Source organism: Acartia tonsa, chromosome 5, assembly GCF_053477335.1.
Source record: "Acartia tonsa isolate MP-2025a chromosome 5, ASM5347733v1, whole genome shotgun sequence".
NCBI classification, from domain to species: domain Eukaryota; kingdom Metazoa; phylum Arthropoda; class Copepoda; order Calanoida; family Acartiidae; genus Acartia; species Acartia tonsa.
The window spans coordinates 22,514,830-22,659,008 of record NC_137264.1 but is presented as its reverse complement, the minus strand read 5'-3'; the positions used below and the strand labels follow the sequence as shown (position 1 = coordinate 22,659,008).

The following is a 144,179-nucleotide window of genomic DNA, read 5'->3' as shown; positions in this document are numbered from 1 at the left end:
AAAATATGACGTAACAAAAAAAATTAGCCAATGAGAGGCAGTTATTGACCAATGGCGGCAATGGTAGTGGACTCTCATTGGCTAATTTTTTTTGTTACGTCATATTTTTTGCACCAATACTCACAGCATCCACCCCCCCCCCCCCCCACCCCTAAGTGCCCTAGAGGCCCAAAGGGGCCCTTAATGACAATAAGTACCTCAGCAACATTAATAATCTGATGAGTGTCAGTTTTATGTTCCGACTACTTATCCCAGGATCCAGAGAAATGCCGCGATGCATTTTTAAAAAAAAGTTTAAACAAGGTTGTGTAAATATTTTGTTACAAAAGTTTTTCAGATAATTTATTTTCTTCAACAATTTGCAATAACAAGTTTATCTCCATGGATCTCTCTCTCTCTCTCTCTCTCTCTCTCTCTCTCTCTCTCTCTCTCTCTCTCTCTCTCTCTCTCTCTCTCTCTCTCTTTCTTTCTCTCTCACTCTTTCTTTCTTTCTTTTGGCCCTTTTTTCCTGTCTCTCTATTGTTTACATAGTTTGTTAGATAATGTATTTTTTTCTTTTTCCTATTTTTAAAAGCGAAGCTTTTCTATAATTAGGGTCGGTCCGTCCGTACGTCCGTCCGTCCGTCCGTCCGTACGTCCGTAACGGATAGCTTTTTTCGTTAATTTAGGCATGTTAGAATTGTCCTATCGATTTCAAATTTTGCATGGTGATTCCTTTAATAGTTAGGTACAATTTAGAAAGCGTAGCAACTCTATAATCATCACCAAAATGTCCGTACGTCCATTTTAAACATGTTGATTTTTTTACTTTTTTAACAACAAATTTTTATGTGATCTAATCAACCGATTGATTTGATTTTTGGTATATTGATTCCTGGGACAACAAAGTATAATGTAATAAGCGAAGCAACTCTATAATCAAGTCCTAAAAATGTAAGTATGTCCATAAACATTATCCTGCATCAAGCAGTTTTTTAACAAATTTACTTACAATTTTGCTTCGACTCTTATACTTTTATATTCTGATTATTCAGTTCTGACACTATACAAGTGTTTATGTCCGTTTGTCTTACTGTTTCAGTGCTTCGCTTTTATGGATGTTGTCATCCTTGTTTTAATACGGCTTTAAAACCGATTAATACCCACTGGATTAAAACAGGTTATCTACTACCATATTGAAAAATCATGTATATCATCGTATTACAGACAAATCACGCGAATATTAAAACAAAAATCCTAAAGCTGTCTATAATACGATGCGATAGATAACCATTATTATAATTTCTGTCTATGCTTCGCCAGTAATAGATGATATCATCCTTGTTTATTCAGAGGTCACCAAAGTATTTTCAATTTGTTTAGATAAAATGCACTCTAAGTTTTTTACTTTCTCCCCATTACTCTATTTTTCTTTACAACTTTTACATATGATGTTTGTTTATCTGTCTAATGTATTTTTAAATTGATAAAAATAATTGCGCTCCTAGCATCTAGAGGAGGGATGGCACTTAGTTAGCACAGGAAGGAGACCCTGTGGCGACTTTCAATTTGGTCTTTAATCAGAAATGGTGTCGGAAATATCAACAAAGCCAAGTCGCCACAAAAGAGTAGAAAGCAATTTGCGGGTATAGTTCCTTTCGTGGCAACGCCTTTTAAGGGGCGATTCCTCGTATTTCCACAGTAATTTTCCTCTGCGTCTAACCCTACGGGGCCAATTGCCTAACCTAACCAATAATAACCTATCAAAAGCTACTGTTAAAATACGACGAAACCCCCCTTAAGAGTCATTGCCCCGAAAGGGACTATACCCCAAATTGATAGCAGACGAAAAAGGCCCCCACCACTTGGGCTAAATCTATCTATCTATAAATCTGTCTGACCATCTATTTGTTTACCTGTAACTATCTTGTGTAGAACCATGGGATGTAAGTGCTGCGTACATTGGTAATTGAGGAATAGATTCGCTTTCATCCTAATACGGTTATTTTTTAATTATTCTGGTTATTAAATTTTAAAAAAGAATTGTAAATCTTCAGGGGTCTTAGGTGATAAAACAATTGATGATAAATTGACGAGAACAAGATTACTACCTATTAAAATTATTGGTTGAAATGTTTGAAAACTTTTAGTTTGGAACCAACCAAAATTTTTGAGCCAAGGAATAAGACAACGCGATCATAAAATTTTGGGTACCACAATAGAATTTACAGTTTACCCAGGGATGGACGGGAAATTGGACTAAACAATGCAAAGTATCCAAAGGTTTGAAAACACGTTCTCTCATTTGTTTGCTATGTTTAGGTACCTTTATTAAAATCTTTGATGGGTTTGATCAAACTATCAGTTAAAATTTTGTTGCCCAGTTATTAATCTACAACTAGATAAATTTGTTTAAAATCGTTGGGTATGACTTTACCTGATTTGATATGATATATTTAACTTTGTTATCCTTTACATGCCGATGCTCTTTCCCTAAAAAAAAAGATATAAGATAGACGATAGTTATTAACTTGTTTCAAAAAAAATTGTTATAGGTTATAGATATCCATAATTTGATATCCGTTTTTTCACAATCAAATACAGGTCATCAAATTTTCGGTTGTGCCCCTTGTCTCTTAATCATCACAAAAGGGGAATTGAGGTTAACCCCCCCCCCCTCTTTCTAAATAGAAAAAGATTATATGGGCTTCACCACACCCCTCTCTTCTATAAATTCTAAAAACACTTTGTTAAGGACAAAAATAAAGTTTCCATTATAATAAGAAATTCATATACCCAACCCAAAAATAGCTGAAAACCTTCCCAGCAACTGCAAGAAGCTTCACTGTTTATGAGTACCCTATCTATACAGACACACAGACAGACATCCTACCTCTTTTATATAAAAACTTACCTAGAGGACAGTAGGCAGGATTCACATAGTCGACTGTAAACGATGTTGTTAACAAAATTATTAAAATCATCATTTTTAAGATTCCTAATCCGTTTATAATCATTAGTTTTTTATTAAGAAGATTTTTTTCCCAGTATGGCTTCGAAACCGGATTAGAACCGGTTCTGAGCCTTACTGAAAAATCATGTTTATTATCGTATTTAAAATTGTTTTCTACGATAAATAAAATTAAAATCACAATTTTTTACAGTCCGCGGAAAGCTGTCTGTAATACGATTCGATAAATAACTAATTTAGTTGTGTTATCTGTGCTAAAGGCTTATATAATTTATCTTTATTATTATGGAAAGATTTTGAAGTGAAAAATATATATAACTAATAATTCCTTTAAAAATCTGAAATTATTTTCTTCTTTGTAATTAAATTCTTCTATAGGTTGTTTCTTTCACTAATAACGAAGTTTTTTTCAACATTTAAGAACATTGTATAATCTGAAAAAAAGCAGAGTTATACACATTTACAAAAAATAAATCTTTTACATTTGTATTTATAGCAGACTAAGATTTTTGTTTACATTGTTTGTGTAGCGGACAGACCTATAATTAAGGTTGTCTGCGCTGCTACTAATATTCCTTTTCTTGTAAAAATGTCTAAATGTATACACTTTCTAACTAATAATAAGGTCAGATTGTTCTTACACTGAACTTTGAATTAAGGGATTGTTCATGTCGACTGTCTAAATATATTCCAATCAATACTCTACTTCTCAATTATCAAAACTTAGGAAGCAGCTTATTGTGTCTCCAAAAAAGTTGTCAAATGTTCCAACGTTTGGCCAAACTATGCCGATTGACGTCCTATTCCCTTCTTTATATGACGTCAATCGGGGTGATTCGGCCAAGCGTTGTAATATTTGTCCACTTTTTTTGAGACACTTTAAGTTGCTTTAAATTTATTTATCTTTTGATCACTTCGCTGTAACTGGACAAAGTGTCTCAAAAATCAGCTAAGTGACGTCATAAAAATGAGGAATTATCCATCTCTTTTTTCAGGGGTTTTCTCATTTTCTCCCTCATTTTTATGACGTCACATGATACTTGATTTTTGAGACACTTTGTCCATATACACTGCGCTATTGGTAGCTATCATTGTCCTTGTTAGAAGGGGGAGAAATGCTTATTATTCAAAGTGCTTCTAATTGTAAGGCTAAATTACTTAACAATTTAAATGTGTGTGCATTTGTGTCTTTGTGGATGTATGTGTCTGTTTGTGAATTGAAAGGGTAGGATATTGCAATTAAAGATAATTTTTAACCAAGAATGGCAGAATTTAAAATAAGAAACTACTTTAATAAACTCACACCCCATTCATGGCTTAAAATTCTGGGTACTTTTAAAAAAGCTTGATTGGTTGGTTCAAACTAGAAACGTTCACACTTTTCAACCAATAATTTTTATCTACAAAGGTAATTATATTCATCGTCATAATTGAAAATGTATTGACATATCTAGACGGTCGAACGGACATACAAACATACTCAAATTATTTTTTTTTGGAAAGAAAATTCTTAAACTAACTTTATTCCTATTCGTGCCTTTTGTCAGCTATGCGCCATTTCATTTGAATTCAATTAATTTAATTAATGTTATTCAAAATCAAATACATTAATTATGCTAAACGGGTCTAAGGGACAGACAGACACAATGTAGGGTCTAACGTCCTTTTGTTACTTATTTGTGACAGTACATTTAAAATCTGTTGAAGGCTGTAATTTCACAGAAATACTAGCATAAATACAATTTTAGGAATAATCTAGACATACAGAAATTACACCAATTACTATGAATAAGTAAATAGGTTGAAAACTTTGTTTGGCAAAGATGGACATCTAAATGCTTTCCTTTCTATCCCCTAATAATTATGAGCTATTAGCTACCAAAGGCAGAAGTTAGTAGGGAAAGGAAAATATCATCTCTCATTGTTAAAAAAAATAATTTGTTTCAATAATTTAATTTTGTAGGGGGTTTAGATTTTGTACTGTCTAAATTTACTATTCTTTCTTAGTTGTGCTGCTACTCTAAATTTAGATCTTCCAGCAAGCCGTCCGACAACAAAATGCACAAACAAGAACAAACTTCTTCAGTAGAATATATATTTCATCTTATTCAAGCCTTGTTTGATAATTTTTAAAAGCGAAGCTTTTCTATAATTAGGGTAGGTCCGTCCGTCCGTCCGTCCGTCCGTAACGGATAGCTTTCTTCGTTAATTTAGGCATGTTAGAATTGTCCTATCTATTTCAAATTTCGCATGGTGATTCCTTTAGTAATTAGGTACGATTTAGTAAGCGTAGCAACTCTATAATCATTACCAAAATGTCCGTACGTCCATTTTAAACTTTGATTTTTTTTACTTTTTTAACAACAAATTTTTATGTGTTCTAATCATCCGATTGATCTGATTTTTTGTATAGTGATTCCTGGGACAACAAAGTATAATGTTATTAGCGAAGCAACTCTATAATCAAGTCCTAAAAATGTAAGTATGTCTATAAACATAATCCTGTATAAAGCAATTTTTCAACAAATTTACTTACAACTTTGCTTCGACTCTTGTACATTTATATTCTGATTATTCAGTTCTGACACTATATAAGTGTTTATGTCCGTTTGTCCTACTGTTTCAGTGCTTCGCTTTTATGGATGTTGTCATCCTTGTTGTACTAAAATTTACTTATCCATTTATCTAAAGTCTAAAGGCACTGCTGAAATTATAATTGGCTTCCTATGACAATAAGACTTCTACTACTATAGAATTTACAATTAGAAAAGGAATAAATTGTTTTAGAGTCATTACCTTCTTAGACAGCTTTTAGTGGATAGGAAAATTTTAAGATTAATTCCAGTTTTGTTAGCCCTCGGGAGTTTCGAAACTATATTTGAATTTAAATCATGTTTCATAAAGTTTCAATTGAACTAGTTGAAATAACATAAAATTTATTCTTAAATAGAAAAAATATCTTAGGAACCTAAATACCTCAACAGCTTATTTCATCTTGCTATTTCAGGGAAGCCGAGGGCTATTTCTATGCAGGTTTTGAACTATTTTGTTCTCTATATTTTTAGTAGCTACTCTATAATTTACTTGGTCTGCTCGTCAGTCAGTTGTAACGCTATGGGGGAAATGTGATTTCAAGGCTGGTTTTCATATAGACAACTGAAATTGCAAAGAAGATTTCGTGATTTTATGCGCTTCACCTCTTATGGATGTTATCATTCTTGTTTTCTTTCTAAAGAAAATGAAATAATAAACCTCCAACAAAAGAATCCAACTCAGTAGTAGAAAACCCTAATTAGAAAATAATTGAACTATTTCCTTTATTATTCTTTTTACTAATTAATAAGAAAAATAATTTTCATAAAACTCTTACCCTATTTTATAAAGTAGTAAGTTTTTGTTTGTTTAAATTTAGTTGGATTTGTTGTATTTAAAGTTTATGTCTTGGGATGGTTTTAATCTATATAAATGTCTCCCCTTCCTGTCCTCCTAAACGTTTTTTGGCATGTTATAATCATCCTATCGATTTTAAACTCTGCATTAGGATTCTTTTGACCATAAGAAAATTCTACATAATATTATTATCCATATGATTAGTTTTTTGGAATAGTGATTCTTAGAACGATTATGCACACTGTTATTAGTAAAGCATTGCTGTAATCAATAATAAGCGGAGAGATTAGGTAAGATTATTTCTATTTTTCTTTTCCAGTTCACAGGGATCTTTAGGGATAAGACAATGGATGATTTAATGTACACCCCAAATAATGATAAACAAAATTACATCTCCTGTAGATTAAAATCATCAGTAGAAAAGATTGGACACTGCTAGTTTGTACAACCCCATCAAGATTTAATGAATTTACACAAAGTTTTTTATCCAACAAATGAAAGAACGTGTATATAGCACTTTGGGGACATTTCAACATTTATGAGGGAAGCTAAAGTTTTAATCTGCATATCCCTTACCTCCTTGCTAGATATTAAAACACCTATTGCGGTATTTCTCACCGAGCAATGACAATTTTTGATGGATTAAACATCAATTCTCTTTATACAAACATCATACGAGCATTTACTTGATAGATCAGAGGGAGGAGAAATAGATAGATAGATATATAGATAGAAGGATATGGAAATGTAGTAATATATGAATAATAGATGGATTTAACATCAATTCTTTTTAAACAAACATCATACTAGATATAAAACCATGTAGAAATAATATAAATAAATTATAAAAATAACCGAAGAATATATAACCCCAACAAAAACTATTCCTTTAACAAAAACAAAAAGTTTCATGAGTATCGTAGCATCAACAAGTTAACAATGTCTGTCTATCTAGGTGTAGCGAAGGATCTCGTAATCTCTGAACCTATATAGTTTTCTACACCGTGATCCCTTTTATGGGTCCAGGAAGGTTTTTAACTTCTTGCCCTTAGAAAAATAACCCTAAACAAACATATATCATTAAAAAACTCAAATTGTAATGTTTTTATGGCAACTACTAGATCAAATAGTTTACGTAACGAAGAAAAATGTCGTATTTATATAATTATAAAAGTCTGACTGTTAAACGTACATACCATAGTTATATAGTAGCTGCACTATTAATAAGACTTTGCCTAACAAAAAGCTAAATCTATTCTTGGTATTCGTATAGAATAAGAATTAATTTAGGCCAGTTTTTACTTCACACAAGGAGAAAAAAAGCAATATCCCTTCAACTAGAGGGAGGGAGGGGACATTTGACTGTAAATTACAAAGATAATTACGGTGTCTTATTCGTTAGCGCAAAAACTTTGGGTTTATAGACTGGATTTTGTTTGTAGCAGTTTTTTAACCTATAATCTTTAACTACAGAAGAAGTCATTTAGTTTTGGGTTTAGTTTGATAATCATCATATGGGATGTACATTAATTTATCGTCCATTTTCTTATCCCTTCTTCAACCTTATTTGGACCACAAACAAAGGATTATAAAAGGTTGGGTTAGGTAAGGAATAGGAATGACCCACAGGGTTATTAAAATTAAATTTTTCCCAGTTATAAATAAATGAAGGGGAGGGAGGGTTATTTGGTAGTTAATAAACACTAAATTGGATTTTACCGATAAAAAGTTCTATCAATAAATATAAATGCTCTAACTATCTCTACTTAAGGAAGGGGGTATTCATTTTAGAAGAAAGAGTTTTGCCTATGACTGTTCTGCTAATTTATTAATTTGTCAAAGAAGGTATCTTATAAAGTATTTTGTTTAATTAATTATTATTTTTTAAATGAATAGTTGAAGGTAAAACAGTTTTTCTTCAGTATGTAATATAATTATCCTATTCATTTGATTTTTCAAATACTTATTCCTAGGACAACAAAGTACAAAGTCATAAGCGAATCAACTCTATAATTAAATCCTAAAAGTGTAAGTATGGCCTTTATCAGTATCCTGTATTTAGGCAGTTTTGCAACAGATGCACTTAAAATTTCGTTTAAATTTATATTTACTTATTCAGTTCTGACGTACAGACGGACAAGCGTACGGAATATCCTACTTATAAAGTAGTTTCGCAACTAAAAAAGAAAAATTTATCTTGTCCTAGGAAAATAATTATTTATTTACTAAATAAAAAGTAAAATATTACTATTAGATAGTTACATGTTATCTTACATATATATTCAGGGATCTTAAGGGATAAGACATTGGATGACCCTGATAAACATCCCATATGATTATAAACAAAATTACCCTTTCTTTCGATCAACTAATATTATTGGTTGAAAAGTTTAAACACTGTTAGTATGAAACAACTATTCATATTTAAATAAGAAGTATCTAAAGTTTATAAATCACAAATAAGATAATTTGTTAATCTTTGGGTACTACTATAATTTAGTGTTCCATATCCCCTCCTGCTATATATATTAGATTAATTTGGTGTCTAATAGAAAAATTAGGTAACATGATATTAACTTGAGCACAAATAATCTTCATTTTTGGTGTATCCGTATGTCCACGGTTCCTTTGAATAGCGAAGGTTTTCTATAATTAGAGTCGGTGCGTCCGTCCGTCCGTCACGGTTAGCTCTTTATCCTATCGATTTCAAACTTTGCCTGATGATTCCTATTACAATTAGATTTGATTTAATACGTAGCAACTCTATAATCGTTAAATAATGTCCGTACGTCCATTTTAAACATGTTGATTCTTGACCTTTTTGACATTTTTTTTTCATGTGATACAATTATCCTATTCAACTGATTTTTTAATACTGATTCCTACTACAATAAGGTACAATGTTATAACCGATGAATCTCTATAATCAAGTCCTAAAAATGTAAGTATGTACTTAAACACAAATGAACAGTATCCTCTATTTGTGCAACAAATATTCTTACAATTTAGTTTATACTTCTACAATATTCTGCTTATTCAGTTCTGACACTAGTGTTACTGTTCGATTGTCCTACCGTTTCCAAGCTTCACTTTTATGGATGTTGTCATCCTTGTTCTAAATATAAAAAGCAAATAGATAGGTCTGTAAGTCGTTACGACAAAGTAAAACTTATAGAGTTGCTACGCTTGAATACTAATGGCAGAAAAGTAAATATCACAAAGCACATTAACACATATTAACATTTCTCCTAATGACAAAAATAATGAAATAAGTAAGATTATTCAGATAGGAGGGGAGAGAGAGAGAGAGAGAGAGAGAGAGAGAGAGAGAGAGAGAGAGGTAAAGAGAAAAAGAAAAAGTTATTGGAAGAAGGATAATACTAACAAAACAAACATGAATTCCAGTAAAACATTTCATTTGTGCTTTCGGGACAAGGAGGCTTTTTTTCACTCTAAGGGGGTGGGGGTGCCAAAAATGCACACCCATGCCCAAATTGGTTCTGATATAAAAGGGTTTGTACTTGAATATAATGGACGTATTGTCGTGTTATAGAGAAACTACACTTCTAAAAATAACAGAGACCTAAAAAGATTTGGATCCTCAATGATAATAAACAAAATTACTCATACTGTAGATAAAAGTCAATACCAATAAAATTTACAATTAAAATTGCCATTTTTTCTTAGCTGTCTGTAGTGCCCTAGCAAAATAGGGATAGATGTCACCACTTTTGACGTTCCTATTCTATTTATTCCTATTCATAAAATATCCTATATACCATCTCTTTTCTAGGGGGTTTCATTTCCACTTACCTTTCTCTATCCCTTTACTATGACTTCATTAGAACATGTAAGCCAAACGCAGTGACAACTATCCAAATTTTGCTAGGGCACTACAACTACCTTGGATAACGGAGAGCGAGGGAGAGATATATTTACAAGATACAATGGGACATGAAATATCATATTATTTCCCTCATTCCCTGAAAAATCCCCCAGGGAATAAGAACTGATAGAAATATAAGTAATATTGTGAATATGGCATTAACATTGCAATGCAAAAGGGGGGAAAGTAAAAGAGAAACAATATGACCATTAATAGCGCAGTAATAACCAAAATTATAATATAAAGTAAGAGGATGCTTGTTTGTATAAATCTCTCTAACCGCTGAACCGGTATGGTTCACTTTTACAGTAAAGATCCTGTAAAAGTTTATAAATATTTTACGGGGAGGGTACCTTCACCCTCTCAAGAGAAATCGCCCATAGTAAATAATACCCCCCTTCAAAACAACCTTCGTTCAACATTTTCTCTTTTAAATTTAAAGTGGAGGAGGGTCGCAACCCTTTCTAGCTCCCCCTTAGACGCCTCTAGGGGCGTAGCAGCTAGTAAAAAATTATGTTAGTAAGTTATGTTATACTAAGATAGTTGGGCAATGGACGGACAGCATGTAAAATATGACCCACAAGCTTTGCTATACAAATAATTCATTTTGCAGTTTTGACTGAAATTCCATTATTTTATTATTTTTGAGATGACAATCTTTATTAGTTTCAGTCACGTAATAGCAAACTTTTAATCAATGATACTTAGGAAGGGAAATTAGAGAGACAGAGAGAAAGAGAGAGACAGAAAGAGAGAGAGAGACAGAAAGAGAGAGAGAGAGAGACAGAGAGAGACAGAGAGACAGAGAGACAGAGAGAGACAGAGAGAGACAGAGAGAGACAGAGAGAGAGAGAGAGAGAGAAAGAGAGATGGAGAGATGGAGAGAGAGAGAGAGACTGAGAGACAGAGAGAGAGAGAGAGAGATGGAAAGAGAGAGACAGAGAGAGAGAGATAGAGACAGAGAGAGACAGAGACAGAGAGAGAGAGAGAGAGAGAGAGAGAGAGAGAGAGAGACAGGGATAGAGAGAGAGAGACAGAGAGAGATAGAGAGAGAGAAAGAAAAAAAGACAAAAAGTAATAGAGTTCCTAAAAGCAAAGTTTTTAATTAGATCATAATATTTTCAAACAGAATATCCCTTCGTAATGTAAGTAAAAATAAAAGAAATGCAAATATAAAGATAACCAAGAAAAGCAAAGAAATTGCCAGTCTGACAAAGTAGGAGTGGATTTATTTTTACTTAAATCATATGCAAAATTTTCATGTTCTATAATAAAGTGAACTCTGTAGTGGGCTAAAATAACTATCTCCCCCATCCCCCTCCTGTACCCCATCACATCCCCTCCTATTGGAAAAACTGACCGACCAATAAAATCGAGAGGATATTGCAACCTAAATTGAGGAAGATTTTTCTCCTGTCATAATATCCACGTATATTCTACATCCATTAAAGTAGTAAGTTATGAATATCAGAGATCGGTTTTTAATAAATGCCGCGTTTTTTCGACAAATTTTTAGACATTGATTGATTGAACGAAGACGATGGGAGAGTATACAACATAAGAATTCAAAATTTTAAAATTATTATTTTAGCCATACAACTTAAATCCATTTTCGCTGCATATTTATCAATGCATATTTTTAGATCTGTATTAGACATTATACAAATGGCCAAAATAATAATTTTAAAATTTTGAATACTTAAGTTGTATACTCTGCTAAAAACCTTATTCCATCTTGAAGATCAATGCCCCGTACGATTTTAACAGAGTATGCAACTTGAGAATTCAAAATTTTAAATTATTATTTTGGCCATTTGTATAATGTCTAACACAGCTCTAAAAAGACGCATTAATAAATATGCAGCGAAAATGGATTTAAGTTGTATTAGACATTATACAAATGGCTAAAATAATAATTTTAAAATTTTAAATTCTTATGTTGTATACTCTCCCATCGTCTTTGTTCAATCAATCAATGTCTAAAAAATTGTCGAAAAAACGCGGCATTTATTAAAAACCGATCTCAGAAAAATTAAATCAGATAGTATTGTTGTTTATTAAACTGAAATTAGCTGGGAATAGTTATTTATCGTATCGTACTACAAACAGCTTTCCGTGGATATTAAAATAAAAACCCATTACATTAAAACCAGTTTTGTTAGGCCCGTGGATCCGAATATTCGTGGAAAATTTATGTTATACGATTCTATACATGATTATTCAGTATGGCTGTGAACAGTTTCTAACCCTGGGGATATTAGTCGATTTCGAAGTCAAATTTGTAGCCGTACGGACATACTTTAATTAAAGGGTATGCTTTGCTTATGAAAAAATTATTTGCTGAAGGTCTTAATAAACACACAATAATACATTAGAAAGACATTATTCTTTTAGGTTAATTAATAATCAATAAAAGTAAGTACATAACTATAATATCCTTTATACAATTCTTGAATCTTCATGAGTAACAAGATGTCTATCTGTCTGTATGTAAGTCTTTCCAGTTTTTTTTAGTGAAGATTTGTATTTGTCTTGGGCAGGCTTTAAGCTATTTTTGTTTGTGGGGAAACAAAATAGCCTAAAACCATCCAAGGATTTAGGTAAAGGTTCCTTTAAATTGAAAACTCCATTATTTCAAAGGATTATAAAAGTGTAATTTAGTCCATTAAATCAATATAATGTAAAAATAAAAAAAAATATAGGTCTGTATTCTTTTTTTGTCTCTTTTTGTTACGCTGGGGGTGGTAAACATTAATTAATATCTTTTTGCCCATCTATTTACATTTTTTGTTATTTGGGTTTGACCTAGCAATTTATCTCAATTAGTTTATCTATCTAACTATCATCTATATATCTTTGAAAAGACGTACAGACATACTAACGGATTATAGATTAGCTTCGCTACTGGAAAAGAAAGAGGGGTGTGAACTATTAATTAATCTCCATATGTCTGTTGCCAAATAATAAGCCAGGGATCAAGGGATGTTGGGTCATTTATCATCATCCAGGGGTATTAAGGGATAAGACATTCAGTCATCAATTGTTTAAACTTCCTTCCCCTCATAAACCCTTTTACAGATTACATTATAGGTAAAAAGAAGTTTGGACTCTGTTAGTTTGTGCAACCCAATCAAGTTTAATATAAAATCAACAAAGTTTTTTCGCTAACAAATACTTAATTAATATACTTAACATCAACAAAAAAAATTTATGGTTAATGCTGACCAATAAAACAATAATTAAAAAGTGATCATAGTGGACATATTATTAACTTGACATAAAAAGGACAAATTTGATATTAATATTAATTTATCTATCAGTGAGCTATCTCTGTATCCTTGATAGTAATAAGAAATGACTCTAGGTATCATTTACACACAAAAACTCAATCACACACATACTTAAACACACTAACACATGCACACACACGCACATACACATACTCACACACACACATTCTAATCAAGAAATTAACGTAGACCTACAACCAATCTTTCTTTTCAGTAAAATAGCCTTAAACCAGTCAAATACCAAATCAAAATTTCCCTAAAATTGTTTTTTAACTGCTTTAGAGACCCTAAGTGAAATAAATCCACGCAAAATATATCTAGTCTCAAAATTCTTGCTATCTGAAGAAACGACGTATTTTTAGATTAGGTTAGTTAAACTATGATAAAATAAAATCCGAAGGGTTTCTCCCCATGCACCGGGTTAAAGCCAGCGAAGGGGTTAGTAACTGTTTATTAAGAAAATATTACAAATGAATAAAAGCGGCAAATAAACTATTTTATTTATAATTTTGCAAAACAAACTTATTTAAAAGTTCATAGATCAATAAGTTAAGTTTTAACTTTAACTGGAGTGTAGATACTCTTTCATTCAATACTTTTTCTCCCTAACCAAGGATGACAACATTCATAAGGATTGTAGTTTATCAAATACTAGCAACTCCGCCACTAAAGGCCTCTAGGCGCACTTGACGAGGTAGGAGTTGAACTTGAAAACCCATTTTTTATTTTAGATATAAAAAGGGGCGATTTCTTTAAGGAGGGTTGTGGTACGTTACCCTCCCCCAAAATAGTTATAAACCCTACCAGGAGCTATGAGAAGCTACCTTGTAAAGGAGAACCATACTGGTTCAACGGTTAACGAGATCATTTGGTACAGACAAACAAACATAAGGACATCCTGTTACTTTACATCTATCTATATTGGCAACCAAGAAAATTTTCTTCAAAAAACCAGAAAGACAGAAATTGAAAAGTTTACACAACCCCTCCTTCCCCCCCCCCCCCCCCCAATTCTGAGAAAACTCTATGCATGCCATTTGAAAAACTGCAATTTTTAATATTATTTACGAAATATGGCTGTGTATATTCTTGTTAATTAAATGTTAGTTCGTTAGTGTGCAAAAGATTGTTTGCAAATTTTATTATATAAAAAAATATTGATTTAGATATGCTAAAAGTTATAAGAGGGGAAAAAAGTTAATAAACAGCGTAAAAAATCAATATACAAATGTAATGAATAATTTTTTCCCCTTCGTATTTTTTAACATCGACTTTTTCTTGCTTTCTTATTTTCTTTTTTTTTCTAATTTTATCTATTTCTAAGTTTCTTGTTTTTGGTTTTTACTCCTTTTCTTTTATCTCATTTCTTTTCTCCCGCCCCCCCCCCCCCCCTCTCTCTCCAAATGTTAAAAAGCATCGCTTTTGTTAAGGATACAATATTGTATTATTTATTTAGCTATTATATGTTTATAATATTATGTATGTTTGTTTATTTTGTCAATAATAATAATAATAATGGTAGGTATAAGGATTATAATGTTATTATTCATATAAAAAAATAAGTTTCTTTATAAAGAGGAAGTGGAGTGGTGTTCATCAATTTCCGCATTTTTTTAATTTGGCAGAAAATATGTTTAAATATATTGAAAACAATTTTTCCATGTACCTTACTATTTAGAAATTGGAAGCTCTTTATAGTGCCTTTAAAAAATGACGCCACATACAGACTAAATTACCAATGGTAGGCCAGTATACATTTTAATTGACCAATGGTAGTCCAGTATGGCGTAATAGGTACTCTAAAAAGCTTCTAAAAATGAACATGACCAGTGGCGTGCGAACCGAAGGGGGCATTTGGGGCAATCGCCCCCCCCTAGCGACCAAAACGCCCCCCTTTGCCCCCCCCTTTTGCAACCGCCCCCCCTGCCCCCCCCTAAATGTTAAAAAATGCCCCATTTTGCCCCCCCCCTGGTCAACAAAAATGCCCCTTTTTGCCCCCTACCCTACAAAAAGCAAAACTATCCCAGTTTCCAAAAAAAAGATCAAGAAATACTCCAAAAAAAAATTTTTGGCGCTTCGCGCCAACCAGACAGTTAGGTTATAACCTTTTTTCACTGAACACAACAAACCAGGTTATAGGAAGTATTTTATTTTGTATAATATAAACTTTTTACCAAAGAAATTTTGTACATCCCCAATGATGATACAAAAAATTACCCCTTATATAGATTACAATTATTGGATGAAATATATGGAAACTCGACTTAATTAACCAACCAATCAAAATTCCATTAAAGTCCCCAAAGTTGTTGAGCCAACAAATAAGAAATTTTTATATGAAATATTGGGGACAAGTGTAATAAATAGCCCAAAAACCCCTCCCTCCCTGCATATTTGAAGAAAAAAATTTGCGCTTTGCGCCTTTCCAAATGGTTTCTGCTATGAAATATTGGGGACTAGTGTAAAAAATAGCCCAAAAACCCCTCCCTCCCTGCATATTTGAAGAAAAAAATTTGCGCTTCGCGCCCTTCCAAATGGTTTCTGCTATGAAATATTGGGGACTAGTGTAAAAAATAGCCCAAAAACCCCTCCCTCCCTGCATATTTGAAGAAAAAAATTTGCGCTTCGCGCCCTTCCAAATGGTTTCTGCTATGAAATATTGGGGACTAGTGTAATAAATAGCCTAAAAACCCCTCCCTCCCTGCATATTTGAAGAAAAAAATTTGCGCTTCGCGCCCTTCTAAATGCACACCCCTCCTTAACCGAACTTTAGATTTAAAAAATTTTCCAAACATTCGGACAATGGGGTGTTCAAATAGGGCCTAGTGGTAGTTAGAATCAGTTGAGAACAAAATCCCAGCCGTTCCTTCTTGCCAGATATCGCCATTTTAAGATTTCAAGTCAAATTACACTAAATAACTTGGTACAAACTTCACTTTTCTTTCAATATTTTAGTGTAATTTTAGTGGGACAGCCCCAAAACAGAGTATCTTTGCTCCTGTGGCCAAACTGACTGCCTGTAGTTCCTAACAGGAAGTGCCTTTATTGTGTAACCACAATTGAGGATTCGAACCCATTCCCAAAACTATTCAATGAGGAATAGCTGTATTTTTCAGCATGATGATGGTAATTTGTATATTGGGCTCGGGCAATGCATGCCCCTCTAGCTGTTGTTGGTGATCAGCAGGGTCAGCTTCTTGTTGGACTTGTACCTGGTCCTCATGTTGTTGTTGTGGTAGCCATCAGGAGCTAGACTAGTCACTCAATATACCAATAAATTCCGCACATTTTTCAGGCTCCTTCCATAGATTGGTGGGGGTTAACCTTGTTGGTTTTGTCAGGCAATTAAAAACATGTACAGTGGTGTGGTCCTCAAGGTTGTAATCTGTACATTTGGGTCCGATTCTTGGGTCAATTCTAGCTAAATAAGATTGTAGGAATGGGCTGTACCCTGATCTAATTTGCTTCTTGTCATTCTTGTCAGTCCTTATTCTTTCTTTATGATTATTGCAGGGGATCGAGTGTTGAAAACTTTATTTACAGGGTCTTTGGCCTTGTAAGTATTTACAATGATCTCTTTAGATTTACCCCAGATAGTGCCTGCCAAGCATTTTAGAATATTTGTTCTTTGGGACATTTTTTGCTTTGTGTTAGCAGCATGTTTCCTAATGTTGTTTATATTGTCAAAAGTGACACCAAGGATCTTGGGATGCTTGACAGTGAGAACAGTCTTGCCCTGGTCCCCATAGTCAGGCCACTGCACTGGAAGTTCAGTCTGGTCTTGACCACCATCTTTATCCTGGGGGGCAGTTTGATGTGGTCACACCTCCTAAAGGCACCTTGAACACAATGGGGGTGTACAATAGCCCCTGTCCAGTTTCACCTTCTGGGTGGCCTTGTCCCCTACCTTGATGGGAATGGCCAGCAACTTCATGCTACCCATATCCTGGTTATCGGTAAGCTCTAAATAGGTGCTCCTTGACCTCTGGGAATTCGATGGGGGCAAGAGCCGTGGATGGCAGTGGCCCCATGAAATCTGCATTGGCCAGACAGTTGATTGTATGGCTTGAGCGCTTCTTGCCTTCAGTCAATGGTTGTAGGAGGGGCCCTGGGCATTCCCCAGGCTTGGCAGGGCTGGGACCACTTGCTTAATAAGAGTGGGGGCAACCATGGCTACTCTTTCAACTGATTCATACCATCAGCTTGGGTCTGTCAAACAGTAACTGTGTCCCCAACTCCATCAGAAAAAAAACCCTCTCAGGTTCAGGGCATAGTTCAAGATGCACACCACTATGATCTCCTAGAGGATCAAGATCAGGATAGGGGAACTTGCATCTTGAGCAAAGTTATGCAGCCCACCACCAGCAGCTATCCTTCCGTGGTGGCTGTGCTGATCTGTGATTGTCAGGGAGCATCTCATGGCCTTGTTTGCCAGAGTCCACCATGGCATCTACTTCTATGGGTTGTCATTCCCGGTTGGGCAGCCACAAATATCAGAGTTAATGGAAGTCTGAGGGCACCATTGGGTCTCAACCTGTCCAATCTATGGGTGTGGGTGAACAATACCCCAGAAAATATGTGATGTAGACCTCCAAGGTGCTCCACTGGGGCCTGTGGGTGAAAGAATTGGGTTTCTGGTTGAAATGGGCCTTGCCTTGGCTGGCCATTCATCTATTAGTGGTGATAATACTGACCTGATGATGTAATATACAGCTATTCCAAATTGGTTAGTTTTGGGAATGGGTTCGAATCCCTACTTGTGTTAACACATTAAGGCACTCTCTGTTAGAAACTCCAGGCAGTAAGTTTAGCCACAGGAGCAAAAATACTCTGATTTGGGGCGTCCCACTAAAATTACACTAAAAAACTTAAAGAAGATTTAAGTTTGTATTTGGATATTTAGTGTAATTTGACTTGAAATCTTAAAATGGCGATATCTGGCAAGAAGGAACGGCTGGGATTTTGTTCTCAACTGATTCTAACTACCACTAGGCCCTATTTGAACGCCCCATTGTTCGAATGTTTGGAAAATTTTTTTAATCTAAAGTTCGGTTAAGGAGGGGTGTGAATGGTTTCTGCTTTTTATCACAATGAAAGGACAAGTAATTTTTTTTTATTTTTTACATAGTTCATTATATCTTTGGTTTTTATGGTACGATGAATTTTGTTGTGGATTATAATATTAAAAAAAAATTTTTTTTTGCTGTTTCGAGCATCCAGTATGTAATTTACTTTGACTGTCATCACACAACATACAGGAAAAAGGATTTGTGACTTTTTCTACCTAAAATATATATTTATTTCAACAGATGCTCTTTAAATCTACTTGTCTGTATTCTTATTAATGATTTTTGTGCTTTGCTACTTAAAGATGTTGTCATCCTTGTTGTCATACAATAAAGAAATATTTAAAATCATTTTTTCATAGGTATTAGGTTAATTTTTGGTAAATTATTTCCAAAATGAGTGTTTTTATCCCCTCCCCCCCCCCCCCCAATTTTTTTTAATGGGGTTATTCATTCTTCCTGCTGAGATTTTATAACATCCCCTTCCACCCATTAAAAATGTTTTGTGGTGGAGGGGGGGGGGGAAAGGTTAATTTATCTTCTGTACTATTTTTTCGAAGATGCTTTCTAGCTCCCTTCCCTTCGGTCATTGCAGGGTGGGGAGAAGGGATGGGGGAGAAGAGATGGGGGGGGGGGAAGAGGTGGGGGATATAAATGAGAAATAGGGATGGGGGAAGGGATGGGGAAGAAGGGATAAGGACTAGGAGGCCCATAATCAAATAATCCCACCCCTTAAAACGCCCTTAATTAAAATTAGTATATATAATCAAAATGCCCCCCCCTAAAGCAAAGTGCCCCCCCGGGGCACTTTGATTTAGGGGGGGGCAAAATTTTACAAAATCTACAAAATGCCCCCCCCTAGACAAAGTGCTTCGCACGCCACTGAACATGACCAATTTTCATAATTCTGTAACTTACTTCGTCCAATTCTCCGTCCATTTACATTACGTTAAATTCGAAATAAAAACTTTATTTTCTTGGCTGCTATAAAGAGTAGATGTCTGTTTTATAGTTGTATATTTTGCCTATACTTATAAGATTTGATAATTGTCCTATTTTTATTATTGTGTTTTTATGAATGTACAAAAGTTGCTATGCGGAAACGAGTGAACACTAAAAATTAGATATTATCTGTTAAAAAAAATAGATAAATATTGAAATAGATACTTTTAGACAATAAGATAACAAGAGAGATAGTGATGAGAAAAAAAGATAAATGGATAAGCAGATAAATTTAGAGAAAATAAAAAAGATAAGAAGCTTAATTAAAGGAAAGAGAAAAGAGAGAGAGAAAGAAAATTATTTTGAGAAAGATTGATAGGAAAATGAATAGAGAAAGGAAAAAAAGAGAGAGAGAGAGAAAGGAGAGAGAAAAGGAGAGAGAGAGAAAAGAGAGAGAGAGAAAAGGAGAGAAATAAAAAAAGAGAGAAAAATAGATAAAAGTCAAAAGAAGAATAACCGAAACAGAAATCGATAGAGAATTGGTATTAAAATGGTTTTAGAAGATCGATGAAAATTGTAAGTATAATGTCATAAATAATGTTATTTTGATAACTAGCGGCTTCACCCCTAGCCTCTAGGGGCTTTGCCCCAAGAGATGACAACAAAAAAAATTCAAAAAAAAAATATAAGAACTAAAGAAATCTTCTACAAAAGAAATTTTCTACAAAAGAAATCTTCTACAAAAGAATTCTTCTACAAATGAATATTTCTACAAAAGAATTCTTCTACAAAAGAATATTTCTACAAAAGAATTCTTCTACAAAAAAAAAAAAAAAAAAAAATTGGGGGGGATTTTTTTTGTTTTTGGGGGGGTTGGGGGTGTCCCACCCCCCAAGAAAATAGCTTAAAACCACCACAGGACCAATAGGTATATACCCTGAAGAGTAGAATCCAATCGGTTCAGCGGTTACCGAGATCTTAAGGGACAGACAGACAGACAGACGGACAGACGGACAGACGGACAGACATCAAGCTACTTTGTATTATAGATAGATACGCAAAATGTGTCCTAAATTTGACGCAAATAATGACAAAATAGGGGGACAATGGGGGGTGGGGACTTTTACTCTCAAAAACATAATTGAATAGGCTTTCTAACTAATTTTTTAAGGATAAGACAATCAATGATATATATCAATATACGTCCCTAATAATGATAAACAAAATATCCCATACTTTAGATCAAAATTTTATCAGTGTAAAAGTTAGGAGATTTCATAAAAAGTACCCAAAATACGTCATAAAAACTTTGAGTACCAGTATAATTTACAGTTTAGGTTCCGCACTTTCCTGCATTTAAATTCATTGATTCAAAATTTTTCTTTCAATTTTATTTTCCAATAAAAATTGTATTAGATTGTTTTTACTGCGCTATTATGCATTCAAAACTGTTCTTGATTAAATTAGTTAAATATTTATCTAATTTTTCATAATTCTATCCCCAACCATGAAAAAATTATAATAGACAACAAAAATCTGCAATTCAATAATACAATGAATGTCGTTGGTTAGTGTTTATACGGAAATACCAAACAAGAATGACAACATTTATACATAGCGAAACACAACAAAATCATGATATTAAGAACAAAATTCCATATGGAAAAGATTCTCTTAATTCAAAGGAATCGTCTCAAATAATTTAATTCAGCAAAAATATATGCCTACCCCTACAAACTGGCGGCCGCGCTTATATCTTCTAGAAGCTCTGTATTCGAAGTAGTAAGGAAAGTAAGAAAAGAGCCGAAAACCAAACTTAGATATAAAAATCAAATAGCCTAAAACCATCCAGGGACCTGTGAGAATCTTCCATAAAATGAAGAATTTAATCTTAACCTACTGACAAAAAAAAACTTCTTTATAAACAAAACGTTTCAGACAGACAAACAGACAGAAATTTCGAATATGCTAGAAAACTGGTTTTTGAGGTTACATACGAACACCCTGTAACGCTCAATAACATTATAATAAGAGTCAACAATAAAAGGAATCGCCGCTATAATAACGGAGATGCTACTATAAATCCAATAAATATAGAAAGTCTAGATGATCAAACCCTTAATTGGACCAATGCAATGGTGATGCAGTGTTGAAGCAATCTGACCACATTTTTGGTTAAAGAGGGCAGGTATTTTTTTTCAAGTATCCATATATATAGTATATATTAATAAGTAAGCTAAATTAAATTTTTTAGGATAAAGCTTGCTTGGGGAAATTTTAATTATTTCGCAGTTTGATCATCTAGAATAATAAATTTTCCATTCAATAGTGTATGGATAAGCTATCCGCCATATTTTCAGCGGATTCAAACCGGTTCTAAATCGTGACGAAAATAGTTTTATAAAGAAACGTAAAATACTTCAATTAATCTTCAATTGACGAACAACCAAGGGTAAAATTAAGCATTGTATAAATTTTGAGGGGGATTACTTTATCATCCATTATTCTTTCCCTGTACCCTTACCCCATATACCACTGATTTTAGTGTCGTTGTGAAACTAGCTTCCTAAAGTTCCATATATAAATTATTGTAACAGCACATTGTGCTAGAATCTTAATTAGAAATTATACTGTAATTCAACTAAATATTACAGCTATAGAACCCGTATTTAGGTAAAGCAGATGCGAGTTATTATTTAACCAAGATTTCTGTCATTGTTAAAGTATTTGGTTTTAGATCAGAAAAATTTGAAAGGGGGGGAAAGAAATTTTGTAATTTGGTTCCATTGCGTATAAAGTCAACTACAGTTACCATTTCTTTCTCTGTATTATGCTTTTTTTCTTTAGATATCTTTCACTCTTTCTTTTTTTCTCTTTTTCTTTTTCTTTCTTTTTTTCTACCTCTTTCTCCGTCTTTCTGTCTTTCTTTCTTTCCCTCTGTCTGTATCTCTCTCTCTATTTTTTATCTAACTATCTACCTCTCTTCTTTCTCTCTCTCTCTCTATATATATATATATATATCTTTCTCTCTCTCCTAATCTATCTAAATATTTCAGGCAAAAATATTTCAGGCAAAAACCTAAAAATTATCCCCCCCCCCCCCTAATTTTGATTAGTTTTAAAATTAAGGGTGGTCAATGATCAACAGGCCACATGTGTTAAAGCCCCGACTCCACCACCTATGGTTAATATTTTATCAAAGATTTCATCTGTCAAACTAAAAAGTTAGATATTTCATTTTCTAATAATACAAAAATCGGGAAAAGTCCCTTTCGTAACAGGGCGATTCGTCGTATTTTTGTAATGGCTTTTTATAGGTTATTTTAGGTTAGGTTAGGTTATATTGGGTTAGGTGATTGCCCCACAGGGTTAGAGCCCCCTGCAGGGGCTAGATATAGGAGAAAAGCTACTGTGAAAAATACAAAGAAGCGCCCCATAAGGTGCGAGTTACGAAAGGGACTATACCCCAAAAATCTTCATAGAAAGGGCAGAGTCAAAAATTCAAATATTCGTTATAAAAAAAACATTTTTTCATACAGTGCACCTGCAAAAAGTTTTAAATATACTGTTTGTAAATAAATCTCTAATTATGATATTTTCATTATATGTCTCATTTATTTTTATATACATAAATATTAAAGAATTTTTAAATTCACCAACAAAACAAAGTTACTTTGAAGTTGATTTTTATGGCAGATTTTTAAAACTAACCCTTATATATATTTAATTAATGGTAGAAAAGTATTGACAATGCTAGTTTCTTTTTTCCAAAAAGATTTGAAAAAATTTTTATCCAACGAATGATTTATTATTATAATAATTGTCTATGACCATGTTACCTTATCTAATATTTAACCAAAATAAATCTTTAAGTATTACTATATTATTTTTTTTCTTCCCCTCCAATTTTCATACTCTATTTCTGTGTGTCTACTGTATACTGTTTTTATTTTTTTTTTTTTTTAAAAAGTGTCTATCCCACAATTTTTAAAAAGCTAAACTTTTCTATAATTAGGGTCGGTCCGTCCGTACGTCCGTCCGTAACGGATAGCTTTTTTCGTTAATTTAGGCATGTTAGAATTGTCCTATCGATTTCAAACTTTGCATGGTGATTCCTTTAGTAGTTAGGTATGATTTAGAAAGCGTAGCAACTCTACAATCATTACCAGAATTTCCGTACGTCCATTTTAAACATGTTAAATTTTTAAATTTTTTAACAACAATTTTTTATAAGATCTAATTATCCGACTTATCTGATTTTTGGTATATTGACTTCTGGCACAACAAAGTATACTGTTATAAGCAAAGCAACTCTATAATAAAGTCCTAAAAATTCAAGTATGTCCATAAACATTATCCTGTATCAAGCAGTTTTTCAACAAATCTACTTACAATTTTGCTTCAAATCTTATACATTTATATTCTGATTATTCAGTTCAGACACTATACAAGTGTTAATGTCCGTTTGTCCTACCGTTTCAGTGCTTCGCTTTTATGGATGTTGTCATCCTTGTTTAACTTTATCCTTACATAAAAGTAATAGGATGTCAATGTCTATTGTGTATGTGCTTTACATAGCTTCTGGGATTTTAATTCTTACAAATTATTTTCTACACTAAAGTAACGGTTTTCTGCTTCTACATGCTATTGGAGAAGCCGCCAATTTTTTGTGACGTACAGACATTTCTTAGTTGTAGTAGAGTAGCTGCGTCTTCTAAAAATACCAATATATCAAACATATTACATTCCAAACAAAACTTTTAAGAATTGTAATAACAAATTCTTAAAATTCTTTAAATAATCAATACTAAACTATTGGGGATTTATTATTAAATTTTAATCTTATATGTGATTTTAATTTTACTACATAAATTTAAAACATTATCCAACTTTTTAATATAAATTTTATAAATTGACTAGGTATAATTATAGCTAATTCATAATTTTCTAACGAAAGTTTACTTGCTTTGCTCAGTTACAAAGTAAATTTTAAAAAGCTCCAATGTGCCCTATTCTTTAATAAAAGTAACTTGTGAAGGATCCTGCAGACCACTGAACCTTTATGGTTCTCCTTTACAGTGAAGCTTCTTATGGGCCATAGGAAGATTTCTAACTATTTTGTTGAAGGTTAAATCCACCCTCTCAAGAGTAATCGCCTTTGGAGAAAACTGCCCCAATCCCAATTATTTTTATTTATTTTTTCTTAAAAACAAAAATTTAAAGTAGAAGATCAACTTACCCACCTCCCATCCTTTCTCAAGAACCCCTAGAGGCCTCTAGGGGCGTAACCATGTACAAGTTTACATATATTGTAAACTCAAATATGCAAAAATTTATGGTGTAAACTGTAAATATTTGAGAAAAAAGCTTAAATCCCCATGAAGAAAAAATGGCTATTGTGACACATTTCCTTTGTTCAATGTTTTCTAACTTTAGCAAAAAACATTTTTGACCAATTTGGAACTACAATTTTCCCTTTTCCAGTATTTTGGCCTAACTTTTACTGCAAAGAACGTAATGCCCTTATCACAACCAACCCTTTAGATAACACAATCACTCAAAATAAGCTGAAATTATTAAATCAAAAGACTTTTTATAGCAAACAAAAATTTTAAAACAATGGATTTTCTAAGTTTTAATATAAAAAAAGATTGGATACCTGTAAAGTCAAAACCTCTATATAAGAAATTAAAACTGTAATCTGCAGGAAAAATAATCTGCATAGAACAATAAGGATGAAAACACCCTTAAAAGCGACCAACGAACTTTTTAAAACTGTTACTGTAATTAGCATGCCAAAATTGAAATTGACAGGACAATTCTAACATGCCTTAATTAACGGTAAGAGCTTTCCTTTACAAAAAAAAATTATATTTTATTGTCAGCTTATCATTTTCTCTATTGGCTGAAATGAATAAACACTTTTAGTTGATTTCCAAACCATAAAACATTTCTAAAAAAAATTCCTTCTATTCATAGGAAAGTGTATATACGAAGTTTATTTTAATATTTACACTAGAAATGATTTTTGCGAATATATATAATGATTTTAATGCGATTTTTTCTCCCTTTTTTTTCAAATTATTAGTGGATAAGCCCCTAATATTCAGAAGCTATGACATAGAACACCAAAATTTTTGGACCAAATCTTTTTTTCGTGAGGGATAACCCAATGGACAAAAAATTATATACATACCAATTGATGAAGATCAAAATTACAACTTCTGTAAATTAAAATCGTTAGTTGATAAGTTTGGACACTGCTTTTTTGAACCAAAGAAGCAGCTTTATTAAAAATACCCAAAGTCTTAAGCCAGCGAATAAGAGAGTGTGATTATAAAACTTCGGGTATAATACAATGTTTCTTCCTTCCCAGTCTAGAATAACCTAACCAAATTTTTCAATCTAAATGTCCAAAGTCAACTATATTCATAAATAAATCTTCATATTTACTTATCCTTCCAAAAATATAGCAATCACTAAAATTTTTTTTTTTTTTGCGATTTGTCATCTATCAAGTCCATTTATCAATTTAATTTTAATTGTATTTTTTTATATTAAATATTCTATTATATAAGGAAGTAAGCATTTTTTGCCCATAGCTAAAGATCTCGGAAACTGATGGTCTGAATTGATTACACTGTTCATATAAGCCTTATAAATGATTTTTGAGTGGCTTTAGGCTATTTGCCTGATCTCCTTCACTCTTCTCTATAGACTAAAGGCCCAGCAATTATTTTTTTTCATAAAATATATTTGAATACTATTGTATTTTTTTTTAAAGTAAACATAGCAGCAAGTTTTTTACCCGCGCAAAATATTTTGTGCGTTTTTTTGTCACTGGTTAGGCATACAAATGGTATGAAGGGGTAGGGTAGGGGGATTATCCCCCCTAAAATTTTCTTTCACACATTGACAAATGCTTTAAAATCACCAGGAATGAGGGATGGGTATTCTAAAAAAAAACAATAAGATAACAGACTAGATAAAGATTTATCAAAACAAATATAATTTGTTCGTCCCATTAAATTAAAACCTCAATATTTAGGTTAATATTCATAATTTACAATTATTGTGCGCTTTTGTACTTAATCTTTGTCTGGCAAGTTGTTCTTGATGTTTTTTTCAGAATGCCTATCCCTGTCCCTGAAAATCACAGACACTGGTGTCACTGGTTGAGAGGCTATAAGATTACTATTCTACTATACTACTATTATTCATCTCTTTCTGTAGTGGTTTGTATCCCACATTCCCCAATATACCTTCCCTATACCCCCTTTTCTTTAACGTGAGAGGTGGGGAGGGGTGGTACATCGGACCCAAAAGAGCGCAACCATTCTCCCAAGAGCGGGGGTAACACACATACATATTGTTGCAGGCCGGTTCCATAAAAGGGGAAAGGGGTGTTAAGTTTAAAGATGGGAAAAGGGGGGGGGGAATTTATAAATAATGGTTGGTGGGAAGGAGAGTGAGGGAATTTACACCCTGTATAATACTATCTACATATGTATATAATGTATAATATTATATTTGAAATACATTATTCTACTCTACACACTCTAGACGTATTATGTATGGTGTAATATACATCAATGAACTGAGTGTGTGTGTTGCGTGTGCGTGTGTGTGTAAGTTTGAGTGTTATACTTACAGCTTTTCTTTGATTCCATTTATCTGTCTGTCTGTACACCTGTCTGGCTAATAATAATATTAAATCTGTTCATTAATCTGTATATTTATCATATTTTGTAGTTTGTCCATTTATATCTCTACAATTACATAATGCTAAGTAACATATCTACTCATAACTAAAGGTTATATCTTAACAAGCTAAGAAAAAATATGCTAGCGGCCAAACGGCTCAACGTACATAATGTTCGCACATTAACCTTTGAAAAAAGACCAACAAATTAAATGCAAAGTATCTCGCAGCGCACAAAAATGCACAAAAAAGACTTATTTTACATGTGTGTTGTTTAACGAAGTTTCACAAAGGTCTCTGAACGGTTTTAGTCAATATTTCAGCTACTATAAATTTTGTAGTTTGTCTGTTCTTCTGTCTGTCTGCAATATTACTTTAATTTCCTTCACTCTGCCATTATCCTATTTCCCTTTACTTTCCCATAACTGTAATTCTCTATACGTCCCCATCACCTCCCTTCATTCCCTTATTGAACGCAGGCTATCGAGTAGTTGCGCTTTTGATAATCGGTAGATTTACAATATATTGATGTAAATACAAGATGTACCAACAAAATATTCTGTTTACAAATTCGAAGTATTTTTAAGTTTTTCAAAAATATATAGTTAATGTGTTACAGAAAAACAAAGAATAAAGAAATAGAGAGAAAAAAACAGTGAAGAAAAGTTAAAAAATGGGGCCAATTTCCCTAAAAGCATTAGTGACAGACACAAACACTCATAGAGTAGCATCGTTACTTAAAGAAATAGATTTTTTGGATCATGGAAAGAAAACGAAGTAGCGGGTTTCGTCGTATTTTCAGAGTAGCTTTTGATAGATTATTTAGGTTAGGTTAGGTAAATGATAATGATTGCCTCACAGAATTAGACCATCCCGAATATACGACCAAACCCGCTACTTTGTTTTCTTTCCATGATTTTTCTTAATGAAAATAATTGTTTGAATTATTCAAACAAAATTGTGTTTATAGGAATTTTTTATAAATCACACTGAATGATAAAAGGTAATATTCACTTTTCAACAGGGGGGAGGAAGTGCAACCAATAAATATGGAAAAAGGATTTACATAATATAAACAATGTTTTTATTTTAATTTGCAATGTAAACAAACAGGGAGGGAGGAGGATATGACGTATAAATTAGTTATTTATCTTCCTTCAACTTTTTGGGAGGGGGGGGGGGGAGGGGATAAAAAAGCCACATTTTTGTTGTGAAATGTCTCTAATTCCTCTTGTAACAAGGGCTTTCAACTATGGCGCAAAACGCCCAAACATTTTATTGGGTTTAAAAAGGTTTGCGATGGGTGATAGTACCTCCCCCCTCCCCAACAATAAAAAGCACTCCAACTCAGTGGCAAAATGTGTAATTTTTGAGGCGGGAGATGTAATATATATTAATTTTTAATTAAGGGAGCTCTTTTTTCGGGGGGGGGGGGGGGGGGAATCTTCTCTTCTATACTTCCCCGCCACCTCTACATCCTTGGTTCGAGTCTAGTAAAAATTAAGCTTGTGCATCCCTACTGATTGGAATACAGTAGTAGTGTCCATTACTATGTAAATGGGTTGAGTCGAATTAGAAAACCGTAAATTGATTTGTTATGCTCTTAAAATTTTTCTGCAAGCATTAGTCATGACAGGGAAAAGTATAAAGATAAACTTATTTGTTACTTATAGCTATGGTCTGCTTGTTGACATCGCCTCTTATGACAAGATTTTTAATAATCCAAACACCAAGTGTATTTTTGTAATTTATGTTAGGTTTTTTAAAGGTTAGAGTAGCCAAGCAGAGTCAGTAACCCATAAGGAAAGGGCCCCGTAGGGCTATTTACAACATTTTATTATATACAGTTATCCAAATGGTAAATAATGGGACCAATTCCAGTTTTGTTGGCCCTAGGGGCCGGAGCCTCGTGCACACAAAACTTAAACAAACTTTAATATTACCCAAAGGACACTTATTATTTTTCTGTATATCTTTCCCTTCAAAAGCACAGAAAGAGTGTGTGTGTAAGAGAGAGAGAGAGGGAGGAGGGAGATATTTTGACATTTATATGAGCATAAATAAACATTGGTTATATACAAACATTACCCAACCAAAGTAGCATAAACTTACTAAAATATTTACTAATAAATCTCAAATGTCCGTCAGTATGTCCATCTAAAGACTATGAAAAAAAGCTGAGTTTTAGAAAAGATTCCCAACACCATTAAGCAGCCATTTAGCATATGAATCAATTCAATAGTTGATCTGTAATGCTATGGAAAACAAGAAATTTCTATGAATAAATTTTAATCTTATGGCAAGATGAAATTATGATTTACTTGACTGCTTTATAAGTTAGGCATCTAAAATTTTTTTAGAAGATTCTCCGCGCTAATGAAAAAAAATTCTAAACCATCATTGAAAATTTGAGATTCTTGTTATTAGAATTGTGTTTGTGAAATTCTTTTACTCAATAACACAGAATTAAATCCTTTTAAAATCAAATAAGTCTTTTCAACGTTTGTTTACTATGTTTCTACCTCGTTGATTCTCATTTTAATAGGTCAACCAATCATCCCTTTTTTCCAGGGAAGGAAGGGACATTAAGTTGTAAATTATAATGGTACCCAATGGTTTATCAACACGTTCTCTCATTCATGGGATTGATCATTTGAAGATTTGATTTAGTTGCACAAAAGCAATGTCTAGACTTTTCCACCATAATTGAAATCTATAGAAAGAGTAATTTTGTTTATCGTAATTGGGGTTGAACGTTAATCCATATTGTCTTATCACTAATGAATATCCCTGTTTTGTTTTACGTAGTGCAGCTACTTAATAGTCCATTATATATCTTTGGTATATTAGAAATAATATAAGGGTTGAAGAGTCATATCATCTCCCGAATATTTTTGTCTAGACGAAGATATATTCTATTCAAATTTCTAAAAGTTTTAATGGTGTTTTCCCAAAAGTGAGATATAGAGCACATGAAACCCTCCATCCATAGTTTTGGTGAATTGATAACAAGGGGGGGGGGGAGTATTTCTTATATTTGGTCATATTGGTAGCCCCGCATGGTTAGGGCACCTTATAGGCTATGCAAAGGGTTAGGCATAAGGGGAAAAAACTCCACCCCCTCTCATTTTCAATAAAATAATGAGGGGGGTGGGAGGTTCAGCCTAAAAGGTTTAATTCTTTTTATCCTCAAAGTATCTTTGTAAGCACAGAAACCCCTTCCCCTGTATTTTGATTAAAATTAAGGAGGGATTGATTTTCGTTTATTTTCTTTATTACTTTTTGTCCGGATAGATTATATAGGATACTGGGGGTGGGGGGGGAGGGGGGTCTATGCTCGTTCGTTAATTTGTGGAAAAACACTGTTTTAATTCATAATTTAAACTTATTTAAATTAACAATTGAAACACACCAGCTTCTTAAAATGATATAGATACAGGAACACAGGGATCATAAGGGATAAAACAATGGACGATAAATTGATGTGATTTTCCAACTATGATGAAAAAATTACATAATTATTAGTTAAAAAGTTTGAAGAAATTACTAGTTTGAAGCAACCAACCACGATTTGAAATAGAGTTAAAGAAATGCTATCGTCCTAATTTGCATTAAAGATAGATGTTTGAAATTTTTCCTTCAATAATGACTCTTTGTCTTTAAGCTGTTTCTTAATTCTTAATTAATTTATTGCGCCTTTATCGGCATCTAATAAATTTTACTGAATATATTTTTTATTACAGTATGGCTTCGAAACCGATTAATATCTGCTGGATTAGAACCTATTCTCCGCCATACTAAAAAATCTTGTATAGCATCAAATTACAACAATTTTCCACGAATGATAAAATAAAAATAATAAATTTAATACCAGTTTAGTTAGCCCCGAGGGCACTAAGGATCGGGCTACCTTATTTTTTTAAAATTTTAATTCAATATCCGCGGAAAGCTGTCTATAATATTTTTTATCTATATTGAAATTTAAATATGTATATTGAATGACTTGAAAACATGTTATCATTACAAGTTACAACTAAAAGGATGTAAATATACGTTGGAATACAGCCACAAAAACTTATTTGTAGTGTAGCTACTCTATAACACATCTAGCACGTAAGTTCGTATGTCACTTCGTCACAACGCAAATAACTTTTCCTTAGAAGTTTTGTGATTTTTTTTGTAATTTTATTGATTTTGTAAAATTTTTATGTTATACTAATACCATATGCATATAGTCGTATAAAAAAACATATACAACAAAAATTTATTTGTTGACTTAACAACCGTTGGGCATTTTATTGAATTTTGATTGGTTGGTTCATGTAGTTAAGTGTCCAAACGTATCAACAACTTATTTTAAGAAGTGTTAATTTTGTGTACCATTATTGGGGATGTACATCAATCTATCGTCCGGTGTCTTATCCCCCTGTTTTGTATATAAGGATAAATTATAGAAAAGTGTTGCTGTTGAAAATATTTAAAATTTGTTTACTAAATGCTAAAGATAATTTAAACTATACTATGAACTTGAGTAGTTTTTAGTTATTTGTTATCAGTCATACACTAATTTTTATTTAGAACCTCGTAAAAGTGTCAAACTATGACGTCAGAAAAAAATAACAATTAACCAATGAGAAGCCAGTATTCACTGTAATTGACCAATGGTAAAATATATAGCGGTCTCACATTGGTTAATTGTTAATTTTTTCTGACGTCATAGTCAGACACTTTTACTGGGTTCCTTTATTTATATCAAAATCTTTAACTATTTATAATATACTAGTTTTAAATTATAGTTACTGTGCTCAAAGCAACTAGGGGCTATGCATTTAAAGGTGGAAGATGTGGATAAAAAAATAGCCCAAAACCGCAAAAAGTATCAAATTTTAAATAAAACTCCAGGACCAAACAAAATAAAGAACTAAATTGGTTTGTTTTTAGTGAGAAACAAACAAAATAATCATTAAATTAAAACAGACAAAAACTCCCCTTGACCCATGTAAAGCTTCCATGAAACGGAGAACTCAATTGGTTTAGTAGTTAACGAAATCTCAAGCTGCAGGCAAAAAAAATCTTACTACTTTATATAAAAGAGTCTGCCACTTTTAATTTTTTTTACATTTAGACTACTTTCTTTGTAAATGTTTTGAAATTATGAATTTTTGACGATTTTACATTAATAATAGCAATATTTAATCATGATGTAAGTCATTCTGATTTGCAAGCTTGGCTCTTGTTGATGTTGTTATTCTTGTTTTCATCTCACTTAAACAGCACATTTAATAATCTTGTTAATAATTAAAAACTTGTTCCTATAAGAGTTCACAGCCACAATTTAGTAAGCATAGCAACTCTGTATTTAAAAACAAAAATTCCATATTTTCATATCCATATAAAACCAGGGAGTAAGGGAGGGGACAATGGATCGAATATTCAATTTTTAGTAGTCTCAGACTTTGGGTACTGGCTTAAAGGGAATGTGCAAGAATTTAGCAGTTTCTGACTGAGTTGGGTACTAGCGCATAAAATGCCGCTACTCGTTGTTTTAGTTTTGAATCTAGCAGACATAGAGTTGAGAATACACGCCCCCCCCCCCCCCCCTCCATACTCTATTTCACTCCCCTCTCCTCCCATCTCTCTTTTTTAAAGCACACAATAGGAAAAGGGAGAAGTGAGGTGGGGGCATGGGGCAAGTGAAATAAACTGGATAAAAAGGAGCAGGCTGGCGTATTGGTTCATATTTTTGCCCAGCCAGCCAGCAGTTGGCTAGGTCCAATAATCTTGTAAGATAAAAATCGCACCATAAAACCTCAATATATTTCATCAAAAACAAGATGTGATTTCGCTTTGCATGATTTTTTTCTTAGTTTATAATTTTCTAAATTTAATGAACAAACCCTTTACAATTTCCTCCAAATTGTATGGATTAGTGTAGATTTCATGGCCTGTCTTTGAAAACTTGAAAACTCTTGAATTGAATTAATTGCCTATTGTCCCCTCCCTTACTCCCTGATATAAAACACATTTCTTTATTGATAGAAATTTTTTACATGATAAAAAAATTTGATTAAAATGATTAGGATCATGAAAAAACGAAGTAGCGGGTTTCATCATATTTTCACGAACCTAGTAATAGTGTCTAACTTTTTATCTTTGTGACGTAACAAAAATCCATCTCTTTTTTAGGGGTTTCCTTTCCCACCTCCCCTTTCATCCTTCGATTTTTGTTACGTCACAAAGATAAAAAGTTAGACACTATTACTAGGTTCTATTTTCACAGTAGCTTTTCTTCTATTTCTAGCCCCTGCAGGGGGCTCTAACCCCGCGTGGCAGACATTATCATTCATCTAACATAACTTACAATTACCTATCAAAAGCTTCTGTAAAAATACGACAAAACCCGTTACTTCTTTTTCTTTGCACTAGCGGCTTCGTCCCTAGCCTCTAGGGACTTTGCTCCAAAAGGTAATAAAATTTTTTTTTTGGCGAAATACGTAAAAGGGCCACCAAGGAAATCTTCTACAAAAAAAATGTGGGGTGGATTTTTTGTTTTTTTGGGGGGGTTTGGGGTGTTCCACCCCCCAAGAAAATAGCCTAAACCACCACAGGACCAATAGGTATATTCCCTGAAGAGTAGAATCCGATCGGTTCAGTGGTTACCGAGATCTTAAGGGACGGACAGACATAGACAGACAGACGGACGGACAGACATCGTTCTACTTTGTATCATAGATGATCCTATGATTCTCTCAATGATCTGTATTCTGGTAGCTAAATTTAGTGCCCTAGCAAAAGGGGGATAGATGTCCCCACGTATGGCTTACGTGTTCTATTGACGTCTTAATAGAGGGAAACAGAAAGGGATTCTGTAACAAGATAATGTTTAAAAGAGTTATTAGTTTTAGATATAGAGCTTAAAAATGGTTCCTAAGTTGTATTTGCTACTTTTATTCTTTGTACTACATTCAAGTATAAAAAATATTTTTCTTGTAATGAAACTACTCTATAATTAATTTTGTCTGTCCGTCCGTTATCTAAAGAGCATCTAGTATACAACGGTTTGTCAGTATTTCGGTCATGCTATGAAACAATTATTCATCTTATTCTAGTTTTTTTTTTATCAAGATGGACATAAAAAATAAATAATATATAAGATATCTATCAGTAAAGGGAATCTTCTCAAGATATTTCAGAAGCTAATTTCATTTTTAAAAGCGAAGCTTTTCTATAATTAGGGTCGGTCCGTCCGTCCGTCCGTACGTCCGTCCGAGATAGATAGCTTTTATTCGTTAATTTAGGCATGTTAGAGTTATCCTATCGATTTCAAACTTTACATAATGATTCCTGTAGAAGTTAGGTACGATTTAGCAACTCTATAATCATTACCAGAATGTCCGTACGTCCATTTTAAATATGTTGATTTTTCTACTTTTTTAACATCAAATTTTTATGTGATCTAATTATCCGTTTGATCTGATTTTTTGGCATATTGATTCCTGGGACAACAAAGGACAATATTATAAGCGAAGCAACTCTATAATCAAGTCCTAAATATGTAAGTATGTCCATAAACAATAGCCTGTATCAAGCAGTTTTTCAACAAATTTACTTACAATTTTGCTTCGACTCTTATACTTTTAAATTCTGATTATTCAGGTCAGACACTATACAAGTGTTAATGTCCGTTTGTCCTACCGTTTTAGTGCTTCGCTTTGATGGATGTTGTCATCCTTGTTTTCTCTATAAGGTTATGAATGGATATAAAAAAAAGTAAGATTAAGTTAGCTAACTGTTACATACGGACGGATCGAAATGTAACAATGGATAAAGAAAACGTGGATATTGTGACAGGGTAGTTTTTGTCGTCAATTTTGGTTGCTAATATAGTCCTCAGATATCGAATAAGTTCCTCCATGGTCAGGGGACGGAATTGGGTAAAGCCAGCTGGGAGAAATATTTTAACAGGGTATGCAATATCCACTATTTTATATCCAATTATGTAACAAAGTAATATGATGTTCTTTTGATAGAATGTGATTCTGCTGAACATTGTGATTCTGACACGTTAGGATGTGATGCTGCTGAGTCAATTGTAAACACCCTCCAGGTACAACCTGTTTCTAAGTCTTAAAACATATATTTATCGCATCGTATTATAGACAGCTTTACGCGGATATTAAAAGGAAAAATTATAAGATTAAAACCAGCTTTGTTAACAAAACGGGTATCAATTTTATGATTTTTTAATTATTCGTAGAAAATTTTCTGTAATACGATGCAATACATGAATTTACAGTATGAATAGAAAATGGTTCTAATCCAGCGAATATTATTCGGTTTCGAAGCCAAACTGAAAAGATTTAAATCTTTATATTGTGACGACAGTATTCTATAACTCGCTTTGTCTGTTGGTCGTGCTCTGAAATAATTTGAACCTTAATCTGACACAAAAGGATAAATGGGTTTTTATCGGCTATTATCAAGGTTTTAATTTCCCAGACCAATATAATTTATAACTTTCTTGGTCCATCAGTTCTTTTTCTCTTGGCTGTTATTAGAGATAGTTAGCTGTCTCGAATTGGATGAAATATTTCATCTAAAAATTGTATTAAGGGGCAAAAAAAATTTCAGAATACCAATATTTGTGACACCTCTTATTTTTAAACATTTACTAAATTCTTCTAAGGATGATGAAAGCATTGAAAATGTGGGAATGGATAAAAGAGACACATCATCTAACACAGCAGATCCAAACGTACACAGGCATCCTGATCAATACCAATTATTTTAGCAGTTACTCTCAAACTATGGTAATAAGGATGACATCACCCATAAAATTACAAATTGCACTTAAGCACTTAAATAAGAAGAATATAATTTATGACATATTAAAAATATATAAATCAGTACTGTTGAAAACTAGCATGAATAGTAATACAAAGTGCAGTTTTAAGTGACATACTTACTTTTCAAAGACTTTACTATCAATAGCTTTGCTTTTAATATTGTGCTTGATCCCCCTAGGAATCACCACAACAAAAATATTTAATTATATCAAGAAAAAAATTTGTTGTCAAAAAGCTTAAAGATTGGCTTTGTATATTAATGTGACCCCAAGGGGAAAAATGAAGAAGTTTTAACCCCCTCTTACTTTAAAACACCTCATTTTACCCTCTCAAAAAAACTTGAATGTCCTTGTGTGAACCTACTGTTTTATTGTGAAATGAATGTCAGTGTTCAAGTTAAAACTCCCTTTGGTTACATCCATGGTAAAACTGAAGTAACAGTGGATGGAGTAGAGATTATCAAATATCTTGGAATTCCCTATGCTCAACTACCCATAGGCAATCTCAGGTAATTATTATTAAAATTGTTGAGGCGTGCACAAGGAGGGTGTATCCACCCTGCCCTCCCCCTGGCATAATTTAGGTTTGGGGGTGGATACACCACCCTAGGTATCCATTCTTCAAACTATTCCCCCTGAAACACCCCCAACTTCAGCTTAGTAGGTAGTCAAGCTAAAAAAAGGCACACCCCCTTCATGTGTCAATTTACCCAGGGTGGGATGGGACCTTGGGATTGGTTGGTTCATTTTGTTGAGTAAACAAATGTTTCAACCACTAGTTGTATTCTACGAAGGATTAGATTTGTGTATCATCATTGGAGATGTACATCAAGTAATCAGCAATTGTGTTAACCCATTAGATCACTGTAAATTACCAGTAAAATAATCATTGAAGTTTAATAAATACACAACAGTATTTTATTTTAGAGTAGAAGATCAATCTACAGTTAAGATAATTTTTCTGAAAAGTCTGATATCATTTGAATAAGTATTTTTATTCCTAATAGTGGGAGAAATCTACAACAAATTGTTTATGTGCCTATCTTTCATCTGTTTCAGTCTAATGTTTTTTTTGTTAACTTACTATGACAAATGTACAGAGAAACGATAGTTTAAGAAAACTTTAGCTGAAATAACATATAATAAATAGTGTTATTTTAGATTTCAGCCTCCAGTACCTGTAACAAGTTATGATCACTTCAAGGCTTTTGAATTTGGATCTGAGTGTCCACAGCCTAATCATGCTGATGTAAGATATAATATTAAATTAAATTTTTTTTTGTAAAGAAACTCTACAAGGGCTTGTAAAAGTAAAAAAAAACAATATTTTTACTATCCTAAAATACAATTACTAACTCATAAACAAAAGTTTACAGTGGGGCAATCAGCCCCTAATAAACATGAATTAAATGATTCTAAATAAGATATTTTGTAAAGTATAGGAAAAGTTAAGAATGAAAGTTTACAGGTAGAGAATTCAGTGACTGGAGATGAGGACTGTCTGCATCTCAATATCTACAACAAAGCCACCAGTGACTCCAACCTGAAGCCTGTTATGGTCTGGATACATGGAGGAGCTTTTGTTATGGGTTCTACTCAAATATATGATCCTACTCCACTTGTTAAAGAAGATGTTGTGGTTGTAACCATAAATTACAGGTTTTATTTAATTAGTAAGTGGGGGAAATAGACTGCAAATAATCATATCACCCCAATAATTTATAAAGTTTTAATTTAGTGGAATCATGATCTGATTTTCAATTCAACCTTTTCTTAACTTTCCAACCGATAATATCTATCTGCAAAAGATGCAAATTTATCATAATTTCTTTGTAAATAAATTCATCAGTTATCTATAATACAAAGTAGAACAATGTCTGTCCGTCCGTCCCTTAAGATCTCGGTAACCACTGAACCGATCGGATTCTACTCTTCAGGGTATCTACCTATTGGTCCTGTGGTGGTTTTAAGCTATTTTCTTGGGGGGTGGGACACCCCCAACCCCCCAAAAACAAAAAAATCCCCCCCATTTTTTTTTTTTTTGTAAGAAGTATCCTTGGTCCTTTGTAGAAGATTCCTTTGTGGAATATTTCCTTTGAAGAAGATTTCCTTGGTCCTTCTTATTTTTTTTTTTTTTACAAATTTCACCTTACACTTTTTTTACCATATCTTGGGGCAAAGCACCTAGAGGCTAGGGGCGAAGCCGCTAGTTTTATATAAAGTGTTGGCAAGGTCATTTTAATCAATTTTATGTATTTTACAGATTAGGTGCCATGGGTTTCTTGAACTTTGGCAATGATATTGCTCCAGGAATAAAACTTGATCTAAAACTTAACATTCAGGATGTAAAAAAGTTGAAGCAGAAAATAATAACAAGTGTATAACTAAGTATTGTTTCTGTAGGTTTCAATATCAAGTTTAAACACAGGCAATCTTGGACTTAGAGATCAGATCCTTGCTCTTGAATGGGTTAAAAAGATGATCCATAACTTTGGTGGAGACCCAGATGCTGTAACAATATTTGGTGAAAGTGCGGGTGGAATGAGTGTGAGTGCTCTTTCAGTGTCACCCAAAGCTGAAGGACTTTTCTCAGGTAGTTTTACTGTGTAGTCTGGTGATAAAGAGGGTGCTTAGATAGAGTACGTGTGACTTTTTTTACTGGTTAGAATTAGGAATCAAAATACCATTTTCCCCTAGGAATAAGGAAAATACTGAAATGAATGTCATCTTAGTTGAAAATAATAATAGTGCAATAAGTTTTTCTCATAGAATTTAAGTGTAGGTATGTACAGTTAAAAACACAAGTCTGTGTCACATCTTAGTCATTCTATAATGGTATGGGCTTTAATGTTGTACCAATATTACTAATAATAATATTAATATTACTAAATTTACTTTAATAGTAAAATTTATAACTTTACTTATGAACATTGAACTGATTCAATGTTTAAAATTCATCTTTTAGGTGCCATCATCGAAAGTGGTAATGTGTTGACAATGAAAGAAGATCCTGAAGTATCTAAAACTCATAGAGCAGCTCAGGGTGTTGCTATCCATCACAAATGTTCTAGCACCAACTATGATGAAAGGAATCAAGTGAAGATATTATTTTCAATACACAGAATGATAAAAGGACTAAGATGAAGCTTTGTTAATCATAATACAGGCTAGGAACTAGATTTTTGTTTCACTGATTTATATTTCAAACAGGCAAGGCTACATTTTTGTTCTTTCCTATTATGCTGGCATTTTCAATAATATAACTTGTATATCTAATAGTATGTTGAAGTGCCTGCAGGGACTATCTTTGAAAGACTTGGTCCTGGGAACATCTATTGAGTCTCCAACTGGAGTGATAAAGGAAGGAGAGGGAAATCCTGGTTGGATGCCAATAATGGATTTTTTTTCAAGGTATAAACAAATTTTTATTTTTTTTTGGTGGATATAACATTTAATTTAATGTTTATCCTATTTGGATCAAACTTGAACAATCTAACATTAAAAAAAATCAGAGTGACAGTGCTTTAAATATTTAAAGTTCTAAGCATTACTAAAAAACATATAAGCATCACAACAATCTAATGTAAAGCACAACATACTATACATTTTGTCCTAAACTCAACTAAGACAATATTTCATCAAGCATTTTTACTTAGAACTTTAAGAATTAGCTTCTAATCATTCAAGACAAATCATCACAGAATATTATTATAATTTAGTGACCCAGTTTTGCCACATGACCATCTTACTGCAGTAAAGAAAGGGTACTTCCATAAAGTTCCAATGATGATGGGTACCATCTTGAATGATGGAGCTCTCATGTTCCCTGAGATGGAGTATGGACAGTTTTGGGAGACGGATGGGGCTAAATTTCTTTATATCAGGCATGAATACTTATTTAATAACTTTGAGACTAATGAATTCTCTCTATATAGCCTAAACCTAAGATATTTGATTGTTTGTTGATGACTGATTATATGATGAAAATAAATAAGAAAAACTGCCCTTTTATACCAAAATGTGTACACTTTTTGACCAATGATGTGATGTGATTCATCCTACACTGTGTTACAAGAGGTCCAATTTATTAATTGCTCATCTAGACTTTCTACATATATAAAATTTAGCCTAATGCTAAGATACTTACTGTAAGGAATCTCTTTAATATAAGTGTTCACCTAAATGACTAACCCAGACGTAGCTATAACACTTCTGAAGTTACTGAGGATGAAAAAATGCAATCTAAAATTATCAAAAAATATTATACAGGTATATACTTTACTAAATTTAATATAGTAAAGTTATTTTTTTTCTTTTAATTTATTAATAATACTTTTTTTAATATAGGGAAAAATAGTAACCTGATAGAAACCCTACCTGACTTTGTCAACATGATAACAGATTCACTATTTCTGAGTCCAGATCAGAAAGTTGCTGAATTTGTTTCTCAATATGTTCCAGTTTTTAATTATAGGTAATAAGATGGTAAGACATTAAAAATCTGATTTTACATATATTAATTATTTGATATTGTTAGTAGAATAATAATACCATTTTCTTTGCTTTACATACAATAATTAAAATTTTAGGTTTACTTTCTCAGGAAGCAATTCCTTCCTTCCTTTTTTTCTTATTGGAAGGGAAGCAGAGCTTGGAGAGGATCTAATCAACAGGAATATATCCCCTAGTAACTACATAAGAAGTTCATAATTATAATGATTGACAGAATCGTTCATTCTTGTACAAAAAGTATATCTAGTACATTTAGAATCATACTATGTTTAGCTTCCAAGATTAAGGTATTAGAAAATCTATTTTAATAGATGTTTAAAATGCTTGATACTTTGATTATGAGATCAATACAACTATTTTATTGTTTGTTTAAAAAAATTAAGTTTCTAGACAGGATTAATACAGTTTGAAGCCTGTGCATGCTGATGAACTCATCTACCTGTTTGACTTGTCCCAGGTTTACAGTCACATGCAATATCAGTTATCTTGGTAGGCAACTGAAGTGTACAATCGTACAACTGTTTGTTAGGTACATTTGGAACAGTTCAAGAAGTCTGATCCATAGCACAATTGTAAATGATATTGTATATGAAACGACCAAGCTAATATTGCTTGATTCACTCACTTCTACAAGAGACAAAATGAATTGAAAATGATTGCTAAAATCGAAATATATCTTCATGTCTTAGAATAGTGTATTTTTTAAAAAATAGGTTGAAAAACATACTAACTTTAAAATATATGAAAGTTACCATATAATTTATGCTAAAGTATGATATGTTTTTGTGTCCAATAAACAAATTTATTTTCTAATACCAAGTTTAGCTGTGTAAAAATTTTCTTTTACACTAGATATATAGTAGTGTGGTGGGATTACCCCCTTATAACACTACTAGCGGAAGCGCCCCTAGCATATAAGGACTCTATATGGAAGGGCTGAAAAATAGCTTAAAACAATACCCAGACTTATTTATAAAAATTACCTAAAACCTATAGGAAGCTTCACTGTAAAGTAGAACCATATTGGTCAGATCCTTCGCTACAGATAAAAATAAGCTGACTACTTTACATTAACGGATAATGAGTAAGCCCCTGGAGGCTTCAAGAATCTGTCCATTTTGTATTGTCTATTTCCATTACTAACATGATCATTTCATCAGAAAATTATAAACATACAAAATGAGGTATCACACTTTTCTTTTAAAAGTGACCATGAGAGAAGGATTTTACAAGCATATGACTGATAAGCTGGGGTTTGCACTGACTACTGAGGAGGAGCTTGTTGTGAGAAAGAGCCTGGTGAAGTACTGGACAAACTTTGCTAAATACAAACACCCATCCCCATCCATTGAGGAGGGTGTCACTCAGTGGCTTCCCTATTCTTCTGAAAAGGTATGTTTTATATGTTAAGTTAATGGCTTTTTTTTGTGTGTTGTTGTTTTTGCTCAGGTTAGGTTAAGTTATATTGGGTAAAGGAAAGCCACGCGACTCCTAGGTTTATGGCACTTCAGGGTCAGGTCCCACAGTAAATGATAGGGGGAAAACAAGGAAAAAACTACCATAAAATCTCAAATAATCAGTTTATTTTTAAAACGAAGGGGGGATTGAGGTTTTTGATTGCTAGGCACTTTAAGGTAAAGCACCCATTTCCATTTTTTGTTTTGTTTTTAGTTTTTACTAATAAACAACTAAGTAATGCTTATTTAATTTTAGAATTACATGATACTGGATGTAGAACCTAGAATGGACACAGACCTAGAGAAGGAGAGAATGGTTTTCTGGAACAAGATTCATTGGAATCAAAAGTAAATTATGTAACTACTAGATTCGTCCGTCCGCCTTAAAATAAGAGAAGTTAGGCTTACAAGGTTTCGTGATTGGTTTAGTTTTTTGTTTACAGATTAATTAATCCTCCAAAATTTTCTTAATTCTACCAAATTTTATGATCAATTTGCAAAGCTATTTATGGAATAAATTGCCCTTGTCTAAAATAAGCAATATATTTTAGAGAAGCCAAGATTGATGATGGGAGCATATTTGATTCTTTGTACCAAACTGTTCTTGGTTTTAAATGGTTAGTTTTAGAAGCGCTGCAGCTACTATATAAATAGGGCCTGTCTGTATATCACAATACGCGACGTAAAAGTAATTGAACAATAGATCTATTATTACTTGGATCTTGTACAAAATTATCACGTATTCTAATATGATAAAACTTGTAGCTGACTAAAATAACGATACCCCCATCCAACACTTTCCTACTTGATGAATGAACTAACTCAAAATTGACGTCCATACTAGCAACCTAAATTGACAACAATTATTCCCTTGTAATAATATCCATAAATATTATATGCCCATTAATCGAACTTAAACAAGGTTTCGTAATTATTTAGTTTTTTAATTGTAGTTTTTTTTGTGTCTACTGTTATTTCTTTTTTGTTTATTCAAAAATTTTCGTCTAAATGATTCATATTTGTTCTTGTTTAATTTACAATGTAAACAAGGACGACTTTATATCCTTAAACAAGAAGCTCATCAAATCAATGTATGTAAAATGTACGTGGATATGTGGTAGGCGGCATCATACGGACAAGCCTTTCATAGAGTTGCTATGCTTCGGCTTATCAAATCACAACCCAGCGCTAATCCTAGTTTATCACCATTCCACCCGGCCCCTTCGGGGCCTTGCCGACACCTCACAAGCAGCGGTCAAATTGGACATCTCTGATAGTGGGAGGGGCGCGGCCCCTCTACAACCCCAAGCCCCAGTCACCTGTCTTGCCGGGAGATGTCTGCCTTCCCCTTGCTGAAGCTTACCCCACAAATATTCACCGAAACGGGGCTCCGCCCCCATCTCCCCACACCCCCTTCTACCTAACCTATTTTATCATCTATTTGTGTATATAAAGTAGTAATCCTATTGTAAATGTATTCAGTTTAAAATATATCTCTTTAGTAGCAACTACTGTTAGTTATTCATTGATAGAATCTTTAAGGCTAGGGGCTCGTTTGAATCGAACTCGCGAGTGTAGGGTTGAAACGCTTCACCCTACCACAGATATAATGCCAGGGGGAAAATATGGTTGCTTTCATGAAACTTGTTTATTGGTCAGTTCTTTACTCCAGTAAGATGGAAGGGGATTAGGAAAAAGGGAAAGAACGGAGGTATCTTTATTCTAGCCCGCTGCGTGTTTCACTTTGTTAGAGAACATGAAAATTTGATGTAAGATCCAAGTAATATTAGATCTATTATCAAATCAGACCTGTGAATCATTATAAAAAAAATTAATAATGGATGTACTAGCAGATTAAATCTAAATACAGAAATTTTTTGTTATAAAAACAGATTTATAAAACAAATCCAAAAAATCTATTAACAATCTTCTTTTTCAGAGAAATTTGAGGATTCCTTTATGAAAAATAATTAATAATTCAATGATAATAATTAAATGTAATTCTATAATAAATGAAATAAACTATACATTTTTAAAATTGCATAACTGCCTGTAAGTAGCGCAGCAATATTTTAGATAAAAGAATTGTTTTTATATTGTTACGAAATTAACAAGCGACATGTCTTGTATTTTTTTAATCAACTAGCGGCTTCGACCTTTGCCTGAAAGGGGCCTTGCTTCTAGAAGTTGAGGGTGGGAAATTGCCTAAAATTTTCATAATTAGCACAGCTTATTCAACAAGTAATTTCCGAAATAATTTGCCATAACTATAAAACATGGCCGATAAATTTGTGTATATCCCCAGATAATTTAAAATTACCCCTTCTTTATATTAAACTTAGTGGTTAAAACGTTTGAACATGCAACTAAATGAATCAACCAATCAAAATTCACTAGTCCCCAAAGTTGTTAATCCAACAAATAAGGAAACGTTATTATAAAACTTTGGGGCCTATGTAATAAACAGTTCATTGTCCACACTATCTCTCTCTTTGAAAATGTTTTTTTTTTGTTTTAAAATTATATATTTCAACTTTTGGAAAAAATAGCTATACATATTTAAATAAAAATCATGAACATTCTACATAAACACAAAATTACTGTGCATGTGCAATAATTAATATCTATATAATACAACATCAAATATTAAATAGCTAAGGGGTATAATTAAAATAGCAAAAAATAACCATAAAACATATAAAAAAAATAAAAAAATTATTGCGTTCTAACCTTCATTGTTATATATTTCCTGACAAATCCTTAGAATTTCGTAACCTTATTATTATTTCCCTTCGCTTACCGAGGTTTCGTGACTTCGAATAAGAAGATATTAAAGTTGCCGACTTTAAACTAATAAATTAAATATATTTTTTAATTAATGAGATATTTTATAAAATTTTTAAAAGGTATTGAGCATTTTATAAAGATTTCAGATTTTTGCATCTTTATAATTAAATTCTGTAAAATATATTTTCATTATTTGGCAACCATGTTCACTCGCCCGCGCAGATTCAACTTGTAACCAACTCAAGAATAAACAAACAAACATGGATTTTGAAAATTGTGAAAATATTTGAAGTAAAACAAAAAAAAGTTAAATAAAAGTTTAAATCTAAAAAGTTTTTAATGCAAAATACACCTTCTTAGATCGTAAAAAACTATTTTTATAATATCTTTTTCCGATGGGGTTTTTATTTCTGTATACGATATGGATATAAGTTTTAATGAAAACTTACATTATTTTATTTATTTTGCCATCAAAATCGTTTAATTATTACATTTTTAGGACTAAATAACACATAAAAATGTCGATGCAAGTAGAAAGACACGGAGAAATTGTTAATAATGGCGTTCAGGTAGAAAAATAATGGCAAAACACATTTACCATGCAGTATGGCTTCGAAACCGAGCAATATCTGCTGGATTAGAACCATTGCTTAGCAATACTGAAAAATCATGTAAAGCATCGTAGAATATGACAGACCATTTTTCACGAAAATTAAATAAAAACTTAAAATTAATAGGTACCAGTTTTTTTTGTATTCGGCCCCTCTGTTCTAACAAAACTGGTTATAATCTTATAATTTTTCATTTTAATATATATCCGAGGAAAGCTGTCTATAATAAGAAGCGATAAATAACTACTATTATGATAGGATCGAGGACTTGGAATTTTTTACTTTGAGTAAATTATCTCTATAAAATACCACTGATACTTTGTCGTCATGCAATATTTGTGGTCTAAAAAATTATTTTAGGCACTTTCCGTACTTTTCCGTTGATTTACCTAAGATTTGACCAATTATACTTTTTAATGAAAATTCCTCCATCGAGAAATCTTTTTTCATAGGTAGGTAATTAGGTACGTAAATTATATTTGCTTTCCAAGGATATATAAATTTTTGAGATTTTCGACTCCTGCAGAGATGTTAGCACACATTATAGACTATTATTCAAAATAACGTTGCAGTGATACTTACGTGACATAGCACCAATATTTAGGAGGACGAGGATGAGTCCTTTGGACCATTGCTTGTCCAGGAGCTTGAAAAGCATGGAGTTTCATCCGCTGATGTCAAAAAACTTCAGGTACTATTCATTAACAGGAAGGACAAACTTCAAAGATTTATGAAATCCTGTCTTTAGTTAACAAATAATTGAGCAATGATTTATTTATCTTTCTTTATCCATTCCCTGTTCACATTACTCATATAATTATCAGGGAAAATAATGAGGGTCTAAACTGTTTAAGCGTCTGCTTGTTAGTTAGAGATGTATTTAAGTTTCTGTTAGAACTTAGGACTTACTGAACAGATATTTGATTCAGCTATTGTAATAGACGCGTGACTTGACTTGAACACCATCTCATTATATTAAGTGTTCGGTTGCTTCAAGACAAAGGGTGTGCAATTAATTGGTTGTTCGTATGACAGATATTGTCCAATATAATATTTTAAACTACCTGATAACCTAATACTTTTTTTAGGAGGCTGGTTTTTATACAGTAGAATCTATCGTCTATGCTCCCAGAAAGAAGCTTTGTGATATCAAGGAAACATTATCTTTTATTATTGATTTAATTGATGACATGAATTTTGATAAAAATTCAGAAAGATCCTAAGAAACATGCAGATAAATTTCATGATAAATATGACTGGTTAACACTAATTAACAAAATAAATAATCATATGTAAATGCCTTCATTAGAATACATACCTACTCTTTATTTTTCTTTCTTATTTAAGATGATTTTAATATAACAGGGGATATCAGAAGCAAAAGCGGACAAAATACAATTAGAAGGTAAACTTTTTATCCCTTTTTACTGGGGTACCTTTAGCACGTAAATAAAGATATTACGCATCTGAAAATATCAAGTTCTATATGCCTTTGAACTTATTTTCACGCCATTGAAGCAAAACATTTACGCTTTCTTTTTAAGAACTTACCCCTGTATTAGTATTTATTGCACATACTCATTTCCTAAATACTTTTTAGTCTTGTGCAATTGTTCGTAAAATTTCCAGTTTTTGGTTTAAATAGATCCCATTACCTAAGCATTATAACTGGGCCATAATTTACATACCGTTTTGTCCTAAGAATCATTACTCGTATCAGGTGAAAAATCTATATTTGTTTCAGGGTTTAAGTTGGTACCTACTGGATTTACGACAGCTACTGATATGCATCTTAAGAGATCTCAGCTAATTCAAATCACTACAGGTTTATATAGAACTTTATTAAAGTTTATAATACTTGGAATTGACGTAGCAAACACTTAATGCTCGCTTGTCCTCTATAAATAAATCTTAAGCCTAAAGCCTAGCTCATATACAGCAGAGTCGGATAAATTTTACACATCTGAACCAAGGAAATCAATCGTTTGTCTTAATACGTAGGTTGTTTCTTCAGACAGACTGAAATTTAGAATCAACGCCTAGTTTCATTTTAAAAACACTTGTTTTGTATAATCATTAAGATAATATCTAAACATTTTAATTTCGTAAAATATCATTTTAGGATCCAAGGAATTGGACAAATTGCTAAATGGAGGCATTGAAACCGGATCTATTACTGAACTTTTTGGAGAATTTAGGCATGAGTTGCATCTGGTTTATTAAATAAATCAATGTTCTGCTAAAAACTTTGTTTGTTATTATCCTCTTAGGATTTTTTTTTCAAATTTGAAAATTTAGTTTTTTTTATAATAGAAATTATGGAAATTATACACCCCTGGTTACATGTGTGTGTTTTTATATCTTGCAACTAATGAAAACTACAGGACTGGAAAGTCTCAGTTGTGTCACACCCTGGCAGTCACCTGCCAGCTTCCTATCAATAATGGCGGTGCTGAAGGAAAATGCCTCTACATTGATACGGAAGGAACATTTAGGTAAATTATATGATATGTTAAGATCCATGAAGTAAGATTTTATACTAGAAGAAAGTTTTCTCATCATTTATCAAATCCATATAGAATACCATTAAAAATTATATGAAATAGCATTTCACGTTTAAAGAGAAGCAACTTAAACTATTACTATTTAGCTAGAATTTTTTTAATTTTCATGCAATCTGCGGGTTTCTCATTGAGGCTTTAACCCTACGGAGTCCTTCTAACCTTAACATAGCCTAACTAATATAATTACGTAATTTTCTTCAATACCTCGTTTTGTGGTCCATGTGAGTTGAGTCAAACCTCAAAATATCAAAAAAGGGATGAGTAGGTTGCGCTAAAAATCCGTGAAGGTTGTGAGTTTTAAGTTAAAAACCGTGGTAGAACGATAAACTTAAAAAAAATTGTCTATACCTAGTTCTTTTCAATAATCTTTATTGTTCTACTACTATTTTTAAGCCTTAAAACTCACACCTTTACGGATATTTAGCGCAACCTATTCCTACCTTTATCCTTACAATTTAAAATAGCGTCACGTTGTTTATTAAAAATACCTTGTTTTAGACCCGAAAGACTTATGGCTGTAGCAGAAAGATATGGTCTGCAGGCCAAGGATGTCCTGGACAATGTTACCTATGCCAGAGCTTATAATTCAGACCATCAGATGACGCTTTTAGTCCAGGCAATTAGAGATAACTTAGATATCTTGCTTTTGTCAAATTATGAGTAGCTATGCCCTAAATTATATTCTTGCATCAAATGAATGAGAAAAAATTAGGATGTTAAAATTACTTTTCTCTGATGATACATTGTTTCTCGGGCAATAGCTCAATATTAGAGGTTTAAAACTTGCCCAGGACCAATAAAGCTTTCTTAAATTCATAATGAAAGGTAAAATATGTATTTTAAATAGAATCATACCACTCTAAAAGTAAAGTCTCTAATATTCTTAATTTCACAGGCAGCAGCTTTAATGTCCGAATCTAGATATGCTATTTTAATTGTGGATTCTGCTACTGCTTGTTACAGGTTTGTTAAATCAAACTAGAAAAATTATGATCTATACTATGACACGTCCAAGCTTTTTATTTTTTTCTGCTTTGGGGGGGGGGGGCGGGGGGGGGGCAAAGAGAAAACCATTTACTCCACACCAAAAAAATCAACCATGGGTTAATTGGGAGGGAGGGAGGGGGTATATAAACCCACATTTTTGGTGTTGCTGCGCTTTTACAAAATTGTTCCAATTTGACTGAAAAGGTTGGTGGGGGGGAGGGGGGAGGGGTAGAAATGAAATATTTTGCAGCCAGGTAAAACAAAATTTTGTGCAGAACATACACCCCTGAGCGTTTCTGAAATTAATAAAATTGAATTATTTTTAGAACTGACTACTCTGGTAGAGGCGAGCTATCAGCCAGACAAATGCATCTGGCTCAATTTTTAAGACAACTTCTCAAAATCAGCGATGAATTTGGCGTTGGTGTAGTGGTCACAAACCAGGTAGTTTTAGAAGTGATGCAACTCTAGGTATATATCTAAATATCCATTAGTCTGTAAGTTACGTTTATTGTAAAATGAGTTTTCTCATCTTATTGAGTTAAGTTTCATTTGTACACTAAGCAAAGCATCTACCTACCTACTCTAACTCATTATTTCTGTCTGGCGGTCTATCTCACATTTTTTCTCATATACTTAGCTGTTTTTTAAACTTAATATATAAATCCTGTATTATGAAGTAGTAAGGTTTTTTTTCTGAAAATTAAGATTTTGATAACTGCTAAACCGATTGAGTTCACCAACTTAAGAAGGCTTCGCTTCAGCGTTGGGGAGCCGTGGAGCTGCCATTTTTTGCTGGGGCCGGAGCTGGTGCCGTTATTTTCGTTAAAAAACGGCTACGGCTCCGAGCTAGCTAAAATAAGAGATTTTGGTATAATCCTCTTAGAAATATTTCTTTCAATTTTGAAAATTTGTATACCTTATCCTGTATTGTACCTTCAACCTTCCTAACTATTTATCTAGGTTGTCGCACAAGTGGATGGTGCTGCCATGTTTAACGCTGACCCAAAGAAACCCATAGGTGGCAATATTATGGCGCACGCCTCTACAACTAGATTATATTTAAGGTAAGGAGACTTTTTATAAAATAAATCCACTAATTTTGATTTTTGTTTCAAGTATCCAGAGGTTTACTTTAAACACTCCCACATGAATTTTATCCCTTTCCCCCTCTTTAGCCGGGGATTGAATGCAGAATATAAACCCCTGCAAATATACTTAAGACAAACTACGACGTAACGACACATTTAAAAAAAAATTCTTTTATGAATTCTAAGGAAAAGCATCGATGTTCTTTCATTTATCAATTCCTTTTTTATAGGAAGGGTAGAGGAGAGACAAGAATATGCAAGATTTACGACAGTCCTTGCCTTCCTGAGGGAGAAGCCACCTTTGCCATTAATGCGGACGGAATTGGAGATGCCAAAGATTAGATTCATTCAAGTTTATATTTCATTTAACACTAATCTATTCACTAATCTAAAATGTATTTCTCACTTTAATATCTATTTATGAAATAATTAAACATACCTACCTGTTTTTATGTAAGGGGGGGGGGGGGGTTAATGCAACCATCTTGTAATTAATGTATAAATGGCACTTACAATTCGAATTTTGATCTGAAATTGTGCATGAGTAATCCTTGGTAGGTCTATTTTCCCTAATCGAAAAAAAAGTTGAAAAGTAACGGCTAACGGCTCAGCCGTTTTTTGGCTATTTTTATGGCAAATCTTCATAAATTACGTAGAAATCAACTTTTTGAAACATATTTTTGCTTTAAATTATGTGAAATGATACAAAAAAACATTTTTTAGATTTCTAGTACCAGCAACTTCCGGCTAGAACCGTTTGAAAACGTTTTGGATCGGAAAAGAGCATTATGTAGAGAGAGGTTTCGTGATGGATTTCGCTTGAAAATACCCAACAAATGTGTAAACGGATGAGCCGCCAGCCGTTAGCCGCTACTTTTCCAACTTTTTGTTCGATTTAGGGAAAATAGACCTACCTAGGATTACTCATGCAAAATTTCAGATCCAAATTCGAATTCTAAGTGCCATTTATACATTGATTACGAGATGGTTGCATTAAACCCACCCCCCCCCCTTATTTACGCTTATAATGTGATTATCAAGTTAAACAATCCAGTTAAACGTTCTTTTGATATATACCTACCCAAATTCAAAATATTACACAGAAATATATATATTTTTTGGAACTTGAACAAAATTTATTAATGATTTTTAAGAATATAGCAACATATTATTTTGTATATTTTTCAGAAAGTGAAAATGGAAGATTTAGATGAGTTAGGGCCTTTGATTCAGTTATCAGATACCAATGACTCCAATAACAAAACTAAAAAGGTAATTTTTATGTATTCTTTAGGTAGCTCAGCTACGTCAGAGCACCATCATTATATATATATCCAAAATTCCTTTTTTTTACAGGTCTGCATAAGATTCATTTGTTCACCTGCTGATAAAAAAATATTTAATATTTTAATACGCTCTGCTAAAGTTTTCAGTGTACTTTATTATCAACTTCTCGCCCTTTCACCATGTGTTGCGGTAGGATCCGCAAGGATCCGCACTTTTTTGAGTCCAAGGATCCGGATCCGCAAAAAATGCGGATCCGGATCCTGGGGTATAAATTCATGGAAAAATCTACCTAAATTTATATAAAATAGTCACTTACAAATTTTGAAATATCTGCTAACCTTGTTATAATCAGCTGATTCACTCCCACACCCTTCTCTCTCACATTGTATTCGAGATTAAAGAATAATATTTTTGAAAAATTTGGTGATTTATTTTTATTGTCAAGGATCCGGACCTGGATCCGGTCGGATCCGCACTGACCAAATTTGGAGGATCCGAATCCGCATACAATCAATGCGGATCCGCAACACTGCCTTTCACATATTTCTCTTTTGTTTCCCCCCACCTTAGCAGGGGATCCCATGCAGGATATACACCCCTGCTGAGTTTTTAAAACTCTGTCACACACCCTGCTTAGGCCCACCACCTGAATAGACTAGCATACTCAAAAACAATGACCTTCTTATTGAAAAATACGCTTACAGTAGCTGTTGAAATGCTCCACCACCAACCTATTATTTAAACTTATAAATACGGTATTTTTTCCCAAAATATAAAAATAAACTGCGAACCAAAAAAATAGGCAAGTCTGAATTTTCAGAATATCAGCTTTATTAGGTATTCATTTAGGATGATTTTACTGTAAATATGAAATGTAGATGCATCTTTTGGTTACAAGTTTCCACTGTTAATTTTTTATTAATCAGCACCAATGAAGCACAAGATCTCAAAAACAGCATTTGGGTGTGAACCAAAACGATATGCAAATATAAAAGAAAATTAATGGGAAAACTGTTTATTTTTGCACTTTTCTTCACTTTTTTGGTGAGCCAAATGTTATCTAAGTACATGCCCATTACAACAACTTGTCTATTAACCTATTTACTATTTTTTGTAGTCATAGCAATCTTCAATGGAGCCTACCGACAAGAAATAAAACCATCTTCTAAAAACTACAGAATTTACTTTATAAATTGGATTAAATAAAATTGAAATTTTTTCTTTTTTAATACTGCTTGGCTCGAGGCTGCTATGACTACAAAAATTGGACCATAGTTCAGTGTATAGGGTGTCATCATGGGCATGCACTTTGATAACATTTGGCTCACCATCACCCCCAGTAGAAGCATCTTAAAGGCCACCATCCTTCAAATCAAGATTTTAAAATGGATTTTTTTAGCACATCAAAAAACGTTTTTGTATACTTTTAAGGGTAATTTTTGTCTTTAACATGTATTTAGCTTCATCCATAAGACTGGAGGTCAGCAGCTGTCCTCTAAAGTGATAGGGGTCAAATTTCTTTTTTTCTAATATTTCCTATTTAGGAAATTCATTAATTTCTACCTTATACTATATTTCATAATAATTAATGCATAAATTATTTTAAAAATTATTAATTTATCAGTATCAATCTTTAAAAGAGGAGAAAAGTGCAAAAAAATCGTTTTCCCATTGCTTTGTTTCGGATTTGCATATCTTTTTGGTTCACCAGTATTTCCCCCAAATGCTGTTTTCGAGATCTTGTGCTTCATTGGTGCCGATTAATAAAAAAATAACAGTGGAAACTTGTAACCAAAAGATGCATCTACATTTCAAATTTACAGTAAAATCATCCTAAATGAATAATAAAGCTGATATTCTGAAAATTCAGACTTGCCTATCTTTTTGGTTCGCAGTTTATAAATAAAAAATAGAAAAATATGTGGGATGGGTAATAAAAATGAATAAAATAAAGAGTACCTACTGGAAACAATTTTCAGTTTTGCCTTCTCATTGGAGATAAACTAGGGGGGAGGGGAAGGTTAAATGTTTTGCAGCCATAGAAAAAAAAATAATCTTGTTCTGAATATACACGCCTCTTTTTCGTCTAACTAACTTGCTCTTGTTTCAGGGGCGACGAAGTTTTTACGACATGCCACGAACCCTTTCCGAGGAGGATGATACTTTTGGACTTTTGTCGAATGCTTCCAACAACGAGAGTAGACAACACTTGTCAATAAATCCCAGTGAAACCCCAGTTAGTACAGGTGATAACAGTCATATTCCCAGCAAAGTATCGTGATGTCTGTTTGTCTGTTCTACATTTATACAATAAGAGTGCAATGAATTCTTGGTGTTTTTGTTCTTATTCTGTTATTATCATGCGGTTTGTCTACAAAAAAAAACTTTCATAGAAAAGAATCTAAAGTGATAAGACAATGAACGAAAAATACATGAACACATTCCCAAAAATGTCAATCAATACTACTTCTGTGAATTAGAGTTAGGGGCACTTCTAGTTTTAACCTACCAGTCCAATGAAGATTTAATATTAGTACCAAAAGGTATTAATACATCGAATGAGAGAGTGTGTTGATAAAATTAACACTCCAATGTCCCCCCCTTGCTACCTAACATATGGCGAATTTCTAATAACAACCATCAGTCAACTCTTTCATAAAATACAGAAGACTCAACTCTGACTCCATTACTGAGGCACAGATTATAATTTTTAGGAAATCCTTGATTAAAAATTAAGCCAAGATTTATACTTAGTATCAGCGTTTCGGAGCCGGAGCCGGGAGCACCAACATTTTTGGTGGAGCCGGAGCCGTATTTTTTGTTATAAACGGCTCCGGCTCCAGATTAGCTAAAAATGATTTTTTAAAGTAATATTATAATTTGGCAACGGTCTATTTCCATATAATAAACTGAAAAACTATTGTTACTTAACAAATAGACACACATCCTTCTACTTTTATATAGCTTTAATCAAATAAAAGCAAACTATTTTATATTATTTTTTTTATTTTATCAAATTCAATAATGAACAAAAATTGACATATTAATTTTATGGTAGGAGCTGAAGCCGTATTTCCAGATACGGCTCCCCGGAGCCGGAGCCGCATTAAAATTAAACGGCTCCGACACGCTGCTAAGTATAATGAGTTTGAAGCTCAAATAAATTTTCTTAAGAATTGCTATCTTTATAACATTAGCTAATTAAAAACTTTGCCTGTAGAAAACACGTGATTAAATTGATTGTTATAGGACTTCTTATTGAGATAGAAAGTTCTCAATCCAGTAATGATAGTTCAGATCTAGTGAGTGTTAGCAAGTCAAGACTTCAGTCATCTAAAATTGATGGAACAGGTAACTATAGAAAAAAGCTACAGAGAGGATAGAAAATGTTAAATTGATATTCTTCCTAATCATTAAGTAAGGTTTTTTGATACGTTGATTTTATGATAAAGGAAAATTTGTCGTTGTATTAGCTAGCTACAAGTTTCACTTTATTAGAGTACACGATAATCTAGTGTAAGATCCAAGTAATGATAAATCCATTTATCTAGAAGCAAGGGGACACAGCCGTTTGTTATGATATGAGCAATTTTATAATGTGAATGGGCAGATTCTTGAGAAGGTTTTCTTGATTGGCATCCTTCAAAATTTATTTTTTTTATAGAAATAGCTCTATACCAAAATATAAAAAATTACTTTAATTCAGAGCTTGGAATGAGTGTTCATAGTTCCCGAGGAATTTCTATTTCATCTTTAACCAACTCTACAAGCAGGTACTTGTACAAAGAGGATAGGCGAATTAGAATTAACTAAGAAAATGTATTGGTTGTTACCCTTTCTGCAGTACAGTCCAGGGATCTAAAAGGATAAGACAATGGGCTAGAAATCAACCTTATTCGACATTCACTCAAAGCCCCAAAAATAATGGACTTAAAAGTGTATTAAACTGTATATAAGACATTTGCGAATATATTGATACCATTAATTTGCCTCTTAGATAGAAAAAAGTATGTTTTTTTAATATTTTTCTCTTGCTACAAATCAAATTTCAAATTTGAGTCACCAAAAATGCTAAACTAATTTTTGCTCTAGAAGAATCAATTTTTGGAGTTAGAAAGTGCTTAATACCTCATTTTAATCGCCTGGCATTGCTTTATAATATACAGGTAATGACTTGGTTTTTTATGGAACAGCTGACTAAAAAATCGAGGTTTTGTGATAAACCCACTTTTGTTGTTGCTCCATAAATGATATTTTTTTCCCAAATTTTTTTGGCTGTAAAGAAGCTTTATATATTCATATAACATCCACCTAAATTTGACTTTTGGTATTTTATTTATAACATCACCAGAGGGAATTGAATTTTGGAAAAAAAATATCAATTTATATTTTACACTGTTATGCATTGTTCTTGTTCTTGTTTCTAAAAAAAATTTATATTATAAAAAAAAGAATTATTTAACCTTTCTATAGGTATGTTTATCATTTTTCTATGCTAAATATAACTACAGGGTGCGCCACATAAATCCGGACTTTTTCTTATTTTTAAAAAAATGAACATAAAATCGTCAAATTCAAAGATTTTATTGAATTTTAAAAACTGGGAAGCAAACTAGCAATATGACTATTAGATTATTCAATAAAATCGCCGCCAGCCTCAATCACCGCCTCTACCCGCCCCCTGAACCGCCCCTAGACCCTGGTCACCATGTCCCTGTCCAAGCTGGCGAAGTTCTCCTTCATAGTGGCAATGAGGGAGGTCTTTGTGGTATGGGCGCGTCTATTGGTTCATGCTTTAATGGCGCTCCAGGCCCAAAAGTCAATTGGATGAAGATCGGGGCTGCTGGGAGGCCATATCTCCTTAGGGACGAGAGTAACTGCAGGATCCAAATTCACCCATCTTTCAAGCTACCCTTCGACACGGCGGCTCTCATTTGGGCCACAATTAAGCTAGAACAACGTGCAATACCTTTTTGGAAATGGCATGAAGATTAAGCTAGGGTTATCATCGCAACACATAGTCTAAAACGAGTTTTAAGGTTACAAATGGGCCCATGTAGTCGGGAACCGAGAAATTTTCACGAATTTTCACGATTTTTGACCTCTCAAAATCTGCCACGTTACACTTTGATGGAGTACTACGGCCAAGCCATTTCAGATAGAGAGCTCTAGTCTTTTTTAGTGTCTTACTTATGTATCTAACAGTATCCCCAGCAAGTTGTATAACTCTACCTCACCTACAGATGGGCTGAGGTCAGATTTAGTGGGCCCTAGTCAAGAATCCAGGGTAAACTATCAGCGCGTTTCGATTCTGCCATGTTGAACATAAGCGCTGCCAGCTTGGAGAACACGTCCTCCATCGTCTAAAAATTTTTATGGGCAAAAAGATAACTACCCAAGCTTTTTATAGTGTGGTCAAACGTCATGATTGGTCAAGTAGTTTTGGTGCTATGGCCGTTTGATAAAAGTCCGGATTTATGTGGCGCACCCTGTATAATTACACCATTTTAAAGTTAGACATCATAACATATTAACACAATTATTGAATCGGTCTGTATTATTAAGCTGGCAACTCTTAAAACAGCTGCATTTCATTATCCTATTATATAAAGTAGTAATCTTTGTTGTCTTTAGCTTAAGATTTCGACAATTACAGTACCTATTGAGTTCTGTGTTTTAAGGATGCTTCCTATAGGACCCTGGATAGTTTTGGAATTTTGAAAATAATATCAATTTATATTTTACACTGCTATGCATTGTTCTTGTTCTTGTTTCTAAAAAATATTTTTATAATTAAAAAGAGAATTATTTAATGCTTCTATAGGTATGTTAATCATTTTTCTAGTCTAAATATAACTATAATTCCAGCATTTTTTAAACATTATTATATTCAAGTTATTGTAATTTTTAAATAAAATATCAATATCAAGAACTATTGGAACAATTTTTACCATGCAAAACAAGGTGTTATAAAGTGTAGGATCCCTCACAATATCTATCTGTCTGTCTATAATGCATTACACATGTAATGCTAATAGAGAGGATGCTATAAGAGTGCTCTTCTAATGTGAACTTCTCATAATTGAATGGGCTTCCTGAAACCAGAGACCATAAAGTTGGCCTAGTAACTACAAGGGGGAGTGCAGGAGTATCCAGGGCCGGGGAGGTGCTTGTAAAAGGGTAATTTTTTTTAGGGATGGGGGTAAATTTTTTTTAATAGGAGTAAAGAAAATCCTTAAAACTTACAAATCTAGGAATCAAACTAGCACCCCAACCAATAATCGGTTCCATGCCAAATGTAGGAGTGGAAAAACATTGAAGGGACAAATGCATGAGTCCCAAACGTCAGAGTGGAACAAACGCAGGAGTGGGACAAACGTTGGAGTGGACAAACGCAGGATTTTTGGGACAAACGTCAGAGTGGACAAACACAGGAGTCCCAAACTTTTTTTTCAATTTTGAATTTTTGTTTACAAACACAGCCCCCCCTACCTTCGTCCCGTTACTTTTCTTAGTTAGGTTAGGTTAGGATATAGGCTAGGGGGCTGAGCGCTGCAGCCATAGTCATTATTTTGTAGACAGGGGTATAAAAAACTTCAAAATTGTAATATTATTAAAATAGTTGACACTCCTAGGTTTTATTTAAGCAATGTCCACTCCAATGTTTTCCACTCCGACGTTTGTCCACCTTGATGTTTGTCCACTCTGACGTTTGTCCCATTCTTACGTTTGTCCACTCTGATGTTTGGGACTCCTGCATTTGTCCACTCCGATTTTTGGGACTCCTATGTTTGAGGTAGAACCCCAATAAGTAAATCTCAATAAAACTTGATAAAATTATGCAAAATATCAAAGTATTCAATCCCTGAATTTCAACCATCTATCTTGAATAGGAGTAGAGAAAATCATGAAAACTTGAATTGTAAGAATCGATATAGCCCACCCCAGTTTTTTGGCAAATCCTAATGAAACTTGATGAAAATATGGAGTATTGATAGAGAGAGAGAATATTCAATCCATGAAAATTTAAGCCTTCTATCTTTTATAGAAGCCGAGAAAATCTCGTTTTCCCCTTTCTGTCTCAGACAGACAGACATACCAATGGACAGACATACAGATGAATGGACAGACAATGGACGGACAAATATTTTGAATTATAGAGTAGCTTCACTACTAAAAAACTAAATAGGATAATTGTTGTACACAAATTGATTTCAGTATGTTTTAAATGAGCTTACATAATCAAGGACGTCCAAGCTTTTTGATTTGGGGGGGAAGGGGGGAGGGAAATTTGGGCATCCCCATGTTTATTTTGTGGGGTAATCTTTATATAAAAAAGGCAAGGACGTCAAAGCTTTTTATATTTTTTTTTTGGGGGGGGGGGGAGGGGAAGATTAAAAATTATGGGGTTGCCCCAAATTAATTAATAACCCTTAACCCCCTAACCCCCCCCCCCCCCCCCCCCCCCACCGGGACATCCCTTTACATAAAGTAATGATTATGAAGTTGCTAAGTACCTTACTGCTACAAAAATCATCTTCCAACATTTAAGATTAATTCTAAAACGCCTGAATTAACAATAAGAGCTAACCATGCACAGTGCCTTCGAAGGTGCTTTGACTTAAGTGTCAGAACCTAAATTGGGACATAGTGCATTTCATTACCCTAGGTTAGGTAACTTCATTTCACTTTTCAAAAAAATCTAAAATGCAGCGGTTTTTGAGAAAATTAGATTTAAAAATTTCTAGTTAAATTTTCACCCACTAGGAGTTACCGCATAATCATGACAAGAAAATCAAAGATTATTTATTTAATATTTGAACAACTTTGCTTTTATAAAGTCAGTCATAAAACCTCCCTACATATGATTTATTTCAGGCTGAATTTCTGTGACCTTAGCAAAGCAATTGATAAAAATAGCCATTAATTACATCACTTCAGGAGTGGTTTTATGAAGAAATTTATTAGAGCAAACTTGTTCAAAATTAAAAATAAATAATCTTTGCTTTTCTTGTTATGATTATACGGTAACTCCTAGTGGGTGAAAATTGAACTTGAAATTTTCAAATTTAATTTTCTCAAAAACCGCTGCATTTTAGATTTTATTGAAAAGTGAAATAAAGTTACCTAACCTAGGGTAATGAAATGCACTATGTCCCAATTTAGGTTCTGACACTAAAGTCAAAGCACCTTAGAAGGCACTGTGCATTAAGTGCAGTCAATAATTTTTTTTGGGTGGAAAATGGTTGCAGCTACTTTAAAAAAGGTAGTTAAATAATAATTAGTTTATGAAAAAGTAATTTTATGGTAAAAGGTCCATCTAAATCACATTTGTTACTTGTTTGTAGTTCAAAAATTTTCTTAGAGTGACATTTTCATTTCGAAGACGACATTATTATATTTATAATATACGCAGCATTTATAACAACTTTAAAATCATCGTTACGTGACAACCAGTGGACGGATTTTAGATTGGTCAACGGATTTGAATTTATTACGACCAAGACTATTTTTTTGCCACCTTGGCCGACTAAATCGGCCAAGGAATAACCGGCTACGGTATTTTTAAATTTTACTTCTATTTTATGCAATTATTATCATGTCTACAACTTTAAAAACATCGTTACGCGACAACCAGTGGACGGATTTTAGATTGGTCAACGGATTTGAATTTATTACGACCAGGACTATTTTTTTGCCACCTTGGCCGACTAAATCGGCCAAGGAATAACCGGCTACGGTATTTTTAAATTTTACTTCTATTTTATGCAATTATTATCATGTCTACAACTTTAAAAACATCGTTACGCGACTACCAGTGGACGGATTTTAGATTGGTCAACGGATTTGAATTTATTACGACCAGGACTATTTTTTTGCCACCTTAGACGACTAAATCGGCTGAGGAATAGCCGAATACGATATTTTTAAACTTAACATGAAGAAAATTTGGGCCGATTATGTTCATCGGCCGAATCCGGCCGAAGTCGGCCGATTTCCGGCCGGCCGATAACGAAAACAGCTTGCTAATACTGTTCCAATTTGGTTACACTTTTAAGGGAAGGTTTATAAATGTCTTAGGGTTGGTTTTAGGCTTTGTTCCTGACCTCCATCAGACTCCCCAATAGGATAAGGATCAAACAACTAATATTCTAATATTATAGCTTCTAAAATCCTTATTTCTGAACCGATTTTTAAAAAATAAAGGTCTAGCAGCACAGTTATGGGACCTGGAAAACGATTAAAGCAATCGTTATATGCGTGGATTGAATCATAACAAAGATATTAAAAACCGCATGAAGATTTAGGGTTAGCAGAGTTATAAAATTAAAAAAAAAATTTAGCTCAAAGATATAAACTTTTCAGATAATTGGCAATTAAAATCCTTATTTGTATCATAAAAGGTAATAGCTGCACAATCATTCCAAATGTTATAGCCATTTTAGAGAATATTGACTGCACTTACTGTGCATGGTGTGGATATACACATCCTAATTGTAAAAATGTTTTGCTTTTTAAAATTGTAAATCAATTATTCAGGAATCGTTTTACTTTGTTTGTTTACTAGCAGCTGCGCTCCAAACATCTAGGAGCTCTGTAATTAAAGGAGTAAGGAAATTAGTAAAATAGCCTTATACTTTACCAAAATCTTAAGCTACAGACAAAAAAGCTTTATATAACATGTATTAATTTGTAAAACTTCAAATGATAAAATATGACCTATTTTTTTCTCTTTAAAAATTCTCTTTAAACACCTCCCCCTTTTTACATAAAGATGCTAATTCCCCCCTAACCCCAAGAGGATATAAGCAGTAAAAACCCCGCAGGTGGCACAATTTTCTAACACTTCTTTCTTATTTAGTCTTTTAAAAGGATTCAAAATGCATTGACATATATATATTTTTTTTTTAACTCTTATTTTATACATCTTAATTGGAACTGATGATCTATTTTTATAGAGAAACATATGTATTCCATCAATAAAAAGTTAAAAAATTAAGTGTGTTTATACATATAATAATTACTATATATAATAGGATAATGAAATGCAGCTGTTTTAAGGGTTGCCAGCTTAATAATACAGACCAATTCAATAATTGTGTTAATATGTTAAGATGTCTAACTTTAAAATGGTGTAATTATAGTTATATTTAGCATAGAAAAATGATAAACATACCTATAGAAGCGTTAAATAATTCTCTTTTTTATAATATAAATTTTTTTTAGAAACAAGAACAAGAACAATGCATAGCAGTGTAAAATATAAATTGATATTTTTTTCCAAAATTCAATTCCCTCTGGTGATGTTATAAATAAAATACCAAAAGTCAAATTTAGGTGGATGTTATAGGTATGAATATATAAAGCTTCTTTACAGCCAAAAAAATTGGGAAAAAAATATCATTTATGGAGCAACAACAAAAGTGGGTTTATCACAAAACCTCGATTTTTTAGTCAGCTGTTCTATAAACAACCAAGTCATTACCTGTATATTAAGAGCAATGCCAGGCGATTAAAATGAGGTATTAAGCACTTTCTAACTCCAAAAATTGATTCTGCTAGAGCAAAAATTAGTTTAGCATTTTTGGTGACTCAAATTTGAAATTTGATTTGTTGCAAGAGAAAAATATCAAAAAAAAATACTTTTTTTTATCTCAGAGGTAAATTAATGGTATCAATATATTCGCAAATGTCTTATATACAGTTTAATACACTTTTAAGTCCATTATTTTTGGGGCTTTGAGTGAATGTCGAATAAGGTTGATTTCTAGCCAATGGCCGATTTGATGTACATCAAAATTACCCCTTCTGCATGTTACAATTAGTTGTTGAAACTTTTGGACACCTACCTAATTAACAAACCAACCATTGTTCAAAAAGTCCCAAAAGTTCAAGTTGTGAAGCCGATATGAGAAAACATAATTAATAAACTCTGGGGACTAGTCTAATAAACAGCCCAATGTCCACTCACCTCCCTCTCTGAGAACAGTCATTGTTTTTTTTTTTTAATTTCAATTTTAATAATAGGTTTATGTTTATTTACACCTTAGATCAGCCACCGCTCTTTGACAATTATTTTAGTTTCATATAGAATAAATACCTAAAGATTTTTATGTTAATTTTTGTAATATATTCATATATTATTATTTCAGGTGTTTTGGAAATATTTCACACATAAGTACCATGGCAGAACAAACAGAAGGTGACTAAAGTTATTAAAATTTGATGAGCTGAGTCCTAAGTAAGATAATTATTTAGCTCTACCTTTTTTTATGAATCCTATACTTAGTGTTTTTTTTATAGGTATGTAATACAACTTAGTCTGGGTAGTAGGCCTTGTTTTTTTTTGTGGGGGGTGGGTCACTCTTGAGAAAAAAGTTTATTTCACCGCGTTCAATCCTTTTGCTTAAAAACTAAAGTGGTCAGTCGTTGCAGACGGACAGATAGACCTTGAACTGAGTGTTCTTGTTTTGTTAACGTTATATCTGTATTTTCTATTATTGAATACTTCGACCTTAAAGAAAATGCCTCAAAAAATAATAAAATGTTTATATTAAATGTATGTAGATAGATATTGGATCATTGAAAAAAACGAAGTAGCGGGTTTTGCGTATTTTCACAGTAGCTTTTGAAAGTTTATTTAAGGTTAGGTTAGGTAAATATTAATGATTGCCAGGCCGGGGTTAGGAATTAGGCCCCCCTTGGGATAGAAATAAGAGAAAGCTACTGTGAAAATTACCGAAACCTGCTACTTCGTTTACTTTCCATTATCCAAAATATATTATCAGGTAGAAGTATACTGTTAAGTGATAGTGTGTTCACCAACCAATCAAATCTTGAAACAGATCCACCTAACTGGGATATGATTATGAACGAGGCACAAATTTTAGCATCCACCATCAATAAAGATCCAGGCAATTGTTAATTTTTAAACATGCCCATATTTTAAGTAAGAAACCCGCTATTGTAGCATTATTTTTTTCGTGATCGTGATATGAATTTGAATCTATGCCTTGCCTAAGTTAGATTTACTAATGATATTAAAATTGTATCTTCTGTTGCTATGTCAGAATCGAGACAAGAAAAGTAAAAATGGGTAGAATGCTGAACTTTTTTTTTTTAATTGTTTTAAGTTTATAGACAATGACGGTTAATTAAATCTACTACTCTTTTTTTTTCACCGCTAGTTATATTCCAGCTCCAAACAAGTTATGCAGATGTATTTGTTGCTCTTTGTCTTACCCTTTATCACATTCATCGATTAACACTGACGTAAAAAATAACAAAAAATATGTTGTTGTAGTGAAAAAGAACCGCGGTCATTTGGGAAGTGTTGGACTGGACAGTCCTTATTCACAAGGTGGCATGGACAGTCCTTTGCTGGATCTAGAAAAGGAAAGATTTTGAGCTTTTTATTTGTTATGCGACAAATTGCAAATCTTATATTACTGTAACGATATTTATTAAGTTAGAAACTTAAGAAGCGCTGCTTATGTGCTAACACACACAAACACAGGCAGACAAACATCCTGTTACTTAACACAATGCTCAATTTTCTATTTAAAACAAAGGAATTTTCTCGGCCTGATGAATTCCTGATACCCCGTACTCCAGATAATTCTCCACCAGTCAAAGATTTGAGTAAAGCCATCATTAGTCAGGATAATAACTTCAATACAGGAAATATATATCTCTATATATTTAGAAATCTAAAGTAATACGGTTTTATTTTAATCAAATAAAAAAATCTAGTCCACTTATAATTGCACTATAATCCAAAAAAAAAATATCTCTTAACAAACAGTTATTCTAAGATATATGAGGCTTCCCTGAAAAGTGTATCAGTATATTGAACCAAATCTGTTCAGCATATGTATATTTTTTTGCTTCAGATATAAAACTAAACCCAATTGAGATTCTTTTATTTAGGATTCACCTTGGAGTAGGTTTTTTTTCAAAGGACTGAATTATCAGTTTGAAGTCCTATAATTACAGTTTCTTATAATTTCCCCCTGCTACTGTCCTTAATAGTGATAATATTTTTAAAGATTCCTCCCCTCCCCTGAAAACTTTACAAGAAGAGGAGATTGATGGGGATTACTCCCCCCACGCCACAGGAAAGGAGAATAATTCCCCTCCACATATAAATGACAGACATGCCCATCCGGATACCCCAAAGGTAGAGGTTTGAATTTTTTTTAGGGAGCGCAGTTACTCACTAATTTGTGTATGTCCGTTAGCAGTATTTTACATAAATGTTCATATTTTCCTTGTTAAATAGATTTCATCTTGCCTAAAAAATCTAACTGTATATAGCATTTTACTATACATATTTTAATTCCAATGAAGATAAATCTTCTTAAAAGTACACCAATAAAAAAATATGTTAAGTATTATTTCAGAACACACAAAGAGGTAAAATCCCCAGCTCTGCACAGAAAGAAAAAACTGTCAGACCTAGAAAAATTATGACAGGCATGGTTATCAAACAATTTATTAGTGATTTCCTTTAAATTGCATTGTTGAGCAGTGAGCACAGAACCCACCCACATTCATCCTTATTTTGAAATAAATTGGAAAATATTGGAACGGAGGGGGGAGGGAAAGCTTTTTGTTTGTTTTTACTTGAGGTAAAGTTAGGTTACATTTAATACAGGATAGCTCTGCAGGGGTGTCAGGCATAGGACAATTTTCCCCCAACCTTATTTTCAATTTATTTAAAAACAGGCGATATATTTTCAAATTTGACCTGGCTGACAGGGGGGGGGGGGGTTAAAAATAAAAAATGTGAGGTTAGGGGGGGAAAAATGTAAAAATTAATAGGACTGAAAGCATTTTTTTCTATTTTTCTCCCCTCTTTGGTGAAAAAAAAACAAAAAAATAGGTGGAAGGGGGCATAATATGAATAGAATAGAGTTCTGAAAATGTTTTTCCATTTTATCCCCTTCCTTGCTGGAAAAAACTAGGAGGAGAAAAAAATGGAGCAGGGGAAAAAAATGAATCTTGTGCAAGTGCATAATATACACCCCTGTTTAAAAATGAAGGAAGGGGGTAAAAAATTCATTTAAAAGTTTTCTATCAAACTGAAACCAAAAAAATCAGCTGAAATTATGAAAAAATTTATTTGGAACTAATTCAGTTGTTGGATATACCTATGCCTGAATTAACCCCTTCCCCTCAATTATATAAATTATTTTGTATCATATGTACAATATTTATTTACACTGGTTTTTTATATGCACACTATTGTGTTTTAAATGTATGTTATGGCATACCTAATATAAATTTTACGCAAATTTTTCCTGCACAATATTTCAAACTATTTTGAACAACAGTGGGTGGCCAGCTTGTAAATACAAAGTTTTGTAACTTTTAAATGAACAGAGAAAACTCCCGAGAAAACAGAATTCCTCCAGTCTAGAGGCAGTGATTCTGTACAGAAACAAGTCAAATCAAAGGTAAATATTTTTAAAGCAATGCTCTTCTGCAAGAGTTAGCACATTGAAGGTTAAGGTAAGTTTGAATTTTTTACCAATTTTTTATCTTGTAGATGAATATTCTTGTAACAAAGTAACAATCCAAATGCGATATTATGAAAACCGCCTCATTTGCTGATAGACATTATTTATGTACAGGTACAGCAATCAAATGTGCGGAGAACCTCTATGACTAACCCTAGTCTCATGAAGCCCTCAGCACAACAAACAAATGAAAATAAAGGAAAAGTCAATAATAAACCCTCAATGGGAAACAGTAAACCGGCAAGTACGAGCACCAGACCTGGGTTAACATCCAACAGACAATCTGTGGTAATTATAAAATATATTTTAACAAGTACACTGTACAAATAATAACCATTTCTTTTCTCAAAACCAGAAAATATTATCCTTAAATAAAAGTAACATGGTGTCTGTTTGTCTACCTCTGTCTGTTCAATAAGATCTTGCTAACGGGTGAACCGATATAGTTATCTTACACAGTGAAGCTTATAGGTCCGTGGAGAGTTTATAACTATTTAAACAGTAAACACTCTCCAAAAAGTCTAGGGTCGAGTACCCATTCTCTTTTAATTCAAATGCCGCTTGGATCCTGTAGGGGCACAACCGCTATTACACAAATGTAGTTGCAAGTATAATATATAGCAATAAGTAGCAATTAGCAATATTAGCAATATTAGCAATATTAGCAATTGAGCGAACTTTCCGCTAAATCAAAAGAAAGTAAACCGTAATAAAGAAATAAAAAACTATATCTGTTGGATTGTCTAGAAAATGATAAATGTTATTGTAATTTTTTCCAGGTAAAACCTGGAACTCCCTCTGTTAGTGGTAGGGCTGGTTCAGGTTCTGTTGGAACTCCAAGCATCAATAACAAACAAAATTATAAAAATATCCAGAGCAAAATTAACTCAGGTAGTTATTTCTTTGTATTTAAACCAGAGTGCTAAAGGGACAAGACAATGGACGATAGATTTATATCCATCACAATTAATGAAAGATAAAAGTAACCTCTTCTAATTATTAAAATTAGAACTAGTTTGGAATCAACTTTCAATAAAAGTAACCAAAGTTTTTGAGCCACCAAATACGATGACGTGGTCATGAAATCTGGGGTATCGATGTAATTTGCAGTGCATAGTCCCCTCCCCTCCCTGATTGAATCTCGCCCACAACCCATTGATCGTTAAAAGAAATATAAGATAGATTGATAAGCTGATAAATAAATCTTATTGAAATTGCTATTATTGTTTTTGTGAAGGTATGCCAGCCGTCAAGAGTAATCTAAATAAACCTGCTCCGAAGGTAAATGTCGTTGTTCTGGATAAATAAATATAACAAAATTATTGCAAACTAGAAAATAATATTTTAATGTGTTGGATGTCTTTTAAAACTCAAACGGATAGTTTAGACATCACAAAATTGATCGAGATGATTTTTTTTTGAAAATAGGTCAGCTTAATGAATTGCATCAAAAGAATAGATTTCTTGTCTCGATATTGTTACAACTACGTGTTAAAAACTGAAATTCTTTCAAATACATGCCCTATAAATGTCGTTTAAACCATTAAACAGGAAATACTATGCAGTTCACTAAATTCAAGTTTAAATGCATTTCGTGAAACTACCCCGTTTAAAAGTCAAACATTCTTTGTTCGCTGCGCTGAAAAATCATGTATAAACGCATAAAATTCGTTTAGGTTCAAATGCCGAGCGCTAAGAAAGCCTTGGTTCCTCCTAGTTCTAACAGAATTACAGGTTTCATTTTTTATTCTAATGATTAAAAATAAGCCTAGATTGTGGTAAATAAATAGAAGAAAGGATTGTAGATGAAATACAGCAGGACAAAATTAACTATAATGTATAGTATATTTTTTAAAAAGAAAATCACTTCAGATGTGTGAAACCTTTGATAAGTAAATCTGGAATTAATTCTTCAATTTTCCTAAATGTACCTATTAACAAACAATAAGTATATGTATATTGTATGATAACTTTAATTGGTGGACTGATTTTTCTTTCTTATTGGTTGTCATTAAAACGACGGGGTAAAAGTTAACCTTTTTAAATGCATTTTATTTGCTAGGTTCTACCAGTAAGCCTACCCCCGTGATTTCCAGCGCAGACGTTGCAGGTTCTAGATCCACCAGCAAGATTGGCATGAGATCCAACTCAACCCTGGCAACTCCATTGACCGGTCAACGAGGCGTACTTCAAAGACAAGGTAAAATATATCCCGCGGGTGATAGCGGTAGTGGGCCAGTGGCCAAGCTTTTTCTTCATAATCTTAATATTATAAAAAGTAAGGTTCTTATGTTAGTTTGTACGGATCTCGCTAAGCAATGGAACGATTAAGTTTTTCATTTTAGGTTAGCTTTACATAGGCCCCGGGTTGGATTTAGCTAATTTATTTTAAAATTAAGTCTTTGGATGATTTTAAACTTTTTACTGCTCCTACTCCCCCAGATGCTAGGGGCGCAGCTGATAGTTGATATTACTTTATAGACTTAAACCTACTGGTTCCGCCCGTATTTTCATGACACCATTAGGGAATTTGGATAAACTCCTCTGTCAAATAAGATATACCTCTGAAATTTCATTAAAGATTCCCATTGCAAAAAAGCATCTACTACTTTTTGTTTATGTTTGTTTCTTGGTATTGATAAGAATTTTAGTACCCTGCCTCTCCATGTAACCCCTCTTCATTAGGAAGTAACTTGGTTCCCAGACGACCATCGTCAACTACTCCATTGAAAAGTAGACAGAGCTTATCCTTTGCTACCCCTGCCATACCAAAGATGCCTCCTTCAGGTAAAGACAGAAAATATGGATAGATAGATAGTAAAACTGCATACATAGGTACTAGGTAGTCTTTAATTAGATGGATACTTGTTTTAGATATAGATAATATGTGCTTCCTAGGGTTTGTTTTATCAATATTTTTATTTTGATAGATAGGTAGGTAATAATTATTATTGTTAAAAAAATGATTAGTTAAATTCCTTATAATGTACACTGTATAGAATTTAAATGGTTATATAGCCATTTGCCTGGCCATGTTAGTATGATCAGAAAATCGACATGTTTTGCAGTCAAATTTTGTCTTAATCAAAATATAGGGACCAGTAGCTTTCGTAATATTGTGTAAAGTTGTGAGTAAGATTCCAGTCAATTGCGCTTATTAGGTCAAACTGTTTTTAAATATACGTTTAATTATACTATGCTTTTGATCAACATTAAGAACAGTTAGACCTAATAAGCGCCTTTGATTGGAAGCTTGATCACAATTTTAAGCAATATTACGAAAGCTACTATTCCATTTCTGACGCGCCAAAAACCAATCAAATACATATTTCGTTGGCTTAAAAAACATTATTCCAACCTGAATTGAAATAAAATATTAAGGTGAAAATACGGCCCCCAGATCAGGAATTAAGCCTCCAACTCCCAGCAGGTTAATGGCTCCAAGAATAAGGCAAGATAGATTTTATCAGGGATCTTAATGGACAAGACAAAGAACGATGAATTGATGAACACTCCAAAGATAAATTAACCCTTTCTGTATATTTAAATCTCTTGATCTGAACACTATCAATTTAAGATTTTCAACTATTCTCACAAGTTTTCAGGCCAACGAATGAGATATCATGTTAACAAAACTTATGTAACCAGTGTGATTTATAGTATGATGTCTCTTCCAGCCCTTAATTTTATTCACTAGGATGTATGTGTGTATGTCTGTGTTAAAAGATCTCGCTAACAGTGGATACTCCCACCCCTATACTGTTACAAAGACTCTGGTTCTTTATACATATTCCTGTCTTGTCAATCAGTCAAAATAGTTTTATTTATTAATTACCTGTTAATAATTAAGTTTCGTGATTTCTCTGAATTATGACCACAAAACGTCTGCTTTAAAATTACCTTGTCCGTTTTTCCAACCATAGTATTTTTAGTGCTTCGCTACTTATGGATGTTGTCATTCTTGTTTGAAATACACGTCAGTATCATATTAGCTCGTTAATGTTGAAATCTTTATTTAAATGTTGTGAGTAGAACACCTGGCCCCACTATACCTCAACAACAACAACAATATACAACCACAACACAAAACAACAACCTTAAACCTAAGTCACGCAACTCCCTGAGATTCTCCGCCCTTCCCTCTCCTGCCCCGGGCGTGGGATTGGTCAGAGGATGTGCAATTGGTGGAAATAAGGCATAGAAAACTAATGTATTAGGAAAATCTTTTCAACTTTTTCAATGAACTAAATTATTTGCGCCTTAATGACTGCTTATTGCTGTGTTACTTGTGAACATATTTCTTCTTGTTACATTAATACTTCACATATATAATATGATGTAGGATAATATTTAGCTACCTTTCACCTATTCTAAAGTTTTCTATGCACCAAGGAAAATGATTCTTTGATATGCTCGACACCTGCTGTTACCAATTCAGCGACACGTATGGGTCAGACAGGTCAGTAATGTTATTGTTTCTTTATATTTAGGAGCACTGGCGGCTAAGGTTCTAAAGGACTCTGGGGTCACCTTAACGTTTAGTTACAGATAAAGATTTTAAAATTTGTATAGGAAGAATGTACGATTTTTCAGTACGTACAAGCCTACAGGCTAACAACCTTTCTTTAAAAAAAATGTCTTAGATTTAATTTGTGCTTTAGTAGAAATACTTAAACTGCCAGTTTACCTAACTATTAATCCTCCATCGTTTATTGTACCTACTTAAGAAAATAAAATAAAAACTGTAAGTTTTAACATTTTTCTTAGAATATTATCTGAAAATTTTTAAGTATCAGTATTTTTCTGATTGATGGCTAAGAATGCTCTAGTTTCATTAGTTTTCTTAAATGAAGTAAAATATTTGATTTTTTAGGTATTGGGGCTCGAACCTCAACTTCGCGGGCTGGCCTTCCCAGTCCCATTCATTCCAAAAGACGCGCTGTTTAAAAAATCCTAATATAGTTATCATCTTTGTTTAGTTTTTTACTGTGATTTTTAGCTGTGTATTTTTTAATAATAGACGTACATTCAGGGAAGAGGTAATGCACACTGTTATCTTAATTTATTAATTTAGATTTTTGTACTAAAGTTTTCTGTATGCTTAGTTTTTACCTGGAAATATACCTAATATTTTTATTATTCATGGCATCTACATTCTACTACATATTAATTTGTATAAAAAAAATTTTATATTTTACATTTTATTCATAGCTAAAACTTTTTTTAGAGACTAGTTTGAAAGATCACAATTTAAAAAAAAAAGATTTATTTAACAAAATTTGAAATTGAAAATTATTTGACTTCCTAATAATAAAGTATTTTAAATTTTCTTAATTAATATCATATTTAACTAATATTTGTATATTTAATATTTTAGATAAAGTATGAATATTTTTTCAAGTTTACTAAAATCATATATATTGTAAATGAAATTAAGATTTATAATTGAAATAAGTTGTGTTAACCCGCCTTTTATCATTGACCTACACATTTTTTATTAGCAAAGCTACTCTATAATTTACTTTGCCATTCCGTTCATACTGCTGTAGGGAAACTGATTTTCACGGCAGCTATTGAAGATTAATAGACAGCTGATATTTTTGGTAAAGATTCCCTGTATCATTAAACATCAAATGTATTATTTTTCCGTCAGTCTGTCGGTCATGCAAAAAAGACATTAAAGATATTTTTCTTTTAAAAAAAAAACCTCCGAAAGGTTTCGTGATTTCCAAGAATTATTGCACATTTATCAACTGAACATCTTCTCTATAATTAATTTTGTCTGTTTGTCCTTCACTAATTTTTAATGCTTCGCTACTTAGTTATTTTGTCATCCTTTTCCTTTTATGGTTAACTACATTTTTACATAAATATCCATTTCTTCACATATCAATTTGGTAAACTTTGTTAGAATGTTTCAATTCTGTAACTTAATATATTGAAATTATATAATATCTAAATTATCTTAATCGACTTTTTCTTTTTTGACAATCGGAATTTTTTTTGCCTTTAAAAGTATTTTGTTTACCTTCTGTGAAATTAAATTAAAACTGGTTTCAGATAAAAATGAAGAACTAAGATTTGATTTTAAAGTGTTTGTAATATTAGAACTTAAAACCATCCAAAATGAAATTGTATGCTAACGTGGATATTGTGAACCGAAGACTGGCCTCACATGGCATGAAGGTAAATTTTTTAGAATCGTGGCTACTCTATATCTTTTCTTTTCCTTTAAATGACGTTCAATATACCATTCAAGAACTTTAAATACCTTTTTGCAAGCTACTGATCTAAAATATATTTTTCATAATGTGTGGTGCAACCAGAAGAATAACTTTCAAAGACTTGATAAGCTCAGACAACTTCGTCAAACTCATAGGGGAAAGGGGGGGGGGGTCCACTTTTACGGACTATGTGGTGGACAGGTGCAGATTAATGTGCTAGCTTTGAAAATAGGTTATTTGGTATTGAAAATTCATGTATTATATCGAATTATAGACTATTTTTTACTAATAGTGAACTAAAAAACACAAAATTGAAACCAGTTTTTGTTAGACCCGAGGGTTTTAATCTTGATTTTTAAAAAAAATTTAATATCCGCGAAAAGCTGTCTATAATACGATGCGATAAAAAAACAATTTTTGAATTGTGTTTCTATTTGTGCTTCCAGGTTCAGTTTCTGAATCCTGGAAGTGGAACCCGGCCCCCCTCTTGTTCGTTATTTTATTTAGACTACATATTATTTTAGGGAAACAATAAGAAGATAAAATCACACGTAGCCATTGGTAAGAAGCCACTAGAGGATGGACAGAAAGAAATATTTATCATGGTTTCAAATACTCAGCAAAGACAGGTTTAATTTTGTTAATTTATGTTTGCGCGCCAGGGAGGGTGTTGGTACCGGTACCCTCCCCCAAAATAGTTATAACCCACTTCACCCTTTCAGAACCTATAAAAAGCTAACCTGTAAAGGTGAACCATATCGGTTCAGTGGTTAGCAAGACACTTTAGTAGAAAAGAAAGATACTTACACATCTTGTCACTTTTATATATAGATTAATCAATAACTACCAAAACCCAAGGACCACTAATACATAAATTATTTATGGAACATCTTTATTATCTGCTGATTTTTAATATCAGCTCCAAATATTTGCCTATTTGCATACTGGACGTTGAAATAGACTTGTTGCTGTGTAACTTGAGTCAGCTTATGAATTAACATATTATATGTCTACTCCAAGATGGATTTAATCAGTGCCCAGAACCAATTTCGTCCATCTTTGGTGTATAATTTCAGCACACCCTTGTATGTCGAGAACCCTTACTTATTATTAAACTCACTCAGTATTAATTGAGTAAAAGTTATTTACTATTTTGTGCATTAAAATTACCATTTGAATATGACTATTGAATGTAAACATTTAGATAAAAATTTAAGATTGATGGAAAGTCATTTTAGGTAGAAAATATTTTGGAAAAAAGTTGTAAGTAGACACCGCCTAGCGAAGAAATTTTGAACTACATATCATAGAATTATATTTATGCATATGTCAACTTGTATTTAAGATACTGTATAAGTATGTATGTGCCTTTCATTTCTATTTCAAATCTTATGAAATAAAATAACTATTTTAGGGTATGAAGTTTCCAATTATTGGTAACATAGAACAAGTATTTACAAGATTGGTGAATGAGGGAAAAACTACGATTAGGTTTAAAGAGCCTGAAAACGACCTTTGTATACATGGTAGGTTGATTATTAGTAGGGTTGGCAATCCGAAACCGGGATCCGGAATCCGCCCAATTTTTAGCCAATTTTCTAATCCGGATCCGGAATCCGCATTTAAATAGTGTATTCGGATTCTTAATTGGTAAGCTAAAATTAGCGTCTTGATTTTTTAGGCCTTAAAATATTGCTAGAATCCGGAATCCACCAAAAATAAGAATCCGGAATATGCGGGAATCCGCCTTTTTTTAAACGGATTCTTGTAAAAATTCGAATCAGGTCAAAAAATTTGACGGATTGCCATCCCTAATTATTAGTTTATCAGCTAAGATTATGATACTCAATGAATTATTTTGTTTCATCCTATTATATAAATTGGTAGGTTAGGTCTTTTTGTCTGTAGCCCAAGATTTCGATAACTGAGACATCAAAGCTAATTATTGATGTTTGTATGTTTAGTAAGATCTTGTGATTTTTATTGAAGTTTGGTATTAGTTCAGATTTTAGTTTTTTGGGGAGTGAGGGGGGGGGGTTGTTATCAAACTTACATGAAATGATTTATGTGCTGAAAGCTACATTCTCCTTTTACCTCTCTAGTACGAAGTAAACCCACAAAAAATTTTGAAAAATATTTCAATGGTATGCTATTGCTAATGTATTTTATTTGTGAAAATTTATGATATTAGGCGATCCAATAGAAGTAAAGAGCTTTTTATCAGTATTAAAGAAAGTTTTAAGTGGACAGGACGTGGAGAAATTAACTCTTTCTGCCCTGCAACCCTTGTCAAATAAACAGGTATAAACTGGGACCTTTATAGCTTATTTAGGTCTTGTTAAAGGAAAGTGAAAGTGCCCCATGCAATCGTCTTCTATTATAAAGGTTGAGAATGAAGGGAGGAAGTGGTGGTGGTTGCGCACTCGAATGATGCTATTTTAACTAGTAATTTGGCAATTTTAGATTTTTTAACCAATGAAGTAATAGGGACTAATGCCATTTCTGGCCTCTTATGTTTTTAAAGTTGACTACTGTTAAATTGATGTAGATAGCGGGACCGAAGAGAAAATTAACAGTTGCCAAGCGGAGTGAATATCCGGTGAAAGAAGGCTTTCCACAAACTCTAACCCACGTTAAGATAAATGGAATTAGGTATGGTATATATTTTTTCACAGATGATCATATGTATTCTATAGCAAGGATTTAATCATTAGAACATATGTTTGTCTAAAAAATGACTCAAAATTAATTATGAATTACGGAAGTTTCTCCCCAAGTACGTTTTTCATGAAATTTTTTCCTATTTTGTTTGTTGGGGTTACTCAACCTCAAAAGGAAATACATTAAAACCACCACAGTAGGTATATTCCCTAAAGAATAGAGCCGAACCGGTTCATCGGATCTATTTATATAGGTTTTATTAAGAAAAATGAAATATTTTTTGTTTGTCTTTCAGATTGGCCAAGATTGATAAAAGAATACTTAAATTAATGAACTTAACAGGTATAATAATTTCTACAATTAAAGTCATATTATTCTTGAAATAGGCCACTAATTAAATATTAAACTTATTGATGAATAAATAGCAAAGTATATGGAGTATTATTATATTACCCACAAATATTTTGTTGTTGGTTATTTTCGTTGGTTAGCCCATTTATAACATCTTTATTCAATACAAGATATATTCAAATATGACAATTATGATAGACATACATTCTCATAATAAAGTGAAAAATGATATCAGTGTATACCGAATTATCTTGCTAACCACTGAACCGATATGGTTCTCATTTACAGGGTAGCTTCTTATAGGTTTTAGGAAAGTTTATAACTATTTTTGGGGAGGGTACAGCCACCACCCAAGAAAAATCACCCTAGAAAAAAATTATCCCCCCAAAGAAAATTAAAGCCTGACCGCTTGTAAATTATAAAGGAGCTGCGTTCTTAAATCCTATATTTTTAGAGCTTGACCTAATGGAGAATGAAATAGAAATCTTGCCAGAAGATTGTGAAGCCCTAACCAGACTCTCAATTTTAAATGTTGCCAGTAACAAGATAAATGTCATACCAAGGAACTTGTTTTCAATGGTTTATACATTACCTACTCTATATCTCATTTTTATCTAGTCTTTGTAAATATTTGCTATATTATTGCCTGTGTTAGAAGCAAGGCTTCTCTATATTAAGTATGTATGCTTTTCTATATGTGTTTTCAGCTAGAATTTCTAGACTGAATCATGATCAATATTATACTTAAGAAGTAAAAACCTTCTTTATACATATGTACATATATTTGCAGCTGGAATACACTATAATTGTTGATTATTATTGCTTGTAAATAGAAGTCTTTGTCCTATCAAGGCAGCCATTAAACTATATTCGTCCCTAGTATCATGGACAGACTTTTTAAATTTTTAGTATGATCATTGAACAATGACCAGTAAACTTACAAACGAATTGACAATTATGCAGCTGCGAGAAATCTTGTGGCCGGACGGGATTATAGGGTTGTGACTTTACCAAAACAAGAACAAATTGATTTAGAGGCTTCAGTGCAGGGCAGCTTTCCAACACATTAACCTCCTTAAATCTGACGTCGAATAGCATAAAGCTGCTTCCTAACCATGTGTGTCAGCTGGCTCAACTAGGAATTTATACATTGATTTACCAAGACATAGTGTTATTATCTGAATAAAATCCATAAAGTATTTACAATGGGTGCCTATTCATATCTCATGTAAGTTTTACAGGAATCAGACCCCCTTAACAACAAATTAATGGACAGGACAGACATCATTAAAATCAAGATGACAATTTTATTGATCTGATCATCAGACATATTTTCAATTCAGCCGTCTAATTTTAAAACTAGCCGGGGAAAAAATCAATTTTAGCACAGAAATTTACTGTCCGTCAGTTCTTTACCAACAGATCAACAGACCTAGACAAAAATAGTATTCTGGATGCTCATTGGTATGGGAATTAAATCTGCAATATATCTTGAATATTAGCTGAGAAAATCTTTTCTTCAATTAACTATTTCTACAGATAGACGGACGGACATGCGTGTATTTATCTTTTTTTATAACTGATAAATCAAATATAAATTGTAAACAGTATCCTTTCATATTGATGAGAACGAACTTACCCAGCTTCCGCCCTCTCTGGGAAACCTAAGCAAACTAAAGATATTGACAGCTACCAACAACAAGATTAAGTTTCTACCCGGCAGCTCTGCGGCTTTGAGGTAAATCACCATTATAAAACCTTGGGATGTGGAGGACATTTAATAATAAAGTAGATTATATTTCTTTTATTTGTGGAAGATAAAGAATTAGACAGTTAAAAAGATTACCCAAAAAAATTTAAATTTTTTTTTTTTGCTAGATCGGGAGAACATCTTATTAAGCTTAATTTAGAGTTTTACCTATACCCTTTCAAAATATAAATATTAATTCTTTCAGACTTGAAAAACTAGATATTTCCAACAATCCGTGGGATGAAAGTCAGGCCAGGGTTGTTAGTAATAAGCTGACCGGTGTTTCCAACCTTCTAGAGCTTTCTGCTTGCCAGGTCATTATTTTTGCATTTCATAGTTTTTTGCTTTATTGATTTTAAAAACTATTTAAAACTAAGACCATTAAGTTAATTTCGTAGTTTTATGGAGACACAGTTAACCATTTTCAAATACAAAGGCATTATTTTAAAATAAACCAAACTTTTTCATTACACTTTAAAGATGTTACAACATATTAGATATAAAAGATCTCTGAGATGGTGATCAGAATTATGTTTCAGGTTATCACACATAAAATCAAATATGAACCGGAAGATATGTTTCCACAGCTGTTGAGATACCTTGGTATTTATTTTCTTATCATTGATTAGGTGCTAAGTTAGCCATTATACCATAAGATGTTGACTTATGACTTAGACATTTTTGTTGCAAAAGTTCTTATTTTTATTACCCCAATTTCAATGATTTTATAAATACAACCCGATTTTGATTGAATTTATCTCATAACTCAGTGCGTATAAACTGAACTACGCCTTGTAAACTTATTTCTGTTTTTTTTTAGCTCTAAAAATTTAAATGTTGTCATCCTTGTTTATTTTAGAATCTGTGATGTTTTGTCCTTGCAAGAAACCAATTTGGAATAATGTAGCCAGGGCAATGGTTAAACTTCAATTAGCTAGGTAAATTATTCATTCCCATCTCCTTGTTAATGTGTTGTAAAAATGCTGAATGCTGATAACCCCTGTGATTCTATAGAGAACAATGAACAATAAGTTAATCCTGTTTTTTTTTTCAATTGGCGGTAATTTTTTCTAAGGGCGATATATCTTAAGGAGGGCATGGTATGCTCCCAAAAAATAGTTATAAACCTTTCACGGACCCATAAGAAGTATCACTGTAAAAAAAATCATAACAGTGGAGCGGTTAGCGAGAACTTATGATCTGTTACTCTTATAGCAGAATTATCACTTCGTTTCTTATAAACAAAATTTTTATTATTTTTAGAATTTCAAGTTCTGTTTCGTGTAATGGACTGAAAGAAATCAACATGGATGCTTTTCTCTGCTCATCCAAATGTTTAAAAACTTTTGTTAACAATCCTTTTGCTTTTTAAACAAGTTTTAATAACGCACTTAATACTCATTCGAATAAATTCGAAAAAAATTGAATGAATACCACTTGTTCCTTACTGTATTTGTACCTAATTTTATTACTTTCAAACATGATTTTTAAATCCAGTAAAACAATTTGTGATTTATGAACATTGAATATGTATTGGTGATTTTTATGCTTTTGCGTCTATGAAAATATTGTTCTTGTTTTATTGTATTGAAGCTTAGTTTTGACTATTATGACTAATTAAAATTGAAAATATTTCAGATCAAAATGATAGACCATTCTTTAGAATTAGTTAAAGTAACAAAGGTAGAATGATTTATGCTTCTTTAGATGAAATTCTATTTGGGAAACCTTAGTTCTAAAAAAAGATCTTTATCTTGCAGGGTTCCATGAACTCCACCCACATAGTTTTAACCTAACCTAAATTAATATTGATTTTTTCTTTTTCTGGATAAGTGAATTTTTTCTCAAAAAGCTAAGTTTTCCGCATCTTAATACTGACGGACATTTTGAATTAAAAAGTACCTAGAAAAGATAAATACCTGATTTTTGTTTAGATGAATTTAAATAAGCTGGAGATAGTTCTGGTTGCAACCTTGCCTGTTCTTTATCCTGCTTCATTCTTTAAATCTGTTCTTAAGGTATAATAACGCTTTATTTGCTATTTTTCTGTTGCTGTATGTCTAAGTAAGTTATCATAAAAGGGTTGTAGGTACGTCACAAGTTGCAGAAAATTTGAAAAATTTCAATACCTGAATAAGCAAACGCCTTGATTGTCTTTTCTGTAATGACGTACCTCATACCTAATCATAGAAAAGCTTCGCTTTTTAAAGTCAACCTTTTATAAACCTTTCTGTAAATATATTTTTTAATTTAGGGAAGTAACACAGCATATTTGGCAGTTGTAGATGGGAAAGCAGTTGGATGTGTGGTCTGGAGAGATGAGGTAACTTCAGGGATAGGCAAACATGACGAGAAATTAATTTTCCCCCAAATTCTTAACAAAAGTTTTAAGTTTATCTACTTTTTAAAAACCTACTAAGGTGTGTATAATATATTCTGCACGAGATTAATTTTTTTTCCTGCTTCAATTTTTTTATTTTTTCCCCTTCAAGTTTTTTTTCAGCAAGGAAGGGGATAAAATGGAAAAATATTTTCAGAACTCTTTATTTTAATCATATTGTTCCCCATCCCACATATTTTTTTAGTTTTTTTTACCAAAGAGGAGAGAAAAATGGAAAAAATGCTTTCAGTTCTCTTAATTTTTACATTTTTTCTCCCCAACCAAATATATTTTTTTTTACCTCCTCCCCCCTCTTAGAAGGGTCAATTTTGCAAAATATACACCCCTGAACCTACTATAACAAGATAAACATTGGGTAATTAATAGGAATAAGCAATAATTCGGTATTTGTACCCTGAATGAATTACGTTACTATTTCGAAATTAGCTTTCATCACCCTAGTTGATAAATTTTGGTAGAAGATTGTCGGTTGATTTAGTGGATTTACTGTACCATCCCTCTCTGAAAACTTTGCTAGACTTCACAAATTCAGATATTTTTAAAATTTTAACGCAATGCATTGCGAATTTAAAAATTTAAAAAACAACCTTTTAAAATATTTTTGTTTTTATATGAATCACTTTGGGCTGTACGTTTGTAAGAGTGGTCAGCCTTTTGTTACTTGTCTGTTGGTTCATCTGTATTGATTTTGGTTTATTTTAGGAGCAAACCTCACATCTGTTAGCTTTGGGAGTTTTTATTCTATACAGGTAAATATGTTTGTTGGTTGTGCGCAGCTACTTTAAAACTAGAGTATCACTGACTGCCCATTAAATAGATTACCTAACCTTTATCAATAAAAAAAGTTTAGGTAACCATCCTCACAATTGAATCATATTAAACTTCCCACCTATAGCTTACTTGCTCTTCAATAATATGATCAACCGAATATTAATGCTAATAATTTTAGAGTATCTTTGCTAATACTTCAAGATATTTAATTGTCTCAAAGGTGAATTAGGGAGTAAGAGGATCCGAAACGGTAAATTATTCTGTACTCAAAATGAGTTAAACATACTCTCTTATTTGTTTGGTAACATTTATCTAAACTTGTATAGTTGGTGACAATTATGAGTGTCCAAAATTTAAACAAAAAATTTAACTAATCTACTGAAGGAGTAATTTTGATTATCAGCAAAAGGGGTTAACATCAATTTATCGTACATTGTCCTATCCTTAAGACCCCTGCAATTTACTATATTTATTTAGAGTTTCAGGAATAGTACAATGCACCATAGATTATTAGTTTGAGACAAACTTCTATTTCTAAATTTTGTCTTAGTTCCTCGTAACTTTTGTACTAAGTTGATTTAACCATCATTATCAAAGGAGGGGTCATTGGAATTTTTATTACACTAGTCCCCAAAGTCTTTAATATAGTTTTCTTATTAGTTGGCTTAGGGCCTTTTATTGAAATTTTATTGGTTGGTTCATTAAGTTGAGTGTCCAAACGTTTTAACCAACTTTTCGGCCATTGTCTTATCCCTTTAGATCCCTGCTGTTATTTACCATCACAACTTAGTATTTAGTACCTAAGGAATTAAGTTTTGGTTTGTCTTCAAACTTATTGTCTAGTTGTTTAATAGAGTATTCTTTAACTAAATTAAAGTTTCAATTTTCCCTTTCACATTTAATTTGTTTTATATTCTTTTTTTTCTTTTCGTCTTCTTTAAAAAGGGGCTTCAGGAATCAAATACACTATCCCCATTTTGGTCAAGATAGTACTCCTGTAGCTCCTGAGCTGGATCTTTAAATGTGTAGCCGTTGGCGTGGCTGTAGCCGTGGCCGTAGTCATGGCTGTAGTTGTAGTTGTAGTCGTTGTCGTAGGCGTAGCTGTGGTTGTAGCTGTAGCTGTAGTCGTCGCCACAGTGCTGCTAATAAAACATGGATTTTAAAATGATTTTACAGCAATGCAATGCCGGCTATCCTAGAAATATGGATATCTAAAATCTTTTATGGCCCACCTAAAAATAAATTATTTTCATCAAAGAAATGAAATTATATTTTATACAAAATTACTATTTTAATAACACATTTTAAATGTTTGTAATATTTACATATTATTAAGGGCATGATCCAATGTAGTTGGTACTACGGCTGGTATGGCCTATATCGTGCCGGGGCACGGCACAGCACGACATTGCACGCCTGGCCAATTGCCCAGCACGGCTGGACAGACAGCCACTACACACAAGACAAAGGGAGAGTCCAATAAATTCAATATAAATAAAGAAATACATTCGATTACTAAAATTTAAAAAATGTAATCATATTCCAACCTTATCAATAATATTGCAGCAATAAATCCCCAAAAGAATTTAATTTAATTTAAGTATATTTATAGTTTTATCATATTAATTTCCTAAAAACTGTCTCTTTATGTAACACAGACAGCATACTTTATTAGTACGTGACGGTTCAATATTAACTAATCATTCCATGCCCGTACGTTATTTTATACATCATATAAATAAACTACATCCTAACTTTTATAATTTACTTTTATTTTATTATTTATAAAAACCACAATTAAAATATTTTTATGATAGTTTTAAAATAAAATATTCCATGCCCGTACAATTATTTTTAAATTCATTTAACAATTATAATTTACGTTTTCAATGGTTTTACGTTCAAATTATCAAAAGCAGCTGTCTTTGTGGCTTTAGCAACGCTTTAGCCACACCAACGGACTGTGGTCACTTTTAGCGTGGTTAACCACGCTACGATTACAACTACGCGTTGTCAATATGATTTAAAGATCGCATTTTTTTTTGTGGCCACGATTACGCGTGGTTAATATGATTTAAAGATCGCTATTAGGTTGGTGGCTGTAACTCTGACCACGACTACGGCAACGGCTACGCTTTTAAAGATCCAGCTCTGGTGCATATCCTGAAAATTTTACTTCTTTTCCACCAATTTATATTTAGTTAATAATTAATCTCTTAGTATATATTATTTTATTTTGTATGAGACTAAACATCATAATGTAAACTCTAAATTGTCGATAGATAGCAGCAATTTAGATTATTTTATGTGCTATCTCCTAAGCTAGGGGGTACCTGGCAGCACCAAATAAACATTATTATTATTATTAAATGTTCTTAATCATGAATTGTTATGGGCTGTCCGTACACCTGTAATCAGGCGGTCCATGTAGCCTTAGGGAAAATCATACCCAGTTAATTGTTTGCAATCTAAGATATGCCCCGACATTTTTTGTGAAGATTCTCCTGTCCAGATTACCTGTTAATTTCGAGATTAAATCAACTATAATTGGATTTATATACAATTGTTGCAGATCGTCGTTTAAAATGTTTTGTGAAAATTCACCTTAACTATAAAATTCTCTTTTTGTTAGGTATATTAGTAGCAACGCAGTTCTCTCTAAATCTCTATAATAATGTGTAAAGTATACAGAACACAGATTAATCAATTTATAAACTTATTAATGAAGGTTTCCTTGGAATTCCAACCACACGATATTGCCACCTATTAACCTAGCCTTTCCGGGGGCAAAAATGGTACAAAAGCATATTCATTCAGAAAAGTAGTGGGGACATTGGAATGTAAATTGTACTCGTACCAAAAGTTTTCTAACAACTTTATTTTAGTTGTTTGCTTAAAAACTTCGGGCACTTTGATTAAATTTTGATTGTCTGGTGTTCTATAAGTAGTGTCTAAACTTTTCAACCAATAATTTTAATCTACCTAGTGGGCAATTTTGTGTGTCATCATTTGGGATGATTATCAAATATTTATGGTCTTAAACCATTAAGATCAATGCAAATATCTATTACTCTAAACTTAACTTATCCAATGACAGTTTTGAGAAATGGTTGTAATTTAAAGTTTATAATAGCAATTCATGCAGAGTTTAATTATAATATAATATTGCTTTACATGTAGCTACAGTTAGAATTAATATAGAGTAAAGTAGGGAGTCTTCAATTTTGCGTACTATTTTTCTATATAGACGCCACGAATTTGCTCTGCTCTACTTCATCTATCTGTTAGAAATTATATTCTTTATTTTAGACCCCATGGAATTGGTTCGATCTTCTAAGTCCACTAATTTGTAATTGTAACTTGTATTTTAGACTCCACAGAATTTTTCCATCAATAGTAACTAAAATTAATTACCTATTTTAGACGCCGTGGGATAGGATCTGCCCTACTCAACCTATTTGTCAAACAATGTAAATCCAAAGTAAGTTTGTCCTTATATATGTTGTACAATACATATTTAAACAATCATATTTATGGAGACTTTAGTTAGAAAGGTGACATTTGATTGTAAGTTATGCTGGTATCCAAAGTTTTATTACACGTTTTCATCTTCGTTGCCCTTAAGTTTGTGTAGACTTTCTTTATGATTATACCAGCATTGTTATAACTTTTCAACTACCTAATTATTTTTATCTACTTATCTCTAGGGTAACTTTATTTATAATCAGAGATTGTTAATCAATTTCATAAATTGTCTTTTTTAACAAGGCAATCCTATGTTTATAAGCAGCTGAAATGTTTTTATTTGAGTTAAATAAAATCTCGAAAACAACTATACCGATTAATTTAGTTCTAAATACACTAATAAACTTTTTCATAGCAAGTTTTAGGCTCTTCCCTTCATACTTCATTATTTTTTTAAGGAAATCTACCTTCACGTTAGCGCTCAGAATATTGATTCTATTTTGTTCTACCAACACTTTGGATTCTCTGCAGTTTGCAGGGTTCCTAATTATTACAGGTTTGTCATACACAGATAAAAAGTTAGTACAGATAGATAGATTTCAATCAAAGGGGACTATGCAAGAAAGAGAGCAGGGGATTTTAAGCAGTATTTTTTGGTTAATATACTAGGTTTGTGTTAGATTTAGTTATATCATCCAAAAAAAATAAGTTTCGCCATGATAGTATATAAAAAAGAAACTTAAAGGGCGAATATAGGTTGAATATAATATGGGCTCAAAAAAAACGTGCAATTCCATAGATTATAAGTAACTTTAAGATATTGACATATCCAAATGTATAAGTCTGTTATAGCTTAAAACCTGAACATTCTCAGGATAAATTTATGTAATAAGTGTGGTTCCCTAAGAACTCCAAACACCCTAGCATCACACAAGGCTTCGGTTTAAGGTTGAATTAAAAAGATTTCGTTAAATGATAGTCGTAATAAAAGTGGAAACCAGTTATCAATCTATTTTTTTGTATTGTGGATTGTTTCTTCCTTGACAATATTCCCCAACAAAGTGTAAAGTATATGAATTTTATTTTTAAAAAAAAACCTTTGCAGGAGAAATTTTATTTCATGTAAGTATGAAAATTATATGGTAATTGTTATAATTAATTTAAAGAGGACAAAAATAATAGGTGAATAGTGTTTTTTTCTTATATTTTTTTCTGGAGAAAATCTGGCGATCGGTGCGTTTGTGTGTGTGTGTTGAAAAATGCGTACTAGGGTAATTATATCATCAAGAATTAATAATTGATCTTTATACAGAAAAAAAACTTTAAAACGTATTATTTACCCTAGTAATTACTCCGGACGCAAATTGACGCAAATTATTTTATGCTTTTTAAAAAATCAATAAAATAGTATATAATATAAAAAAAATAAACACTTTAATTATCAATTAAGATGCATGCCAATGTAATAATCAATTAAACTTAAGAAAACTAGTCAAAAAAAGTCTTGTAAAGGGGTAAAATAAACGATTTTGTTGACTTTCTCATTTATCATATGTTGAAGTAAAAGCAAAAATTGCAAAATCTACTAAAGGATTTTTTTGATTTTTTAAATTTAACATAGATATTTTAAAAGTATGTAATGGCACCTTTCATATAAGCTCATATCATATTGAAACTATATTCGCCCTTTAATTATGAAAAAGCTTTTTTTAAAGAAATATCATCAAAATTTTGTTCTAACTGCTGTGTCATGTGCTTTGACACAAAAGTATATTTAGAAAAAGGGGTGGTAACTTGTTATAAAGTAAATAGATTGATTAATGCACTTTTTCATTTTACAGCACTTGATGATGTTTTGCCATGTTATTTTATTTTGTCGTTTTTATCCAACAAAAAACTTAAAAATACTCTTTAATTTTCAGAGGCCTAGAAGAGAACACAGCAATAAAGATGTTAAAAATGATATCTTGAGACCTTAACTTTAGTTATATATACATACATTAGCTTTTAATTTGTTTTTAGTAATGTAATATTTAGTTTATTTATATGTTATTTTTTAATTAGAATCTTGAATTACACGAACACGATTTTTTTAGATTTAATTTAAACTAATTTTAAGATTGAAACACTTTTTCGTCGCTTTTTTATGAAAATTAATATCTTTAGCACGGTCTTCCGTTAAATATCCAGTTTGTAACAGATTTTTTTTGACGAACAAAATTTTTAATATGTAAAGCTGTAAAAATATTTTTTTGTTGGAATTGGAGTACAGTCTCCCCTCCCCCCAAACTAAATCCAATCAAATAGATAATAACCTTTCAATTGTTTTAACCCTATTCGGTTTTAGGGGTAGGAGTTTCAGTGACCAATAACATAAGGAATGGTAGATTTTTACCCTAATATTCATTCAGTAGCAACTAATTTAGAGAAAATTATGTTAGTGTGAATGAAAAAAAAATAGTTTTCATTGGTAGCACAGCTACTTCAAAACTTCAGTGTGTCGGTTTATCTACTATTTCTCTTTATGTATGATTTTTTCCCTTGCTGCACTTCGTATTGATGTAAACTTTAGATATTTAATAGTAGATTACTGTTTACTAATGCATCCTTTATGTATAATCGCTTGAACCAATAAGGGGACAAAAAACTTAATTTATCCTAAATAAGCCTGAAACAGCGTGTTCTCTAAATTTTTTTGTCCACTTTTGGTTGAAATGATTGCCAGCTATTTTTTTCTCTGAATTGACTATTGGTGTTGCAAGTATACCATTTGCTTGCACGCATTTTATGTCAAGAAGGAACAGCTGGGAGTTTTTTGCATGACATGGAGATTTCAATTATTTTTTTTGCATTATTTCTATGTTTTACCCTTGTTGCAATCAAATCTTTTCATATATTATTTTTGTGTACCTACAACCTACTTGTAGAACTTAATATTCGTCTTATTTAAAATAGTTTAAGAGTAAATAACACTGTACCTAAAAAGTAACTAAAAACGCTTTTGTATTATTACTATTTGTTTATTAATATATTAGTGTATTGATATATATTATGGATTTTTAGAGAAATTTTGTTTTGTCCTAAATGATTTCTAGAAGCCACTTTCGTGAGGTTTAAAATGATACATTTTCATCGTATTTTAAACCATTATCATTTTAGAAAAGGTTTACATATTCATTTGTTAGCAAAAAGTTATAAACTTGTTTTAAATAAATTTGAAGGAGTAAAATGGGTTACTTTGGAGAAAGTTTAACCATACTACGGTCGAAGAAAATCCTTTCTCGTATTCATTCGAATCCGGTGGATAGGAACCGGTTCTCATCCATACGGAAAAAAACTATGTCTAGCATCGAATTATATCCAGCTTTCTACGAATATAAAAATGTACAATCATGAGATTAAAACCAGTTTATTTAGCCCGTGCCTTCGGCACCTCGGGGCTAAAAAACTGGTTTTAATCTTATAATTGTACATTCTATATCCGCGGAAAGCTGTTTATAATACGATGCGAGAAATAACTATTTTGGAATTCGATTTTAGGAGAAATTAATTTTATATATTGAAAAGCAGACCAAAATCATTATTTATTCGCGACTAATATACCTAGGTATTTCTAATCTTATTTTGAGGATTTTTAAACATATAAAATTTGTTTTTTATTTTTTATATTTACAACTACTTAATAAATATTTCATGTTAATTTTATTACTTTTTTTGTAACACAATGTACCTGTTTTTTAATTTTACTGTATTATACTTATATTTTGTCAATCTTAGATTAATAAATATTCTTTTAACATAAGTAAAACATAACTTTATCCTATTATTGAAGTAACAGGATGTCGAACTGTGTGTTTATAGCTTAAGGTATCGCTGTACTACTGAACAGAGGTGGATTCTTAAAAAAATTGCCCCACTAATCGCTTAGTGGGGCAAAATTGTTTTCGTGATAAATCCCCCAAAATCGCATAAAAAATCTACAAAAATTAAATAACATCTTTTGTTCATAATCCCTTTATGATTTTGTTTAATTTTTGTAGATTTTTAATGTGATTTTGGTGGATTTTTCACGTAAACAATTTTGCCCCACTAAGCGATTAGTGGGGCAAATTTTTTTAAGAATCCACCTCTGATATAATTCTCCTTTACAGTGAATTTTCTTATTGATCCTAAGTAAACCCACCATCTAAAGCTAGATCACTACTGAAAAAAAAACCATCTTGATTTCCCCCTCCCCTTCCATAGTGCCACTATAGGGGTCTCCACTAGTATACATATTAAAAGAAATTTTATTACCGTTACTTGCCAGGGATCTATTGAAAGGGATAAGACCATTTCCGATATTAAAGTCCCCAAAGAATAAGAAAAAGTTATCATAAAACTTTGGGAACTAGAGTAATAAACAGACCAATGTCCCCTGACAACTAGCATAGTTGAATTTCTTTACCACACCCTTATTAATTTCTTTCTCCAATCAATATAGTAAAAATAAAGAATATTTCCTTTTTTAAATTTTTAAAAATATACACCTCTGATAGTGTTTTTAACATCTTCATATATGACAAGGTTTATGTCCACAAATATAAGATGCTAAAATCGCCTTAATTGGTTAATAACATTTAAATTTCAAAATAATTTATTTTGGTATTTTATAATTAATTTAAAACACTTCAATGATGATAATTTTTGTTAATATTACTTCTCTTCTTTCATGGCACTCTAAGAAATTTTTAAATATTACAATCTTTATTTCTTAAAAAATAGGGACAAGATCATTTTTGTAAACTCCTAATTCAAGTATTGGAATATAATACTTTTACCCAAACAATGAGAGAACGTGTTAATAAAACTTAAGGCTCCGCTCTAGTAAAGGTTAAACTCCATTGTTCCATCCTCGGATCCCCTTTTCTGTCTTGAATGTTCAAAACTTTTTTTAAAGCGAAGCTTTTCTATAATTAGGGTCGGTCCGTCACACACGGATAGCTTTTCCCCGTTAATTTAGGCATGTTAGAATTTTCCTATCGATTTCAAACTTTGCATGATGATTCCTTCAATCAGTAGTTAGGTACGATTTAGAAAGCGTAGCAACTCTATAATCATTGCAAAAATGTCCGTACGTCCCCTTTAAACATGTGGATTTTTTACTTTTTTAACAACAAATTTTTTGTGATCTAATCATCCGATTGATATGATTTTTGGTATGTTGATTCCTGGGACAACAAAGTATAATGTTATAAGCGAAGCAACTCTATTATCAAGTCCTAAAAATGTAAGTATGTCCATAAACATTATCCTGTATTAAGCAGTTTTTCAACAAATTTGCTTACAATTTTGCTTCGACTCTTATACATTTATATTCTGATTATTTAGTTCTGACACTATACAAGTGTTAATGTCCGTTTGTCCTTTTATAGATTTTGATTATTGGTTTTAAAAAGTTTGGATACCCCTTTTTCGGAACCAACCTAATAAAATTTAACATAGGCACCCAAAGTTTTGAGCCTATTACCAGGTCATAAAACTTTGGGTACCAGTGTAATTTATAATCCACTGATGATAAAATAAATTTGTAATATTTTTCCTTATTGATATTGATTCTGGAATTGCTTCGCCACAGTACTGCATATCCCTAAATACAAACAACTTAATGTAAAGTTCAATAAATTAGACAAAGAATTTAATGTATTACAATATGATTTTCCACTACGGCTTAAAAACCGATTAATATCCGCTGGATTAGACACGGTTCTATGCCATACTGAAAACTTATATATTGTATCATATCATATCCAGTTTTCTACGAATATTAAAATAAAATTCATAATTTTAAGACCAGTTTTGTTAACACGAGCATTTGGCCCCTCTGGGCTAACAAAACTGGTTTTAATCATATAATTTTTCTTTCAATATCTGCGGTAAGCTATCTATAATATAGTGTGCCAAATAACTAGAGTAAAAATGCAATGGCAAAACAGAACACCTAATATAGACGTCCTTAAATTTATAGACTTAATTATAGAGGTGATAGACATGATATTAAATTGTTAAAGGATTCCCCATTAAAAAAATGATTTAATAGTATAATTTGAAAAAGTAAAATTGCTGTCAAAATTAGCTTAAGAATGGTCACTTTAATATAAACCTATGTACTCTTACAGATGTTTTCCTTACTCTTTATTAAAACATTATACAAGATTTAAATTTGATTAGGGCGCCTCTAGCTTTTTTAGATTATCGACCAGACCTTCCAATCCAAAGACACTGGACCCGTCTGCCTTAGCCATCAGAGTCATGACCCTAATTATAGAAAATCCTTGCTTTCGGATATAATATTTACCTAATAATGAGTAGAACACGGTTAAGAATATCTGAATTAAGTTTAAGGTTCAGCATTTCATCCTCTGGCATAATTTTCCAGCCGGAACGGCCCAGTCGGCTCTTCTTCACTAGAAACTTTACCTGGAATTAAAAGTATTTATATTTTTATATAAAGGTAATAGGATGTGTGTTTGCCTGTCTTCTTAAAGGTCCAGGAAAGGTTTATACCTATTTTTGGGATGAGTATCTTCACCCTCCTGGTAGAAATCGTCCTAAACAACTCATTTGTTCTTTTAAAACCAAAAGCATTTTTTCTAGTTTCGTAGCTGCTAGTTACAAATAAATTATTTACAGGTTTGGTCTAAAATAAAGCTAGGCTAAATTTGCAAATTTTATAAACTATAGTAATAAAGGTGGTTGCGTATTTGACAGTCATGTGTTTAAGTTATACTTTTTAGTGATAACAAATTCTTCTAATTACACAAGCTCTTTTCTTAAAAATAATTCCAGACCACTCAGTTCTATTTCTGTTTTGATAAAAGCTTGGGGGTCAATCCTACTATGGAGGAAAGCCTATAAATGGCTAGGGGGCGAATCCTCTAATTTTAAGTATGAAATTAATTGGTTAATACCTCTTTTCCTAAAGTCTCTTCATCTTTGGATAAACTGGCGGGTGTAGCAGCTGGTATTAATTGTTCAGATTCTACTACAGATGGCGTTGGAGTCTCTGTTGGTTGCGTCTCTGGCCTTCTAAACAAACAAAATTATTTAGTTTAAATTTCTACCAGAGATGGCGTTTCTAAATAGTAAATATACAATTTTAGTATCATTTTACTAATGATGCATGCAGTTATTAACCAATAATAATGTAGGGGTGGGGGTTATGCGTTTGCTCTTACGAAGGCGCAACCAATCACATTAAAAAGGAAAGATAAAGGTTGTGTAATCAAAAGGTTGTTTGTAAATTGCTACTTAATCAATTACTTTGTGTAATAACTTCAACAAGTCCTATTTTTTGGATACAATGTTATGAAAATTATGATATATTCTAGCGTACAGAAAGTGAGCGGTGAATACAACGGACGGGTTTACTAATGTTTAAGTTGTAGAGAAGCTTCGCTACAACCCAAATAACTCAGGATAGCTTTATAAACTTTTATTTGTAGGCAAACAAAACAATAATGAATTGAATATTGACATTAGCAATTGGTTAGGTTGGGTCAAAATATATTATGTATTTGGGGGAAGGAATTATTATTTATTTGTGTTTTAAATAAGTGATCATGAATGACAAGTATATAATTATTCTAATGAATACTAGGTATAAGTAAGGCTTTATTTTTAGAAAAGTAGTATTCATTTTACGAAAAAGGCGTTTTTGAGATAGGCGTTTTCTGAGATGGGTGTTTTTTTAGATGGTTTTGAGGCGGTTTTTGGGATGACCCTTAAATAAGCACCATGAATCAAAACAAAATATTAACATGTACATTATTATTCAAGGGAGCATAGCTTTTCTATATGTTGGTCTGTCCTCTACAAAATATTCATATAATTATGTTAAAATTTTTACCTTTTTCTTAATCTGTTAGATGTGAGCTTAAATGATGAGGTTCTGTGGATTGATTTGGTTCTTATTAATGGAACCTTAACAAAAGAATCAAATTAATAAACCGTTGCGCATACTCCGTAGTTTGATATGTAATGGTGGAATATAAAGATTTATATAGTGCCTGTAAAAAATGACGTCATACTGACCTACCATTGGTCAATTAAAATGTATACTGTCCTACCATATTGGTTATTTAGTCTGTGAATTGGCCTTTCATTGATCATTTGTATTGTATGACGCTATTTTTTGTAGGCACTATAAACAGCTTCTTCGAATATCGATCAAACAAGAAGCTCTAAATTGGCGCAAAATATTGCCATGCATAGTTAAAAACCTTCCCTAGACCTATAAGAAGCTACACATATCGGTTTAGCGGTTAGCGAAATTCTTTGCTACAGACAAAAAAAGCTTACTACTCTATATAAAAGGAAAGGATAAATGGAATACATTAAAAATCTAATTAAAACGAACTTCCAATTATAGTTTAAAATGTATAGATAATCCAAAATTTGACGTAATTCAAAGTTTTCCATACGTGGCAATTAAACCACTGTTCTGTACAAAGGGGTAAAGATAGGACTAAAATGTGGTTTATCAATTAAATTAATTTGTTAATGCAACGTATAATAATTAAAGCGAGGGATATAAGCCATATTTTGTTAACTTTCGTGTAATTTTGAAATTTGTTAACTTGCCGCGACTCTCATGATGATTATTAATGTCAAATTTGAGCACATTTTTTTTAACCTTTGCTGTCAATTATTAATGATTTTTATGCATTTTATTTCACTCAATTTTTAAAAATAAATCTTATAAATTGGGTTATTTTGTACATTAGAAATTTGAGTCAAATAATTATTTTTCTGCGCATTCTTTTGAATGTACGTATTATGAGAGCATAATAGACAATAATCTATTTTTACTCCTAATTATGAAAATAATAAAGAAAATTCCACGTTTTTAGATTATTATAAAAATAGATTAATTACCCTAGATGGTTAATTTGACTTAAAATTTTGTCTATAATTAAATAGATGAATTGATATAATTACTGTCCTTTCATGCAAAATGTTCATTTTAAAACAATGATAGTTGGATAATTCCAACATCATGTTCCTATTGGTTCGCTATTTATTAACTGATTCAAAACTTATTATAAACCCACTGGATTAGAACCGGTTCGTAGACAACAATCATATATTGTATAATTATAGACAATATTATTCTGTTATTTATATCAAATGCTTTGTTAAGTTCAAACTAACAGTAAGTTAGTTTGAAATATGAACCAAAATCATCCTATGGTAAAATGTAAATTATCTAATGTTGATAGAATAACAGTAAACAAGTCTAACATGGAGGCTCTCATTTTAATGCTTATTTGCTAAATCTGTCAAAATTATTTGCTGTTATCATAAAAACATTAGATTATTAGTATAGCTCAATAATATGATAACTGATGAGTTCTCTATGTTAGGGAATCTTCACATAGATCATAGGATGGTTTTTAGATATCTAATTTTTAAATCTAAGATTTTGGATGATTAGGCTATTTCCCATCTTAGCCTACCCCTCGGAAATAAGATACCCTAGATGTTAGGGGTGCAACCGAAGCATGGAAAAATAGTAATAATTAACGTAATTAACATAATTCCGATGAGAGGTTTCAATGATTTAATTACGTCAACTATTTAGCTCTTATAAAAAGTCATGGTTGATATAACATCGACATACAATTATTTAAAATACATCATATACTTTTATTTATATCTACTATATGATCCTAGATAAAAATAGTCGTGGCTGATATATTATCGACACAATAATATTTAAATGATACAGTGTGATCACATGTTGACAAAATAACTACAAATTTTTTAACGGGTTGTATTATCGATATTTTAATTTAGATGACCTTCAAATAGTTGATAATAAAATAAAATGTCATCATTATCTTTGATGAGTCATTCACCTTTCGGAGTGAAGCTACACTCAACAATTCTTTGAATCTAGAAGAAATCCTAACGAGTGTGCACAAAAAGAAAATCTTTAGAAATTAAAATAGCGCAGTTTGTGTTAATAGCAGAACAATGTTATGCATACCATTAGAACCGCCATGGCTAATATAGAGATATTGAAATGACAGTTTGATCACATTTTGAAAAAATAACTACACTTTTTTATTTTATTGATAATTTAATTTTGATGACCTTCAAATAGTTGATAATAAAATGTCATCATTATCTTTGATGAGTCAATAACCTTTAGGATTGAAGCTACTCTACAATTATTTTAACCTTGTCAATTCTAAAAGCATGATGTCCAAATACAATGACATGAAGTAACCATGACTGACATGTTATCAACATGCTGTTATAAAGGTATTTTACGTCGACATTAGCTGAAATATTCAATTTAATGATACAAGCTGGAATTACTTATACCTAACTATAGAGGTATACCTACCCTTACAAAAGTGTGCTTACTTTAAAAAGACATAGGTACACCTAACTTTATGACATTTTTCAAAAATTTTCTATAAGACACTAAAATGAACTATATGAAGATGTCATCCTTGTTTCACGTGATGCAATATTGATATGAAAAAAGATAAAATTAATGCAATTATGGCATTTTTAAAAATTCAATGACATTTTTCGGCTATCATGCAATGGAGATTTGAAATACTTAGGAATGCGATAAGTCAATAACTTTTTCTGATAACTTTCTTATTTAATGATAGTAATTTGAACAAGTTTGATTCTGTTAATTGGCTTATAACAGTAAAGTACAACACAGGAAAAGTATTAATTTTTATAAATAATTTTCCCGCGTGGCTTTAAGTCCGGATATTTCCGGTGAATTAGAACCGGTTCTGAGTGATACTGAAAGACAAACTAGACATCCTGTTTCATTTTCCACGGTTATCTATTAATAAATCAGAAATTGAGCCTATGATTTTTCATCTTTTTTTATATCTATAGTGACAAAAACTCTAAATTCGAAAATTTGTTCGAAAGCTTATTAAATTTAGAAAATTGGGGAAAGTATTATTAACCTCTAAAAATATCCTATAAACATAAAAACAGTATGAAATTGAAAAAATATAAAAATTTGAATTTTTCTGATAAAGTTGTCAGAATGAGATTGAAAATTTGAAAGGTGACTGTCAAACTTATCTTTATTACATTTGAAATATGTACTCTGAATATGTACTCTGAATAACGTTTTACAGGAGCATAGCTACTCTATAGCTTCATCTAATAATCTTTAATATCAATAATCCTAAGCAGAACGATCCCCCCCCCCCCCCTTTAAAAAATATCTCTTAAAAATATGTATTTTTTTATTTTTTGAAACAAAACTCTTCATTTGCAGGTCCTGCGGTGTTACCCTAAAAAAATTCTTTTCTTGCTTTGAATTTTTTTAAAATTCAAAAAACGTTGGTATGGAAAAAAATTTTAATTTAAAAATGTAGGAAAAATATACCTATGGAAAAAAAACATTAAAGGAATACAAAAAAAACTTTAAAAAACTAAAACTTATTTCCTGAACCTGTAGAGAAAAAGCCATTTTTTATTGCATTTAGTAATAATAAGTTTTGTCCGAATAAGTTAACATAGGTTTCGTGATGGCTAATTCAATTGAATTGTCAATATACGTAATTATGTCAATAAGCCAAAGGGACGAAAAAGCGGACAGACTACAATTATAGAATGGCTGCAATGATAAAAACGCCACTTTTCCACAAAAAGTCTAACCTGTAATACCGGACTGGGTTCTGTATTGCTTATTTGTGTATTATTATTCAAATCTTCTTTGTTCTCAGCTGGTGTTTCTTCACTAGGTAGTGCTATTTCTACATTTACTGGTGGGGCTCTGGATAACAAGAATGATTATATTCAAATGCAGTGCAGTGATCACAAGATTTAATAATTGGATGATTCAAGAACAGTAGACTTCTGTACAGTAGATAATTGTTTGTCATATATGTATGTATATTAATCAATTTAAAAATTTTAAATTTCAGTGTATTATAAAACCTTCTACATGGGGTGACGTATGAACAAACTCCCCTAAATATAGAGTATTTGTGCTTCTTTATAAATTGCTAGCGGATACGCCCCTAGAAGCCTAGAAGGGACACGAAAAGTGAGAGGGTGAAAGTCAACCCCCCTTCATTTGAGATCTAAATATATGAGGAAAATGATTTTTTTTTTTGGGGGGGGGGAGTGGTCATTTTATTCGGAGGTTGGAGATAACTTCTCCAAAAATAACCTTTCCTGGAACTATGAAAAGCTTCAATGTAGAACCAAATAGAGATGCTTTGCTACAGACAAAAAAGCTTACTACTTTATATAGTAGGATAATATTTGTCAACACTTACTTTTCAATAGTAGCCTCTTTAATATCCTCAATTTTCTCCTCAACTATTTCAATCTTAACTGGTTCTTCAGTGTTCAGAACAGGTTTTTCTTTCAAAATCTTACTGGAACGTTTACGTAGCCGTGTTGGTCCAAAAGGAAGATTCTATAAAAAAAAGGATGACAACATCTATAAAAGCGAAGTTCAACATATCAGAAAACGCATTTATTATTTAACATTATCTAGAAGTCTAATCGAAAGTCTAACCAATCCATAAGATAAGGCTCTGAGAGAAAAAATCTATGTTTATTAGAATTAATTTTGTCGAATCTATAGTGCCAATAAAAGATAACGTCAAACAATACAAATGACCAATGGGAGGCCAATACACAGACTAAATTACCAATGGCAGGCCAGCATACATTTTAATTTACCAATTGTAGGCCTGTATTATGTAATCCTTTATAGGCACTATAAAAAGTTTCACTTTTGTCTCCTTTTACACTAGGGACGCAGCTGCTATGGGAAAAGGTAGGAGGTCGTCTTATTTCTGTCTTTAATTCCAATAAGATTTTACAAACAACTGGTGTTGTTCTTAAAGGATTTTATTAGATATCGCAGGTTTAAGGCTATTTTGTTTGTTATTTTTTAAAAATTTAACCTTATTTTCTTGCGTACTTTTGTTGAGAGATGATTCTATTTTCAATTTGTCAAATGTGTTCGTTATCTAGAATAGAAGAATATAAATAAACATGGATGACATCATCCATAAGTAGCGTAGCAAATTAAAAATCTTAGGTAGACAACGGGCATCCAGTTGCTTTTTCTTTATAAAAAAAATCATCAGTTTATCTTAACAATCAGCCGAGAAAATCATATATCTCTAATGAACTGACAGAAAGACAAAGTGAATTATAGAGTAGCTGTGCTACTAAAATTTGATAAGATTGAATTTTGCTATTGAGGGAAACTTTCATTTTTAAATCATTTTTTATTCTAAATTATAAAAATCAAATAAAACAAGAATAACAATGTCTAAAGTAGCAAATAAAAAAATTTAATGTCAAGAATAGCTAATGGGAAGATGGAAAAATCTTCTACAAATTTAGAAATTTTTCTTTAACAGCAGTTGTAAAAATTTTTAAATTTACTACAATTTAACCAAAGCAAGGCGTTTGATGTGAAAATGAGAAAAAATTGAATATGTATTGTCCATAAACTCAAGAACAGTTAGAGTTATTTATCGCATAGCCGTATAGATGGTTTTTCGCGGATACTAAAATTTTGAGATTAAGACCAGTTATGTTAGCCCCTAAGGGCCGGAATCCCAGGCTAACAAACTTGTATTAATTTTATGATTTGTATTTTAATATTCGTAGAAAGCTTCTTATAATACGATGCTTTATATAATTTTTAAGTATGGCTGAGAACTGGTTTTGAACCACAGGATTTTAATCGGTTTCGAAGCCATACTGGAAATTAATATACAGTAGATAATAAATAAATCTTTTCTGAACTAATAAAGGCGCAATGCTAATGTAGCGGACAAACCTATATTTAAGAATGGCTACATTCCTCCAAATACTTATGCCTTTGTAAAATTTTTAGGTTTAATATGATTTGAATTTTGTATATCTATTGAATTAGTGATTCCTTCCCCCAAAACACTTAAAGGGAAGGAATCTTTTATTGTACTTAACCCGCCCAAAGAATCTAAATATTGTCATATTTATGTTATTGTTCCTTTCCCCTAAAATATATATCGAAAGTAGCTTATTCTTATCGCAAATAACCCAACCTAATTTTGTATGTATTAAATTCAGTATTGTTATAACTTTGTACCAAAACAGTTGTAAATAGAAATCTCTGTTGTTGTTGTGCATAGAAGCGAAGCTGCTCTACAATTGAAACCAAGAATGTCCGTCCGACATGTCTCTACGTCCATCACACAAGACTAACCTGAGATTGCTCCTGAAGTTTCTTCTTTTGGAGCAGAAGTGATGTTCTAAAAAATGAATAAAAATTGCTGGATTATTTGTTATTTTTATTTATATTGTAAGCATAGTAACCCTAAAAATACGATCAGCTGTTCGTTTGTAACTCAATAATTTACCTAAAACTTGAGGCTCTTTCAACCTTTGTGTCTCTTTTTATTCGTCTTTGTACAGGCTCATTTTCCATGTTAACTCTGAAATAAGGAAAACCAGTAATAACAAGGACAATTAATGATTATTAGTGGCTCTACTACAGACCCGATTGTGTTCTCCACTTAAGAGAAGCATAAAAGGTCCTATGAAAAATTAGGCTATTTAATTTTTGGATTTAAGACTCAGGATTGTTTTAGGCTATTTTTTGCCTTCCCTCCACTTTTTATGCAGAGTACCTAGATACTAGGGGCGTATCTAGTAATATTTTAAAAAGAACAAAAAACTGTTATACATAATTTAATAGTAAATGTGGTATATGACAAATATCTTTCCCTGTTTGATTACAGCATCAGGTCAGTAAAATAAGTATGATATCACTGCTGCAGTTTTCATATCCGCAATCGGACTTCGCCTCCCCCTTATCCCTCCCCCAACATTTTTTCATTTTTTTGTAAGATTGTAAGGATATGGTTAACTTCCCATCCCCCTCCCTTTCGCTCAAGTGCTCTTTAGTGCAAAATAAAGGATTAAATTATGAGACTAAAACTAAAGAGAGGATGTTATACTCTAGTTATATTTTTCAGCTCAGATTATTGGATATTGTGATGCCTTTTCTGGATACGATATAGCAACCACCACCCCCCCCCCCCCTCCCAACCCCTACGCCAAAAGAATATTTGTACTATCAGAAAAAAATTCAAAATATTTTTAATATTAAAAATAGATTACACAGCATTATCCCTCAAAGTTAATGTGGACCAAAAAACTCAATAGAGGGTTTAGAAGCACGTGGCTTGTTGTCATTATCTTATTATCGTTGTGTCGTTAATATGTTTACAGTGACCGATTTTATTTATACCAAATAGTCGACGGACTAATATCGTGCCATTACAAAACTGAATATCGTTTACATGTCAGCCACAATCATCTATATTAAATGATAATTAGTCGACATAAACCATTGTAGGTCTACTTGTATTTACACAGTGCATTAACTTAACAAAGAACTAATCACCAGGAAGGGAGGAGACATTGGGCTGTTTATTACACTAGTTTCAAAAGTTTTATAATAATGTTTTTTTTTATACTTTTTGACTTGACAACTTTGGGGACTTTAAATTAATTTTGATTGGTTGGTTCCTCAATTTGAGTGTCCAAACGTTACAACCACTAATTGTATATACAGAAGGGGCAATTTTGTGTATCATAAATGGAAATGTACATCCATTTATCGGCCATTGTCTTATCCCATTAGCTCCCTGGCTATTAACAATTTTGAAAATAAGAGGGGTGGGGATAGTCCGGAGGTCCATAAAGCTATAACAGGGATTTCACAGATTACAAACTTATGATTGCAACTCTAAAAATATCTTTGAAAATTTTAACTGTATAAAATAAACATTAATCCCATGCCTCCGATTTCTACTCTTTCATTGCCGTAGCAACTCGACAAGTCAGGAAAAATGGTTAATTCATGGAAAGAAAATGAAGTAGCGGTTTTCGTCATATTTTCACAGTAGCTTTTGATATGTTACTTTAGGTTAGGTTAGGTAAATTTTAATGATTGCCCCGCAGGTGCTAGAAATAGGAGAAAAGCTAATCTGAAAATACGAAGGAACCCACTACTTCGTTTTCATTTAATGATCTTAAAAGTTTGTCATTGGTAACTGTTACATAAACTACTTGCCAGTAAACGTTACAAGTCTTCAGAGAAATGCCGTTTATTCTCTTTTTTAGCTCTATCTACAAAAAATCTGCACAGTTTTTTAAAATTATCAGGGATCTAAAGGGATAAGAAAATGGCCGATAAATTGATGTACAACACATCTCTAATACACAAAATTACCCCTTCTGTAGATTACAATTGAAATGTTTGGACACTCAACTAAATCAACCAACCAATCAAAATGTAATAAAAGTCCCCATGGTTGTTAAGCCTACGAATAAGAAAACTTGGGAACAAGTGTAATAAACAGCCCAATGTCCCCTCCATCCCTAGAAATTACGCTATCAGATTTAGTCTGTCATTGTCGCACTACTTATGGATATAATTGCCCTTGTTTATCTTAATAGAAATCTCAATCATGAATGGACCTAGATTATCTAAGTATGTTTATGTTTATATCTATCTATTCGACTAATGTAGGGTATCCTCAAATATGTAATAATTTTTTATATTTGCCCTTTCAAAATAACATTTAAATCTCAATACTAACAATAACCTAATACTATTAAAACCGTTAAACAGATAAAAGAAGATGCTTCAATACCTATGAAAATTATAGTTACTCAAGCAAGAAGAAATTATATTAAAATATTATTTTGTGGATGGACACACTGTACATATTTAGAGTTTACTACAGCAAAAACAAATTATTATAAAATATCATTTTAAGTGGACACACTTTACATAAGCAAGAACTATTTATCCTAGAATATCATTTTGTGGACACACTATATATATTTAGAGTTTACTCAAGCAGGAACAAATTATCCTAAAGTATTATTTTGTGAACACACTGCACATATTTAGAGTTTAATAGAGCAAGAAATTTTTTTTTATAAAATATAATTTTTTGGACACACTTTACATAAGCAAGAACAATTTATCCTAGAATATTATTTTTGGACACACTGTACATATTTAGAGTTTATTCAAGCAGGAAAAAATTATCCTAAAATATTATTTTGTGGACACACTTCACATATTTAGAGTTTACTCAAGCAAGAACAAATTACCATAAAAGGAAACAATTTTGCTTTAGATACAGGTTAACACAAGCTATCTTTACTAAAACAAAATCACACTCTCTATTCATTTACAAAACTTGTAGCATTTAGTTGGCATACTTTTTTTCAATGAATTATGTTACAAGGTATTTGAACATTTTTTTTTGTTCTATATAGATATACCAGTCGCTTATTTCTAACGACTAGAAGAGACTGGGAAAATAGCTTAAAATCATCCAAAGACATTGTTAAATTTTCTTCATGCCTTAAAGTGACTGCAATAAGTTTAACGTACAACTTTGTTATATTGTATATTATTTAAAAGTCTGCTTGTGACGCATGTTACTTAGTATAAAAGCTTCAAGTATCATTGAACATACTCAATACAACCTTTTACAACAAAATCATGCGTTTCTGCCTGTTTTTTCTGGTGCAGCTACCCAGTGTTTGTCCATCGTCCTAACTAAGTAACTTACATAATTTTAAGAGTTCAAAATATTGAAAATAAGTATTGCTTAGAATTTACTAAAAGGTCGTTTTAGCTTATCTATTGACTATACCAGATACCTGCTTATTATTGATGTGTTTTAGTTTATTTTCTATTAATATCTAATTGACATAGCTTTCATGATTATAGTACGAATTTTTAAAAAAATTAGTTTGACTCTATGACAAATTACAGGGATCTAAAGGGATAGGACAATGACCGATAAATTGATGTAGATAACAATGTTAATAAACACAATTACCCCTTTATATAGATTATAAAATTAGTGGTTGAAACGTTTGGACACTCAACTTAATAAAGTAACCAATAAAAGTTTTTAAGCCTACAAATAAGAAAAGTCATTATAAAACTTTGGGGACTACTGCCCATGGTTTCTCTCTGCGTAAATTAGCTACTTATTGGTACAATAGTTTTGAAAATCTATCAATAAAGAAGTAGTGTTAGGTACCTTATATACAACTTCTTTGTTCCAATATATCTCGGAAATAGCAGTGTCTAATCGAACCTTAAAATTTATTATATTTTCTAGTAATTCAATTCAATCAATTGATTTAGTTACTTAGGAGGTTGTTCAACTTTGATACACAATTAAAAACGCTTACACCATTCATGAATTTTGACGCGAATCAACAAAAATGATGAATTATATGAAGCAAAGCTTTCCAGCCGTTCGTTCTTATAAAACATTATTTACTTGAATGACTGAAGTATAAGAAATAAAAATCACATTAATAACTTAACTTAAGTATTGGAATGGTTTTAGGTTATTTTCTGTCCCTCCCTCAACCTTCAAATATAAAAAGCCTAGAAACTAGGGACAAAATTATTAGTAGAAACAAAAGGATGTAAACGATTTTTTTATTGACGTGTGAACAGACTTTATTGTAGAGAAGCTTCAACTTCTAAAAAATTACTACACATGTGATTTTTCGACGCGGCAATTAAAGGAATTTGAAATATTTACAAAAAGCTACGTAAACTTTTACAGCCTTAGAATAGTGATAAATATTTAGAAAATCAACTGATTAACGGCAAATAATATTCAAAAGTATTGCAGCAATTTTTTAGGTTATGGCTCATTAACTCTGGTCATCTTAAACAATTTAAAAAATGAAGGTAGGTATTAATAGTAGGACAATCTTAACCTTATAAATCAAGGAAAGGTTTATAACTATTTTGGGTGAGTGTATCTCCAACCTCCAAAGAGAAATGATCCCTCATAAAAATTATCTCACCCCCTAATTATTTTAGTTTTTATCATTTGTGGAAAATTGTCTGTAATACAATGCTATAAATGATTTTTAGTACGACATAGAACCTATTTTAACTCAGCGGAAATAACACCTAATTGTTAAAGCATTTATTATACAAGAATTAAAAGCGAAAGAACGATTCTAATATCTCATTTTACTATTAGTAGTATGCAATAAGGATAAATATATAAAAGCTACGGTTTTTTAATATTACAATAGAACAAGAAAGTGTAATTGTAAAAATTGTGCAGTACTAAAAGGAAAAAGCAAAAGAATTTTAAAAATGTAGAAAGACTACGTAAACTTTAACATGCTTGTGAATTTCTGAGTTATGAATGCAGGGAAATGTAGTAGTCATTTATCGCGTCGTATTATTGATAGCTAACCCTGGATATCAAAATAAAAAATCACTAGATTAAAACAAGTTTTGTAAGCCCGGAGGGGCCGAAGGCTCGGGCTAACAAAACTGGTATTAATTTTCTAATTTTTTTTTTAATATTTGAGGAAATTTGTCTGTAATACGATGTTATTCATGATTTTTTAGAATAGATAACATCTTATTCAAACGTTATGCTAAAGTCAAACTGACACTAGTGTATAAACTGTAAAATTCACAGTCGGGTTCTTGGCTATTTCTTGTAGTTTTAACAGTTATAAATCTATCTCAACCATAACAATTATAAATTAGTAACTTTTGCTGCTTCATAACGAAATATATTAAAAAATCTTCATTATCAATCGCATCTTTTGGTGAAGTGAATCAAGCAAATATAGCTTGGTCAGTCTAGTAGACATTGCAGATTCCAGAAGGTAGGAAAAGCCATATTTACTTTTAAAAATGCAATAATTACTTTCAAATGCCTGCGACTATGTGTGTGTGTGTGTGTGTGTGTGTGTGTGTGAACAAAAACGCAATACTATGATTGATAGGAATTTGAAATGAATAGTAAACTAAAAAAATGTATTTACTATTTTTTAAGAAAAAAATATTGAGTTGCCCCTCGTCTTTTTAGAGGTAGCTGGACAAAGTGTCTCAAAAATCAGCCATGATGAGGGAGATGAGAGGAGAAGTGGGAAATAAAACCCCCTAAAAAAGAGATGGATAATCCATAATTTATACGACGTCACAAGGCTGATTTTTCGAGACACTTTTTCAAGCTACTTTTAAAAGGGATACCCCATTTTTTCTATCTTGAAATAATCAAGAAGAAAAAAATTGTGGGTTGGGGGGTGGGGGGAGGTGTTGTATGGTAATAGTTTGAGGGCTACCCCCCTCCCATAAAAAATAACCTAAACTAATCATAATAAATAAAAACTATTTAAGAAGTCATTTAATTATGAAACGTTTGGCCTAATTTTTTTTTATTTACTGAACAATTGTTGTGGTTACGGCGAACATAGTTAAATTACAATATTTGCATAATTTCAGTACTAGATTAGGATAACACACGAATATCAAGATAAAATTTTAAACGAATGCTGAAAATAAAGAACAACAGCTTTAAGACACTTAAAAAGCTGCAAATACTGGAACCAAAAATGTAATAAGCAATTATAACATATATAAAATGACTTATAACCTAATTGTAGATTGTTATAAAGAATAAGGTAAATCACATTAATCTAAAGTTGAAAGTTATGACAAGGTTTACTATACCTATAAATGCTACTTATCTAACTGGCTATGACATTTAAAGCACCTAAATTATTGAGAAGCTTTGCTCGTAACTCGTAAACAAATTGAATTGTATGTGGAACGGACGCTTGTTGCTTAGCGCAGTGGCAACTAGTTACTACTCAATTTTGTGTATAAATTCACTCATTTCACAGTTCCACGATTTATTGCTGATCTTAAGAAATTTTCCCCCTTCTCTAAAATTCCGCCAAATTCAAAAAGGTTAGTCTTTTTAAAGAGAAGATATTCTATATTTAGGGTTGTCCGTCCGAAAACGATTGCTTTGATTGCTAATTTTGGCAATATTTGTAGAATTGTCATTTCTATCAAACCCTAGATTTTGTGATTGCTGTAGTTTGCTACAATTTATAAGCGAAGCTACTTATTACATTATAATATATCCTATAGACTATAAAAGTTTGAAAGATTTTTAATCAATATAATAGATTTGAAATCTGCATAAAATTTTAAGGATTTTTTATAAAATTAGTTTTTTATATAATTCTTTATTTAAAGGCGCAAATACAAATTAAGTTAAATAATTTTAAGATCTGTTATTGGTGGATTGAAAACTATCTGCGCTCTGATTGGAGAAGCTTAAGTGACGTACATCATTCAACCAATTAGAGCGTAGGTAGTTTCCAATCCAGCTATCCTATTGGTCAAAATTTATTAACTTAAATCGTATTTGCGCCTTTAAATAAAGAATTATATAAAAACGAATTTTATAAAAAATCCTTAAAATTTTATGCAGATTTCAAATCTATTATATTGATTAAAAATCTTTCCAACTTTTATAGTCTAATATCCTACTCTCATTATCTTTTTAATATTTCTAGGACGATTCTGAACTCTATCATGTGCAACGCATTTTTGTAATCAAAAATGCATTACACCCCTCAATATTTGTTTTAAGGGGGTGTCAAATTTTGTGTGTACCGCCCTGTCAAAAACTTTGTGCGCACCCTAGCTATACTTATCTATTTTTTAAGGGAATCTTTTTTTAAAAATGCAATATTTATCACATAGCATGCTCCAGCAAAGATAGAAATATAATTTTCATTTGAGAAAAAGAAGATTAATGGAAATACAGTTTGATTTGATATTTCCCAATATAAGTGTGAAAGTAATTAAGGTATATCAATAGCGCAGCATTTTTTAAACGAGAAGCTTTTCGAAAATTACGGTCAATTCGTCCGTCTGTAAGAAGTAAGACATGTTAGAATTGTCCTATCGATTTCGAACGGTGCATGATAATTCTATAACAGGCCCGACTGTTAAGGGTTAATCAATCGTTTTCCGAGGGATTTTTGTGTTCAAAGATGAAGGGACAGGTAACTTTTAATAATCTTTTTACATATTTCCCCATACCCCATATAAAGGATGTTTTCATCCTTGTTTTTGTATAATCTCTCTTATAGACGAGTGGACCACGACATACCCTCGTCTCTAGTGCCCCCAGTCAGCATATACAATACCCTCGTCTCTAGTGCCCCCAGTCAGCATATACAATACCATCGTCTCTAGTGCCCCCAGTCAGCATATACAATACCCTCGTCTCTAGTGCCCCCAGTCAGCATATATAATACCCTCGTCTCTAGTGCCCCCAGTCAGCATATACAATACCCTCGTCTCTAGTGACCCCAGTCAGCACATACAATACCCTCGTCTCTAGTGCCCCCAGTCAGCATATACAATACCCTCGTCTCTAGTGCCCCCAGTCAGCATATACAATATCCTCGTCTCTAGTGCCCCCAGTCAGCATATACAATACCCTCGTCTCTAGTGTCCCCAGTTAGAATATACAATACACTCGTCTCTAGTGCCCCCAGTCAGCATATACAATACCCTCGTCTCTAGTGCCCCCAGTCAGCATATACAATACCCTCGTCTCTAGTGCCCCCAGTCAGCATATACAATACCCTCGTCTCTAGTGCCCCCAGTCAGCATATTCAATGCCTTAAGCAAAGCATCCCAATATTCCTAAAAATGTTAGTACTTAATTTAAACAGTATCCAGTATTTAACATTTTTGTAACAAATTTACATAGAATTTAATCAAAACTAATACATTTATATTTTGCTTATTCAGTTCTGATAATCTGGTTATGTTCGTTTGTCCTACCGATTCAGAGCTTCGCTGTTATGGATGTTGTCATCCTTGTTTTACGTAACAATTAGTTTTCCTCATGTTGATTTATTATTTCTTAGAAGCGCAGCAATTCTACTATCTCTGTATGAACGTCATTCCAACTATACTTCGCTTCATTAACGCAATATAGAAAATTAAGACAACTTCCTTGTTTATTGACAAATCTTGTTCATTTATTAGAATAATAAATATAAAATCCTTTGATTAAACAAATAGTAATAATACAGTGGAGGAACAATTTAACCGCATTATTTGTTAAAAACTGTTTAATGTTCATATTTTGGTAGTTATTATTTCTTCATCTGAATAATAAGTCAGCTTTAAACAGTTGAAATTCATAAAACATTGTAAAAAAAACCAGCGTTTCGGAGCCGTTTTATTTTGGTGCGTCTCCGGCTTCGGCTCCAGCTCCGGCTTCGACCTAAAATCAAAAAAAAACTCGACATATTTTTTCCCCAATAAAAAAATATTTTTTATTTTGACTTTTTAAGGTTATAAAAGTTCAATTTTTGATAAAAATGGACTTGAAAAACTTAAAAAGGGCATTTGCACATGACAAAACAGAGTTACCAAATTATAATTTATAAAAAATCTCTTTTTTTACTTAGTCCGGAGCCGGAGCCGTTTTTTAACGAAAATTACGGCTCCGGATTCAGCAAAATATGGCGGCTCCACGGCTCCCGGCTCCGAAACACTGAAAAAAAATTAGTATTATATTAGTCAGTATTATTTCAGTTTAATATCAACAAACATTTTCGTTCCTTAAGGCATAGGAATGCTGTGGCTTGCAGAGTGGATAATTATTAAGTAAGCCACACGGCTGGCAGTAAGGCTCACTGTGTGGCTTACGAACCCTCGTGACTAATGGTGAGGCTGCGTGACCGATCCTTGCTGTGGCTGACGAGCCTCGGTTGTCATTTACGTTTCTTTAGACAAACATTTTCCTTCATATTGCTTTGTTAATTATGTTTGGGATTTTGCCTTCCGGCGCAACGCAAAGCTATAGGAAGCGGTCAAATAATCAGATAGGAAATAGTTTTCGTTTTTATAAAATCGCAAAATTCTATTTAGCAAAACTAATATTGAATTATATCTAAATAGTTCATATAATATTTCAAAAAGTAGTAAGGTTTACTTGTCTGAAGTATAAGATTTCGATTAGGTTTAACTACAGAACTGTTCACCCCTATGTTTTCGGATGTGTTTAGGCTATTTTATTTGGTATTATCCTCTTAGAAAACTTTTTTTCTATATTGAAAATTTGAGTACCCCCCCCCCCCCTCCCCGACAGCGAACTATGAATTCTGGCCGTAGCGCTCGGCTCCCTAGCCTGCCTAGCCGCAGCGCTCGGCCCCCTTGCCTGCCTAGCCGCAGCGCTCGGCCCCCTTACCTGCCTAGCCGCAGCGCTCGGCTCCCTAGCCTAAAACCTAACCTAACCTAAAATAGTTGTTCGTCGGTAGTCGGGGGGGGGGGGGGGGGGGGGGGGGTACAAAATTGAAAAAAGTTAAAAAAAAATTCCCTAGCCTGCCTAGCCGCAGCGCTCGGCCCCCTTGCCTGCCTAGCCGCAGCGCTCGGCCCCCTTACCTGCCTAGCCGCAGCGCTCGGCTCCCTAGCCTAAAACCTAACCTAACCTAAAATAGTTGTTCGTCGGTAGTCGGGGGGGGGGGGGGGGGGGGTACAAAATTGAAAAAAGTTAAAAAAAAATTTCAAAGAGGATAACGCCTTTTATTTCATAACATTTTTATATGCTTAAGGATACAGGCATCGAAAAATGGTATTAAAATTTATTGTCTTGGACTTTGAGTAATGAATCAATTCAACATATCTTATAATAGCTATTTTCTAAAGAATTAGAGCACTAGTGAAGAATGTCATTAAAATATTGACTTTTTGCAGACGAAGCAAATTGTTTCAGATTATTTTTCCATAGACAATAATGTAAGGAAGCAGCTAATAGTGCCTATTAAAAATGACGTCATATAATTAGAATGACCAATTATAGGCATTATTATACATTTTACCATTGGTCAATTAAAATGTATACTGGCCTATTATTGGTCATTTGTATTGTATGACCTCATTTTTTAGGAACTTTAAGCTTCTTATAATGTAAACTTTTATTGTTCTGCAACAGAAATTTCTTTGTCTAGATTATTACAGTATTACTGACAGTTTACAGTTTGTTTGCTATTTAAGGACACAATTGTCAATGTTGTTTTAAAGAAACACCCCCAATGAATGAATTATCAGGAAAGAAGGGGACATTGGGCTGGTGATTACACTAGTCCCTAAAGTTTTATAATATCGGTTATTATTCGTTGGCTTAACAACTTTAATTGTATTTCGAAAGGTTATTTCATTAAGTTGAGTGTCCAAATGTTTCAACCAATAATTGTAATATATAGAAGGGGTAATTTTAAGGAAGTACATCAATTTATCGGCCATTGGTTTATCCCTTTAGATCCCTGATGAATTGTGCTTGTGTTTATAAATTTTGACATGTTTGCTTGTATTTTCTAATTAGTGTATAAATCATTGTTTACGTCTAGCTTTCAGTAACTTTAAACTTTAAATACAGGCAAACAAGGATGACAACATCATAAGGAGCAAAGCTTAACATATCAGACAAAGACAGACAAACGAACATTAATAAATACATAGTAACAACTCGTTTAATATTCAGCATTATTCAGAAGTTTAAACAAAAATTCTATGTTAATTTACCTAAAAATTACTTAAATAATAGATGCTTGATATGGACAATACATAATTTTTTAAGCTCTTTATAGTGCATAAAAAAACTACGTTATATTAGAATAGTCCATTAATATGATATGACGCAATTCCGGATTTTTCGACCAAAAGTTTTAAAATTTAGTGCCAATAAAAGAATAAATAATTCCGAATTATGTCTTATTAGAATAAAGGACTATTTTAATGTGACGTTATTTATAGGCACTATAAAGAGCTTCTAACTTTTTGAATCAGTATTAAAAAAATCAGATGAACAGGAAAAAAAATTTGTAGGCAAAAAAGTAAAAAAATCTGCTTGTTTTAAATGGACGCACGGACTCTTGGTAACGATTATAGAGTTGCTTCGCTTTCTAAGTCGTACCTAACTGTTATAGGAATCAACATGCAAAGTTTAATATCGATAGAACAATTCTAACCTGTTTAAATTAACGAAAAGTTAACTGTAACGAACGGACCAACTCTAATTATAGAAAAGCTTCGCTTTTAAAGAAAAACAAATAATTCAAATCCTAAATATATTTATTTCAGTGCGTTTTCATGTTTAAAATATCAGCAAAGATCAAATAAAAAAATCAAGTTTTAATAATGTGTACATTTATAATAAATCAAATCATTTAAAATAACAATAATTTAGTACTTTATAGCTATGTAAGATGCAATTATGTGCCGCTAGGGCAGTTATAACATAAAATTAGTACACAAAGAGTCCACTAGATGTCAGTGAGGGCTTCCGACTGAACTTCATGATAGCTTGCTTCAAACCAGGCTCTGAAAAAAGTAACAAAAACCTAAATGATTTTTATAGTACCTTTAGTACGTCATACTGGCCTATTATCTGGTCAATTAAAAGTGTATACGGGCCTTATTCAGTCTGTTTGTTTGCCTATTATTGGTTATTTGTATTGTATGACGTCATTTTAATAGGCACTATAAAAAAAGCTCATATGACTGTTATATAATGTTTTTCTAAAGACATATTTTTTTATATTACTTATTTTTAAAAGCAAGGCTTTTCTACATTTTTTTGTCCTTGTGTACAATCTTTCGTCATCATTTTACGTTAGTTAGAATTGTCCCATTAATTTCAAACTTGTCATGCTGATTCTAGTAATAGTCAGGTACAATTTTGTTACCACTTAATTTTTGTAAAATTGATTTCTATTACGATTAGGTACAATGCTATAAGTGAAGCATCTATTTTTATATTTCATATTTGAAACCTGGCAACTTACCTGTATTGATCCACACCAGGTTGTCCAACCTCTGAATAGCTAGGCATCTCACTCTAAACAACACAATCTTTTAATTCCTGTATCGATAAGGTTAAATTTAAGAAGCGTAGCAATTCTTTAATAACAATCACTGGGGGTCAGTATGTAAAAAGTTATTTCTTACGTGCAAAAATTTAAATAAATTTCTTTTTATAAGTCTAGGGCTTATATATTTATTATTTTTTTTTATAGAATTTTGTACATTTTTACTTTATAATTGTCAATTTTCGCATGTTCAATTGTCAAGTAAACCAAGGACAAGACGCATACAGGGATCTAAAGGGATAAGAAAATAGCCGATAAATTGATGTACATCATCAATGATGATACACAAAATTATCATATCTTTAGATTACAATTGGTAGTTGAAATGTTTTGACACTCAACTTAATGAACTAAACAATCTAAATTTAGTAAAAGTCCCCAGGGTGTTTTATCTAACGAATGAGAAAACGTTATTATAAACCTTAGGGACTAGTGTAATAAACACTCCTCATTTGCATAGCCTAAAATTTCTAAGTATTTAAAAAAAATATTTTGTTTTTAAAGCAGATACCCTACTTTAAAAGTATCTGCGCCTAATTAAATAAATATACCTTAAACATGCTGAGCCATTTCTCAATGTTAGGATATTTGGAAATAGGTTCGAGTCCCTTCATGCAAGCCTTAAATTAAGTATAATAGTTTATTAAGCAAAGCTACTAAAATAAAAATTATATTACATGTTTTTTGTTGATTTTGAAAGGGCCGTAGGACAATGAAAAAAAAATTAAAGGCGTAGTTTCTAATTGTAAGTACTCCACCAAGTATTCTTCAATCTTTATCTCTGCTTTGTTAAGCTACGCTTTTATAGATGCCATCATGCTTGATTCCTACCTCATATGTTGTTATAGAAGCTATCAGGCTAAAGTCAGCTACAGTAAGGTTATCACCTCCTAAAACAAAAATTTCTAATATGGAAAACAAAGTAACATGGACAAAAAATGACATCATACAATACAAATGACCAATGATAGGCCATTGTAAATTTAAATTGACCAATTGTAAACCATATACTGGCCTATAATTGGTCATTTGTATTATATGACAAAAAAATAAAAAAAACTGCTTAAATAATGAAAAAAAAATTTTTCCAATTGATTAAGTTGTTTGTAATACATTTACCTGAGGACAAATCTAAAACCTACAGAAAATCTTGAGAATAACAACTTAGTAGTAAAGGCTTTTAAAAATTTTTAAAAATATTTTCTTACCAAAATATTTATGTTTAGCTAAATAATCATCAGTCCATTTCATAGCCTCTTCCACGCTTTTCCTGAAATATAATATTATTTCATCTTTATATATATAGATTATCTTTATGATGATTAAGAAACTAACAGCTGTGTCCTTTGCATCTTGTATCAAAGCGGAGGAGGGTTAGATCATCTCAAGACTTATTTAAATGTTTCATAGCTTCAATAAAATAAAGAACTCAATCAGATTAGTGTTTAGTAAGATATTTACAGACAAAGCCAATCACCATTCTATTGTTTATAATGGTACAAAATAAGCAACCTGACCTTTCATCTGTGTACTAAATGTCAGAATTTACCTTTCTTTCTCTGGGATGTCATTCCTAATTCCAAAGCAGACTGGTGCAACTGCATCTGTAATTCTCCTGAAAACATTGATATTAAAAGTTCCAGCATTCTTCTACAAAAGAAGACTGGTGAAACTGCTTCTGCAAGTCTCCTAGTGACATAAACCGTAAAAGTTGCAGCTTTCTAAATTGATTCCAAATAAGACTAGAACAGCTGGATCTGTTATTCTTTAAGAAGCATAAACAATAAAAGTTGCAGAATCCAAATTCCAAATTAGAATGGTGCAACTGTATCTGTAATTCTCCTGGAAATATAAAAATTTAAAAGTTGCAACATCCTTCTTTTTTAAAGAAGACTGGTGCAAATTCAATTCTCTTGGAAACAAAATATTAAAGTTGCAACATCCTATTTCTAAATCAGAATGTACAGCTGCATCTGTATTACTACTGGAAACTTAAAAATTAAAATTTGCAGCATCCTAATTCCAAAATCGACTGTTGCATTTATGATTCTCCTGAAAATCTAATTAAATACATAAGTTGCAGCCTCCTAATTTAAATTACATTATTTCATCAGTAATTCTTACTAAAAAAATTAACATAAAAGTTGCAACATCCTAAATCTAAAGCAGGCTAATTCTCGACTTGTTAAATTGATTAAGGCTTTGATCACAGAAATGAAATAAAAAGAAATTAATTTTGTTTGAGATGGAGAAATCTAACTTTTTGCTTTCTGTCAAGATTAAAATAATTATGGGTTCTTTCTAGAATTAATGGTCTTATAAGGGATTGCCAGCCGTAATTTACAAAAGAATTTACTTATTATATTTTGCATTGCACTGTTGTTTTAATCAAAAAAGGGGGAGTCGGGCAGGGACAATAAATTGATGTACATCCCCAATGATGATTCACAAAGCTAACTCTTTTGTAGATCACAATTAGTGATCGAAACGTTTGTACAATCAAGCTTATGAATCAAACAATCAAAATTCAATAAAAGTCCCCAAAGTTGTAAAGCCAACGAATAAGATAACATTATTATAAATCTTTTGGGGAGTAGTGTAAAAACAGCCCAATGTCTCCTTCCTCCCCGGGAGTCGGGCCAAACTGATTGACAAGACAATTTAAGTTAAATTGATGAATAGTTTTACATGTATAAAATGCCTAGATCAAAATTCAGTCTTTGATTAACTACGGCAAGAGCCTAGTAAGCAAAAATAAATAATTTTAAAACGTTTGTCCTAATAAGTAGATGAGATTGTACGGCTTTCTAGTAAAGAAGGTGTATTACCTTTTATTTTTATAGCTAGCCAGTGCTTTTAGTAAGTAGTAGATGTAAATTTTTCCATAGAATTCAGATATGCAATCGTTTTTTTGTTGACCTCTTATTTTTTAAGTAATTCAAGTTTTTTTTTAAATTAAGTCGATTTTGAGGTACTAAAACGCAACAAAAAAAGGAAGAAAATGGCCATTATGAACAAAAATAGTAAGATCTTTAATTTGACACCTTACTTTTTGAATTCTGCCAGGTAATTATTGAAAAAATCTATTTTTTTAAACCCACGAGAATAAAAACTTTGAACTTAATTATATCATTACACAGGCATAAAAAATATGGGTTCATGTATACCTAACTTACTTAAAAGTAAAACAACATTTTATCTTAAATTTTTATTTTCTTTTACTCAGAGTTTCATGCTTTTGCAATCATCAGAAAGATACTATTTTTTTCATTAAAAATAAATGTATACCTTTAGAATCAGAAAAATATTACGAATCCATTGTAAGCAAAATTGAAAAAAAGTAAAAATAAAAATAAAAATGGCCTAACATATTATTTTGTACAGGCAACTCTTTCTTCATCCCCTCTTTACCCCCTTCCCATTTTTATTCTCAAAACAAGAAATAAGATGGTTGCCTGTATAATAGAATATAATATTTTCATATAATTCCTATTATTGTAGTTTATTTACTATTTTGTAAACTTTTTATTTCAATTTTGCTTAGAATGGATTTGTAATATTTTTCTCATTCTTAAAGTATATATAACGCCTATTTCTTATGCCTGGGTAATGATATAATTAAGTTCAAAGTTTTTATTCTCGTGGGTTTAAAAAAATAGATTTTTTTCAATAATTACCTGACAGAATTTAAAAAGTAAGGTGTCAAATTAAAGATTTTACTATTTTTGTTCATAATGGCCATTTTCTTCCTTTTTTTGTTGTGTTTTAGTACCTTAAAATCAACTTAAATTAAAAAAAAAAAACTTAAATTACTTAAAAAATAAGAGGGCTACAAAAAAACCGATTGCATATCTGAATTCTATGGAAAAATTTACATCTACTACCTACTAAAAGCACCGGCTAGCTATAAAAATAAAAGTGAATACACTTTCTTTTGACAATATCGATGAAAAACTTAAAATCAGCTTTTTTTATTTTATAAAGGTCCTTTAATATAATTTAATTTATTTATTTATTTTATTTTCCTTTGGATCTTGAGTTGGATAGAATTTTTCTCCATTAAACACTTGACAAAGGTAGATCAAAATTGCTCGACTAAAAATGGAAATAATTTTTATTTAATAATTAGTAGAACAAGGATGAAAACATCCGTTTATACTGTACATCTATAATACAAAGTAGAACGATGTCTGTCTGTCCGTCTGTCCGTCTGTCCGTCTGTCTGTCTGTCCGTCTGTCTGTCTGTCCCTTAAGATCTCCGTAACCACTGAACCGATCGGATTCTACTCTTCAGGGTATCTACCTATTGGTCCTGTGGTGGTTTTAAGCTATTTTCTTGGGGAGTGGGACACACACAACCCCCCCAAAAACCATAAAAATCCTCCCCCCCCAATTTTTTTTTTTTTTTTTTTTTTTTTTTTTGAATGAGATTTCCATGGTCCTTTACGATTTTCGTCATAATTTTTTTATCACCTCTTGGGGCAGAGCCCCTAGAGGCTAGGGGCGAAGCCGCTAGTGTATAAATAATTCATGACTTGAAATAATTTTCAAATATTCTAAAAAAAAACAGACCAACAGGTGGGCAGCCAAAGAAGGTTAAATTTAACATTTTTCTATGATATTTAAAATAGTTATTTATCGCATCGTATTATAGACAGCTTTCCACGGATATTAAAATGAAACAATATAAGATTAATACCAGTTTTGTTAGATTAAAGGGCCCAAATTCCCAATCTAAAAAAACTTGCATTAATTTTATGATTTTTTTATATTCGTGGGAAATTTTCTGAAATGCCATTCTATTCATGTTTTTTAGTATGGCTGAGAATCGGTTTTAATCCATCGGATATTAATTGGTTTGAAAGCCACACTGGAAAAAAATATCATTTATTAATTGTACTAACCTTTCACTGAAAATTCAATACAAAAAAATCATTATTATCATTTACAAAAAAAATATAGGAATTGACAATCCTTACATAAAAAAACAAGATATCTTTCTGTGTGTCTGTCTCTATGTACCGAAGGATCTCCTTTACAGGGTAGCTTCTAATAGGTCTCGAATAGTTAATAACTATTTTTAGGAGGGTACCACCACCTTCCCAACAGAAAATTTAAAAAATAAACACTCTACCTAAAGAAAAAAACAGTAAAATAAAAACTTTATCACAAAAAAAACTAATTTAAAAAAAGTTTGACAAAAATGATTTAATTCCTGATAGGAAAATCTCCATGTTTAAGAACTGGAACCGTGTGCTGCGGGTTCATTGCCAAAAATTCAGGAGTTCGAGTCCCTCCACCCAGTACATCAACCTACACAGAGATATTTAGTTGAAATATTTTCACGCAACCTATATTACAATGTTTTAACACCTTCTGCAAGGAAGATTCGATCAAAAACTTTCGATTCGTTTATTGAATCATAATTGGTTAGTTAACAATTAGTAGTCTCTTTACTTTTCAACCAGTACTTTTAATCTGAAGAAGGGATGATTTTGTTCTTCGTTATTGGAAATGTAAATTAATTTATCGTGCAATGTCTTTTACCAATATTTCATTCCCTTGTCCTCAATTCAGAGTAGCTTAACTAACCATGATTACTTAAAAAACTGACCTCAATTAATTTCGACTCAACATTTAGTGTTTTAAGAAGAAGATTGACCGATCTTGTTGGGGGGCTTAGATGGATCCCATATAAATCTACAGAACTAAAATAAGTGGTTGAATCAATTAATCATCTAACCATGCGGGAGATATCTGCATGGAAAGAGATGATTTGCATAAAATATTTTCTCGTATTCATTCGAATCCGGTGGATAGGAACCGGTTCTCATCCATACGAAAAACTATGTCTAGCATCGTATTATATCCAGTTTTCTACGAATATAGAAATGTACAATCATAAGATTAAAACTAGTTTTTTTAGCCGGTGCCTTCGGCACCACGGGGCTAAAAAATCTAGTTTTAATCTCATAATTGTACATTCTATATCCGCGGAAAGCCGTTTATAATACGATGCGAGAAATAACTATTATTTCATTGTCCTGTAAAACATTGTTCCAAAAATCAGATAAATAGGATAATTATATCATAAAAAATTGTTTGTCAAAAAGTTAAAAAAATTAGCCTTTTGTTTTAATTGGATGTATGGACTTTTTAGTAAATATTATAGAGTTGCTTTTATTTCCAAGTTGTGCATACCTGTAATAGAGATCATTATGCAATGTTTGAAATCGATAGTACAATTATAACATGACAAGATAAATGATAAGTACGGACGTACATACCCAAATATTAGAATAGTTTTGCTTTCTAAATTCTAAGCAAATGGGAAGAGGTACTATGAAAAAATACCTCATTTTAGAATTTCAAAAAATATGTATTAATGTTATAAAAGGTATCAAACTACTAAATTTATTTTTATTATTTAAATAGATTTGATAAGACAAAGTACTTATCAAAACACTTACCAGTTCAAACACCACTTCAAGCAATTAATTTATTTTGTCGCTTTTAATTTTATTGCATTGTAATAAAGCCAGCTTTCCGCGGATAGTAAATTGAAGAATAATAAGAATAAAGAATGGTTCCAGTTCAGTTGGCCTCCAGTAGCTGAAGGCCCGGGCTAACAATACTTTTATATATTTTATGATTTTCATTCTAATATTTGTGGGAAATTGTCTGCAATAAGATACTTAACATGATTTTTCAGTATGGCTGATAACCAATTCTAATCTAGAGGTTATTGATCGAAGACCTAATGAAATAGGTAATATTGCATGCTATTATAGACATCTTTCCGCGGATAGGAAAATGAAAACCATATGGCTAATTCCAGATTATAATAAATCAATAGTAATTTATAAATCTATTTAAGTTATTGACAGTAACTGCCAACATACACCGCATCTCCGCATCTCCGCTACTGAAAATATTTTGTATTTTAATATCAATTTAAATCAATTCTTTAGAATTTTGAGTATAAAATTTAAATTACCAAAGTACATATTTAATCAATATTAGTTAAATAAATTTTTGTAAACGCGGGACTACTCTTCAAGTAATATGTACACCAATTTTTAGATTAAGATTTTTTTTTAATTCAAATCTTTTCTATTATTAGGGTCTTTCCGTACGGAACGGGTAGCTCTTTTCGTTGATTTAGACATGTTAGAATTGTCCTATCGATTTCAACATGATGATTCCTTTAACAGTTAGGAACGATTTAGAAAGCGTAGAATCTCCTTTTACTGTATCCTGTATTTACACAATTTTTAACAATTTTATGTACCTACAATTTTGTTTAGACTTAGAAATTATTTTTTCTGCTTATCAAGAAGAAATCTCTATCAAATTATGCATAAAAAATTACCCCCCCCCCCCCTGCAGTTTAAAATTATTTGTGGAAAAGTTTGGTTGCTGTTGCTTTGCAGCACATTACAAAATAAAGTTTCAATAAAAGTTTTGAGCTAACAATTGTAAGGACAAATTATAAACGTTGGTTAATAAGAAATGTGATAGAATTGGAAGTTGGCACTATGACCTTTCTAATCTTTGCGAGAAATTAAGATTGATTTTAATGTACATTTTATTGCTTACCATATAATTATACAGTCAAAATATTTTAAAATGTGGAGCTAGTTTATCAATTTCAACATTGATAACAGCAATTAAATAGACCTTATCAATGCTTTATTTATCACTAGCGACTTCGCCCCTAGCCTCTAGGGGCTTTGTCCCAAAAATGATAAAAAAAGGTTAAGGGGAAATTCGTAAAAAAAATAAGAAGGACTAAAGAAATCTTATACAAAAAAAGGACCAAGGATATCTCCTACGAAAAAAATGGGGGTGGGATTTTTTTGTTTTCGGGGGGGTTGGGGGTGTCCCACCCTCCAAAAAATAGCCTAAAACCATCACAGGACCAGTAGATATATTCCCTGAAGAGTAGAATCCGATCGGTTCAGTGGTTAGATCTTAAGCTTCAGACGGATGGACGGACAGACAGACAGAAAGACGGACAGACATCAAGCTACTTTGTATTATAGATTAATCATTATAATAAATCAATGATGTTCTTCTAATTATTTCTTATTAATTAACAAATATGTATAAACAAAAAAATCCAACATCTATAATTTAAAGTAGAATGATGTCTGTCTGTCCGTCCGTGCGTCTGAAGCTTAAGATCTCGGTAACCACTGAACCAATTGGATTCTACTTTTCAGGGTATATACCTATTGGTCCTGTGGTAGTTTTTAAGCTATTTTCCCCACCCAAAAAAGATTTTCATATTTTTTTCTAAAGGGTGTGCAAAAAAATGCGGACATTTTTAAAATTGAAATTGCGCGGCTTACAGAAAATATCTAAAAAAAAAATGTATAGAAAATTTTTAAAATTCCCCCCTTAACCTTCAGAAAAAAGCCCCTAGAGGCTAGGGGCGAAGCCGCTAGTTATTACATATAGCAACTGATTAAATTTTATTTAGTTACTTAGACGGACGCATAGACAGACACATTCTAGCTATTGAGTAGCTGTTTCGGATCATGGAAAGAAAATGAAGCTTTTCTCCTAATTCTATTAAAAGCTACTGTGAAAATACGACGAAACCCACTACTTCGTTGTCTTTCCATGATCCGCTGTTTCATAATAATGACATAACATTTACATATAAATTTGATTGCAATATTCAATATGATAATAATAGTTAAATTCATACCTAAGACTGCCCCAATAGTCTCATATTTTTAAAGATAAATTTTTGTCTTAAACTATCTAAATTATAGCAATGCTTTACGTTGTTGTGCTTGTATCTATTCAAAATGAAGCAATTAATTTAAAATAAACAAGAATGACAACATCCATAAGTAGCGAAGCTCTAAATCATGAATAATCTGGAAAAATTACTATAGAGCAGTATAATACAATAACTATCTTGAATAGGAGCCGAGAAAATCACGTTTCCCCCATAGCTTTACAAACAGACTGACTGACTGACGGATGGACTGACGAAAGTGAATTATAGAGTAGCTTCGCTACTAACAATACGGAGGTACCGACCCTATTTATATAAAAACCTCGGTTTTAAAAAGAATATGAAATTTTCTATGGGGCTGCCACACCACCTAATTCTCTTTGTCGATTACGATTTCTGCCATTATCTTTAATGTTAAAGCCCCTTTGTTTTAAATTATTAAAAGAATTGTATTAACGTAACGTAGGTTACTATAAAATATTAAACATTTGCAACAAAAAAATGGTTCCGATTCTCCTAATCTATCTTTTAAGAATCCATCTCTGGTATTGAGTAAATGTACAATTGTTTAAACAGAGTGCAAATTCTCAGGCACAAGGTATAAATATTTTACATCTATATCTAATAAACATGAACAATTATGTCCATATGTAAGGGTAATAATTACAAGAACAAAATTAAAAGTATAACTATAGGACAGATTTTGTTTGGATTTTAGAAAACAGTCAGTTTTTACATAGTAATAAAAGAATGATTTTAAGTAACAGAAAATTTTTCTTTTTTGTCAATTTTATTATAAAAAATATGTTTATTTTTTTTATATTAGTGCCCGTCCCCAACAATAATCTAAAATATTTCAAATTTAGCCCTTCAAAACATTTATAAACTAGAATCAACAATTATATTTCTAAAAGCTCTCTTCGTTAATTTAGACAATTTACACAATTTTGTAAAAAAAAATACATTCAATTTTGTTTAGACTTACAAACAATGTTCTGCTTTTTATTTTCTGACAATTTACAAGAGTTATTATTTGTTTGTCTTTCATTCTGATTTTCGAGCTTCGCTTTAATGGATGCTGTCATCCTTGTTGATTTATTACTAAATGTTCTTTCTTTAAATTTTCTTGATTATCTTAGTTGATTTTAAAAATTTGTAAAATATACTTTGAATTATCCATTGTCTCTGAAAATCTCCATGGAAGAGTCTCAACTAAAATAGAGATGTAAACAATTTGTGAGAAACATGTAATTTAAGTGACTACAAATTCTCTTTATTTGTCTGTTTAAGAGCAGAAACTCAAGATGCTTTAGTATACTTTTAGAAAATATATTCTATTTTACTGAATATATTTGGACGCTTTTCACTTGAATTAATTTCTAGTTAGATTAGCGACATTATTGTAATACTAGTGTTTTAGGATCAAGTCAAACAATGCATCTTCAAGGGATGTTGAATAATGGTATACACAAAGGAAAAAATGCATAGAATTTTTAAACTAATTTTCCTGGACAAATTTTAACTCTACCCTTGAATAATTGCTTAATTAAGTCCAAAAAGTACCCTACTAGGTTCTTGTATTATTTTTTGTTAAATTTAATGAAGGTCAGATATAAGTTTAACTTACAATTTAAGAGCAAACATAAGAAAATTCTCACAATGCAACCTATTTCTCTGATTTAAATTTCTACATATATATACATTTTTAAAAGCGAAGCTTTTCTATAATTAGGGTAGGTCCGTACGTCCGTCCGAGATAGATAGCTTTTATTCGTTAATTTAGGCATGTTAGAATTGTCCTATCGATTTTAAACTTTGCATGGTGATTCCTGTAGTAGTTAGGTACGATTTAGAAAGCGTGGCAACTCTATAATCATTACCAGAATGTCCGTACGTCCATTTTAAACATGTTGATTTTTCTACTTTTTTAACAACAAATTTTTATGTGATCTAATTATCCGTTTGATCTGATTTTTGGTATATTGATTCCTGGGACAACAAAGAACATTTTTTAAAGCGAAGCTACTCTATAATCAACTCCTAAAAATGTAAGTATGTCCATAAACATTATCCTGTATCAAGCAGTTTTGCAAAAAATTTACTTACACTTTTGCTTCGACTCTTATACTTTTATATTCTGATTATTCAGTTCAGACACTATAAAAGTGTTAATGTCCGTTTGTCCTACCGTTTCAGAGCTTCGCTTTTATGGATGTTGTCATCCTTGTTTTTAAATAAAAGAAATGAAAATTATTAGGGGGAGGTAATTTTTTTCTTGGGTTCGTTTCTGTTCTGAAAGATGTACTGGCCTAGTCCTTTACATATCAAATATTGTGTGAGCTACCCAAATATTGTGCAGCTTTTAGCTAATAAATAGATTTTACTTGAAATATAAACAACATACTACCGTAAAATGTGGAAATATATCAAAAATTCATTGCATCAAAACTATGGCTTCATGGTGCTCCCAGGAAAGGCCTTGAGGAGTAGAATCAGGATCTTTTGTCTGTTTTAAAATATCTCGTTCCTAGCCTGAAAAAATCACAAAAATCATCAAAAAACTTCTACAAATTGGACAATTCTCAATAAACTCTAAAAAATGGTGTTTTTTCGTCATTTCTAAAGCTAGGAACGAGATATTTTGAAATGGACAAAACTTCCTGATTCTACTCCTCAAGGCCTACCGTCGCAATTTTTGCATTACAGAAAAAATATTTTGCATTGGTTATTTTTTTTGCATAAATCAACCATATTTGGGCTGGGGGCAAAAATTTAAACAAAATTTTTCAAATCTGGGACAGGCTAATATACATATCCTAGACCTTCTTACACTGATTTAAGATGGGCTATGAAGTTAGCCAAAGAAACACAAGATTTTCAAATTGAAAAAAAATCCTGAAAGGATTATACCGCAATATGGAATATTTATAAAAAGTTTGAAAAAAGTTGGTAAATAAGCAGAAAATTCTGATTTTAATCTATCTAAATCATGAAAAGTATATAAAGACGTTATGTTAAATTGTTAATGCTAAGTACTACAGGATTTTTCTAGATTTTGTTACAAGAGTATAAAAGGGGTAAACTTACAAAGAAAAACACCATGTGGATAAGCTGGAAATTGTTAAAAATTGTTTATTACTCTATATCCCATATTGTTTCAAATCCAATTTGTTTTTGATTGATTAAACCCTGTTTTATTGATTCTACAATTTTATTTCACTATCACAGGATATTAGGCGATAAATAACAAACATTTATTTAACTGATTTTGTGGCATTCAGACAAAAAAATCTGAAGTGGCAGATAAAACTAGCAGCTGCGCCCCTACCATCTAGCTATATTTTCAAAGGGGTAAGAAGGGGGTAGAAATATAGCATAAAACCATCTTAAGGCTTAAATGTAAAATAAAAAAGCTGAAAACCAGTCCGGGATATATGTGAAGCTTCCCTAAAAAGGAGAACTCAAGCTGTTCAATAGTTGTTGAAATCTTAAGCTTCAGACAATTAAAAACTCACTACTAAAATATAATAGGAGGAGAGGACATTTTTAATTTCACAAATGTTTAGTTGCTCCGATAAAAATAGGGCCTCCGCAGCTGGCTAGGAACAAAGGCTTTGAGAGCCCATTTCTCTCTCTCAGATTCCGGCCAATCCTACGTTGTTTCTCAAAACATCCTCTTTGATTGAGGCTATAGTGGGAAAGTGAAATAGAGTAATACAGAAGAAACAATGAGAGAGAGAGAGAGAAAGTAGAAAGAGAGAGAGAGAGAGAGAGAGAGAGAGAGAAAGTAGAAAGAGAGAGAGAGAGAGAAAGTAGAAAGAGAGAGAGAGAGAGAGAGCGAGAGAGAGAGAGAGAGAGAGAGAAAGTAGAAAGAGAGAGAGAGAGAGAGAGAGCGAGAGAGAGAGAGAGAGAGAGAGAGAGAACGAAAGAGAGAGAGAGGATATAAGAGAAAGTTTTACAAAATGGGGTAAAGAGACAGAAGACTGTATATAAGTTTAACCATATAAAAAAGAGGCGTCAGCATATGTACATACATTATATATACATCTGAATGTATATAGTTTTGGTCTTTGAGAGCAACGGGTAGTTTTACATCGAGTATACCCAACCTCTGAACATTATTTTCATACCATGTGACTTTTTAGTTTTATTTAATAAAGGGCATGTTTGAGGGCATAATAAAGTTTTAAAAATTTAATAATTTTCTTTTAAAAGTGATTTTAAGTTATTGTTATTTTAAATTTAAAACTTTAGGTGTATTTAATAATGTAAATATGAAGTAAAATTTAATTAAGTTGATATAAAACTTGTTGAGATTAATCAATGAAAGAGAGTAAAAATATTTTTTGTTTAAGGCTAATAATAAAGTGGTTTATTCTTTTTTATAAAAGCTATCATGTAAAAAAGTACAGTTTTCTCTAATTCATAATTTTTGCCGCTTAATAAAAAGCTTTATATTATGTATCTTTAATTATATAAAAACCCATTAGATCTTGTTAACAATTTTCAAGGAAGTTTGTTATTTGCATATAATCATTCCTATAACCTATTGGGGCGAAGCTTCTACAGTCTTTATTCAACCCCCCCCCCCCCCCACCCCTCTCAAAATAAGTTCCCCTTACCCCCTTATAACCTATATTCAAGGAAGGACGTCTAAGGGGGGGGAGTAAAGGGGTTATTAGGGCAAAATTTTACCCCTCCTCCCAAACACAAATTAAATTACCCCCCCCCCTTAAAGAAATTTTACCCCTCCCCAAATTAAAAAGCTTGGACGCCCCTGCCTATATTTAGCATATTTATTTTTAAGTGCACAATCAACATACATTAGACCTTAAAAGTTTACAAACACACACGAAAACACATTCAATATAAAAATTAATTAAGTAAAATTATAGTTTAGAAAAAACTTAGTTTATTAGTTTGATAATTTTTATCTAAACATTTATTGAATATGTCATAAGATATGATTTATTATAACAAATATTCGATAAAAAAATTTCTTGAGAAGTCAAATGCGTTGTTGAAGTCAAAAGAACAATATTATAAGTTTTGACATTAGACTGAAACAAAAGTTATAAACAAAGTACTTTTAGATGCGAAGCATCTCTTTAGTTGTCCCTTCAGCTCAATGACCGAGTGCCTCGATTTTAAAAAATTCACTTTATTTTCTTATACCCAATTTGAAGAGCTAAACCAATTGAGTCCTCATTTTTAGGGGGGTTTCACATAGGTTTCAAGATGGTTTTATGCAATTTTTCTGTCCGCATCAAATAAAGAGCTTCTATATGCTTGTAGCGCAGGCGCTAGTAAGTAATAGATTACTATACTTTTTATTTGTATCAAATTCTTATTGTAACTGAAAGCATTTCTTATAAATTTCTTTTTTTAATCCTATGAGTTAATAGATACATTAAATTATGTAACTCATAATACTAAGCTCTCATAGAGAATCTAAACCAATAGATTTTTAAAAACTCTTAAACCTTACAAAGTACATATTTATAAAAATTATGCATATCTATAAAATTTGAATTTCATTGATATATATTCTGATCATAACTAAGAATCACAGAAAATTTTGATATTTTTCAATATATATTATAAATCTTGTTTTTAAACTTTAGTAAGGTTAGGTTATATTGTATGAAATGATTTCCTACAGATTTCATACCCTTTGAGTAGAGCATTAGGGTGGACAATTTCCCCTGTATAAATATCTATTGTAGCCAAGCTACTCTATGTGTTTATTCTAGTAATTTGAAAATTTTCAACTATGGGAAGCTACAAATTCAATCAAGAAAAAGCATGATCTCAACTCACCATAAGGTCCCAGTGAAGTTTGCCTAGAATAGTCTCTTTATTTTTTTCCTCTCAGATTAGTTAGTCAAATCAAAATAAATCAAAACTTTGATTTACCTCATATTTTAGAGGTAGGCCTTAGGAATCGTAAAATATACCTATATTTTATTTACTTTTGAATAAGGATAAGAACCATAAACCACATAGATACATATATCAAGCTACCCTATAACAGAGCTTTTTAGATTGAGACAAAAAAATACATTTTTTATTTTTTGTTATCAATTAAAAACGACCAACTAGTATTTTTCAGTTATCTTTGAGAATAATCATTTGTTCTACACGTTAAATTAGAACTACGACCTACGCCACAAGAGGCGCTTTGGGCTCTTTTAATATTGGAAAATATGAGAAGTGTCGAACCACCACCCTAAATTTAAGTTTGAAAAAAAATGCATGAATAATTTCACGGGGTCTTTTATCTCGGGAGTGTAAGGAATTAATGGTTTATTTGTAAATAGTAAATTATACGTATGTATATATTTATTCTATTATAACAGAAAGGCAGCAGATCATATTGTCCTTCCCTTAAGATAGTGAGTTAAATATAAACGTTTATTTGTAAATTGTAAATTTTTTTTTATTTATGTATTATATTTAAGATGAATATACCGTGCTTAAAAATGTAACTTATTGTATTGTAAGAAAAAAACTGCTTAGTTTTATGCCTTTTCTTATACAAAAGCATGCTGTATAATAATTTAACAACAACCTGAAACTAAGAGTTTAACTCATCAAAGAAGCTTTCGAAACTTCAATATTGCCTTTAGAATGAGATAAACTGTAATTTAAGGAAACTAAAATTAAGCATTCACCCAACTTTAATACATTTGTGTATATCATTACACAGTAACTTAATTAACCAACAATATTACAAATAACACATTAGTACCAGATACATAGATAGATAGATAAACAGATAGATGGATAGATTGATGGAATAATAACTTGATTAACCAACAATATTACAAATAACACATTAGCAACATATACCTAGAAAGATAGACAGATAGTTTAGTGAAATAAAGGATGTTTGATATGGAAAAACTTATATGTACTTAATTATAGAGAATTATAGACTTGCTTGTAACATTGTCCTAAGAATAAATATTCCAAAAATCAGTGGAAATGGACAATTATATCATATTAAAGACTAGCGGCTGCACTCCTACCATCTATGGGTACAGTATTCAGAGGGGAGGGTAGAAAAATAAGCTAAAACCATCCTTAGGCTTAAATATTGCAATAAAATAACATAAATCGAAATCTTATTATACTGGCATAAAAACTTGATACTTTATATTTTAGGATTGTTTTCAAGAAAGCTAAATAATCTTCATGCCTAAATTAAAGATATTGACTTTTCAGCAAGATTATAGAGTTAAAACTCATTAGAATTGGTCCTTTTCGTGGCAACGCCTTTTAAGGGGCGTTTCTTTGTATTTTCACAGTAGCTTATCTCCTATTTCTAGCCCCTAACCTAATATAACCAAACCAAACCTAAAATAACCTAAAAGCCATTATGAAAATACGATAAAACGCCCCTTAAGAGCCGTTGTCACGAAAGGGACTATATCCAAAAAAGAAATATAAAGGTTATGATAAAATAAGAGATATATAAAAGAATTATTTGTTATAATGTGAGTAATTGAATGGCAAATATGGTTTATTGCCAAGAAAGCCAGGGACATGGTTCATTATATGCAGAAGTTGCGCAGCAATAGCAAGCTCACAACATTGGGATGAATATTGTATAATAGTTTTAAAAATTTAAGCCATTTTTAAATTACATAGTCAAATTTCGTAGATATTGTCGATCAATCAAAAATATGAAACTACTGTTTAGTACACATAGTTTATTTGATTTTTGATTAATCGTGATTTTGATATTTTAAAATTAATTTTAAACAAGTAGGAAACACACAGTCAGTATTAGAAAACTACTATAAAGATCTAGGAGGGGGAGGGGGGGCATTGGACGGTAAATGTACTAACCCTCAAAATTACAAATTTGTTCTGTTATTGACTGGCTTAAAATTTTTAAAAACATAATTGATTATAATTAAATTTTGATTGAGTTATACAAACTAAAAGTGTCCAAACTCTTCCACCGTCAACATTTTCTCATTTTTCTCATAAAATTATCCCTTCCCATGTTATAAGCTTGATGTATAACATAGTTATGCTCTTAACAAAGTTTGGATGTATTAGAGTTATAGTAGTTATTTATGCCAAAAACATAACCTAACTTAAAAAAAGAACATAATCAAAATATAATTCAGGCGATGATAAATTCCCTGAGTGAAAAAGTCTTTGGTACTTCTTGGTTATTTATTGAAATATATTTCGGTGAACATGGTACCCTCTTAAGTCTAAATGACATAAATCATATTAATTTAATTTCTCGTATTCATTCGAATCCGGTGGATAGGAACCGGTTCTCATCCATACGAAAAAACTATGTCTAGCATCGTATTATATCCAGCTTTCTACGAATATAAAAATGTACAATCATAAGATTAAAACAAGTTTTTTAGCCCCGTATGGATGAGAACCGGTTCCTATCCACCGGATTCGAATGAATACGAGAAAACATTATATCCATGCCCCAACACTTCCATTTTCTAGCTTCATAAACTAAGGTGTTCAATCAATTCCGTATATGTGGCTCAATCACAAATAATCAAAATATTATAATATCACAAATTGCCCCTTCCTCTTTTCTTTACCTTCACGATTAAAACTTCCCCTCCATAAGTTTTACAAACGCAATCTCCTCTTTGATGGCTTAAAAACTTTGGGTACTTTTATTAAATTTTCTGAGTCTAAACTTTAAACTAGCAATTTTGTCTGGCTTAGACTTGTAAAACTTTATGTCCTTGTTTTACTCTTTAATTTTTGTCTACAAAAAAAAGCTCAACTTGATTAAAGTTCAAGTAGATGTATCTGTAAATAAAATAATGTTGCACAACATATATTGTTTTGTTAAATAATGCTTAAATAAATAAATTGTGTGAAAAAATATTGATATTGAAATAAAACAAAAATAATACCTAGAGTTTAGTAAAGGATTTATTTGGTTTATAAAGAATCTTTTAATAGGGAACAAACAACTATGATGTCATATAAACAGGAGAACATATATACCTTTGCAAAGTGATAGAGTAGCCACGCAAATCAAAATTTAATATTTACTTTGAATGAGGAACAAACCGCCATGATTATAATGAATCCCCACAAATAAAAATGAAATATTTACTATGTTTATAATTTCCTAATTTTCTACCAATAATATTTCTTTATTTTCTTTCAGCCTAATGTTTTTTTTATTCTCTAGGCTATATATACAAAAAAAATTTAAAGTTCTTCCCAAATCTTTTTTCTATCCATATTTCAGTAAAGTCCTAGCCCTTACTTAACCTAACCTAAAAGATAGAATCACAGTTAAGAACCCAGAGGGTTATTTCTTAATTTAAAAAAAAAAATATAATTTCTTTTGGTTCCATTTCCCTGGTGCTACTGAATGTATTTCCAAATAACCTAATATAGAAATATTATCCTATATCATCATCATATATTTTATACTAGAGGCATCTAAGGGCATACTCAATTTAGGTTTTAAAAAGAAAATATAGAAAAATTATGAATGGGGCTATTCCAAGGGCTATTTAGGGAGGCGGTAGTACCTCCCCTCGGTTTAGCAGTTAGTAAGATACTTCGTTACAAACAGACAGACAAACTTACATAAATCCTGTTACTTTTATATTTGTACACACTAGTCTAAAACCGAACTTGGCAAGTGCCCCTCCTTACCCCCCCGCCCCCCCTCAACCTGCCAAACTGTGAGGGGCAGTAATTCAATCTTAAATTCATATTACTTGAAGATAAAATCATTTTAATTAAATTTTGCTATAAAATCTAAAAATCCACTGTCGAAGGATGCTCATAAAATTGGTTGGGGCATCAGAAACTGTTTTTTTTTATATGGTTGTTGTTATACTTGTTTTTTTATGTGTTGACATCTGCATATGATCATATACGCATAGTCTTTTATATTCTCTAAATAATCAGGGATATTATGAGATGAGAGAATGGAAAATAAATTGATATACACACCCAATGAAAATAGTTAAAATTATCACTCATGTACACAAAATTGCTAGTTTAAAGTTTGAAATTTAATAAAAGTACCCAAAGTTTTTAAGCCATCAAATAGAAGATTGCGTTTGTAAAACTTATGGAGGGGAAGTTTTAATCGTGAAGGTGAAGAAAAGAGGAAGGGGCAATTTGTGATAATAAAATATTTTTTATGTGGAAAAAAAATATGTCGAGTTTTTCTTGATTTTAGGTCGGAACTAGAGCTGGAGCCGGAGCCACACCAAAATCCAACGGCTCCGAAACGCTGGAGAAAGGGATTAATATTAAAAAGTTTTTTTTTCACAATAACCTTCTAAAATTTTTTTTGATTATCAATAATAATGTATAAACAGCTTGACTTTTAAATACTAATTTTATTCTACAGTATCTATGCAGATTAACTTAATAATTCTAAATACTTTATCAATAAAAGTAGACTTTGATTTTGAAAGATAATTTCATTAAAAAGGAAATAGTTTTTTTTATATAAAAATGATAAATATTAAAATTTATGTATATCAATGTATTTTTAAACACTTTACTTTTAACATCCAGCTTAACTACAAGGTTGATCATATCATTTTCTTTATTTAGCAACATTTTCTGCCTATATAGTTGTACAAATTTCTTTATTTTTACTTATCTTTTAATATGTAAATTAAATTAATATGATTTATGTCATTTAGACTGAAGAGGGTGCAATGTCCACTGAAATATATTTCAATAAATAACTAAGAAGTATCAAAGACTTTTTCACTCAGTGAATTTATCTAATTTATATTGATTTATCAATCATTGTCCACACCCTCCCCGTGTCTCTCACAAATACACAAGGACTCTTAAGTTTGCACTAGTGTCGAGACTTATTTCTGAAAATTATTATTTTAACGCAAGAAATAGTTTTGGAGGATTTAATAGTTATTTCTTTCAAAGCGGTTTATAATACGATGCTAGACATAGTTTTTTCGTATGGATGAGAACCGGTTCCTATCCACCGGATTCGAATGAATACGAGAAAATCAGGAACACAGTAATAGTGTCTGACTGATTATGACGTAACAAAAAAATTAGCCAATGAGAGGCCACTATAAATTTTACCATTGGTCAATAACGGCCTCTCATTGGATAATTTTTTTTTGTTACGTCATAATCAGTCAGACACTATTACTGTGTTCGAAAATCAGTTTTACTAATTTTAAAATATATAAATTTTTGGGGGCTATAACAATTTTATGCATTTACTTTTCCTATTAACAACATACTGTTAGAATAAAATCTAGTTTTTAGATATAAGAACCATTCCTGTGTTTATGAGGTACGTTGAAAATTATAGAAATAGTTGAAAAGTTTTAAGTAAGTTGGAACATTTTACCACGTAGCACACGAATGGTTCTTACATATCCAAAAACAAGAGTTTATGACGATTCTGACGGTATATATAACATTTTTCGATTTTTAAGGCTTGTTTTGTCGGAATAAGCATTTTTAAATATTTGAAACATAAATGTCCCAGAACAGGTTTTCCAAATATATAAAGACTTTATTTAATTTTTTTCTATGCATAATTAAAAAAAACGCATTTCTCTTGAATGACCCTGTAGGTTAAGGTTAGATTCGGACAACCCCTTACTATTGACGTTTGTTCTAGACAACAGAGCGGTGCTGTGGAGGAACCTACTAGCGGGATCGCTTCAGACAACCAATGTCTGAAAAAATAAAATTATTTATCTTAAGAGTTTTCTCAGTTTTGTTATTGAATAATTTAAAAATATTTTAACTTATACTTTAAAATTGTTTTTAAACGATTCCTGTATTTACATTACATGTTAGGAATATATTTAGAAAGTCTAGATGATCAACTTTTAATTGAACCAATAGGAACATAGTGTATGAATGAACAATCTGACCACGCCATTGGTATCAATTTATTTTTAATCTTGAGTAATTTTTGTGATCAATTGTCTGTGGTCTTAAATGTATTGTATTGGGAATTATATTAGCTGGTTGTTGCTTTGCTGCTTATGGTCATAATTGTTCTTGTTAGTGTCTAAATGTTATACATATATTGTATAACGAAATGCAATGAAATAATTATGTTTATCGTATAATAAACATATAATAATAAATATTTCTAGTTTATTATAAGGCAGGGATTTAGCGATGGGTCAATCGACAATTTTATTTCTTTCCATAAGCTCCGATCTTCAATTCCTATTTGAAAAAGGATATTTGTTTGTATATTTTTCATATGGAAAACATTCTTTAAACACAGACAGAATAAAAAAGGATATTTACGCTAGTAGAACCATTAATTTTAAATTTCATCCTAAATTTTTTTCCTTTTTTCTATTGAAGCTACTCGATAATCGTTCTTGTCTGATTGTTAACATATTGTTAATGCTATAGATATCTGATTTTTATTAGAAATACTACAACATGTAGTTAATTGTTAAAATATGCTAGGAAAAATAAAATAAATTTATATCAATCGGGATATGAAAAGATAAATGCAAATTTTCCTAAACGGTCGCAGCACAAACTTTCTCATTGATTTACAAATGATTTTTAGAAAACCAAAGTTCTTTGCTTCAAATTTATTTAACTTTCAGATTCATACTTCTTGTTACTTGAACTTGAAGGAATAAAGTTTGAACTTAATTATCATCTTTCATTAATCAAGTCATAAAATTTTCGTATGACCTTAAAAAGAATCCTGTCTTTAAGCTTTTTAGCAACTAATTTGTGTCTATTTAGTTTAGACTTACAAATTAATATGCTCATTTCGTTCTGACATTCTACAAGTGTTATTGTCTCATTAAAGAGTTTAAGATGTTCTCATCCTTGTTAACTCTCTGTTTCTGTTTATATTGATTATAATAACAAACAGCTTTACTAACATTATTGGATGTAATCATCCTTGTCTTTTTATGTTTTTGCCAACACTTTTATTTGTTGGACATAGACCCAAATTGGTTGTAAAATGTTTATTTGTGTTAATCATGACATTAATTGTTCAATGATTCTTTCACAAATCTTCAATATTTTTTGCATTTGCTATACATATTTTTTTTCTATTTAGACTAGCGGCTGAATCACTTGCATCTATTCTAGCAAAAAAAAACACGCTTAAAATTATCCCAAGGATTATATCTAAAAATAAAATAGTCTGAAACTATCCCGGAAGCTTTCCTAAAAAGAAGAACTAAATCTATTTAGAAGTTAATGAAATCTTAAACTTCAGACCAAAAACCTTACTACTTTACTTTAAAAAGGAAATCTTACTTGACACACGAACACCAATTAAAAACATTTTGACATCCGTCTACTTTATTTATAATTTTTTTCCTACTATAGAAGACCTTCTAAGGGTCTAGCCACTAGCATAATACGATAGATCATTTTAGTTTTCTGTTATGAACATCGTCAATTGTTATTTCTTATAATTAATTCGAGTATTTCCTTTGCTATCAAAAATGTTTAAGCTCTGCTTTTTCTGGTCATAATTACCCTACTTATATATAAAAAATCATTATCATCAATACATAACATAGAAATAATATATAAATCATCAATATATGCATGATTAATTTATTCAAATATATTCCATTTTATGGATTTTACATAGTTAGACATACGGACAAATACTATATAACATTAAACAATGTCGTGTAATATACAATTTTTTGGCTCCTTTAATATACAATTTAAGAAATCAATTTTCACTAATTTATCCTTGATTTTTTTAGTTTTTTTACTTTATTTTTTTAAGCTTAATAATTTTTTCTTAACTACTATAAGTTTGTTACAAAAAATAATAAAGTTAGCAACTCAATAGAGATTAACAATCAACATGTTTGAAACTGATCTCTAAGTTGGCATACTTTTAAAATTATATCTCTTTGTCATGGGAATTCTTGCTATATTTATAATATTAATTTATTTAAATTTTGGACTATTAGATACAGATTTTTACATTTGTAAAAAAAACTTCTTCATTTTATCTTACTTGATATATTTTTTTCTTTTGTCCTCTCTTTGAAGTATTTTTAATCAACCAAAAACCTTTACAATCTCTTGTTGAATTTATTTTAAGTTTTATTTTGTGTTATATCCATAGAAAGTATTGTTGAACATAAATTACTTTTTACTACTTCAGCTTTACAAATAGGGTGGACAAACTAGTTTGAAAGTAACAGAGAATTTCAAGTAGGCTGATCTTAAATGTTTTTTTATTATTAACACATGACAAATCATCTTTCGGCTTCCACAAAACTCTTTGTAAAAATTTTTTGATGCATTACACCATGGTCTAAAGCCCAAAAAAATCAGATGAATTTGAACCATTCACCATTTTTTAAATTTAAGAATCAGGAAGGATTTGATTAAAAAGATGATTATACTAATTAAGATAATGGGTATGTGTATCTTTATATTGTTAATTAAGGATGTAATTCAGATGTATAGTTACTGTGATACCTTTTTCTGCTCTTTTTTAAAAAGTGTTAATTAGTTTAAATCTTTTACTTTGAATAGAAGGATAATTGTTAAAAAGATGAATAAAATAAATAGAGCAAATTAACTCGTAAACATAATATATATATTTTTTTTAAATTAACTCTTAAACATAATATATATATTTTTTTTTAAATTCATTTAATTTCTGCAAAATATACTTATAAAATATTGTTGTTCTTTTATTTGTGAACCAAAACAGTTTAAAGATAAGAAAAAAATTATTCAGGTTTTTGTTATCTATGAAATTCTATATTTATAAGAACTAAAATTTTTAGCTATATCAACCATTTAAAAAAAGTTTAATTTCTTAAACTATATGAAGTATAATTACTCTCTTACATTTGTTTATGATAACAATTTTAAATAAGCTGAACTGATTTAATTTTAATTTTTAGTAACAATATTTTAAATTGTATTGCACCATCTGACATCAATTTGTACTACTTTTACTTTTTTTGTATAAAAAAATAAATAATATCAAAGGAAGATACATATTTACGAACTGCACAAATAAAAAGGATACCCGATGAAAACCTAATTAGAAAGAGAGTGTATTCATTTTCTCTTGTCTTAGGTTACATTTACGTATATTCCATTTATGTACGTAACAACCTTTTTCAACTCCCCTGAGCGAACCCCATGTTTGTTTGTTTTTCACAAAGTGCAACCAGTGAATGTCGCTCCAATCATAAAGCTAGCCAGGTGAGCTTAATGTTTGTAAAAAAAACTTCAAAATAATAAATATATAGCTTGAATTAAAAAAATATATGGTAAATTAAGAAAAACATTTAAGGTAAATTTAGCAGTGAAAACTAATTCTGTTCCAATTCCTCATGAATAATCTTTGTGTGATACATTAAGGATGTTTATATTTCATATTCATGTTAAAAGACAAATTTCAAACAACACAGAAAAAAACGATTCCTTGTGTGAGTGAGACCAAACTCTTTTATGGGAAATGGTGACCATACTACCTGGGTACAGTTCACAAAAGATTAGCAAGGCAAGAATTGTAGAGGTTTATTTTTGTCCGAAATTCTGAAAAATATAGCCACCCTAATTTTACAACGTAATACAAGATGGGAAAATAGAAAAATGGAACATACTTATTTCTTTGCTTGCTTGAAAAAGGGTTCACTTTATCCTGAAAATGGTTATACTTGTTGGTTTAAGGTAACAATAAGTCTATGGAAAAAGGGTGCTTTCCCACAAAGTGCATGTCGAGCACTTGAACCCTCTATCTAACCCTGGAAGCCTAAACCTCCGGTGCTTAAACCTTGGGATGCCAATATAACATAAATCTAACATTATCAACAACAAAAAATTACCCATCACTTTCTTTAAGTTTGTTTCAAAATAAGGGAAAGGGGAAGGCATTTGCTTAACAAGACACTTTAAAGGAAAAAGACGAAAATATCTCGTAAATCTTTTCTTGCCTTGTAAGCATATAGTATATATACAATATGTTCATCTCACCTTGCCAAATTGTAAAGTAAATATTAACTAGACTTAGCAAATTCTAAAATTGTCTCAGGTAAGGTATTTGTTGAAGCAGATTTTATTGCCTAATAAAAAATGTCTTCATACAATATAAATGACCAATGATTGGCCAGTATTCATCTTACCATTGGTCAATTACATTGTATACTGGCCTATCATTGGTAATTTGTATTTCATGACTTCATTTCTTATCAGGCCCTATAAGCTGCTTCAAGGTATTTTCATGCGTATAAAAATTTCTAAAATCAAAACTTATTTGAATTTACTTTAAATTAATTGTAACCCAGTAACCCCTCAAAACTTCAATCTACTTACAATTCTAAATTTTATTCATAAAAAAGGCATGGCAATTATTTTATCCACGTTTTTTATGAGTATAATGATGTAAAGACATAGAAATTCCAACTAAAACATTCTTCCAACTTTTTTTATTTCATAGGTTATTCTAGTTTGTATTAACATAGAGTAAATTACAGTTTTATGCCTTTATACTTTATGCAGTAAATTTTCCTTAATAAAAAAGTAAATATAAAAACCATCTGGAATATTACACTTTATTATATACAACTGTCTTTCCCTTTAAAGTCTATGGGCTGTGTTTGAGAGGGAGGGTGCTAGGAAAATAACCTAAACCAATTCAAGACATAAATGAACTTTCATGGGCATCCTAAGGAGATAGTAGGTGGTATTGTAAACCATGAAAACTTTCAAAATTAAAAAATATACATATTTATGATTTACCCCTCTCTCCAAAATTTTACAACCTATTGGTCCTGACGTACTGACGTAGATACCCTGTAGAAAAGCTTTGCTTTAATAAGTATGAAATACCCCATGTAATGAATGATAAGAAAATATCTTAATAAATTATTCTGAATTGTTCTAAATTTATAAAAATGAAGTCACTGTTAACAAAATTGTATCAGGTCAAATAATTCAGAAGCATAATTCTAAAATTACCTATTGAATACCACAAACGGTCATTACACTCAAAGATGAAACAAGGATCAAAATTTCCATGAGCCTAAAAATTTATTTACATATATAATCTTTTAATGCAAAAATCTATCTTTTGTTGCTTGATATTGTTGCAGTTTAGTGAAGAGATTAATTCATTGGCCAGTTTAAAATGTTATTAGAATATGCCATAATAAAAATTCTTATTATAAATAAAGTTATTTCTATAATTAATAAAAAAATTAATAACAAGGCATAGGATAAATGTAAAACATTCTCAAAAAAAATCGCTAAAGAAAATTTACAACCTAAGTGATGTAGAATTTAACAAAAAGAATATATATAGGTACCTAAATTAAATTTGTATTGCATTTCCCCATTTAAATTTTATCTTAGAAAATAAGTAAATGTTTGTGAACGAGATAAAACTGTTAAAAATAAGGTTTTATCTTTTATATGGATTTAGCATATACGTGGATATTATGACAGGCGAAAAAATGTCGTCCATTTAGTTAGCTAATATGGAACTTATTTATTGGTCAGTTTGTTCATCGAGTAAGATGAGAGGGGGATGGGGTGAATTAGATCCAAGTAATAATATATCCATTAAATTTTACAAAATATTTATGCATTTTTTTAGTTTTTTTTTACGGAGAAGTGGCAATTATGAATGGCTTATCTTTTTTATTGTTTAAATTAAGTTGAAATATTTAAATCCTGAATATAATCCAAAATTCTAAACTTTAAACTAAAATAATGACATAGAAAATCTAATGTTTTTCAGTTAAAAGTTTTAGCTGGTTTTACCCGAAAAGACTAATAAATGAAATTGTGTGAGTAATAGCTTCAGAGAAGTACCCAGAAATAAATATAATATTGAATGAATCAAAAACATTGGGCTGTCTATTTCATGAGTAGCTGGATTACAACTTTGGGTACTTTCTTAAATTTTTTTTGGTTAGTTTTTTAAGTTAAGTGTCCAAACGTTTCAAACACTAATAATAATCTACAAAATGAGTAAATCATCATCGGGGATGTACAATTTATCTGCCAGTGTCATATCCCTTTAGATACCTGATTTTGTTTAAAAATTGTTGTCAATGCTTTCTTTTCAAGATCTAACCACACCTAACAAAGGTCACTTCAAATGTACTCAGAAGTAAAGGGGGGGATAGAGAAATGGAAAAATTCAAATTAACTTTTTAATGATTATAATCATTATCAAGCTATAACTTAATTCATTAAGAAAACTTTCATCCTTGTTTATAAGTAACAGGGTGTCATTCGGGACCTAAATTGAACTCCTTTACTGTGAATGTTTGAGAGAAGGTTTTTAGCTATTTGGGTAATGTTACCACCCTCCCTCCAAAGAGAAAATGTCCCTAAAAATCCCTCGCACCAATTTACTTTGTAAATGTTATATGAAAATGCATACATGAATATGTTAGATATTATGAAATATCAATAGTAATATTGTTTGTTTCAAGTGCATCTACTCGTCAATCCTTATAATAAAGTAACAGGATGTTTGTGTGTCTGTGTGTTTGTGTGTTTGTGTGTTTGTACCGAAGGATCTCGCTAACCGCTGAACCGATCGGGTTCTCCTTAACAGGGTAGATTCTCATATGTCCCGGGAAGGTTTATAACTATTTTGGGGGAGGGTACCACCACCCTCCCTAGAGAAATTAAATTTTTTTTAAATTTCTCAATTTTAGAAAGAGAGTTCAACGAAAAACAAACATCAAACGTAAATTTTTTTTACTTTTTCTTTTAAAATCTAAAATAAGAAATTGAATTATTAAATTCGACTCTCTCCTCCTCAAGTGCCCCTAGAGGCCTCTAGGGGCGTAGCCGCTAGTATTATATATATATTGCCAGTTTTCCATTTTTACATTACAACACATCTAAATAATAAACAGATTAAATATTAGTTGTCTTTCCCTTTTAAAGAAAACTTTTCTTCCCTGGATTGTGTACTTTGTAAAATCAGTGTATGGTTAACAGAAAAATAAATCAACATCTAATTCTAAAAACAAAAAGTTTTCTCTTTCTGTTGTTTCAGACTAAATTAAGATGAAATTATTTTGTTAAACTGAAATCATTTTAACGTCGTAAAATTTCACAGTTTTATTTGAATACTATGAAGAAAAAAAATTAAAATGGGGACGGCTGATATTGTCGATATATTTAATAAAAATGCTAATAATGACACTTATCAATATTCAACACGATGTTTTTAACTATTATGGCATCAGTTTTATGTTGATAAAAATACAAAATCATAAAAAGGTAATTTACCTTTAATTTATATTTTACATGTCACTGTACATTAAGAGATATAAGTTTTCCGGAATTTTAATGTAGGGAGTAGATTTGAAATCTGCATCAAATTTTAAGGATTTTTTATAAAATTCGTTTTTTGTATAATTTTTTATCTAAAAGCGGAAACACATTTTAAGTTAATTAATTTTGACCAATAGGATAGTTGGATTTTAAACTACCTGCGCTCTAATTGGTTGAATGATGTACGACATCCAATCAGAGCGCAGATTTTTTAAATCCACCAATCACGGATGCCAAAATTAATTAACTTAATTTGTATTTCCGCTTTTAGATAAAGAATTATACAAAAAATGAATTTTATAAAAAATCCTTAAAATTTGATGCAGATTTCAAATCTACTCCCTACATTAAAATTCCGGAAAACTTATATCTCTTACTGTACATAGTTATAAGGTTTTGGGTTGGTTATTTCACAAAAGCGCTTAGCTTCTTATTATAATAGAATTCAATAATTTTTAAAACACAAAATACAACAGTTTAAGACGGGCATACCACAGACGGACTATTATGAAGACACCGCGAATTTGATGAAGAAATTTTGCTGATTTTAACTTTGCCTTTTTATTTCAACACTAAAGTTTTGGTAGTTTAAAGTTATTGCGTCAATATTGAGTGATTCCTAGAATTTTTCCTGATGTATTATCACAGTAAATTTCTATTACTATTTTTTTGTTATATTCTGTTGTTACTTCGAAGAAATTAATTACCCTAGTCACGACATAATATTTTTGAGGGTGTGCTTTGGTTTTCACATAATACAACAGTTGCATATTTTTTTATTACAGATGAAAACAAATATATACTGTGGTTGATTAAATTATTTTTTTCGATAAAGTTTTTAATGATAAAGATTTTTTGTAAAGTAGTTAAGTGATGCAATTTTTGATAAGTTTAAGATTGTGCTCTTGCGGAAATTGATGCACATCAATATTAAGTGGAGGTATTTGGTCATACAATACAACCAATATTTTATTCACAAAATTTAAAAATTTAAATTTTTTTTGTAAATTTTTGGGCGTTCTCCTCTCAGAATTTTTTTTCAATTTTGAAAATTTGAGTTCTCCCCCCCCCCCCCCCCCCCCGTCAACGAACAACTATTTTAGGTTAGGTTAGGTCATAGGCTAGAGAGCCGAGCGCTGCGGCTAGGGAGTCGAGCGCTGCGGCCAGAGATGTTCGTTGTCATGATGGGGTGTTTTTTACCCCTTATAATAAAGATTCTCTAGATTCTAAGGGTGCAGCCGCTAGTAATTAATAAATTATCAAGTCAATATTATCTGTGTGATTGCATGATTTCTTTGAATTTAATTTGCTATTTAATTGAGCAGTATGATTGTTAAAACTACTATATAATATTCATTTTTTATCTCGGTAAATTTGATTACATAAATTATTGTTAGTTGAAGGAAGAATTTATGTCTTTACTGTGCATTAAACTATACAGATAATATAAAAGAGTAAATTTATTATCATCAAATACGTATTTTTGTGACTTTTTATGATTAGAAGTGATTTTATATAAAAACTAGTAAAATGAATTAAATAAAAGATTTTCTTTATTATCAATACCTTTTCAGTGAATTGTTATTTCAACGTAAAGTGTAAGATATTATGTCAGTTTTAAGCACTTTTTGAAAGGCATAGTATAATTGCAACTAACATTTTAAACAAGAAAAACTTTTGGAGAGAAAAACTGTAAATACCCCTTAAAATTATTTATTTCAAGGGGTGGTGGGAGAAACCACACATTTTTAATATGAAATATCCCATATTAAACTTATTTATAAACTGTAAATAAAAACGTTACAACTTAATAAACTTGAGTGCGAAGCTACGAAATTTTTAATCTGTGTTTCATATGTATTCTGCTGGTTTGATCCATGGCAGAACGCTCTGCACATCAAAGTTTATATTTTTTGCAGAAAAAAATTAATGTTCTTGTTTAATTAGTATAATTTTTCTTAAATCTTTTTCTTAAGAAGACTAGTCTTATACAAAATATATTTAATTTTAAATACTAGTTTCTAGTAAAAGAATTTTAAAATTCTACATTAAATTAAATCTCAAATTTGCTTCAGGAAAGTGTTTAATCACCATCACATAATGTCATTTTTGATTTTATGTTCGCACAAAATGCATAATATCATAGAAATAGAAGAGAATGTTTAATGATAAAATTAAGATATGGGTAAGGGCTATTTTCATAACCATAGCATTTGTGGGGATTCTTTTATTTGACAGAAGTGATGTTACATCTTCAAATAAAATTTTTAATTTATTTTATAAACGTTAAGATTCTCTTAATATTTATGAAAGAATTATCCAGTATGGCTCCGATTCCAATTCATATTAGCTGGATTAAAATCGGTTCTGAGCAATACTGAAAATTCATGTATCGTATGACCTTATTATTGTTAGCTTGTGTTATTGCGTTGTTTATGGATATAATTGCCATTGTTCATTGTCAAAGTACAACTTTTGTTAAAAAAATTTTATTCAAAATTATTAATTAATTTTTATTATCAATATTTTAAACTTCCTGTTAGTGATGATAAAAACTTTTTTATCAATTTAAAAATATTAAAAAAATATAGTGTAAAAAGCTACTTGATAATTAAGAATTTAATTTGTAAAATTACCTCTTTTTTATTATTTACTTCTATTTATTTACAAACAAGACCGAAAAATACACAAAGGTGTACAGAAATTTGAGAACAAAACTAAAAGATAGATTTAAATAAAAATAATATATTTAATAGTTAAATTGGTTGGATTATGTTTCATATTTCTGAAGTCGATTTAGTTAAATAGATAATGTTATGTTTGATCTGTAAAAAAATAACTGCCAGTTAGTAAATACTATCATTATCATCATAGCAAGTTATCTCTTCTTTGTAGAGCATAGGCCACGCACAATGGTTCTCCAATCTTCTTTGCAAAAGTTGATGCATCACTAATAGATGATATTTACTCATCTTGCAGTTCATTTAGGAGTTCCCTCCTCCAGGTTGTTTTAGGTCTACCTGGTTTTCTCTTTGATTGATTGGTTAGCCTCCAGGGGAAATCTCGTCAGTGGAATGAATCTGTGTTTTCTGTTCAAGTTACGCCCTCGACAAGTTTAAGAAAATTTGCCACCAAAACAGGCTGAGTCCATAGTGATAAAACTGTAAGATGCGTTGGGTTGTTGGGGCAGTTGAACAGGTGAACAGTGTCATGTGGTGTTTGGTTGCAGAGCGGGCATTTATCTTCAATATTCTCGTCAATTCTATGTAGATATGAGTTTAAAAGTCTACTGTAGCCAGATCTTAATTGAGATAGTTGGGAACGTACAGATCTAGTTAAATTAGCTTCCATTTTGTTGACCTCTGGGGGGTTGGCCTGAAGGACTTTGTTTGGTGGATAGTTGGCAAGAATGCTGGTAACTTCTCTGGTGTGTATAATTTTCTGCTTGGCTTTAAGGTTGTCTCTGGATACTGGTAGGAGTTCTTGTATGTCTTGTCTCATGTTTTGGATTTTAGGTTTTAGGTGAGATCTAGGTGGTAGACGTTTATGGACATGTTTGTATCCAGGGTGACCAGGAACATTGTTTTCTCTTTCCTTAATTGTTTAGATCACCATGTTCTTTCCTTAAAGTTTGCCCCAACCATCTAAATTTTCTCTGTTTTATTGTCAGTTTGATGTCTGACATGTCACTGCGCTCTAAAAGCTCATAATTTGTAATTGTAAATACTATGCAGTCAGATGATTTGTAGCTGCTGCAGACTGCTTTTTGTTCAATGATTTAAAGCAACCACAAGATGACCTTATAATGCTGCCAACTGTCTTATTCCAGAATACTCTTTTGTTTTAGTTACAACTTTACTCTATACAATCAACATTTTATAAACATTTGTTTCATTTTTCATCATATTGAAATAATGAACTTTAGTTTGCACAAGTCAAACTTTACTAAAAAAGTTTAAAACTATTTGAAAAGAACTTTTGAAAAGAATGATTTCTATAAGGACTAGACAGCCGCTCATCAGACACCCGAAATCCGGCATTTTAGATGTGTTTGGGGGGTGATTAGCTTTTTTTCAATGAAGATATTGTAATTTTATTTATAGCTCAAGACATCCAGTTGACTTTAAAGAGACCTCTCCACGGATTATATGTTGCTGTTGCCGAGCCCTGATCTTTATTCACAAAAAGTTTGCAAACATTTGAATTAAGTAACTTAATTTTGATATTGCATAACCATTAAACAGAATAGCTCTTTCAGCTCTTTGTTGGTTAGCCACGAGAATTGTGGGTCTGCTTGAATTAAATCATAGAATACATTCAGCTGTTCGTGACGCTTAATAATCTAATAATGGCCAAAAGATGATCACCTCCAATCTCCGTGTGCATCTGAAACCTAACTACAGCTGAGAAACAGGGCTACATGAACACATACACATTGAACTGTATTTTTCACTGGTTGCCAAAGTTTTATAAATCTACAGGAAGAAAATCTGACAATGTGCGCCATACTTATTAATGTTTAATAAAATATTGTACAACGTAATTCTATTTCTTAGATAGGTACATTCTCATTTAAAAAAAATTTTGACTTTTAGACGTCCAAATGAATAGACAATTAGGATAAAATATAGTTTTTTTTCTAATTTAATTGAGGCCATTATTAGCAGATTGAAAAAAAAACAATATTTAAAATGATTAATATAATTTTTTAAACATTCAATAAATGTTTAAAGTTATATACAGAAATATATAATTTCATTCTTTTATTTTCAGAATAAAAATGGGAGACGAAGAAAAAATGGAAGAAAGTCCTCCTTTTGATCAAAGAGCACCGTTAGCCAGGTAATATCTAGGTTGTCGTATATGCCCCGAGAGTCCTCTAGGGCCACATACTAGAGGGGTAGGGTGGTGATTATGATGGGGCCCTTGAAAATTTAGTTTAAGAAATTGTTGGGGGGGGGGGGTAGTAGGGGTACTTTATAAAGATAAATTTACCATGAGAGAATGGAGGTAACCTCCCTAAAGACCTCTACTTGACCTAAAAGAAGGTTCCCTATAAAGGATAGTCATAGCAGTCCAGCGTTTATCGAAATCTTTCAGTACAGACAAGAGTCACAAAGACATTATCTCACATTTCATCCAATTTTGAAGGTTTCCTAAAATTGGTCTTTAAATCATATTGGTCCCCAAAGTTTTATTAACACTACCTTTTAGTTGGATTAAAATCTTTTGAGACCTTTATCAAAACTTAAAATATATGCAATGTCCAATGTTTTGGGCTGATAATTTTAATCTACAGGAGGGGTAATTTTGTTTGTCATAATTTGGGATGTACATCTATCTATCGTCAATTGTCCGATCCATCAAGATCTCTGAGTATAAATGATTATAAAGCTATTAATATTATCAGTGCTGAAAGTACGAGCTCTCCTCCAAGCCAGGGTGCTAGTCCATCCTATAATCTGGCTGGCAAGACTATTGAGACTGTTAAAGGGAAAGACTACAAGGTATTACCTGCATTTTAGAGTAGATTTGCTACTTCTCAAGTTTGTTGAGTAGATTTGCTAATTCACAAGTTTTAGAGTAGATTTGCTACTTCATAAGTTTGCTACTTTATAAGTTTTTTAATCAGTTGGTTGTTTAGTCAACAAGGACAATTGTATACACAAGCAGCAGTGCAACATTAAACTTAATAATAGAACTGTGAAGACAAAAAAAGTTTAGAAAACTGAATAAATGTGTGCCTTCGTTACACATTTTCAGAAAAGCTTGGTATTG

At 31.6% G+C, this 144,179-nt stretch overlaps 10 protein-coding genes across 11 annotated transcripts in view; 6 read left to right on the top strand and 4 right to left on the bottom strand.

Annotated features, from left to right (window-relative positions):
- rdo (leucine-rich repeat domain-containing protein reduced ocelli) overlaps positions 1-2,973 on the bottom strand; it is a 46,368-nt gene extending 43,395 nt beyond the window's left edge. Inside the window, exons 1-3 of the mRNA XM_080162497.1 lie at positions 2,894-2,973; positions 2,417-2,472; positions 1,896-1,972 (exon numbers count right to left, since the gene is read on the bottom strand). Coding sequence (XP_080018623.1) covers positions 1,896-1,972; positions 2,417-2,472; positions 2,894-2,966 — 206 coding nt within the window. The 5' untranslated portion in view covers positions 2,967-2,973. The remainder of the gene's footprint in view (positions 1-1,895; positions 1,973-2,416; positions 2,473-2,893) is intronic.
- Positions 2,974-34,092: 31,119 nt separating this feature from the next.
- LOC145319061 (para-nitrobenzyl esterase-like) lies at positions 34,093-44,067 on the top strand. Its single transcript, XM_080160887.1, has 19 exons — positions 34,093-34,195; positions 35,257-35,333; positions 35,913-35,989; positions 36,461-36,580; positions 37,233-37,320; positions 37,540-37,730; positions 38,335-38,382; positions 38,501-38,664; positions 39,037-39,160; positions 39,351-39,482; positions 39,791-39,955; positions 40,267-40,340; positions 40,419-40,545; positions 40,661-40,744; positions 40,989-41,040; positions 41,832-41,975; positions 42,297-42,388; positions 42,592-42,657; positions 43,980-44,067. Coding segments are annotated over exons 1-19 (1,875 nt in total). The 5' UTR covers positions 34,093-34,146; the 3' UTR covers positions 43,981-44,067.
- A 1,210-nt stretch (positions 44,068-45,277) lies between these two features.
- On the top strand, positions 45,278-50,533 carry spn-A (RAD51 recombinase homolog spn-A). The gene is made up of 12 exons (XM_080160884.1): positions 45,278-45,396; positions 46,043-46,129; positions 46,527-46,593; positions 46,805-46,843; positions 47,183-47,263; positions 47,561-47,636; positions 47,823-47,933; positions 48,501-48,618; positions 48,898-48,965; positions 49,316-49,433; positions 49,953-50,056; positions 50,311-50,533. The coding sequence occupies exons 1-12, from the start codon at positions 45,346-45,348 to the stop codon at positions 50,420-50,422; spliced, it is 1,032 nt and encodes a 343-aa protein (XP_080017010.1). The 5' UTR covers positions 45,278-45,345; the 3' UTR covers positions 50,423-50,533.
- A 738-nt stretch (positions 50,534-51,271) lies between these two features.
- On the top strand, positions 51,272-71,028 carry LOC145319056 (uncharacterized). The gene is made up of 21 exons (XM_080160882.1): positions 51,272-51,352; positions 53,478-53,613; positions 54,617-54,718; positions 55,074-55,140; positions 62,521-62,570; positions 63,157-63,282; positions 63,672-63,766; positions 63,943-64,048; positions 64,417-64,547; positions 64,771-64,843; positions 65,753-65,826; positions 66,004-66,177; positions 66,669-66,780; positions 67,127-67,170; positions 67,566-67,623; positions 67,952-68,089; positions 68,575-68,676; positions 69,271-69,340; positions 69,922-70,084; positions 70,282-70,348; positions 70,763-71,028. Exons 1-21 carry the CDS (start codon positions 51,278-51,280, stop codon positions 70,834-70,836), a joined length of 2,037 nt encoding a protein of 678 aa, XP_080017008.1. The 5' UTR covers positions 51,272-51,277; the 3' UTR covers positions 70,837-71,028.
- Positions 71,029-71,307: 279 nt separating this feature from the next.
- On the top strand, positions 71,308-78,276 carry Lrr47 (Leucine-rich repeat 47). The gene is made up of 13 exons (XM_080160883.1): positions 71,308-72,075; positions 72,638-72,742; positions 73,528-73,639; positions 74,305-74,414; positions 74,662-74,765; positions 75,070-75,116; positions 75,580-75,688; positions 76,161-76,264; positions 76,734-76,863; positions 77,081-77,189; positions 77,415-77,478; positions 77,735-77,813; positions 78,139-78,276. Exons 1-13 carry the CDS (start codon positions 72,016-72,018, stop codon positions 78,245-78,247), a joined length of 1,242 nt encoding a protein of 413 aa, XP_080017009.1. The 5' UTR covers positions 71,308-72,015; the 3' UTR covers positions 78,248-78,276.
- Positions 78,277-78,499: 223 nt separating this feature from the next.
- LOC145319060 (N-alpha-acetyltransferase 50-like) lies at positions 78,500-85,586 on the top strand. The gene is made up of 7 exons (XM_080160885.1): positions 78,500-78,558; positions 78,810-78,893; positions 79,130-79,198; positions 79,979-80,025; positions 83,471-83,528; positions 83,971-84,068; positions 85,435-85,586. The coding sequence occupies exons 1-7, from the start codon at positions 78,520-78,522 to the stop codon at positions 85,481-85,483; spliced, it is 444 nt and encodes a 147-aa protein (XP_080017011.1). The 5' UTR covers positions 78,500-78,519; the 3' UTR covers positions 85,484-85,586.
- Positions 85,587-88,135: 2,549 nt separating this feature from the next.
- LOC145320279 (uncharacterized) lies at positions 88,136-97,988 on the bottom strand. Its single transcript, XM_080162701.1, has 10 exons — positions 97,918-97,988; positions 97,764-97,809; positions 96,466-96,531; positions 95,827-95,969; positions 95,201-95,318; positions 91,401-91,474; positions 90,463-90,580; positions 89,850-89,971; positions 89,096-89,141; positions 88,136-88,233 (listed from the first exon to the last, which is right to left on the bottom strand). The coding sequence occupies exons 1-10, from the start codon at positions 97,983-97,985 to the stop codon at positions 88,222-88,224; spliced, it is 813 nt and encodes a 270-aa protein (XP_080018827.1). The 5' UTR covers positions 97,986-97,988; the 3' UTR covers positions 88,136-88,221.
- An 11,538-nt stretch (positions 97,989-109,526) lies between these two features.
- Positions 109,527-114,433, bottom strand: LOC145319041 (glutathione S-transferase 1-like). Its single transcript, XM_080160866.1, has 8 exons — positions 114,366-114,433; positions 113,027-113,081; positions 111,888-111,953; positions 111,547-111,608; positions 111,170-111,228; positions 110,890-110,958; positions 110,255-110,307; positions 109,527-109,790 (listed from the first exon to the last, which is right to left on the bottom strand). Coding segments are annotated over exons 2-8 (369 nt in total). The 5' UTR covers positions 113,029-113,081; positions 114,366-114,433; the 3' UTR covers positions 109,527-109,732.
- A 924-nt stretch (positions 114,434-115,357) lies between these two features.
- On the bottom strand, positions 115,358-116,748 carry LOC145319042 (glutathione S-transferase 1-like). Its single transcript, XM_080160867.1, has 3 exons — positions 116,693-116,748; positions 115,953-116,046; positions 115,358-115,651 (listed from the first exon to the last, which is right to left on the bottom strand). Exons 1-3 carry the CDS (start codon positions 116,695-116,697, stop codon positions 115,547-115,549), a joined length of 204 nt encoding a protein of 67 aa, XP_080016993.1. The 5' UTR covers positions 116,698-116,748; the 3' UTR covers positions 115,358-115,546.
- Positions 116,749-143,169: 26,421 nt separating this feature from the next.
- Positions 143,170-144,179, top strand: part of LOC145319055 (mitogen-activated protein kinase 1-like) — a 61,990-nt gene continuing 60,980 nt past the window's right edge. For both annotated transcript variants that reach the window (XM_080160880.1, XM_080160881.1), the window contains exons 1-2: positions 143,170-143,243; positions 143,812-143,908. In XM_080160880.1, coding sequence (XP_080017006.1) covers positions 143,182-143,243; positions 143,812-143,908 — 159 coding nt within the window. In that variant the 5' untranslated portion in view covers positions 143,170-143,181. The remainder of the gene's footprint in view (positions 143,244-143,811; positions 143,909-144,179) is intronic.

Bases quoted from the DNA above. Each gene is read 5' to 3' on its own strand.
- LOC145319061 (XM_080160887.1), top strand. From the start codon at position 34,147: ATGGTTCCTAAGTTGTATTTGCTACTTTTATTCTTTGTACTACATTCA. The intron at 35,990-36,460 runs GCATCCTGATCA...AATGAATGTCAG, and splicing joins GCAGATCCAAACGTACACAG to TGTTCAAGTTAAAACTCCCT. The intron at 39,483-39,790 runs GTATAAACAAAT...ATTATAATTTAG, and splicing joins ATAATGGATTTTTTTTCAAG to TGACCCAGTTTTGCCACATG.
- spn-A (XM_080160884.1), top strand. From the start codon at position 45,346: ATGTCGATGCAAGTAGAAAGACACGGAGAAATTGTTAATAATGGCGTT. The intron at 46,844-47,182 runs GTAAACTTTTTA...TATTTGTTTCAG, and splicing joins GGACAAAATACAATTAGAAG to GGTTTAAGTTGGTACCTACT. The intron at 49,434-49,952 runs GTAGTTTTAGAA...CTATTTATCTAG, and splicing joins GTGTAGTGGTCACAAACCAG to GTTGTCGCACAAGTGGATGG.
- LOC145319056 (XM_080160882.1), top strand. From the start codon at position 51,278: ATGGAAGATTTAGATGAGTTAGGGCCTTTGATTCAGTTATCAGATACC. The intron at 67,624-67,951 runs GTTTCATTTTTT...TTTATTTGCTAG, and splicing joins TAGTTCTAACAGAATTACAG to GTTCTACCAGTAAGCCTACC. The intron at 69,341-69,921 runs GCAAGATAGATT...TGTTGTGAGTAG, and splicing joins TTAATGGCTCCAAGAATAAG to AACACCTGGCCCCACTATAC.
- Lrr47 (XM_080160883.1), top strand. From the start codon at position 72,016: ATGAAATTGTATGCTAACGTGGATATTGTGAACCGAAGACTGGCCTCA. The intron at 74,766-75,069 runs GTATGGTATATA...TTTGTCTTTCAG, and splicing joins GTTAAGATAAATGGAATTAG to ATTGGCCAAGATTGATAAAA. The intron at 77,190-77,414 runs GTCATTATTTTT...ATTATGTTTCAG, and splicing joins TAGAGCTTTCTGCTTGCCAG to GTTATCACACATAAAATCAA.
- LOC145319060 (XM_080160885.1), top strand. From the start codon at position 78,520: ATGATAGACCATTCTTTAGAATTAGTTAAAGTAACAAAG. The intron at 78,559-78,809 runs GTAGAATGATTT...ATTTTTGTTTAG, and splicing joins AATTAGTTAAAGTAACAAAG to ATGAATTTAAATAAGCTGGA. The intron at 78,894-79,129 runs GTATAATAACGC...TTTTTAATTTAG, and splicing joins TCTTTAAATCTGTTCTTAAG to GGAAGTAACACAGCATATTT.
- LOC145320279 (XM_080162701.1), bottom strand. From the start codon at position 97,985: ATGGAAAATGAGCCTGTACAAAGACGAATAAAAAGAGACACAAAGGTT. The intron at 96,532-97,763 runs GTTAGTCTTGTG...CTTCTATTCTAG, and splicing joins AACTTCAGGAGCAATCTCAG to ATAACGAACACATTTGACAA. The intron at 90,581-91,400 runs GTAAAAATTTTA...TTGTTTGTTTAG, and splicing joins TCTAACAGATTAAGAAAAAG to AAGGCCAGAGACGCAACCAA.
- LOC145319041 (XM_080160866.1), bottom strand. The intron at 110,959-111,169 runs GTAGGAATCAAG...ACTTAATTTAAG, and splicing joins CTTCTATAACAACATATGAG to GCTTGCATGAAGGGACTCGA. The intron at 110,308-110,889 runs GTATATTTATTT...TGTGTTGTTTAG, and splicing joins AATGGCTCAGCATGTTTAAG to AGTGAGATGCCTAGCTATTC.
- LOC145319042 (XM_080160867.1), bottom strand. The intron at 115,652-115,952 runs GTCAGTTTTTTA...ATCTCTGTGTAG, and splicing joins TTGAGTCGAAATTAATTGAG to GTTGATGTACTGGGTGGAGG.